The 114175-nt window shown below is 32.9% G+C and overlaps 5 protein-coding genes across 10 annotated transcripts in view; 3 read left to right on the forward strand and 2 right to left on the reverse strand.

The window, feature by feature from the left end:
* Window positions 1-34257, reverse strand: part of LOC105838703 — a 290257-nt gene extending 256000 nt beyond the window's left edge. For 2 of the 3 annotated variants that reach the window (XM_012684446.3, XM_012684445.3), the window contains exon 1: window positions 24387-25622. The gene's annotated coding sequence lies outside the window, so the exon portion shown is untranslated. Of the gene's footprint in view, window positions 1-24386; window positions 25623-34128 lie in introns of those variants that run through there. The other variant, XM_036291750.1, reaches the window with a different exon arrangement.
* A 16584-nt stretch (window positions 34258-50841) lies between these two features.
* LOC105829988 (DNA fragmentation factor subunit beta) lies at window positions 50842-61868 on the reverse strand. 2 transcript variants are annotated; one of them, XM_012669088.3, is made up of 6 exons: window positions 60608-61868; window positions 59609-59710; window positions 56807-56936; window positions 55889-56100; window positions 54610-55217; window positions 50842-54262 (listed from the first exon to the last, which is right to left on the reverse strand). In XM_012669088.3, the coding sequence occupies exons 2-6, from the start codon at window positions 59690-59692 to the stop codon at window positions 54103-54105; spliced, it is 1194 nt and encodes a 397-aa protein (XP_012524542.1). In that variant the 5' UTR covers window positions 59693-59710; window positions 60608-61868; the 3' UTR covers window positions 50842-54102. The 2 variants fall into 2 exon arrangements, with proteins under 2 accessions (XP_012524542.1, XP_012524540.1); XM_012669086.3 differs by having other exon boundaries at window positions 60820-61867.
* Window positions 61869-69265: 7397 nt separating this feature from the next.
* On the forward strand, window positions 69266-86265 carry LOC105829986 (elongation of very long chain fatty acids protein AAEL008004). 3 transcript variants are annotated; one of them, XM_012669083.3, is made up of 4 exons: window positions 69266-69774; window positions 81739-81809; window positions 82348-82619; window positions 83946-86265. In XM_012669083.3, exons 2-4 carry the CDS (start codon window positions 81761-81763, stop codon window positions 84498-84500), a joined length of 876 nt encoding a protein of 291 aa, XP_012524537.1. In that variant the 5' UTR covers window positions 69266-69774; window positions 81739-81760; the 3' UTR covers window positions 84501-86265. The 3 variants fall into 3 exon arrangements, with proteins under 3 accessions (XP_012524537.1, XP_012524536.1, XP_012524538.1); XM_012669082.3 differs by lacking the exon at window positions 69266-69774 and adding an exon at window positions 78233-78654; XM_012669084.3 differs by lacking the exon at window positions 69266-69774 and adding an exon at window positions 80918-81205.
* A 6225-nt stretch (window positions 86266-92490) lies between these two features.
* LOC105829984 (elongation of very long chain fatty acids protein) lies at window positions 92491-99706 on the forward strand. The gene is made up of 5 exons (XM_012669080.3): window positions 92491-93227; window positions 96464-96654; window positions 97878-97958; window positions 98173-98356; window positions 98990-99706. The coding sequence occupies exons 1-5, from the start codon at window positions 93167-93169 to the stop codon at window positions 99331-99333; spliced, it is 861 nt and encodes a 286-aa protein (XP_012524534.1). The 5' UTR covers window positions 92491-93166; the 3' UTR covers window positions 99334-99706.
* A 5993-nt stretch (window positions 99707-105699) lies between these two features.
* Window positions 105700-111671, forward strand: LOC105829985 (elongation of very long chain fatty acids protein). Its single transcript, XM_012669081.3, has 7 exons — window positions 105700-106413; window positions 107445-107563; window positions 108650-108840; window positions 109282-109377; window positions 109616-109672; window positions 110367-110609; window positions 111236-111671. The coding sequence occupies exons 2-7, from the start codon at window positions 107503-107505 to the stop codon at window positions 111392-111394; spliced, it is 807 nt and encodes a 268-aa protein (XP_012524535.1). The 5' UTR covers window positions 105700-106413; window positions 107445-107502; the 3' UTR covers window positions 111395-111671.
* The last annotated feature ends 2504 nt before the right edge of the window (window positions 111672-114175 follow it).

Raw genomic sequence — 114175 nt, forward strand, 5'->3', positions numbered from 1 at the left:
TACGGTGTGACTCCATCCGTTGTATATATATGCATAGAGCGCCATTCGCCCTCTTTCCCTTTGACCGAGGCGATGGTGTATTCGTGCGCGAGCTACGGCACGAGGTGCCGTAAGTGGCTAGAAACGATCTGGAAACTCGTGCACAAATATCCGTAGTGCGCGCCGCAGTCGTTGCGTGTCCCTGGTCTACGCCCCCTCCGGTATACCTATATTTACCCCTCCCTTCCCGTACCTCCAACCCTCTCACGGTATTCGGGATCGCGCGATAATAATGTTCGCGTTTAAATAAGCCGCGTTGCGTAACGACTGCTGCTACGCCTTAGGCTAAAATCCTTAGGTCAGTACGAGCCGATAATCGCCGCGTGCGTGCCAGACTGTCAGGAATATTGGATTATGGACTTTCCTTTCGGGAATTACCGTCTGCCGCGTAGCTTTGATTGGCACAAAAGCAAAATTGAACGGCTTCGCGATGCTTCCGCAACATAATATGCAACGTAGCACTTTGGCGCGCGAAGGATCTATTATCTATTTATAGCCATTGTACATTATGTAGAACTGTCTTAACGAATTTCTTAATGCAGCCAGGGTTTTAATGGGGAAACAGTGAGAATTATTCATTCAACGTCCTAAGCCTCACTTGGATGTTAAATACATTTAAGTACGTTTAAGTATTATCCACTAATCTCTTTTGAAATCCTTCACTTCTTTGCCGGATAAATTTTTTAAATCAATTTCAAGATAACGTTACTTAAAAGTTGCAGGGATAACTCAATAATATATTACAACTTTGCCGAAAGTGAGTTCCTATTTTGAGAAATGTTATGGAATTCATTTATTTTGAATAAAATGTGTGCTATTGCAATTGTAAAGAGAAGAAATAATACGATTCGGCATGAAATGTAGAATTATATTCGTCTCGTTTTCCGTGATATTAAAAATGGTTGTATGAATTTTATTTCGGCAAATTCTAATTTATTAGCGTTTTTACATCTATATTTGAAGTGGAAGTTGGATATGAATTTTCCCTTTATCGTCATAGCGAGAAATATAATAGCTATGTGTGCATTCGTTGCAGAGAAATGCAGCGGGAAAATATGAGAACGCAAGAATGATAAACAAGAGATGAACGTGTGTTTTCGAGTTTTCTACCACTCGAATGTCTGACAACGATAGATGTTCTTAGTTCCGGTGCTGTGTAATCATCTCAATTTAATAATTCGACGGACAATATGACGAAAAGATAATTGCATTAGAATCATTGCCTATCATATTAATTAACCAAATTAAATTTTCTGTATGTCTCTTAAATAATTATATGTAAAAATCTTTATTTTTCCTATAATAAGTATGTGTCAAATTTTGTATTTTTAATGTAGATTAGCTAAAATCTGAAATATCAAAATATATTAAACTCGTCAGAAATCGACCGAATCTCCAAAAGTTGTTCATTTCTGTCGCAAATAAAAACATTTAAAATAGTCCAATATTTTCTTCTCTTCTGTGCGTTTATATTGCATTATATATGTAGGAATGCTAAGTCTTTTAATTGCGTTTTACATGCCGTAGAAAAAAATCATGTAATATTGTGAATTCCGTTTAAGCTTTTACATCAACATCATCTACCGCGTTTCGGTACGATCGACTGTTCAGGCAATTATTTTGGTCCCGAAAACGCAAAAGGCTTGCAACTAAGTTGGACGCAGAGAGCGTAATTTCGGGAACGTAACTATCGCCGGGTATCCGTACTTTCCAATTAATTCTGGCACGCTCGTGTTTGCGAGAGTCTAATTTAAATGAATAAATTACATCCGCGCCCCGTTTAAACGCGGGTCGTTCTATATTTACAGCCGCATCAAATACATACATTATCATTACGCCGGAGGAATTAGCTGTGAAAATTACGATTTAAATGCCCGAAGTGCAAATTATGATATAATTCGCTCACGATGAATAATACTATTTGTTCGCGGAATTTGGCGGCGAGCATTTTCTCGCGCTAATCCGCCGGCAACTGCAACAACTGCAGCTTCTACATCGAGTGCCCGAAGATCGTAATATTCCACAAATAAGCAATTGTCGTACGCTAAATTACATGATTAACGGCACCGCCGTTTAATTACCACGTAATGAAACGGTTCGGGTGCGCCCTCCCATGCCCGATTGAAAATATGCGGACTATTATAACGAAAACCACTCGTGCAGCTTTGAGTTTTCGCGATCGCAGTTGAAAAACACCTTCAATTGAGGCGTTAAACGCAAGGGCTTCGAGCACCGCAGGGTGGCTCGCGTGGTCACTATGTTATCACGGATCTCGTGGTCACGTTCTCATGGACGCGTGACTTTGCCTGCGCCACAAAAAAAAAAGATTTGCACGAGCGCTTTTTTTTTTTTTTAAACAACTGCACCAGCGATTACGGTAATTTCTGCCAGAGGGTAGTTTTTGTCGTAAGTCCAATCAAGGTCTGCCCTATCAAAAAGAATGCATCGCCATTCGCGTTCGACATATCTCTCCTCCTAATCGTTCGATAATTTTTTTTTAATAATATTAACAAGGCGTCAAAGTGATACCGTAATTATAATACTAATCACAAATAAAATTATAATATATAATGATTATGATATCTAATTCCAAGACGCGTGTAATTTAAATGCGACGATTTGGAACGTAATTTACACGTTTAATTACACATTTTACTTCTATGCTGTATTTCCGTAAGACGCAAAAGCGTATCAGGCATACGAAGCCATATTTCGCGCAACCGTTGCAACGCGCGAAGAAAGTGATGTTGCAGTGCGGCGCGAACGCGCGTGGATCAAAGGTACTCGCCAGCTAGTAACGAGTGTCTCAACTCTCAGGAGCGTTACGGCAAAACACGGAAGACTCATCCCCTAAATATCTGGCAACTACGCCTCGCGCGGAGTGGATGCACGGCGGAATGGTGCAACGGGGGGTGCAGCCGCGTGAGGCACACGACACGGTGACGCGTTGCATGCGCCGCGAGATTGCATAATGACATAATATTCATGGCGGTACTTATGCTCGCGACCGAGTAGGTAATAAGGGTGCAACGGCGGGAACACGAGGCATAACGCGCGGCGGGGCGAGGGCTGATCTCCGCCCTTGATGGGAACCAAGTCGAGACGGTGGCTGAATATTACGTCGGGAGGGAGGGGGGGGGGGGGTGGGGAGGGGGGGAGGACGCGAGGTGACGGAGGTTAAAGGCGCAACCGGGACGACGGGAAGCGGCGAAGGGCGCGGAGGAGCCGGAGAGCGAGCAAGGCCGACGGACACATTTTTAATTAAGACAGTTTCGAGGCGTAATTAATTTTACTACGGCGCTACCTAACGACCGGCACCCCGCCGCTCCTGACGCTGCCACTGCGAGGAGCTTCTTCTTTCCAACCGCCACCGTTTCTTTCTCTCCCCCACCCCCTACCCTTCCCCTTGCTTCCTTTTTTGCATATCACGCTCTTACGTTCGAAGTTTCGTGCGCTTGACGACGACGTTACAATTTGCGCGAGCGATGAAAATCGCCACCCCTCCTCGCCAATAATATATTTCTCTACTCGCTCGACAATTTCGAGATAGGGGGGGGGGGGTGTTATTTGATCGGAGTGATCATTCGGTCGAAGTACGTATGACGAATTACGCTTTACGAAATCCTCGTTAAAAAATCAGTCGCAAAATGATCGAAAAGTTCTAATTTTATAACTCATGTCTACCTGCGCCGCTCTATTATTAGGTTTCTCATCGAATTTTCGATAAAGAAACACTCGGCTCGGGCTTTGTCAGAGACTCGGTAATCATGGTATGCGCGCGATTCCAATAATTGAATTCGTTAAATCGAGAAAGGGATACCTCTCGAAAATTCATTCTTTCGTGTTATTTTCCTTGAAATTTTTTCAAGTAAATGTCGTTTCCAGACGCTGCGCGGTCAGCGATATTAATGACCGTCCCGAATTTTCTTCTCACGTTGGCATATTGTTTTCCTTTCCCTGCATCTCTCGGTCTATTGATCATCTCGGTCACAATCTAAACATTACACAATCTAAAAAAAATATTTTGCTTCATAAAAGCTTTATCAATTATTATGTGTTATTTCTATACAAAAAAAATATATTGTAAAGTCACACATTTTTTAAAAGGTCTAAAGATAAAGAAAATATATCTTGAAAAATCTTTAAAAAGTCCTTTAGCTAACAGAAAAACTAATGCATTTACGTATCTAGAAATAAAGAAAAATCCTTTCTCTTTCCAATCGATAATTCTCGTATCTCATATCTCTATCTGCATCTATTAATAAAGCATGATCGTTATGCGTCCATTAATAAAGCATGAACATTCATCAGTTAGGGGGAGTAAATCGATCTTGTTACTCCTCATAATTTTATTACGGTAAATCGAGCGTAGATAAGACATAACTAGTTGCGAAACAAGGTACGTAGATTCAGATTCATCACGGAACATACGTTTACGTTTTTTCACAACACTGTAAATATTTCACCCATACATCACGCTGACGTGACTTTAATATCTTCGCCACGATGCTATAACATGGGTAAGGAAGACAGTACCAGGAAATCGATTAGTGTAAAGAAGAATAGATGAGTCCGATAATCAAATCTAAATTATCGCGGCGAAATCCCAGTAAATTTTGATCCGTGTCGTCGAATTCGTTATCTTACTTTATTCTTTCGTTAAATCTAACGCGAGTAACCGAAGGAACGGCGAAGCATAAATTATGACACGCCGTACGATTCTTCTATATCTACCCCCATGCAGACAGCGAGCCGTCCTCTTTCTCGCGCCAAAAATCGGAGGGAAATTTCATCTCGACGCTTATAGTACATTGCAAATTTATGAGTGCCATAGATTATGGAAGAAATACATGGAAAATATTACGGGAGCATCTCCGATGCTGTAATATATTCTAGCGTAAGAAGAGTTTCTGAAAATAACAGTTTAATAATTTTTAGTAATACAAAGATATGTAAATTTAGAAAATATGTGATAAATAAAATTATATTATAATACGTTTGTAATTGTAAAACATTGAAACAATTTTCGAAACTCATTACTTTGTACATCTCGGGACTACTCTCGAAAAATTCTACATAATCAAAAATATCATAAAATGACGATTACGTTGCCAGAAATAAAGGAACCACCATTTATAAATATGTTAATTGGGAATATTTGAAGAAAATATAAAAATCACACACACACACACACACACACACACACAGATATAAATGTAAAGACGATCGATAAAACCGTCGACGCTTTTTGCGCCTTCCTTGGCGCTGGCGGCTGCGAGCAGGCAGGGCAATAATCACTTGTTCACCGGTTTATCTGGCCATTAAAGAAAACGACCTGTTAACCGAGGTATGCGCAACGATAGCGACCGCCGTCCAATAAATGTCGCGTTAGCGCGTCAGTCTAACTTACGCGCCCATTCTGTCATCTTGCCCGCGAAACATTATTGCCGATTATCTCGTCGTACAGATCGATGTTCGAGATCGTATTCACATTACTATGCCAAACAGCACGTCGCAGCTACTCTTTCAAAAGTTTCAGATACATGCGAATAAAAGATGTCTCGAAAAATCATTACAACTATTAAATTACATCAAAAAGCCTTATATCATCATCTTGTAACTTTTCTGGTAGATTAAAAGCAAAGTTCTGCTTGAAGATAACGTGATAGTTGCGCAGTATATAACAAATACCTATATTACATCGTTAATTACCAGCACAGTATTAAGAAAACAAGTTACACTGAAAAAAAAAATTTACTAGATTAAAATAAAAATTGTTTCAAATAAATAATATTTATTTCAAATGAGATAATATTTTCTATAATTTAAAAAATGTATAATCCATTTTCTAAATTATAGAAAATCTTATTTAAAATAAATATTACTTATTTTTTACAAAACTTCTACTTGGTACTATTTGAAAAAATATTTATTTTAATCTAGTAAATTTTTTTTCAGTGCATAATTACAATTTAGAATCTAAGATAAAATCTTGATTTTTCGTTCGGTCCCGTCGTACGCGCAATAATCTGATTTAAATTTCTTACAGCTCATTCACGGAACAAGTCTGTTTAAAGCATGGTTCACCATAAACGCCACGGGCTATGCGAGTAAAGTATCTAATTTCTGCAAAATCGAGACCACCGTTATAGCGAATATAATACGAAACCGGGCGATACAAACAGTCGAACGGTAAAAAGCGACGAAGGATTCGTTCGGTGTTCTGTTCCCCGAGCTTGGCTTGGAAAATACGGACGATAAATCACACCCCGCGCAAATGACAAGGGCAAAAAGCGCCGTACCGTTTCGCGGAGAGCAGAAGTTAGGATCGCTTGATCGAGAATTGCAGCGGAAGCTGCGGGATCGGGCCCGTGAGATGCTCGCTCGCTCGCACGCACGCTTTTTGCGGGCACATCGAGGCGTCGTGACGCGCGAAAGCCAGTTTATCACCGCGTTTCGTGACCGCTGCATCTCCTGCGGGCTGCTGCCAGGAGCAAAATACAGCCACCGCGCGGCGGGAGCAGTAGACCGGCCGGCCAGCCAACCGGAGCTTCTGCGGGATAATATTTAGTATTCCCACGACGTCGACTGTCGTGGCTTATAATATTTCGCGTCATATTAATATTCCAGAGGGACGCCTAGCCGTACCGCGCCGGCCCGTGCACTCGGCAGGAGGACGGACAACCAGGACGACCCCCGTGTAGCAACCACGTTCGCGCAGTGGCGTACACCTCGGCAGCGTCTCCGCCACGAGGATGAATCGGAAAGCAAACGAGGTCTTTTGAATAAGTAAACAAAAAAAGCTACAGAGAATTTATGAATATTACAAAAACACGCTTTGATTATTGACATCAGAACTGCTACTACAATGATGTAGGTAAGAATCGAAACCAGTCTCAAGACACACAGTTGAAAAATCGAGCAAGGGATAAGTAAGAAAAAAAGAAGACATCAAAAACTATAAATTTACAAAAACACAAAATTGATTGACGTGTTGTTATATAATAATAAACGTGAAAAATTAGCGTAAGGTCTAGATATCAAAAATCTAGATATCAAAAATTCAAGGAAATAAAAAACAAATCTACATAATCCTAATTAATTCAATTCAATTCTCGACGTTTAGTTACATTGCAATCAGTTAATAGGAATATCGTATAATCGATACTCTCAAAATGTTTTTATATTAAACGACGCAAACATTTTAAAATTCTTTTGTTTCACTTCATTATATTTATATAATAAAAATTTATTTATTTCCAGCTATAATATTCAGTAAAAAAAAACATTTTAAAAATATATAATAAAATATTAAAATTCAATAATGTTATTTTTAAATAAACATTCTTATAAAAAAAAAGAATCGCAATAAATCGAATTATCTCCGCAAAAATAGCTTTAAAGCAAACAGTATTTGTTACGCGAGGTCACCGGAAGATCTATGCTGTGCATCGACCGATAGTGTATGTGTGTGTGTGTGTGTGTGTGTGTGTAAAGGGGTGGCCGCAAATTACGTACAAAATTTAACGGCGGCGCGTCTCTCCGCTCGTTGCGAGGCAGATTGAGAGTAGCGGCGGCGCGTGTTTCGAGACTTGCAGTTTGCGACACGCTCTTTCGATCTCCCACGTCGGAAAAGTCGAAATATCGCGAACCCTATTCAACGATTCACGAGGCAATCCGGTCAAAGATGCATACGACTGCTCTCTTTTCCGAAGCGCTGCCGCATTCGAGAACAAACAGATTCGGCCCAATAAAAACCATTAGCAAAACGCATTCATGAATATATTAGCATTGAAATAAAACAACTCGCTCCTCCTTTCGCCGTAAAATAACACTAGATCCTAAATCTAATCCACGAATAGAGTTCGATTTACAGCGATTTGTAAAATTGTTGATGTAAAATTGATTTACAATTTATAGATTAAACATTTATAAATTTTCATTGAGAAAAAGTTTATGGCCAATATTTTTTTTAATTTAAAGAAAATAAGCTGGTTCTAGAATTGTTGTCAATAAACCGCTGTGTATTTTTCTCTACATATTCTTATGTATAATTCATGATCAAGTACGTAAGCCATTTAATCAAATAAACCTCTCGTAGCGTTGCATCCCCTGCTTCTACGTTTGATACGAAATTTAACGTTGATTCAATTAAAGGAGAAGGCGTATTTAAGCCGTCATCATGAAGCTAGCGTGTGTGTCACATCAATTGCACACCAAGGCTACATCGTCGAGGGGTGCGGTCGCATCCCCGCGCGATTACAACCGCTCCCACCCCCCGATTACCGTTGTTCTTCCATCCCTTCGCCGCTCGCCCCCGCTCCAGACACCTTCGAACAACTCCAAACCCGTGTCGAACGTGTCTCGGGAGCACGCGACGATATCGTAACGATGTTAGGGCGAATGGGGAAGGGAAGCTTTGACGAGAGACGATCGATGAGAAAGAGAATATACGACAAGAAGGGAGGGAGGGCGGTTAAAGCGGGAGACCGCGGAGCGCGGCGTCCTCGGCGAGAGAACGTCGTGGATGAAAGAGCGATCGCCGTTCAAGAATGGGACAAGGCGCGATTTATTCGATACGGTAACGTGAAACTCGTGGGAATTCCTACAAAAGAATATAGGCACGCAAATGTAAGGTGCATGTACGCGTGCAAAATACTACACGCGTGACGTTTAACCACTCGACAGCGCTGGTTGTCCAGGTGCACGTGAAAACTGCTTTAAACCATTTTCCCAAAATTTTCAACTTTTTGAGATTTTTTTATGAAAAATTTTACATCAACGCTGCTATTGTTGACGTAAACGCATAATAAATAACGCAATACATTATTATTTGTTTCGTATCATATGGTTACACACACACATGGCTATAATTTATTTCGTCGCGGAGATATAATTATAGAATGTTAATGTGAAATAATAATCAATTAAAATTTTAATATAGCTTCGCGCGTATAATACTAGATTATTAGATGTACAATTGACATGTAATATTAATATGCATATAAACAGCGTTTAAAGAGTTATTTATCGCCAATAACAAATTGACTAAATGAATTATGAATATGTTTCTTAAAAATTAATCGTTACATCGAACGATTGATGTGGTCATTCGTAATCGACGATAATAATCGATCCGGCGAATAAAAAATTCACAGAAACTGCCCTGAGAACGCTATTAACTCTTAATTTACATCAAAGCTCGCACTTAACTTCATTGTTCACATCGGGTACCAAAAATTAGATGCGAGCGTGCACGCGCACGTGTGTACAAAGGAAATAACAGCAAAACAAGGTAATTATATCTCAACGGTAATTACATCTGCGCGCGAATTAAAGCTATTGAATGAAATATATAAATAATATTATCGCGCGATATATATCTCTCCGAGCAATAAATAAGTACAGAAAAGCCAGGGCAAGAAAACAAGATAAGTAAAAATGTACGGGAGATGGGCAGGTGTGAGAGGTGCGAGGGAGACAAAGCGAGGGTGAAATAGAGCGCGGCGGAAGGTTAAAGTGCCAGAGGGCGAAAACCAGCGCGCGGTAGGGTCGTCTTCTCGCGGTAGACGAAGCCATTTACGGCCACGTAAGCGGTTTCCATTGTCTATGAGGTATAATGGAGTAATCTCGCGGTGATGCGCCACCACCATGAGGCCGATATTCAAATTGCGCGTCTCTTACGTATGTGTATATATACGCCGGCCACCGTCGTATACCGGGGTCTTCCGGTCAACACCGAGAGCCAACACCGCCATCGATATCGTAGACGATGACCAAACTCCCCGATACGAGCGCACAGTCTGCGCGATATGAGCCGTCCCCTCTCCTCCTCCCCCCCCCCGCCGACACGACGCGACTACTTTCATGAATTTCATAATGCAACCTCCCGAGCATTGTATTATGTTACATGGCGACGCACAACACGAGAACTATCCAATCTACCAGTGGTGACCAAGATTTTATGTTTATTGAACCCTTAATCGGCCTCGTAAGAATCTCGTTTACCGTCCGGAATTCTGGCAGCGATCGCCAGTGTCGCGGAACCATAACATATGGTGAAAATGGCAGTTTTTCAAGTCTATTCAGTATTCTTTCTTTTTAATTAAACTTTCACATAATATCCGATTAATTAAAAGTAAATTATACAATCGTGAAATATGAAATTCTTAACCAATTCCCGATTTTTGCGACGCGCTTTTCACGCATAGCGTGATGGATGTCGTTTTAAACGGTATTTCATCGTCCCGAAAAATAAAAAAAAATGGAAACTCGTTCGTCCGCATCTATCCGCGACTAAATTCCTTTTAATTACCCGGCCGCGCCTAAACTCCCGCATTAATCGTCGCGCGTATTTCCGAGAGTAAACAATATCATACCTATCTGTCTTCATTAAACTCTTCGGAATACTTCAGCATGATTAAACGCTCCGAAATGCGAGCTTCTTGTTACGGTCCTGGGGGCTCGTGGTTTACCCGTAAATGTACGCGTTAACGCACACACACGCGCGCGCGCGCGCACGTGTAACGCACACGTCCGCGCGTTATTCCCGCCCGCTCGCGAGCGTGTACGCGATGGTTACGGCGATATATCATCGCACGTCCAGAGTCATAACGTGACGCGCAACACGCGGGCGCATCAGTCATTTAGCCGCAAATGGAATCTGCTTCCTTCCTCCCGCCGCATTTCCGCGCCTTGTACACAGTATTTTGCACGACCGCGCGCGCGGCCATTGTGCATCCACCGCTCACCGCGTGTACGGAGAAACCGCGCTCGTTTGTGTGAGGATGACGCGACGGATCCTCCGGCACGAGGCGGCCGGGGGGGGGGGGGGGAACGGGGCGGGCGAAATTTCGAAAATGCGCGATAGATTGGAGAGGCTGAGCGAATATTTGTGGCTCGATAAACGGGCCGCGACTTGCGATCACTAATATTAATCTTCGTATTGACCATTCTCGGGGGAAGGAAGGGGGGCATTAACTTGGAAACACGCGTAGGGTGACTCAGTCACCCCAGCGCTTGCTTTCGACAGCTATATAAAAGGGATTTGATGAATGACAATGACCAGACTTCGAATTCCCTTATGATCAATCACGATGGTCAATCAATATTTTAATACTTTATCACGTATAATTGTCCATACGGAACATCCCAGAATTAGAGTAGAAAATGAATCATTATGAAGTTAATAAAGAACTACTTGCTGTTAGATCTTTTTTTTTCTATTTTTGCAACAAATAATTTAACATTTGGAGAAATTGTAGCAAGTTGCATTGCAACTAATTTTACACTACGGGTATATAAGATTATATTCTTTCATGCTATTAGTTATTTCATATTTTAATTTAAGATAAATAATACCGCGGTTTAAATAGTAATCTATTATGAAAAAAAGGTACTTAAAAATTTATTTGTGATATAAATTTATTTCATTGAAATAAATCTTTATATGCGGTAAAATAAATATGTTATTCCTAGCAAATAAACAAAAAAATATGAGTTATATTTTACTCAAATAAAAGATATCTTTCACAGAAATGTATTTTGTCATCACAATCAAATTTTTTTAACGAACAAAAAATGTCAAAGAAAACGTCACAGTTTGTTAATATTTTGACTTTTTTCTCTGTGTAAAAATTCATGCAAAAAGTATTTATGATAAACTCGTTATTTCAAAGTTGCACAATCTCCATATGAATGATTGTTACTGTTAAAGAAATCGGAGAAAATATTTTCATTCTCATCGATCGGAGAGCGTGCTCGAAATGAATTGTCTGGGCACTCAATATCTTCATCAAATTCCGACTATTTTTGGCCGAAAATCGTTACGAAGCGAACCATTATATGGTTTCTCGTCCATCTCTCTTTGTCTGTTATTTCAATGAGATATCCGTCGGAACGCATATATATATTCTGCCGTGGAAATGACGAATCAACTAAACAAGGTATATAATCAAATTATTTCGCTTAATATACTATTGACACGATAAATGTAATTAATTAAAAATATATGAAGAGTTGTAATGATGATATTATATGTTACAGTAACAACATATTACAGCTTCGAAATCGTACATATTACATAAAAATGCATTAAATAAGCCTGCTTCGCTCTGTAATATTAACACTTGTGTTCTCACAGAGGCTATTAAAAAAGATGTCCTAATAACTATTCAATTTTTCTAATGTTTTCTGGTTTCTGAATGATACCCCGTCACGCGAAATTCCAATTTTGCTGAGCTTCAGATTCGTCGCAGTGTGACAAGAGGGCGAGGTGCTGCATAGAATCGCGATGTTCAAAAAATGTCACGGGAATGACACGCGCGAGACATACGCGATGCCCGATGCAATCTTACGCGAGCGTCAGAGCGGATGGCTGGCAGCACCTGCGTCCCGGTAAGAGCCGGCACCTGCGATATTTCTCCTTTTTCCTCCTCGGCCGCCCGTCTTTTCTTCACCGCTTAATGGACTTTAACGAGTCCCGGGGTATGAGCGCGACGAACGAGGGAATGGTGGTGGGACGACAGACGCGAGGAGCCGCCGCCGCCGCCGCGCGCGTCGTCGCCGCGGTTAAATTAGAAAACTCTCGGGACCCCTGAGGGACCACGGAGGGGAAATATTTAAATTAGGTGAACGCCCTACGTCATGCCGTATCCTTAATGAGTTGGATGAGGGATCGGAGATTTTTCGGCGATCCCCTTAACGAGGGCTGCGCGTTCCCCACATTCCACCTCGTCCTTTTCCGCCTCGTACCTTCGAGCAGGTGCGAAACCGGTATTTATTCTCGACTGCATGGAACCAAGGATCGTTTGTCGTTCCATAATGATACGTGATCGTATACTCATATACTTAAAAATTTCGTAGACTAAAATTATAAGAGAGATCTCTAGGATAATCAGAAAAAGGACTAATACGAGCCTTTAATGACAAAAAATTTTGAAATATATAAACTACGGTTGTTGTACATTAATATGTTGTGAGAATCAAATTTGGAAAAAATTAATGTAAAAAGAACGCACACATATACAATTATTTCCATTATAATATTGCACATTTTGATTTAAAAAAAGTAAATTTCTCCAATCTAAGTAATGCTAAATTATTCTTTGTAAAAGGTTCCCTTGTACATTATTTCCTAATATCCAAGGAAAAAAACTCAATGTCTTTAGTAAATAAAAAAAAGTACAATTAGGCATTTTTGAAGCACTCAAATATTTTGTGTTTTTTTATAACAAAAAATTTTGGTGCTTCTGTGAAATAAATGTAAATTAAAAAAAAAATATATTATTTATATTAGCCAATTTTGTTCGTTAAATTTTACCGAACAAATCTAGTTAGTGTAACAAAACTATTTTTTCTAGTGTAGATAAAATGTTGTTTAATAATTTTTTTTTCCAGAGTTTAGAATTTATTTTTCTCAAGCCTTTGTCTTTAAACATCTAACGATCTATTCATACAGCGAATATTTACCGTTCGTAACAATATACGCCATTAACATCGGATGGTCTATTTTTGTTGGTCAACTAGAGCAGCGGTTATTGAATTAACGTATAGATATATAATTTCTATTCCAGTGTGTACGTAATAATGCGGACCTCCCAACAGCATCCCGGCTGATTAATACTACACTGGCTGCCTACTCTCTTCGTGAATATTGCTACAGCGGCGTTACAGTAATTATTATTACAGATCGTTGAATTATTCCCCAATAATTAGACCTGTTACGTTATATCAATATAATTCCAGTTGTCGTGTATGCAACACATAATAAAGCCCATCGTATAAAATACAATTTACATATCGGTGTCTGATTCGAGATGTAAACTCGTTCTCACGTAAAAGGAGTCGGCGCTTCTTTGCGAAGCTCAAACGTAACAAAGCACCTTTCCTTCTCTTGTCCCATCTTAAACTTAAAGAGCAACGATCTTCTTCAAGTATAACGTCAGACAAATTAAAAAATATATACTATGCATATCAATTATATTAAACTTAAATAAAAAATTAATCGCATATATAATTATTATCATCAAATAAAAGTAATAAGATTGATACTAAAACAGATTTTATTATATAAAAAAATAAAAATTAAATAAAAACTGTTTTGACAATTAAAAAAGACGAAACGCAGCGCTCTAATTATAAAATCGTACGTTGAAATAAGCTATTCGGTGATCATAAAGAATATGATGGGAAAAGGAAAGAAAAAGGCGAAACTCAGGCGCAACTCACGCAATCATCTGCCTACACCTGGGAGAAAAACTTTTGTGCCCGTCTAAATTTCAATTAAGCAGTCGTATCTCGTTCGCCCTCGGTAGTGTCGAATACCTGACACCGGTGTCGTTTCATAACAACTGCCTCAGAAGCTCATTTAAGTGGGGGACCCTCTTCGCATCCAGGAAAGGTGAGTCCACGATAAAGAGAGAGAAGAAGCATCTCGCACGATCAGACTTCATAAGCGAGAGCGGAGCGTCTACAAGCTCTCGAGAGAGAGAGATATAAGCGAACTCGTTGTCGCTCCTTTGAATCGCTCCCGCGGAGATCGCGGGGACGCTTCACCCTTGAAAACCCCAGCCAGAAGCCAGGAGAGTATTGCCCACCCTGCCTATCGCTAACATAACGGCCCACGGCACCGCGACCCTCGCTACTCTCACCGCTACTTTATATTCGTCTGAAATCGTGCATATTTAATCGCAAAAGCAGCTACGATCTACTTTCCCTAAGAGTTAATCGTACCGGGACGCGCGATAAATACGCGCCGGCTGAATCTGAGATCGACAGCGCCCTATCTCTCTTCGAGAGGAGTTTTCGGAAAGATTCCATCTGACGCGCAGTGAATCTCTGAGGCTAAGGGAAGCAGCTCGCTGCATACGCTATCGGATGTGTGTGTATGTGTGTGCAAAGGGAAGACGGGAAGGGGAGAGACAGTTTTCCAATATGAAACATTTCCTGTCAGAAATAAGTGAATTAAGAGAAATCCTGTCTGCGCGAAATTAAATTTCTAATGTTTGAACTTGAGAATTGGCTCTATAATTATTAATATTTCTTTTATTCTTTGCGCTACAAAAATAGTATATATGTGTATGTGCGTACGCACGCACGCGTTGTGTGTATGTGCGTGGATTAAGTTGCATTTGTCATTTATAAATTATAACTCTTTTAATCTCTTCTAAGTGATATATCTAAAGCCAGAGAAAGTATATACATCATAATTAAGATTATAAGACAATCAATCAATTAAGTAAAGTTCACAGCACTACGATAAAAAAAACCGCGGCTTCGCATCCACACTCGAAGTTCAATTTTTACTTGCAAAACCTTTCATCAGTTTAGAATTAATTTTTCGGTGGACAAAAGGGACCTTGTCATAAATGTAATAGAAAAAAAGTATCGGAAAACCTAATGCGACGTATGATCACGTCGTAAACGGGATATCTCTCCGATGCTCGAGTGTGAGCGGCGCAGCGCCGGGGACGAGATCGCAGTTACATAACATTACACGAAAGTTACGCGACATCATGTGAAAGGACTTTTCGTTTTTCACATTTTTCATCGCTTTCCCACGCGGCGCGGCGCGACGCGGCGCGACGCCGAGATACGGAATTACAGTGAAAAAGGGAACGCCCGGATGTAACACGTCGAACTGTCATCACGAGGACGTCTCGCGCGAGTGAATCGTTCCAACTAAAACCGGGCGACGTGTCTATTTGCGTCGGGGCTGGCACATATCATCTATCGAATGAGAACGACGGAAGTTGTGCAAAAGGACCGCTTCGGGCACGCGCCGCTGGCAGACAATTCGAAAAAAAAATTTCAGTTGCCGTATTTGTATTTAGTAACGCACGCGATTTCAAATCCATCGCACAACAGTGGAATTCCAGTAAAAATAGAAGGGGGAGGTGAAAGGGAGCGAGAGAGAGAGAGAGAGAGAGAATTGTCGTGGAAAACGTGCTAAAAATTATTCAAAGAGCATATTTGTAGACCTCTTCCGCGCATCTAAGATTACACGCATTTTCATCCCAAAGCAAATTAAAATATAAAACTGTATGCAAATCCAAGAATTGCAGATCGATCTTCTTTCGCGACTGCGAAATTCTTCGACATGTCATTCACAGTATTTCGGCAGCGCGATATACATGTATACATACACATGCATAAGGAGAAATAAACTTTTTCCTGACGCCAAGAAATTTCGGTGCGCCGAAAATCCAAGAGATACGAAAGGAGAGAGAGAGAGAGAGAGAGAGAGAGAGAGAGAGAGAGAGAGAGAGAGAAGCGGCGGAAGACGGTATCAAGACGGAAGTGCAACGTACGAATGCGCGCGGGCGAACCTTTATCAGCCTCCAGAGGCACGTGGCCGCCGGTACGGGTCGAGAACGACACCGGATATAAGCGACAGATAAGAAAGTTTTGCGGGGCTATGAAAAATGCAACGGCCGAGTTATCGTCGACGTGAATTTTTCATCGGTGCGAGTCAAGTCCTCGGTCGCGGCAGCCACTCGCGAGATTCTCCCTCTCCGTTTCCCCCTACTCTCCCTGCCATCCTTCCACGTCAGTCGGTCCTTTCCTCCGTCCACCGCCAAACGGATGTAACAAGCATCAGAGGCGTAAGAAGTTCCGGTCTGACCGCCGGTGAAATCGTCCACGATGAGCGACGCCAACTTCCGCGGGTTCCGGAGACAGCCGCATGCATGATGCAAGTGTAAGCAACAACGCTATTATGAACTAGAGAAACACGCTCCCTCCAATATCCGTTAAATCTCTCTTCAGCAGTTTTGTTTAATCGTAAATGAAGAGGAGCCAAGACTTATTTTTAAGATTAAAAATAATGTAAGATTGGAAAATTAAAATACATCTGTTTTTGAGGTCTATCAAATTGCATGCGTGTGATTAAAAAAAGTAAATTTTGCGAAACGTCTCTTTAAAAATACATGCAATACAAATGTATTGCATGTATTTTTAAAGAGATGTAATAATTTCCAATTTAATGTGAAAGTGCACTATGCTAATATTAAAATTTTATAAAATATTAATTTGCAAATGAAATGCGGAAAACAAAGAATTTTTAATAATTTAATAATTAATATTAACAAGAGATATTGATCTTGCATAAAAATTTATTACGCTGAAGAATAATAAATTAAAGTAGCTTGCTTCATTTTTATATAATAATTAATTAAACGCACCGCATTAATTATTCTATTTTTACACACTGCGTGCAAAATTTTTGCACCTATCGTTTCGATAAATATTGTGAAATGTTAAAATTTGGCTCGTAATGCTCGTAATACTATCATAAAATCACTTTTAAATTTAAACGAGCGCAACATCACACGATCGCAAGCGCCTGTCATTTTTTCATCATATTCGCACACTCGTTTTGCGTGGATTGCTTCTCCACTGCGGGAGGGGGAGGAGGAAGAGAACCTAGTTTCCAAAGTGTTGCCTCAGCGAGAGTGCAGCGAAATTCTTCGTAGAACTATGCAGACGGTGGTGGTCCGTCGCGAAGAAATAAGACGGTGCCTAATAAAGTTCCGGCGGTACGGCCGAATGTTTTCCTCGAAAGATGTCTTCGATCCAACCCTCGTCACGAGTATCCCCCACCGGGAAATAATCACGCGCTTAGGGGCTGCATCGTAAATCTTCAAGCGTTGTTGCGAACGCGGTCGCATCCGCAATATAGCATCGTATCACGTTTATGTGGCCGCTAAACGCAGATACACGAATCCGACACATTTATCGCCGACAGTTCCATTGTAGCCCGCGCGCGAATTTGAATATGCTGAAATTATTTTAAATTTGGCTCTTACTTCCGTAGCACCCCCAAAGAAAAATTGATACCGGTTAAAAACGTAGTTTTTTTTACGTTTGGAATTTTTTACAAATCATACTTATATACTATTAAACTCGTAGTGTCAAATTTTACTTAATTACCAAATAAGAAGGTTAAATTTAACAAATCAACTGAATAGTAAATTTAATAAATCAACGATATACTGAATAAGTACTTACTCAATATTAATTAAATTAACTATTTCATTTAGTCAAATTAATCAAATATTGAGTAAGAGCAATGGCGACTCAATGAAAATTAACACACAGTATAGATTTGAGAAAAATCCCCATATTTATAAAAAGAATTGACATTAATAAAATAAAAATAGTGAAAATAATAATGCCAATAATTGTATTTTTTGTGTTTACGTCATATACCGCTAATAATGTAAAAAATTAAACCAATTTCTTCAAACGTAAAAACATGAATGTTATCGGCAAAAACAATGTTTCAATATTAATCGCTTAAAAATGCACGTACGGCAAGCATTACTTTTTGTGTTTGTAAAAGCAATTTTTTATTTGTTCCCCCCCCCCCTTAAAGTATTTTCATCTCGCGTCTGATGTTACCCCGGTACGCAACAGTCGCACATAACACAACAAAAAGATGTCTCTCTCCCGCGAACGAAATGTCTTGCAATCTTTTTTCGAACGTTACCTCGGAAGTCCGGTGAACCTAATCGCGCCCAGATACACGCTACTTTCGGAAGGATAGTCACGATTCCGGAGCGAGATTTGTCCCGAGAGTAGGAGATTGGAAGTGAGAGAGATGAGTCACGGAAACGGAGATACGAGTTTCGAGAGGCAGATAGGAGAAATTCCATGGGGCGTGGACGGGATAAGTTATCCTCGCGTTTCCGCGTGCTCGTGCAGGCGCGCGCGCGCGCGCGCCGACATTATTTCGTATCTTGCAGGACACTTCGGGCAATGAGGACGTCCTGCCCGGTACGCCGCCGGAATCCATAACAAGGTCTTATCAGTCTTAGTCCGTCTTCCTTCCTTTTTCCCGCGTCTCGCGTCTCCGATCCGTTTTCTTTCTCTCATGCGCGCGCTCCACCACCGTGAAGGACTCTAATGTTATCCTCTTTGTCCCTCTAGAATTCCACGCCCGGAATGGAGTCCTGCTACTGACGCCACTTCACGTTCGCGTTTTTGCCTGACGTTTATACCCGCGAGTGTTTACCCGCTGTGCGTCACGAAACATGCGCGTTGCTCCGAATTAAAATCGCAAATGTAAGAAGCTGCCTCTCTAATTCCTTGGCGTAAAAAAAATTGAGAAATATTCTCATTTATGTTGAACTGCACGGTTTTATTCATCCACATTTCAGATCTTTATAAACAATGATATAATGCAAAAAAAATATTTAAAAATTGAACTTCTCTCTTTCACTCTTCCATATCAAATTGTCTCAAAAATTAATTTGAAAATAAAAATACAGTTCAGAGAAATATAAAAGCAGAGTCTTACATCGGTAACGTTTTCCATTATTTTTTTTTTGCAGAAATGCCGCTCTACGGTTTGCTCTTGCTCAGCGAAATCTCAGCTAAGATGCGCAATCGAGGGCAAGATAGTTTCGATGGTAACGAAGCAGAAAACGCGCTCCGGTGTTCCACGCCAAAGAACATCGGGGCGGGTAAAAAGCCGAAAGGTCGCCCGGCACCAATTAATCGAAACATTCGATTTACCGTAGTTTCCGCCAAACCAGCGAAACTACAATACAACGCGGCCACTTTATAGCGCTCCGAGCGCTAATAACGAACCCCGGCGAGCGATTACACGGCGTGATTTCGCGCAGATTGGACGAGTGATTAATTCTCGCGGCCAATCCCGCCCACGTTGCCCCGCGTCGTCCCCCGCGAATTCGTCGTCGGTGGAATCCACCCCCTTCGAGAGAGACAGAGAGAGAGAGAGAGAGAGAACACTTTAATCCCGCGGCAACGGAGGAGCGATCGGGACGTTTATTAATTCGTATGTCGGCTTTCCCGAGGAGAAAAGTGAAAGGACATCGAGAAACGTCGCGCGCTTCGTTATCATCGTATGGTTCGTTTCGCGGTGGAAAGCGACATCTCGACATGCGGAAGGAGTAAAGGAAATGTTTGCATATGACCGTATAATCATTAATTATTTTGTATCGGGCCCAATATACGCGACATTTTATACCGAGAGTACGACAATCTCGATCAATCGGCTTGCAAATAAGTTGGCGTTTCCTTTTAATTCGCACCGGTTAATTCCTATTATCAACAGAATAATAAAAGTGAGTAAAAGAATATATCGGAGATAATATATTTTATAATTTTAAAAACATTTCTGTAAGTCAAGAGAGAAAAACAGAAACGCGTGAATATTCCACGATCATAATGCATCTTTCTTGAATTTTTATCTCTTAAAAACTCGCAACTTATTTTTCCAGACGAAATTTAATTTTCAAGTGGCATTACTATCTTTAACTGTTTATAAAAAAAAATGAACTAACGTCCTTTCATCTACAAATCCTTTGAATATTCTGAATCGGCCTTTCCTCAAAGAGGATGTTAGACTGTTAATAGTGCTCGAGTTACAAGCGACGAACTTTCGGAGGTGCAAGTAGAAAATCGTATTCTTCCATTAGTTGCAAATGCACTTTACCTTAATTAAGAATCTTACTTTGAAAGTCAGTTGTCGGGGGGACTTAATATCGCAAATTAAAAAGTTGCAAAAGCAGCTAATATCCGTAATCAAATTTCCATCACGAGAGGAGATCAACTCCAAACTGCTGGCAGAGATTTACAGGTGAAAAGAATGACGATAGCCGGGGCGCCCTGTATGGTAATTCTTTCATCCCCCGGTGTGTCGTCGGTCCCCAGAAGCGCCTGGCGCATCCGCGTTCGTAGACAAAATATATACGTTCGCGATTATACGCACTAACAACAGAACGTTGGACAAAAGGGGTGGGCAGAGCGAGCAGGGGCTATTCTTCTGCATTGATTAATGCGCCCCGTGGAGCTCGAAACAGTTTCGCGACCCTTCCTTTCTCTCTCTCCTCTCTTCCTCTCCTCTTTCTCTCTCTTTGCGTCTTGCTCTCGCTCTCGCTAGACAGGCCGACTCGCATCCGCGACGAGACTCATCTCCGATTTTATGCCTCGTTTGAGGGCACGTCCCAGCAGCCCTTCCCCCAAGACACCCTCGACGACGCGGCAACGATCCCAACCCTCCGACGACGACGACGACAACGATGGAGCGGCATGAAAATCACAGACCACGGGATCGCCGTGCGGAGAACGGTCTATTTGGTATTTAAATAAGCGGCGTGCACCCACGCTCTCAGTCATCGCTCGGGGAACCGTATGGGTCTATAAGTCAAACCAATGTCTTTTTTTTAGAGAGAGAGAGAGAGAACGTTTACAGGGAAGGGAAAGGGTGTACATGACGTTGCGAAGGTTACGATCGATCAAGGCTGCTGGTGAGATTTTCTGTTTTACGGCAACGGGCGGGGGAAAACCTTTTCAAAGGTATATACGAAGGTATTTTGGCGAAGGTACGATATATTGGAGCAAGGCGAGAACATCTTTACGCGCGGGTACCGCCCACAAGTTCTCGGGCGTATAGTAGTCGTTCTGGCAGAAAAATTGTTTTCGAAATCGAAGCGGTATGACCGCTAGAGATTCCTTTATATTAACCTAACGGTCAATGATTTGCAATGTTTTGCATTTGATCTTGACAAGACGATACTTTTCTCAATTGCGTGTGTGAAAAGTAAACGTGCATTCAAATCAAATAATAATTTTAAATTTCACAAGCGCCAGTCTTATCGCCAAGAGGGTAAAGCCAGCCGTATTCTCGTCTCCCTTAGTCTCACGATACCGCTTTGAACAACATATTCATCGTATCCTTAATCCATAGGTATCCCGGACAACGCGAGCCCTTGAAACAAAGTTGTCGGGATCTCCAGCAGCAAGAACTCCGGGGTCACAATAACACGCTCCTGTATTAAACGCGGCTAAAGTATGAGGGCATCAACTCCGCGCTCCACAAGCTTCATATACCTCGACGTGTATACGTATCATTCCGTGGCAAGTTTGAGGGCCAGGGGATGAAGGAAGGAAGGAAGGAAGGAGGCAAGAATAAGACGCACACTTGTATCATGCTCACCGAATTCCTGCTTCCGACGAGCGGACATTTATCTCGCCGCATTCGCCGAGCGCCCGTGAGCATCGAGCCAAGAATCTCCCCGCGTTTCTTTCGCAACTTCCTTCATAAATTCATAATTAATTCAACCAACAATAACGAGCGGAATGTACACTTACATTCTCCATCCGCTCGGCTCTATATACGAGAGAAGAGGGAAGCGACGGTAATATCTGTCGCACCGTCCTATGACGCGCCCGGCTCTATAGCGAGGAAAATTATAGGTCTGTTATTGTGTACTTTTCCTCCTCGGCTTTTCATGCTCGATCATTTATTTACGTGAAGCGATACTCGATTCCACGAACCGATCGAATTTTTATCGCGCAGAAGCGGCTCTCTCTCTCTCTCTCTCTCTCTCCCTCTCTCTCTTATTATCTCAGCATCAGCGATGTTGTAGCTTTAATCGAGAGATACCGATACGGTCAATCGTAAATGAGACTGACATTCAATACTACCATTAAAATTGTAAAATTAAGCGAAAATGTTATCAGAGTTAAAATATGAAATTAACAATTTAAGCCAAAATTGTTTTCTATTAATGAAACGCGCGTTTCAAAAATAAATAACAAATATACGTGATTAAACCAAAATGATACGCGTTATAAACTAATACGAGTACCGGCGACAGTATAATCAAAATTCTTTTATAACACTGTTATGTACATGTAATTACAATATTTATATAAAAAACTTTTTAAATTAAATCCTCTCTCCCCATTTAAAATATTAACACAAAAGCCAGTGATTTATACCAGTTAATCTGAATTTGGCTGAAACACTCCGCGTTTTCAAGCTAAACGCTTATTTTTATTAAAAACGGAAATAAAATTCAACATTAACAATAAAATAAAAAAATTAATAGAAAGTATGAGACTATCTGGAGTTATTGTATCGTAAGAAAGAGAGTAGAAATAATAGGCTGCAATTCGTCCCCGTCGTTGAAATACGCTATAAACATTGAACAAAGCAAACTCCGCACTGCCTGTTAAAGGGTTAATACGCTCGACGGATCATCTTTGAGAATATAAAGAGACTCTCCGAAATATATTAGAGACAGTCCGCGGACGGACGTCGTCTGGTGTGTCGGGGGCATAAATTATACTAGAATAGAGAATGTGCCCGCACAAGTTCTCTCCCGTTTGACGACTGCTCGCTTTGTCCGCTCTGTAGTCGGTATTTCTAACATTAGACCCCTTAAAGACGATTAATTTTTCGACAATGGAAATAAATGTTTCCCGGCGCACAATTTCCACGAGTTTTCGTTAGTGTGCCAAGGGAATTCTCCGACGAAATGCTGAACCGGGCAAGCAAATAGTACTTGAAGGAAATGCAATGTATTTTGTCTTGCATGCTCGCGAATTATAAAACACACGTAAGAAATATACGCGAGAGACCGTGCAAAATTTCCAACTCATTCAACGTTAAAAGTTACGATCGATTACGTTCGTTTTAAAATTATTGGAACCTGAAGAGGATGCTTAAGCTAGCACGTAATGAATAACGATATATCGCGTGACCGAGCTAAAAGCACAAATTTGAAAGAGATGCATGAATACAAAAACATATTCGCAAATTTACGTTTTTCCGTATGTTTTTGTATTCGTACATTTCTTTCAAATAATTCGAGCGGTTCAAATTTATTAATTTCAATAAACTATGAATATCAATGTTATCGTGACGTTTGTAAATCGTGAAAATAATTAAATATATCAAAAAGATTTACCTAAATGTGAAATAGATATAACGAATATAATTCAATAAAAAAAAAATAAAAGATGCGATTACGAGTCAGATTCAACAATTTTACCATTGTCATCCAGATAATTACAACAAAATAGCAGGAATAGTTTTAATATAACGAAACTCATATTAAGATAATTAACGAAGCAAAACTTGAAAGCAAATTAAACGAAACTTTATTATTAATTTTCTTCTAGTTTTGCACAGTACTTCAAGTGTCCTAGTGTCAACACACCCCAACAGAACGTTAACAGTGGAGTTACTCCGAGGGTGAGATTACGGCGAGAAGTTAATTAGCGCGATCGACTCGCGTCGCCAAGTACGCGATCGTGGGCGGTATCCACAAGCACGCGACGCTCGCGCTTAGCGATTAACAAATCTAACGAGAGTGCGCGCGGGTAAGCGGGGGTTGCAACAAAACCGTGGTGTTAAATTAGCGGTGTCGGCAATTTGGTCAGCGGCCAGACGTTTAATTTACAGGCGCGATAATTCAGATCGTGCAATCTCCGAAAGTCGAGGACAGAAAGGGAGAGAGGAGGGAGGAAGCTCACTCGCGATGTAAAGGGACATTTACGACGAGGAGGAAAAAAAATCATTGTTTCCTTACTTGTATGACGGCGCGCGGCGGCGAGGCGGATGGCGGGTCCTCGTAGGCGTGGAGAGAAATCAGTTGTCGCAGGCACCGGGGCAGCGCGTTACCTGTTCTCGTCACAGCACACACCAAGAAAGAGCGGAGAACACCAAGAGAGACGGAGAGCGGAGAGGAAACGGACAGCGTCACGTGTCACTGAACCGCCACTTTATTACAATACGAGTTCACACCTGACACGCCGGCCCGCGCCGGCGATCCGACAGATTTCTCGGCCGCGGTCGATCACTGTCCTTGCCCGACGGAAAACAACATTCCCGATTTCCAGGAAAGCGGAGCTTTCCGAGCAAGGCTAGACGAACAACCCCCGTGTGTCGCTATCACCTTCCAGCGGGATGGCTTCCAACTAAACTATGCCAGCACGCACCCCGAAACGTCGTGTGTGAGGATCGCCGAGCGTCGGCCTCGAGCGCGCGCGTTTTTCCGCGACGCTCGCGGAAGATGCGCGCGTGGTTTCTCCGCTTCCTCCGGGCCGCGAGGAACGAGGAGGAAGAGGGCAGAGAACAAAAGGAGTTCTACGCGTTCGCGAGAGAGAGGGAGAGAGAGAGAGAGAGAGGAACGACCGACGCGGCGGCGGCGGCGGCGGCGGCGACGACGACGGCGGCGGCGGCGGCGGAGGCGACGTCGACGACGACGACGACGACGACGACGGTCGCGTGGTATCGATTCGTGGCCGTGGAAAGCCGGCGGTGAGGCGGCCCAGAGAGAGCTTTTTCTTCGCTTTCTCTCCCTCCCTCCCCCGTGTATCCTCCTCTCCCTTTCCTCCGCGAACGGCACGTTTAAATACCCGTCTACGTTTCGAACGGGCGAACGCGTGCTCCGTCGTATTCGTCCCGGGGGGTGGTCGCCGCGTGTGCCGCGCGTACACCACGAGATCGTTTCAGGGTGCCAACGACGACGACGACGACGACGACGACGGCGGCGACGGCGACGATGACAACGACGATTCTTTACTCCCTCCTCTCCCTTCCCCGTGCGTGCGTGTGTTTACGTTTATTATTGCGTTTGGTGCGGGCACACAGGTCGGTAACCGCTGACTCGCAGAGTACGGATCCGGGCGCGTACGAGAACGCGCGGAAGGTTGAACACAACGTGCGTACGGCTGGTGTGTGTACGTAACACGGAAGACGAACGCGTCTCGCTCGAACGTCCGGGTCGGACTGAGCGGTGGGGCGTTCGACAGGCCCGCGTAGCCGCTCGAGGTACCGTCTCCCCCCACCCGGAGGAGCCACGCTTCGGCTTTCCCACCCTTGTCGCGCGACCTACCCCCTCCCCTCCCCGTCCTTCGCCCCTACCCCTTACGTTCGTTCTTCTGCCCTACCGCGCCCAGTGCCGTATTCCGGGCTGGATCTTCGGATCCCATGTAAACCCCATCAGCATCCCTCGACTCTCATTCTGAATTGCAATTTCTCGTCAACGCGATAAAAAAACTTGACGAATTTATTTCATTATCCGCACATTGTACGGAAGAAGGAAAACCGCGTACTCACGAAAAATTATTCGTTAAATCTTAACGTTCAATTAAAACATTCACAAATCTTGCACATTTATGCTACGTCATATCGGTCATATCGAGCTCCAGTTTTAAACGAGACTTGTTAATGAAGCAATATAAAAAATTTTAAAAATTTAGAATTTATCCATAACTAAATTTGTCGGTAACTTATCAAAAATTTATATAATTATGCATAAAGGTGAAAAAGAGAGAAAAAATGTATCAAGATTACGCGTAATTTAATATAAATTTGTTTTTAAATATTTCTTATAATGTTCCCTTAAATTTCGTGCGTAAAAAAAAATAAATTTAAAATAAACTTAATATAAATATTTGTATGTAATATTTCAAATAATAACTTTTTAAAGAGACATCAACGATATACACGAGCAGAGTACGAGTATTATTTTCCATTTTCAACTATTTTTATAAATAAGAGATAGTACTACGCGTTTGTTAAGTTTATGAAATCGGTGGAAACAGATAAATAATAATGTTAATCGATACATGCGCGGTAAAAGCTGTTGCACTAGCATGAGAGTACTTATGTTTACATTTACACGTTATATATTACTACCTCTATTTACCATGTTAAATTATTACCTCTCAAGTTTATCCATCCGCGCGATGAAAATTTTGATAAACAATTTTTAACATTTTTATCCAATTGTTCATTTTGCATTTGTGTTAGATGCAAAATCGCTCAAAAATATATTTTTTTTTAAGTCAGACGTTATAAAAAAAATCTTTACGTTGAAACATCATTTTTAAATTCTCAACATACAAGACTTTCCAATGTTATCCTTTATATGTATATACATATATATATCAAAAAAAATTTTACATTATTTAATACAGAAATTTTGTTGTAATAAAATTTTTTTTGAAAATAACTGATATTATTGCGCTTGGTAAGATTATTTTTCCAAAAATTAAGTCTACGGAAAAAGAAGTCTACGGAATTCTTTTAAATGCACCGCACCCTATTTTACAGAACTAAATTTGACCTCAAAACTATAAAAATCGTGAGTTAAGACAAGATTACGTTCTACGAAATGATGTTATATTATAAAGGGCTCAACATTTTCTGTCGACACCCTGTCGCAATAGGGTTTTGAATGTCAGACACAAATGTGTTACACGTTATTATGTTCGCTTTTGACTTCCCCGATGCTCCTCTCGGGGGGAAAGAGAACCATCAGCGTCTGATATGGAAAAAAATATCGAGATAGCTCGGGAGCATCCCTTTCCCTCGCGTTTGGAAACGTTACTCCCCCGGTTCCGCGGAACTGCAGTCCATTCCCGGCATACCTGATCGCACCGGGCAATCTCTGGCTTTTTCGGGCCAGGTATGCTTTGCCACGATTTCGTAAAGGTTCTCGTAGGGCATGTCTCGAATGCTGTCGACCGCATCCTCGAACGGCAACAAGACTAAAAATCAACCCCGTCTGTTGCTAACATCTATCCTTGGTATTTCATAGGAAAATTCTTAGAATCAAATTGCACTGTTACGACGAAAGATGTTGAGGAATGTGTATAGAATATTTCGCAAGTTGCATTTTGAAGTTGCAACTCTCGCGCAGCACAAACGCGCATTAATACAATTCTGATTTATAGTTATGTACATATTATATAATTGTGTTTACTCTTAATCAATAATTGTATATCAGTGTCTATTTAATAATTATTAATCTGTATCAGTTAATGGAAATTCTTTATTACTTATTCATTTTACGTCGGCAGTTTTATGAGTAAATTTTCCATCTTTTTTTGGTTAGCCCATTATAAAATTCTACGTTAATTAAAGTAAAAAACTTATTAAAAATGAAACAATGAAAATCGAGTAATCTAACAGATTTTATTAATATGTATATTTAAATGTTTGTATGCTAAATTTGTATGAGAATTATTTATTAATAAATTTAAATGTTTCACAAATCATTTGACATAATCACTTAACACAGCTCTTATTTACATTTACATAAAATTCTCCTACCTTCTATTTTACATTTCGACTTTTACACGTTTCACTTCACATGATATACAAAAGATTTAAATCGAATTTGATAGTTATCTATCTTGAGCACAGTTCGATCCGTAAACAGCCAAGATTTCAACGACAGACTAGACATTTCGTTTCAACGCAGAGTGCTAATTTCGTTTATGGTCCAACGACATTTGTCTCAGAGAAACCGAACGACTGTTCACCCGGCGTGGAAGTGGCGCGCGGAGTTCTTTCCGCGTCATTCGCCAAGATTGAAAACACGGAATTACTTGTTGGCGGAGAACGAAAGAGAAAGAGAAAAAGAGAAAGAGAGAAAAGAGAGGGAGAGAAAAACCGCGCTTTTTCGCCGAGTGGGTGGTGGGCGCTAAAAAATGGTAATCCGATCGTTTCTACGGCGCACCATCGAAGCTTTACCGCGGATACGCGAAAGCCCACCCTAAACCCTAAACCGGGAGTCCCCTCTTTTTCTCTACGAGCCGACCCCCGTCCTCCATATTCTTCCAGATCCTTTTATCAGTTTTCTCCAAGAATACGATGAAAAGGGACGAGAGCCCTCCGCCGAATAGTAAAATATTTCACGTTAGACTCGGGGGGGCCTTCCCCTTCTTCGTAAAAAAAAAACCCCCGAGCGCATATCTTATATCGCGGAAGCACTCAACGAGGAATTTAATTCAATCGCTCACTTCCGAATGCCGATAGAAAGAATCTCGGACACACATTGTGTATATTCTCGCGTCATTTTTAATTCCGCGACTCTGTGCTTATCCCTCGGAAAAAACTGCTTCTTCTCCGCACGATATACATACTTGAATTACATTGCACGTAATCTCGTGTTTAAAAAGAAAACGCTCTGAAGCTAAAATAAAATAAAAATGGTCCTCCTTCAATTTAATTCAAATGCAAAAAGAATATGTAAAATAAAAAGAGTATAAAATTTAAAAAAAAATTGTTTACGCATTCTAGAATCGCGGGAAAATAGTTGAGAAAGCTTTGAGATCCTACAATAAAAATTTGCGACTTCGCAACTCTCACAGTGCGAGCAAAGTTCGCGGGGTATCATCAATGCGACAAATCTCGCGAGTTTCGAGCATCCGCGATCAAGACGTCATATTCGTTTAGGGCTAACAGGGCGATTTCGTTTCTTCAACGACCGGTTTTACGGAACGGAGGGTCGTTGCCGACGCACGGAGAAGACTCCTCGTGCGCGTTTTGCTCCGTTCTCACCGCAACGCGAGTTACGGATAATAACGGCGGCCTATCCAGTAGCCACCGGAGTCAAACCGCAACCCCCATCGGCATACGCCGCACGTACCCGCGTACACGTACGAGGACGCGCGTGTAAGTGCACGCGCGCATGCGGCCGGATCTTCGCACAGAGAGCGAGCGAGCGAGCGAGCGAGCGCGCGCGCGAGGGTGCACCTGCGCACACGTATTTCATTCTCGTACGTACTCGAGGGGTGAAAACTGCACGCGATGTATACAGGGTCCCCCGACTGTCGACCCGACGCGGCTAGACCAGACTCAACTCGACTCGACTCGACGGTTAATGCGTGCCCGAAAACTACCGTGTAAATCCGAAGCCGCGTAAATCAAAAGCGCGCGCCAAGCAAGAACCGTTGCTCGTATTGCGAGCGGCAAAATCGGTCCTCGCTTTGTGCAAATTTGATTTACACGCTAGTTCACGGGAATGCATTAACCGCGACGAGTCGAGAACTGTCTGCAAGTGCTCGATACGCGGCTCGAACACACAGCCCAGCATCAGGATATCGGGTCGCATCGGGAGAGAGATACATTGGACAGCGGACAGCGGATCCGTTATCAATTTTTACTTGTTAACTACCACGTCGACGTGCAGTCAAAGAGATTCACGTGATACTTGACGAACTTTCGCATTCTAATTGTGATTTATAAATTGCCAGATAATTTTATTCCAGCCAATAAGAAAATATCTCTCTCTACACCAACTTTCTCATTATCGAATTTCTTTCTAAATTAATTCTATGTAATTTTAAGCAATTAAATAACGGTACATTAAAGATATATTTGTGCCGCGAGTTGATTCGTTTCTGTCTCACCGTTAATCCATTAATATTGCTTGCATGGTTTAAAAAAAGACAAAAAAATAATTACTTCTTAATACTAGTTTACCGGCAATAATTACATTTGCACCGAGCAAAACTATTCGGGCGGGAAATTAAATTACGTTCGTCTCGTTAAAAATACACAACTTCCGTTCATGGATTCGCCGCCGGCGAAACCGCATCTTGCGGCATTGCAATAAGTATACGGCCAGTGCAATTTGCGTCTCATGTGTTATAAATATCCCTTAACATGCCACATAGCGTGAATATGTAAAGGTACATCCGAACGAAACACGACCGTGTTAGCTATTTGTCGCATGTGTCGCGCTGCACGCGATTTAGTATAAGTCACTGCCTGAATACTGATTTTGGCATCGATACGGATCGTAGCTGTGTGTCTTAACACGTACGGGTGCACATGCAATTTCGGAATTTGCCTGCTAACTCAGATGTACGACGAAGTCGAGGGGAAAAAATTGTCGCATAAGCGACGCGCTATAATCAAACCCGAATTCACCCGCGGCAATCTTGTCCCACAATTCGACGAACTTTTATCTCGCTAGCTGCTCGGATTCCTTTAGCATCCGTCGAGATATGTTTGCTCACTTTATTATTTCTCGAAGCAAAAACGTATATGTCGTATTTTTTTTCCGTCAAATATTGTCCCCACCTCTAATTGTAAATCAATAAATTTAATCGTTTAATTAGCTGGCTAAAAAGAAGACTTCAACGTCAAAAAAAAACGTTACGCGATATTTTTACTACTATTAAACACGAAGAGGTCAATTAAGCGTCGGGATCTGATCCCGTTGGAATGAAAGCGACTTGAACCTCCGGTGCAAAATACGCCGACAATAGGGCACGTGTATGTACAGCGCGTGTGTATCCGCAATACGTATATATCATTTGCAATACGTAACACGGGGACCTCTCAATACATACGATATAGGCGTAAGACGAAATGGACACAACATTCCCACGGGAGGGGAAGGTGCATTGTGGATATATCAATCTGTCCCTATATATATCCAGCCGCAGGATGGGCAGGAGGATAACCCGACCGCAGTAAATTATCGGTAAATAATATCGCTCCCCTCGTCCCTTCCCGTCCCTGTAATTCAAACGGTATCACCCGCCATTTTCGTGGATTTTCTCGAGTAAATCCGAAGGACGTAATTTGATTCCTCCGTTGCAAATGTACATGTGTGTTCCTGTTTCCTATTATACTTTCCGTTATCCCACCGTGATGCCGACCAAGGCGGCGGCGGCGGCGGCAGGCGGCGGTGTATCGACCAAGTTCCTATATATTTCGCAACACGATCCGCTGATATTTTCCCCTCGATACCACACTTGTTACGCGTACTACGCGCTAGACTACGTGACGGCAAATGTTATCTAGCAATTACGCGTTTCGTATGGTCCAATTAAACTTGAACATTTGCTGATTTACGTTAGTTCTTCTTTTTTTTCTGAAACCGTGAGCGGAACGCGAACAAAAGCACCGGGACAGATCAGCGCCGGTGTATTATTAACGCGTTGCGCGTATTTCAACGCGCGTGTATCTCGATGTTGCATCTCCCGAAAATGTGTATACACCGATATAATCTATTCTTGATGAACTGTATAAAATGCTGTGAATAAAATATCAATCAATCGTACGTCAATCAAACGGATCTGACTACTAGTCCGTAGAGGGAAACGCGTTTGTTTTGCGGAATAACAAAGTACCCCCCCGTAAACACGATGTATACGCGATGAATTGAAAAAAAAAAAAAAATGAGTGCGCATCTAACGAATCGCTCGCGTGTCTGAATAACCGCCATGTTGCTTATCGAAGGGCGATCCGCCCGCTGCAAATCGGACGGAGAATAACATCGGTATCTTCGGAATCAAGAAAATTAGAATTTTTCGAAGCTTGTATCAGAACAATCATACTCCCTGGGTGATTATTATAACAATGATTTTACCGAAGTATAATATTATCAAACTCTAAAGATTTCATGTACTTGCTTTTCACAATAGGACAATGATTGTTGAATTGACTAATTTTTTTCCGTGTACACAAATGTGTAAGTATCGAAGATCGTTTCCTGGTCGGCGGGGATCGGAATTTCTTGTTGTCACGTCGTGCGTGCGCGTGACGTAACCGTAAGCACGACGGTGCTTAACCGTCGTGGATAGGAGCAGGCGCAGACGACGATGGCTGAGAGTCTCGCGTATGAAAGGCGAAAGAGAGAAAGAGAGAGAGAGAGGGAGAGAGGGAGAATGGGGGAGGGAGAGGATGTCGATTATGGACTTTAGCGAGGAAGACGCAAGAGAAGGGTAGAAGAGCGAGAGAGATCTCCCTCCCCCTCCCCCTCCACTATCCCGCTATTCCGCGACTTGGGTAAACGCGAGCGCGCGTATGTATACTCACGCATAACGAGGTACGGTATCCTATTAATGCCATTGTAAAGGGGGGTGTACGGGCGCGTCGTGTCGTCATCGCGATCCTCGGGGGAGCAGGCTAACTCGGGAGTAAACTTCTTAAGGAGGAGAAATGAGGGTTGCGCTCCGTCGAAAACGCGGACGCGAGAGAGTGTACGAGAGAGGGTACACCATACTTTCATAAGTGCGACGACCGCGAGTATATCATGCGGGGGGAATATCTCGGATATTGGAAACTTCTACTTAGCGGGAGGATGGAAGCGACGACGGTCGGCGTCCGCCCGGCACACAATCTTTTTCTCCTGTTTTCTTTTTTCTTCTCGTCAAGAACACCTTGTCGTTTACTCTCTTTCGCGAGCGACAGTCGACTATTCGCGCATTCGAGGGCCGGGGAACGGTAATCGGAATAATAAGCGGCAAATAGTATTATACCGCACGCTTGCGTAACAATCCTCAGATGCTAGGCGCAAATCGCATTTCGGACGATATTCAAGAGCCAGAGGCGCTCCCCCCTCCCTCGCCCCCCCCCCCCCCGGTCGACCTAATGCCTCCAGAAATCGGGAGTCTCGCGCCGTACGACGAAAGACAAAAGTGTCGTCAGAGCCCGGGGTAAACTGCATCAGGCGACCTTGAGTAGCGTGTTAATTTACACCGTAATTCACCGGCTGCACCGCGCGCCCCCTCCCTCCCTCCTCCCTCCCTCCCTCCCTCCCTCCCTCCCTCCGTCCTCGTCCACCAAATTGCAAAACTTTCTTATGCCACTGCGAGCGGAGAATTAGTTTCTCGTTAACGAAGTTTACGTTCGCACTTAGAAAGAGGGGGGGGGAGGGGGAAGGTGAGAGAGCTGCCAGCCCAGTGCTTCCACCGCGGATGTATTTATGGCGGCGCGCACGCAGGACACGCATTATACCGAAGCTCTCTCTCCACCGAAATAGGCCCAAAGGGTTCCCTTCACGCGCTTCACGAAGAGAGAAGAGATCTCTCGCTCTTTCTCTGCCCCCTGCCCCTCTCTCTCTCTCTCTCTCTTTTTCGCCACCTCCGTCGCCCCCTTAACGGGCTCTTTTTTTATGGACGCAACGGCGACGGGATAAGCGTCGAAAATATGGGCGGGCAGACTAAACACGAGGCGTCGTTAACACCTGCTCCATCCCGCGTCGGAATTATCCGGCGCCCTTAGAGCCGGAGAGCGACGGCGAGGGCGACGGCGACGACGACGGCGGGAATAGCCGAAACATCGCGCATTCGCGCCACGGCCCTCTCTGTTGACAATGGAATTTCGAGAAGAGAACACGGCGCATCCCTCCCGTCCGCATATCTCTGACAATGACGATGAAAAATTCAAACGCCGCCGTACCGCGACCGAGGTCGTTTTTTTTTTCCCCCCCGTTCTTCCGTCCGGGACGGACGCGCGTGTGTAATTCGCACGGTCCTCCTTCTCCTCTCGAGAAGACGACTTAGCGCGCGGCAACTTGCCGCCGCCGCCGAAGGAAAATCGATTTTACGTCCGCGCGTAAATTAGGGAACCTACATAATTCTCCGCGCTAATATCGTATCCCGCGCGTGCTGAGGGAAGGAAAACACGGTTCCCTCTCTCTCCTCTCACACACTGTGTGTTCCTGGAGCTGTACGCCACTTCGGATCACACGATAAAAGACAAAATAAGTGATAAAATAAAAGAATATAAGCACTCACCGATATCGTAGACGGCAATTGTCGGGGGAAGGGAAATTGTAATCCTAGACTTTGACCAATCCTCTCGGCAGATTCCCTCGATGACACTGCATAAATTGTACTTTTCGATTCACTGCACTGCACTTGTTACGTTCGCGATTTGTCCATTCGTGTTTATTGTACAAGTTTATAAATTACACCGAGCGAATTCACTCCCGGATCCCGGCTAGTCAGGTATAGGTATCCCTTTGCTTAGCTCGACTTACGAATTTTTGAATATGCCACCGGCATGCTGCACAGCTAAAATTTACTAATAGACGATAACGCAGCTGATTAAGCACTACTCGCGTTGCTCAAATGATATATATTAAATATTAATTTTCTAATGTTCCATGTATTAGTCATATTTCAAAAAAATAAAATTAAATGTCGTCTTTCGTTGAAGTTAATATTCGAACTAAATATTAATTTTATAACAACAAATACATTAAAGATCTATTCTTGAATAGAGGTTTTCATAGTCGTTTGTTTAGAGATGTTAACAATCATTTTGATAAAATAACGATTTTGCATACTAACTTAACATTACCTTATTGATATGAAATATAAAATGCCATTAAATTTACATTGATCGATATGATCAATTCGCGATCGAAGTAATTGCGTCTTGTAAGCCAGAGGGATACCCGTACCCATCAGCGGGCAACGCGTCATCAAAACATGGCCGACGGGGCAAAGGAGACGGCCGTGACGTCACGAACGAATAGCGAACCTGGACGAGCTCGCGTCGCTCGGCTCGATGCTGCTCGATGATGATCCCCGGCGAAGGTGTTGGACGACGGTTGCACCGGGTGCTCGTCGCGCGTTGCGAATTACGCGGGAAAGCGCGTCTCGTGAACGAAACCTTGCGACGGACGACGATTCACGCCGGGCACACATCCGATCGACACACCGGGAACGGTCGCCGCGGGGACGACGGCGTCCGCGGGACAACAAGGAGACGCGGGTACGCGGGAAGGTCACACAGATCACAGCTCTTAACTACGCACTGGGCGACGCGAGGAAGGCGGACGGTAACTGATCGGGTGATCACGCCTAACTTCGCGCGGAACGCGGGAAGGTTACGGATGCCAACGACGCATCGACGACGATCTCGCGACGCCACGGCTCGACGTGCCCCCGACGAATTCACGCCGACTGCGAAGGCGGTCGACACCGGGCCCGGGGACGACATCGTCCGTCGCGACGTCCCCGTCGGATTCGGCACTCGCGGCACTACGCGGAACCGAGCGAGAGAGCGCGAAAACGTGAGAAAGCGACGAGTGGCGACTACGCACTGGCGACGCAGCGACGCGAAGTGGCCGGCGAGATTCCGATCGGGCGATCGCGGCTAACTTCGCGCGGGGGGGCGCGCGCGAGAGTCGCTTGCAATTAGCGGCGCGACATTCGATCAGCGGTATCAATAATAACGGTGTTTCGCTAGCGTGAAAGTGATTGGAATCACGTGTATCGCTTGCCATGTTGCGGCTACCTGGAGGTGCTTCACTTGTTGTACATCACAACTGTTCTGTTACTGTTTGATATATTTTGAAACATAACACTTCAGGTATGTTCTATGCGAAACCATATACATATATTTTCCGTATACGAAATATCTCGAAACTTTCAGCAGAATTTGCTCGTTGTAATCCATCTTATTTGCGTAAATTAAATGAAAAATTTGTATTTTGTGTACACGGCGAATTGTGTCGTGTATACACAAAATTTGGATATTGCCCCTTTTCAAAATCGGGCCGCGGAGGCTTTGCCCCGCGCGTCCACGATCATTCATTAGTAATACACTACCGTATTACCGTCCTCGTTAAACGAGGTCGTTACTAACTAACTAAAATATTTCTAGCTGGTACACCGAGTGTGAATGATGATGAGATAGTTATCAGTCGACGTTAATCAATCTCATAATTACCCAATTCGCCGGGATTGACGGTAATGTCGGCGAATCGCCTGATTAAATGAAAAACAACTCGCGAGAGCGAACGAGAGAGAGCCGGCTCGATGGGGGGGGGGGGGGGAGTGGATACGAGTTAAAAATTTAAAAGTTAAAGTAACTTCGTAACGCCCGACCTGCACTAGCTGTTCGGCGACAACGTGGCACTTTCAGAGAAAGAAACACATCCGCGTTGAATCCGCTAATTAAATTAGAGCTTTATTAGAGCTCGGCGTCGACTTAAGAAAGGAGAAACAGCACAGCCTCCCTCACGTCCGTTTCACCGAGAAGCGAGACGGGCGAAAGAGGGAGAGAAGGGCGGGGATCGAAGTTCTCCTCGGAGTGTGCTCGATTGTTTCAACGTCCGAATTCTCATCGCGCCCCTTTAAAAATGCATTCCGACTTACGGGGAATCGATATCTAACGGCAAGGCATTAAGACTTCGCGTCTCGTCTTTCCTTTACGTCGGGGGGGGGAGGGAGGGGGAGGGGGGGAAGGATACCAATCATTAACAGCGGCAGCGCGTGTGACAGTTCTATCATAACTTTGCCCGTCGATTTGTAAAATCCAGGTTATTGAATACGCTCATATCGCTTTCCGATAAATTTCAGAACATCGTCATTCGATAAAACAAGCGATTCAAAGGAGTCGCTGAAGCATCCTGCCTTCCCATTTAGAGAGCACTTAGCTGTTACAAAGCGTTTCCTGGTCCGTTCTCTCGCGATTACAGCGCGAAATTATGTCTCTCGGCTGAATACGAATAATAAGCGCGCGCGCGCGACGTCGCCGTCGCTGAAACGTCTGTTTTTCAATCGGGCTTTGTTTCACGTTCCTTCTGACTCCTCCGCGGATCTAGATTCAACGAGAGTCTACATTTTCATTCGATCAAAATTGTAAGCAACGAGCAGCGTGTGAAGATCCCGGCGAACTTAAATGTGTGAATTCACTCATAAATTTTCTGCCATCGTCTTAAGGAACGATAGGTTCTTCGCATTTAAAGTCGACAATATATTTGCAAATTGTTTTTTTTGTCTACAATTCTTAATTAGATTAAAATAATTTAGAGCGATACTATATTACGTACTTCATAGTTTAGGAGACTTCTCATTGGTCTCAGAGAGGTAGATAAAGAAAATTCAACAATTTTGTTTTCAAAGAAAACAAAGAGGAATCTTTTTGAAACTTTTTAGCTATATTTCTGTATTATTTAATTACAAGAAACAAAATTTTTTAATTAATTTATACAATTTATCATAAAAATATATTTTATCAAAAAAAAAAATTGTTAGCGGGCGTGATTCCAGGCGAATAGATCATCTAAAAAAGAAAATATAAAAGATTATAATCTGTGGGTAAATGGCTGAACTAAAATCATAACGATTGGTAATTGTTTGAGTTGTTAACATTTTTTTTACGAAAAAGGGCTTTTTTGGAAAAACTTGTACCATTTTGTAATTTTTCGGTCAAAATTTTCCGTTTTAATTCTATAGCCATAGATTATTTACCCATAGATTAAAAATTTTTTCATTTTTCTTTTTTCTTTTTTTAGACAATCCATTCGACTGAAATTACGGTCGCCAGTAATTTTCAGCACTTTTTAAAATATATTTATATAATAAACTGCGTAAATCAATTAAAAAATTTTTTTTCTTGTAATTGAATAATACACTGAAAAAAATGTAATATATTCAATAAGATATGTTATTGCAGGCTGCCAATTACAGATATACTCAATACAATAATATATGTTATTGCAGTATCAACATTGTTCTTATATTAATAGCAAATATTATTGTATTGAATATTTTATGTAGTTGGCAGCCCGCAATCACATATGTTATTGGCTATATTACATTTTTTCTGTATATAAAAATAAAGCTAAAAAGTTTCAAAAAGTTTCCTTTTCTTTAAAAACAAAATTGTTGAAAAATTTTTTGATTTATCTTTCTGAGACCGACAAGTCCCCTTAAAATCAATCGTGAAACTTTTCTAATAAAATCGATTTGTAATAATTTTAATTACAAGTACTCGAATTATACGTTTGAACGAAATTTCGACAAATCTACGAAATTTTTTTACTAATTATTTCTAATACTTGAATTAAAAAAGGCCTTTAATTTCATTTTTACGACTTTTTCTCACAAACAAGCCGAACAAGTTAAACAAGCGTGTCACTTAACGAAGGTTTTAATTAGACTGAGTGAAGATATCGCATCTTCTAACGCCTTTTGTCTAATTACATCTCTCTCTCTCTCTCTCTCTCGTCGTAAACAAAGTATTTCTCGCCGGAATCACGCCATTTTCTCGCAGCCGTAACTTTCGCCGAGACTATTATATAAACTTGAAATAATCCATTTGCCTTTTGTGCGTTCGCGACCCTTCAAAGCGCGACGCCCGTTTTATGGAACCGATAGGAAACCGCCCTCGCTCTTCTTCGCGGTGGGAAAAGGCGAGATTTCGCCTCGTTGCGTTTCTCCATTTCTCCAAGTCCGCGAGAAGAAGATCCGTGAGAAGAAGAGCGCGCACGGTCGAAGGTAGAATGAATCGTGAATCCGTGTGACGCGGAGGCGTACCACGGCGGATGGCTATTGTGAACTGTCTGTCTGCCGGCAGACAGAGTGACAGAAGTAAAAGTGCTCCTCGAGTGGCGTACCCCTCACTGGGTTCATTAGTAAACTGGAGTACCGTGTGCGGTGCGCCCGCGCGCTAAGGGTCTTTTGTACGAGGGTGCGCTTATTCGCGATAACTCTCGTCTCTCTTACATCCCCCTTTCCGCGCGCGGCTTTTGAATCCCCCGTGTCGTTCACGCGCGATTCAGACGACAGAGTGGGCACGCAAAAATATATATGCACGATTTACATATATGAAGGGCGCAGGAACGCGAACGTGTAGAAAAAAAGAAATCAGCAGATTAAGTAAATTTGTTAGATTTCTTGTCGCATTACGTTTAAAAAAAAAAGTTCTACATTCAAGAATCCTAGCGGTGGAATAATAAGATATGCACGTCAAATTTTGTGCAGCAGACCTTGAATATCAGTAATCACGTAGGAAATGTTAACATTAAACGCGAAAAGATTTGCGAAAACGATGTTAACATCGAAAAAGCATTTTCCGAAACCGATAATAACTTTACTCATTTAAAAATGATGGTCGGTAGAAATCCAATATTCGTCGAATGGGGAAAACAATTCCGGGAATGTGTTTGAATAGAGAAATAATTACTACGAAATTACGGAGCGATGGCACATCGACGACAATGCCGTCGTTGTGACGAAGCTGAACAATTAATATTGCATTGCGCGCCGGCTCGGCGGTTTTGAAAGGGCGAAAAAGGGCAGAATATGATGGGGCACGATCGCGCCACCACATTTTCGCTTATCTGCGCACAAACACTTGGATACTTTGTGTGTGCGCATCGATAGGTTTGTATATTCCCATAAGAATGCCATTGTCGTCGACGCTTTGTGAAACAATCACCGGCAAGTTTAGATCCGAACTTCACCGAACTGTGCATCGAATAGATTGCTCGCCGGAAAATATGTATGTTCCCAAGTATGTAAATTAATTGCCGCCTTGAGCGAATAATTTTGCTTCGTCGTCTCGTTTCCTTTGTAGCAACCAGAAATTAATCTAATTTCCGCGTAGAATTTAATCTTGTTAACGGAAAGTCTTAGATGTAAATTTATGGGATTACGCAATCTAAACGACACCATTTGTAACAACAAATTTTATGAGAATATCTCGCAGCACATTGATTCTTTGATACAAGCGAAGTGCATCCTGCACGTAACGCAGAGCTTTAAAAAGAGATATGCGCAGCAGTTTGCCTTTTTTAAAGTCCTTTACTATTGACGTATCTTCCCTGCATTATTAAACATCAAACGTGTCAATATTGAATGCGGTTGTACCAAGTAACGTTTCTGGATTTAAAGGTGAATTATTTGAAAAATATAATATGCTCCGCATTACTTTTTCAGCGCCCTATTTGCCCGATGTGCCCGGGCGCCGTTTCTAATTATACTCTACTAGACTCGGGATTCATTTCACCTCGGTGCAACGAGCATGATTGTTTCTCTGTGCACGCGGCAACTGTAATTGCCAGGGAAAATCGGGTTAACGTGGCAACGAGACCGCGACACGAAGTACAGTGTAACGGCGCGCGGCGCTCACGTAATTATTAGTCGAACAGGAGAGATAATCAGCCGCGAACGTAGGACAAGCGTACTTAACCTGGTTTAAACTCTTTCATAATTCGTCGCCGTGCCACGTCCGAGTTTACGAGTTTACGGGGTTTTTGTGGAGCCCCTTGCTTGCGACGCGAAACGCGTTTTATGCGACGCGTACCGTCCTGTTGACACAGATCAATTAGCAGAAGAAAAAAGAAGAAAAAGGAATCCACAGGTCATTTTAATTTGCTCGAGTAACATGCGTTTGTAGTTTCATAAATTTTACACGTATCGATATCTATGTACTTAATAGACTTGTACATGTATAATTAATAATATTGATCGAATTTATTTATGAGGCTCACTGAAAGATTAAAAGCGATATTTATCGTTTCGTCGCCGGTCAGTACAATACATTTAAAGTGCTACGAGACCATATTTATTTAATGCGCATTGCCTATTGTGTGTGTGATAAATATTAATAATAAATTTCAATTTATTGATCATTCGATAACATCCATTAGCATTGTATAAATTTCAGTCACAAATACAATGCCAAACAACACTTAAACCTAATACAAACATTTTTTAACAATATTCTTTTTCATAGCTGCAAATATAATTTGCTCAAATACTTTATGGAATAATATCTGAGCGACTTTTGGCATCACTTATTATTGATAAATTATGTATGCTGAATTATTGTAGAAATCTATAAAAAAAACCTCTAAACATTGTTTTTCACTGTATAAATGCGGATGCAGATTGGTTCGTAACGTAACTCGTCGCGCTTCGACCTATTTATCGACCCCATGTAGAGAAAATGCACGATCGACTCTGATTGTTCGAAAATCGAGTTAACGTACGGCCGGCAGGTCGGTCGCGCGTGCCCCCCCCTCCATCCCCCTATGTACGTCGAAATAATAAAACGGTCATGAAACAATCAGCTACTGTAACGATCAACGATGCGGCGGTGCGTTGCCGCTGTTTCCAATCATTATCGGCTGTCCGCACCGGTCGTCCCCGCGATCGGCTAATTTCGGGAGTAACGCGGGTCTCCCGACTCAATTTCGTCGCCCGGAAATCAGTTTCCCTCCGAGCTTTTCCTGGGCAATTCGCCCCGCAGCGCGATCTCATAAAACTTTAAATTACGCATTAGCAAATGTAGCGTGGCCCGATCACGAAAGGCACGATCGCTCGGCTGAATATTTAATTTCGGCGAAATAAAACTTTGGCGAAAAGCAGCGGAATGCGCGCCGGTAAGCGTGCAATTTGTGTCCCACTTCGCAACGACATTTCTACATTATTAATTAATAAGGATTAATTAATAAGTAATTCCGAATACAATGTCCCTGTGTTCCGCGCGTATAAAACGAATTTCAAACTATTTTCTTTCTTCTTTCCTTTTCTTAGAAAATAATTGAACTTTGAATAAATTAAATATTTTTATTATTAATTCTCTAATCTATATATATGTTTTCTAATCTTATTAAAATTATGTTGGAACACTTGAAGTGAAATAAAATGGATTCTATACTTGGATAATCCCGTTGTATTAATATTACAATTACATTATATATAAAATCTGTTATTTAAGATTCGTCGGGGGCAGACTCTGACAAGACAAGGAATCTTAAATAAAAGAGGATTAAATCGACCATACGTCCCTAAGCGCAAACGCTGGGTACTTTCGAGCGCGGACCGAGCGCGGTTTGCGCGGACGAAAATCAATGTGGTCGTCAAACGTAACGTTATGCCGCGACGGTGGCTTCGTTGTTACATAAACCAAAATTGACTCAGCCGGCCCATCATGAAAACACAAAGCGGTCGTGCGCTCGCGCGCCCGCGAGCGCCACGCGACTCCTCGTTTCATGAATCTTTCATCGCGATCGGAATTTAAGATTTTTCCTCGCGGCGTGCCTGAGCCCGGTGCCCGGAGTGGGAACGGGAATCGTGCGGGAATCAAAGGTACGAGAGGCTCGAAGGTGGAGCCTTGACCTGGATCGCGGTGGTACAAGAGGCGAGTTCCTCTACCCCCGATCGAGTTTAGCTCTGGGGTCGACGGCGACGGCGCCGCGACGGCGGCGGTGCGGTGAAGGGGGACGCGAAGGTAGTCGAAGCGGTAAAGGAATGAAACGGAGAAAGGGGAGAGAAAAAGGGGAGACGAGAGGAGGATTCTAGGCGTGCGAGATTATGTAAATTGGCCCGGCTCGCACTCGAACCGCGGTAAAGACGCATTTTCGAGGCAAGTTGGTAGATGTCGAAAAGTATCGCGCGCGATAGCCCCGCAAGGGCACGTATGGGGCGGAACTGAATACTTTGGAAAATATTCTCCCGGCCGTTATCCGGGGGTCCGCAGCCATGTCGAGTGAAAGACCTACGTGTTTGCCTCTTGCCATCCCGCGACGATATTTTGGTGCGCGATATATTTTGACTTGCTTTGTTCTTGATTGTTAAAATGTGACGATTGTCTTGCAAGATTTTAGAATTGTGTAACTGCCGTATTAATTAAGAGAGACACGGGCAAACGTATAATTATTATCGGTATCGTTAATTCTTTTTCCGACAAAGCGCAAAATGTCTATTCGCGGAAAACATTAATTACTTACGCCCGTGTTTTGTAGAAATAATTACCGAGTTATCTATGTAGACGGCTGAGTCTGCTCAACCGCGGTAGTTTCTGGCAAAACGTCGAGATAGCACAAAGACAGCCGGAATCTTTTTGAAAACAAAAATCCCTCCGCATTTGCCACAATCGCGCAGAGTTCCGCGAAATTATACGGGGATATTCACGAGGCAAGTTTCGCGGGGAACCGAACTCACGTGACACACTTGCGAGGTTTTGGAGATAATTCTTGTGGGATCTTCAACAAACGTACCGTAAAACACCGTTTAAGCTCCCCTGGTGATCTCCCGGCGTGACCGCGGCTGCAGCTAAAGTGGAAAAAGGGTTGGCCCGGCGGTCCGAGAGTGTAAAGGACGATTTTCGTCGTCTTGCATCCACGTTTGTCGACCACCGACACACACAATATCGCTTCTTTCTCCTTTCTTGTAATTTACGAGACACGGCTAAGTATCCGCGTCCGCAGCCCGTATCCCGTCCTTGCGCAATTGTCCTGCTTTCTCTCTTCTTTTTTCAGAGAAACTTTTCTCAATGATGATTTATGCCATCCAGTCCATGCTTTGAATTAATGCTCTTTTACATCGATTTAAAAGTTCAAAAAGCAAAATTTCACACAAATGTATCAGCATGCAAGCTGAGTTAAAAGATATATAATTGGTTAAGAAAACGAAATATAACCGAGGTATCACTCTTTTTTGAAACACGTCATGCAGAGTTATTTAATTTTTCGGAAATGTATCTTCCTCTAAGTCAATGTCCGCATTTTACGATAATTATGATATTTTAATTGTTCCAATCACTGAACAGTTTATCCGTTTTACAAAGAATTTTGAATGATCCACTCATTTTTTACATTGTAACATTATCAAATGTCTGTAATTGGTATCTACTTTCTACAAAATAAGTAATTATCACATCTCATAATAATAAATAAAATATTTTGCACAAATACAAGAGAATATCTCGCATAATTATTCTTTCATTTTGCTTTAATACTAAATTCGTTAGAAAAATGTTTCCCTTTCCTTTCAAGCAAGAAAGAACTGTAAAAAGGCTCGCTTATGCATTGTTTCTAAAGGATTATGGAAAATTTAATCTGCTCTATTGTTTCATCTTTCAACCTCCTTTATGTTATTCTTTCTGCTCTAACTTCGCTATCTTTGTTCTAACCGGAACATTTTAATGCTACTCTTGCGAAATTTATTGTTGATTTTTACATTGCCGTCTACGGGGCATTGCACAAATATATTTTATGTAAGTACTGAGCAAATTATTTGAGCAAATCTTGAAATCGTCAATATCATTCGGATATTCATACTGCTTGCAATTTCAGGTCACTGCACTAGTCAGTAAAATAAGAAATTCACATTATGTATTGTGAATTGTAGTACGTATATGAAATAGAAAAAAATAACTTATTAAAAAATTTTTTTTAATAATAATTTTTATTAGAAAAATAAAAAATACAAATAACATCAGTATTAAATGATTGGCCAGCATGCAAGTTTTTATTTAAAAAAAGGAATGCATATACAAAAAAGTATTTCAATTAGCTTTATAACAATCTCTGTTGACAACGCTTGATCATTCATTGGACGCTTTCGCGTCCGCTTCGCTAATAGCTCGATAAGGTGCGTATTTATCTTTCTTACTTAATATAATTATATTTTCAAGAAATTATATGCTAATTAAATATATGAAGATTAAATCTAAAAAAACATTAATTAAATTATAATTTACTATTTTAAAGTTTTATCATTTTAATATTATTCTTAAAGAGTTATTTACTGGTTCACCAATTGGTGCAGTGACCTTATTTTCGACAATCAGCAATGTAAAATATTCCCGTCTATTTTGACGAAATTCGTACTTTTAAGCCAATTGCATTCGCTCTCTTAGTAAGAGCGTAAATTTGACCGAGAAATGTCACCGCATTCTCCGGTCTTCTTCCGTGCACGTATTCGCCGCGCATTGCGTTAAATAATTCAACGAATTCCGACCAAACATTAAGCTGTCCACGACACGTCCTCTCGATCTCTCATGCAGTCGCATCGAGCGTGGCCGAGCAACGGGAGCGGCGCGACGATGCGAGCATTTAGAGGAAGTGAGACGCGTCGAAATTGCTTTTGAATTATGCGTCGCGGCTAATACAGCACGCTACCGCATTTAAAACATAATCGCAAACGAGGAGAATATCCCCGTCAACCGTCCGCGAAAAACTTGGTCTTACCGCGCGCGTTGTTGTGTCCAACTTGTCCAAGTTTAGCGAGAGAAAGGGGGACGAACAGGGAAAAGGAGAAAAGACGCGAAACGGATTGAAAATGCCCTCTTATCAATAAATCCACCGCGAGAACTTCGCCGCTGAAAGGAAATACCTCTTTTCTCGGGAACGGACGAACAACCGGAATACCTAATTTTGCCAGATAAAGAGACAGAAACGAACGGATAATCCGAGAAAAGAAGATCACGAGGAAAGAGTCAACGTATATAAAACGAAGCGAAAGTCATGAAATTAATTTCTCATTGGAGCGGATTACACGCTTCCCGTAATACGAGCGGGCACTGGTAGGATGCGGGAGGAATAAAAGTTATTATGTGTACATATTCCAGTTTCCGCCCTCGTGCAGCACGAGTGCGTTCGGGGGGCAAAAGGAGAATCGCGAGATATTGTTACGTCATAATATTGTTACACCGTCCGCTCCGAACACTCCGGAGCGCTTGAAGCAAGAAATCTTAGACGCTAGAACTTCTGGACTCTCCCGATCTGCTTCGGCTCCCTGAACGCTTCAATTATGAAACACAAGTGCTGCGGCGGACGGTTCGCTCCGCGGCGGTGTTGAATTGTCGGCAGAAACGAGTCGCGAGGACGATAAGAATCGGGAGTGGCAGTTCTCCGGTAACGTGCCCAAGTCGAAGAGTATTGTTCCTTATCGCGCCGCGAATCGCACGAAGCGTAGTTCCTGGGCGCGAAAGATGACGTATGCACGATTGGCATGTTTGATATCGGTCTATGCGCCATGCGAAAATACGCGGTAACTGTTAAAGAAAAAGCACACCGTATCCCGCGCCGTTCGCCCAAGGATCCGTCGTCGGCAGAAGCGTGCGCACATAGTATAATCTAATCTCACGCGGAAATTTAATTACCCGAGCAGGGATGCGTTGGCAAATAGAATTATGATCGGAACGAAAAGAACGGGAAACGCGCGTGCGCATCGCGATGTCACATATCTATAATAAACTTAAAAAAAAAAAAAAAGAAGAGTAAAAACGCGCATAAGGGAATTACATGCGAAAAATCAGACGCGCACCGAAACGCTCACCGACGACGAAGCTGGCTGCCAGTGGTCGTATCAATAATTCTAAACATGCCGCTTTTTCGGTAGAATATTTATCCGCGGTCGTGCTATCGATCGTGAGAAAACGGGAGCGTATGCAATTTAAATGATACCGTTTCTCGGATCATAAATACACCTAGATTGACGGGTTGATATTTGTGACGGGAGGAAAAATTGAAAATATAAAAGAGAGATAGAGAGAGAGAGAGAGATTTGGTTTCCGTTGATACTTGCTAGGTAAGAAAAATACAACGCCATTTTTCATAGGTTTTAAACAAATTAACTTGCGTCTCACATACGTACGTTAGTAATTATAAAGTACAAACGTAATTAGCTTTGTTACTTTGAAGTAATTAAAACGATTTTTTTTTTAAGTAGAAAATAAGACAACTTTATTTGTTAATGAAAGGAGAATTTTTGTTTTTATTACTAAACGTTTTGCCCTTTGGTTTCTACCACTAAAATAATACTACGTGAAATAATTCTATGTTAATCTTCTTTTTCAGGAGATTAACACAGAATTATTTCACACAGTGTGTATCATTAAACATAAAGAATGAGGCTTATGTACCTTAACACAGACAAAGCGTTGGGAAAGTAGTTAATAATTAAAAAAATTTTACAGACACAAGCATACATATTATCTACTATGACTCATTGTTATGAAATATTTTACTATCATAATCATTCTGATCGCATCTTATCATATTATATTAAGAAGACAAAAGAAATAAAATAAGTTGTAAGAAATTCATAAATTGTAAACGACTGCTAAACAAAAAGACGCGAAATTTTCTGCCACGCTTGTACATTCGCCGTGACCCTTGATGTGCAATCTTTTTTAAACAATCCTTTAATCTCTCACGAGAGAGACGATCCGCGCCAAACGTATTATTATCGCGACACACGCATAAAGTTTTGCCTTTCACCTGCCAGTAAACGCGTGGAATTTCATTGTTGCCGGTCGCCGCTATGGTAAAGGATCTTCGTTATCCCTGTGCGATCTGGATCTTTCGTCCGTGTTCAAGAATTTTACATATGTGTGCCTCGTCGTCCTGTGTCGGAGAGAAAAGCATCAGGAAGCCATCTACGCGAAATTAAACGATAAATCAGTAAATCGTTTCGCAGTGAAGTGATTAGTGCCGGCAGTAAAGTCACTCGAGAGTTTGCGAGGGTGACCGAGAGGGTGGGAGGGTGGAGTCGAGAGCCAACTCGAATTCCGTTCACAGGGTCGTAACGAGAATACAGCTCGCTCTCTTTCTCGATCCCTGCTTCTGATCGCTTTTCCGTACGCACGTACGCACGCACGCTCTCGACGGGGTGTCGGACAGAGAAGAAAAGAGAGAGAGAGATAGATAGAGAGAGAGGGAGAGAGGAAGGGGGAGACCGAGACTAAATCCACACTTTTAAGGGACGATACGCGGCATTTCCTGCGATCCTCCTTGCCGTGACATGTATCGATTTTCGACTTTGCCTGTACAATCGGCAACATATTGTGAGGTAATTTGCACCCCGGGGGGTTACCCATGGAGGGTCACTCAGCCGCAAAAACTCACCGACACGTGAAATGAAAATTTATTCTCGTTATCCGCGTCGGGGTGGTCTTGATTACAAATAAATCCGCCAGCTGCCACTTTGACAGTTCCTTCTTTGAATTTGTTGCGAGGTTTTTCCGGCGAACGACATGTAACGGGGTGTACGTGGCTCTCCCCTCACTATCCGAGGAGGTCTCACTATCCGTATGTTTTAGTATTCATTCGATTCGCTCGATTAATTGGAAACCCATTTGTTATCCGTGCCATTTATTATTCTCGTTTCACCTATTGCTCTTTGGCCGAAATTAGTCCTTTTTCCGTAGGATTAGCATAATTGATTTAAATGATTGATTCGACAACAAAATTGTAAATGTATGCTCCGTTCATCTGCGGCGTTACGTATTACATTGCGATAATAAAGAAACATACGTGCATACAGGTCGAGTGAATTGATATGCGAACAAAATTCAATCAAAAATCTCAATTCAAGCTTAAAATAAACTTTCGTTGCGAGCTATTCGTTTTTTTTTTTTTACAAGAAATATAATAAAAACGAATCCCCGTTCTATCAACTGAATAAAGAATACGGTATATTTTATTACGGTAAAAAAATAATTTACCTTAAATAAATTAAAACGAATAAGAGATATATATTTATTAGAACGTTCTTTTATTATATATTTTCTCTCCTTTTTTTATCTTTATGGTAATATTTTTACGACTTTTCCGATTCAACGTGGAATAACAAACAATAAAAATAATCTCGATTACAATACAGAAGCAGAAATGAAATTATTCAAGCTGAATTTACAATAAATCTGTTATCATGTGGCTTGCGAAAATAGACTGCTAAAATTAAAATACTTGGTGAGATAAAAAAAGCTTGCATAAAATAATATTCTATTAAGACCTATCCTCTTACCGACTTTCAATTTTTCGTTTCTATTTATTTTATTTTATTATTCATATTTTATTATTCTCATACCAGATGGCATTCTATAATATAAACGAATTGGAAGAAAATTTGAATACCTGCAAACTTTAAATAAAATATGCAATTTTATGCAATATATAATTATTTTTATATTATTTTTATATTATCTTTTTATTATTTTTTCTAATTAATTTATTAGAAAAGCTATCGGATTAATTGATATATAAAATTTAACGCGCAACATGCTTCGAGTTATTGATTAATTGAAATAATTCATAAATTTAGAAGAATAAACTTATAGCCAGATAGCCTGAGCAGAGCAAGTTCATTGTACAAATTGTCAAAACAGCCAAAATTTCTTCTCTATTTTGTAACATATTTCTTCATTTTGTCTGTTAACTTGCATCGTTGTGATTTTGACAGCACGTTTTGCGACTAAAAAATAGCGTTTAAATTCCTACGATCGGATATTGCCTAGGGATAGCATTTGACGTATCCATAAACTTTTTACGACACCTTCTCCGACACAAATGGCTCGGAAATCACATATCATATTTTGCGCGATGCCCCGTGAGATGACAGATAAAAATCTTGATGTTTGTATTTATATGTATGTAACGTTTTCTATACGAATGTAATGCAAATGTAGGTTAAAATTAAGAAAAATTTGTTCCAAATTAAACTCTTGTGTTTCTTGTATGATGCATATTTATATGTTGCCGAACTTAATTTTATTTATGACAGAATCAGTATCTATTTAGGCAGAAGGAAATAAAACTCTTTTGTCTCATATACCTAAAATATATTTTTCTAAAGTAAAATACGCAATTCTCTCTGGTACATTGAAAAATACTATATTTACATATAACCTACATATATATGTATATTGTATAGAAGTAGTGTGCACTTCTATGCAGTTTTCGGTTACTTCATAATGTGTATATGTCGATATACCATGATGAAAATCTTTTCTTCTTTTTTCTTCTTTTAAAAATAAATTCTGTTTTACACGATAATTTTGTTTTGTATCGCGATAAAAATTAAAATCTTGTTATCATTTTACAACAGAAATTGAAAAAAAAGTCATTCGCATAAATTTAGAATAATGCACTCTAAAGTCATAATGCATATAACAACATATTTTTCCTTTTTCTCTCACTCTTTTCTTATAATCTATGTTTTACATCAAAATATTTTTAACATTCAACATGACTCTCTCTCGTATTTTGAAGCTACATAGATCTCTGATGGTTAAGAAGAGATGGCAGGAAGTCGATATCTAATCATTATTTCAAGAGCGTTACTGCTCTTGAATGAATTCCTGGCAAATCTTAAATATATTTGCTAAACATTTAATTAACATTTAACACGTTGCTTTACTATTTTAATGTTTACGGTTGTTCAAGATGAAAACAAAACCATTTTATAGTTTTATATCAATCATTGTATATAGATACAATGTACAAGAAAAGCAAATTTTCTTATGAAATATTTATGTTATAAAGAGATAAAAGATATTTTTCGCAATAAGTTTTAAAATTTTTTTGAAGAAAATTTAATTCTTGGCCAATTGACTTTTAATGAATCAATTTTTTTAAATATATTTTCTTATTATATATATGTAATGTAAGAAACAAAACTTTGCTGAATTACATTAACCTAGTTGATTAAAAATTTATCGAAAACAATAGATCACTCAAATTGTTTATAAATATTTCAAAAGAAGCAATAGAAAATATATATAGAAAAAATATACCAAATATGAAATAGTCAAGCCATTTGCATTTTATTTTATAAAATATTTGTTTTTTAATTTATTCATCGAATATTTATTTATTTGAAATTGTTGAATTATTTATATATGTGTACATATATATTATATATATATGTATAATTAGTGAAAAAATATAAAGTTTTATAAAAATTATTAAAAAATTTATAGATTTTGTTATCTATCATTAAAATATTACATCATTATAATGTAAAATGTTATTAATAAACAACACAGAAACATTAATAAAACTACCAAGTTTTTCAAATACAGCTGAATTTTAAAAATCATTTAAAAAATGTTCTAAAAAAGAGTAATCAATACCTATATTTGTAACGTGTAATAACAGGATTCAGGATATGTAATAAACTTCATTAGCTCTATAACATTCCATAATTTTTATATTATTAATCTCTGTAGTATTTTAAATTAATAATGTATTCCATATTTGGTATTTTACTCTACATACGTTGCAGCAGGATAATTTATAAAAAATAAATTTACTAAAATTTCATTAGATATAATATGAAATTTAGCCAGTAATTAGAAATTTAAAATGGTATGTTTTATCGACATAAATAACGTCAAATTAATGAAGATGATAAAGATGTAGATTTTCTGGTATAGCTTATTAACATTGGTAATTAACGATGGCATAAAATTAGCAAGTATAGTTATACAATTAATTATATTGCAATAGTATAAGTTCCTAATTTTAAGTAAAAAATATAAATAAATCAGTCCAAAATACGTATATGCAGAATAATTTGCTTAAATAAATGATTGAAAAATTCACGTTGCTATCGAAATATAAAATGCACTGAATATTTAAAGAATTCTCTTAAAGAAGCAGGAAATCTAAAGTGTAATGTACTAGATTTTCGTATTTTTATATTTTCAGATTTAAGCAATCTATAAACTTATTTTCGATGGCAACGAGATTAATTCTTCTGTGTTTTAATTCTGCATATTATTGCAATTTTATAGGATAGGTACATCAGTGAATGATTATCGAATTTATTTGGACAGCATATATAAAATCAAAAAACTCAAATTCTATTACAAAGCATATAAAACAAAATTGTTTTATTTTTACTTAATTTTTATAAGACATATACAACCAATCTTTTATTATATAATTTAATTTAATTCTTTGTTGAAATCAATTTTGGTTTTGACAATTACTATAAAATTTTTCTTATGTTACTTTCGTTGTTTTGCACAAGATTTTATAGAAATTACCTAAAAAATATTCAAGTCATTAGCTTTAATTTAATTCATTTACTGATGTATCTAGTAATATGTAATACTTTTTAAGCATCAGAAGCTATATAAATGGCAGAAGTCTACTCAGAAGAGTGAGACATGTATTGGTCAAAGCCATAACAATTGTTTCTACAATTCTGCACCCTGTAGTTAATAAAACCTGTGTATAACAATACACAACATACAAACATGTTTGCGAAGCAGTCAAATCCTTTGATTAAATTAGGAACGATATTGTTCGATACAATAATATATATCAAGATATTTAATACAACTCAGTAATGTGTGATATAAATAATCAAATACAAATGCTCTTAGAATAATAAAAGGAACTAATATAAGTATTCTGTAAAATATAAAATTACATTGCTGCTTTACATTTCATATTTTTAGAACATCAGTCTATATTACTCGCATTAGTGTCGCGCGTTTCTTAATTTTTGAAACTCGCAGTTATATTTATAATTAATTACATAATTAAATGTTAGAATATAGAAAGCAAATTAAGTTAAGTAATTCAGAAAAAGAAAAATTAGTGACGTTTAGAACTTTTGCAATTTTTTAAATCTTAAAAATACATTATTTTATGTGTATGATAAAAATTCCTAAAACATTACTCAATAATATATATAAAAGGATATATAGCTCTTTCAGAATTTCCGTACTTTCTTTTAATTAGCTTCTTTTCATTTTGATTCTATTATTGATCTTTATTATTATAACAAAGATATAACTTTTAATAAGTTTTTAAGCGAAAATGTATACATTTTAATCAATTTGAAAGAGGTTCAAATAGATAACAAGATTTTATTCTTTGTATAATTTTATATCGAACTTTATTTTTTCTCTCTTTCTCTTTCTTCTTTAATAAAATTTGGATTTAAGTTATAAAAATATATTTATAGAAAAACATTGAGAAACAATTTTCAAATTTAAAAACATTATTTACTTTAAATTAATAAATAATTGATATAAATACGAATGGAATCGCAAAACTTATGGAAAGTTTTGTATCTATAGGAATAATTATATCGTGTATATATATATATATATATATGTATTTTTCTCTAAATATTATATATATAATATGTATATATCAGAACTTTGTTTTGTCTCTTATCGAGCAGTCATTCAGAATAAAAATATACCTAAAAGATAATCTACATATTTCATGGAGCAAGACGAGCGTTGAATTTTCATTAAAATCAAGTCAAATCAGAAATTAAGTTGATTCAATCTGATTTTAATGGAAGCCTATTGCTCAGAGCTGTTTCTGATTTGATGACAAAAAGTTGTTAATAGATGTTACCTACAAGCATTGAATATATTCAATGCTTAACGACATATTTGAAACAACAGCTTTTCTCTTTGGCAACTTTTATAACCGCTGGAGTAAATTATAGTTCTTCCATTGCGTGCGATTTATGCAACCCTGTATTCGTAATTGATTTATAGGATAGTTTCTTTGAACAATCGTTATGTAAGTATATCGATAAAAATAGAGTGACAATGGAAATCATTGTAATAATCGTATAATTAAGATATCATAAAAAATAGATTTTTAATTATTTTTTATTTATATAATAAATAAAATAAGTATATATTAAATATGTAAAATTTCTTTTCAATTATATATTTTAGAATCTCTTTCACTGAAAAGTTGGCATTTATCAAAAAATATTAAAAAATAAGCGTATTTTTGAACACCGACAGTTTTTATATTAATTAATTCCGTTCTAGTTAACGTCTTGTATTATAAAATAATTATCAGAATCAAACTTGTATATTAACATATCAATATTATTTATATTTCCTATCTACAAAACAGATAATTTTCAGAATCACTGAAAATTGTAATATTTCGAACTTTGGAATGGACATTTCATTATTAATGTTATTGCTTATTGTTTGATGCCGCAATGGAAGTATACCCAATAGTGTAACATTAATGTAATCGCTAAATCTACATTCTATCAACAGCACTTAAATTTATTAAATATACTTATGTTTGTAGAGATCTGTATTTGAGGAGATCGTGTGCGCTCTACTCATCTGAATGTGCACTCTAAATTCAAGTATGTATTCTTATGTGTAAAGTTGTGTAATCATTTTTGTATGCATTTACATATATGTTATTCTTGTACTTTTTACCGACACGTGTAATTTCATATTGATACAAGTGTAAGAAGTATAAAAGTAATAACGCATGTAAATGCATAAAAAGTGACTACATAATCTTATGCACAATTAAATACACACTTGGATTTGCAGTCTAATCTCTTTCACGTGTACAATTACTCTTTGGCATGCACGTATATAATCAGCACTTATAGAAGCGTAATATATGTGCCAGACCTATAATCTCTCAGGGTCAACGTTTACTTATGCGATCCTTTATCATGGCATACGATATGGACTATCCTTAAATTCTTTACGGTGAACAGATTGTCGTAACAGTCGTAGATATCTTGTTCATTGACCGTGTCTTGTTGCGAGAGCTGCAGCAGCTTCGGAATTAGCGTCCTGGACCTTTCGATTCTGCAAACGATAATAAAATTGTTTGAAATCAATACAAATCTACTAATTTCTCTTTACCAATTAAACAATCTTTCTGAAGTACCTTTTTACCTTTATTAAACTTGTATTTATTATACATAAATAAATAATTTGCCATACATATATAATATTGCGGTAATAAATAAAAATTAAGCCTTGTCGGTTATTGTGGTGCAAAAATTGGTGCGTATCAAATAAATAAAATTGTTTTAGATTTATATTGGACGAACTTCCATGCATGCATGACTGTTAATGATTTTTCTAAAGTCATCCGACGTGATGTAATAATTCACATTAATTAGTGACAAATATTGAAACTGCTATCTTACTGGTGATCCAAATTCCATGTAGAGAATAAGGCAAGCTCCTCCTTGGATCTATATGGATTAATCTTGTGCCTATCGCCGTAAGAACAACCATCGGTGTTCCACCGACCTTCGCATTTAAACTCGCCCTTTCTGTCGCAAATAGCGATTTGCTTTTCTGATGGTTTTAAGCGATAAGGACAACTCTCCGAGTTCTCGTCGGTCGTCGTTTTCGCGTTTTTCTTAGATTCATGAAACTTTCTCGCATCCGTTTCGTCGATATTATCTGAATCAACGGTCACATTCGTATCCGACAACTGAGGCAGACACCGTTGACGAAGAGATGTTTCATCGCTATTACGACCAAAATTGCAGGGACAGTGCTCGTAACATTTATCATAATCGGTTTCGTCACTGTCGCTCTTGGTGTCAATCGCCGCTCTACTCCTATCAAAGTAAAACCCAAAATAGTGATCCTGCCTAAGCTGAAGTTTAAAGAACGTTATTGTACGCAAAAGCTGCTGCCTCGCCTTGCGATCGTTCATGAACACGTCCGAGCACTTGATCTGCTCAATCGTCTTGTAAAGATAAGTACGTATTCTGTCTTGACATCTGCGGTGCATGTATGCTTCCTGCGAATAAAGTAATTGATTTAATCTCAGAGTTTTTAATACTAAAAGAACTAATATTGCTCGCAAATTAAAGAGATACTTATTAGATAAAATGCGTGTACATATGTATGTTAAGTCAAAATATAATCAGCAAGCTGTCAATTATTTTAATCGTCATTAGTTATTGTATTAGTAATTTCAAATAATTTAGATTGACGTTATGTTACCTATTTACAATGTAATAATAATGTCATTTTGTTCAATTAGTGACAACTTTTTTTTATTCATCTTACGACGTATTTATGTCATACTTTTCACAAATTACTACCGTCAGACAGTTTACCAATCGAGGAAATACTAATAATGTTATTAGTGACCGGTTTGGTAATAAGCATTCAGTACTACAATCACTTGCTGAGTAGTTAAGTCGAATGTGATTGGAGTTACCTTTATATTCAACGAAACACGAAAATAATGACGTATATTTTCTCTACGTTTATGACATTACGTGAACAAATCCACGTCGTTTTTACATTTGGACATCATCTTTAACGTAAAAATTGATCAGAATCATAAATGACTAATTAATGACGACAAATAACTAACATCCTGTCAGTTGCCTGAGATTAATATTTAAGTTCACTAAAATTTAAAAATATTTTTAAAGAGAGATCTCGCTTTATTGAACTCACCTTCGTCATGTAATTAGTTTCCAAATTTTTAAACCATTCCGGATGCTGCTCCCTCGTACTAAGTACTGTCCGAGAGTCATCTTTGTTCAACGCTTTGTTCAACAAGGCGACTTTTGCTTTAAGATTCTCCGTTAAGAATTGCGTCACCCTGTCGCCGGCGGTGAGAAAATCGATGTTTACGCGTCTCAGTGCATCGTAGAGAATGTCCGCATCTACGAGAAATTCGTCCTTGAAAAAAAATCACGCAACTTCCTCGCTCGTATCGGTGAAAAATCGCGATTTGTTTTTCTTATCCCGCGCTCTTTGCCAAGAAGTTTGCAAACTTCAAGAGGCTGACACTGAACCGAAATATTTAACTCTGGCGCTTGGCTAAACGCAGTTCATTCATTATTGTATCGCGTTAAACTTACGTTGAATTTTTAGATCAATGTATCGCGAAATGTCAAGTTATGGGTGGATACCAAGTAATAAATACTCGATGTAAGAATCTCAAGGAGATATGGCAAAATAAAAAATTGCAATATTAGTTTTATACAAGTTACAAATCTGTCGACCGAAAACATTGATAAATTGATTGCAATAAAAGTATTGTGTGTGTGTGTGTGTGTGTGTGTGTGTGATTTATTGAATAAAGTTATTTGAAACTTTAAAAATTCTACTGATTATTCTATATGTTAATTAGTTAATGTCAACTTGATAATTTCCCAGAGTCCTTTGACATTATGTATAGAGGAAAAAGAGACAGTAAATTATACTGACTTGAATTAGATTAAAAATGAAATATAAAAAGTAAAATATTTAAATTTTAAATATGTGATATCTTTTTTGTCGTTGCATATAATAATGTAATTGCATTACTTGTTCCAGTTTCAAAGCATATTTATATGTTTAATTGCCATGTTATGCTGTTATACTAACCGGATAACACTTTTTCCCCTGGCTTCTGTAAAATCAAAGTAGTTTGTGGTTCCAGTGTATGAAAATACTCTTCATCGATCAATGATCCGTCCAGAAGAAAAACGTTTACTTCCGCCGGATCGTTAATTACCTATAAGAACGCAAGTTGAATTAGTTTACCGTTCTACCTAATTAATTCTTTTTAATTGAGAAATATTATACATTCGATACATTTACATTGAAAAAGTTTCCTTTTTTCCCCTTTTTTCTTGCTTGTGAGCTAACAATTTTGAATAAATGATGAAATAATACGAAGAAACACTCAATATCTCGGACAAACGTCAAGGCCATAATATAATAATATGTTCTTGTTATCTTCTTGAATACAAATAATAGTCCGAAGGTTGAACATACAAGGTTTTCATTAACTTTTACATCGCTTTTCTCTTGGCGTGTAGCGGTATCATTCTCACATTTCTCTAGCGATTCTGAACAATGGAGGTAAATTGTCGTGCATTCTCTATAAGCCCTTTTCTTCTGTTTTTTTTTCAACAGCGAAGTTGTTAAAAAGTAAAATTCTTATAAATAGCAAGAAAAAATAATTTAATTGCTCCATTGCGTTAAGATTATTACTGGTTATAATGGTTATGACACTACTTATAAGTGCAAATTATTTATTACGATACGATATCAATGTTATGCATATATTTAAATGTAGTCCTTTTATTTCATCAATTTAAAATTGTCATTATAATAGGTCACACGTGTATGATATATAATATGATATATATATTGTAATTATTTAGTAATAATGTTTAATTACATTTGAACGTATTGCTCGGAACTGGCTTAAATATTCTTTTTTCTTTTTAGTAACGGTTTATTTCAGAACGTCAATTTTAATAAACGAGTATTCGTGCTTTTGCGTTGGCTCGTGTTGACATTGGCCTAGAAAACTATTTGGAGCGACCTTTAAGCCAGCGCGGAAAGCGGATTCACGACCTTAACATTGAGATTACTTCCTGTCCCTGGCCCGGCTGGTTCGATAGAGCCAGCGGTTGTGGACGAGCAGATGCGGATTTCAAGGACACACTGCAACTGGATTGACCTATCTGCTATCACCGCCTACGCTTTCACATCAAGGACGGTAGTTAAAAAAGGTGCGCCATACACGATCAACAAGATAATTTAAAATACATTTACATTTTTTTTTGTATTCTCGTTACATTTTTGCAATTGTGTTAAGCATTCGTATTAGCGTATCAAAAAGAAAAATATGAAATAATATTTGTACAGACTAAATATAACAAACATTTCGTGTTTCCAATAATTTATATTTTTCCTTTTAATATTGCAAAGAATGAAAAAAAAAAATGAATTGCTTTCTAGAATTACAGAAGTAAAGATTCTTTGTTATAGGTTTAACATGTAAATGAAAAACTTTATTTTGTAACTTTATTATATCTTTATACTACGCTATCGTACTTGCGCTTAATGAGAAGATATTTCAAGAGTATACCTGTCAGATTGCATAATTTCTACAGAATATTCTTGTTACTCGATGTAAATGTGCATGTTTAATGAATGGCTTTCTATTTTCGCAACGTTATATTAAGCAAACACTATGACCTATGCCACGTGTATGTTCCAATTCACTGGTGTTCGCTATCTTGAAGATTGTCGTATAATTTACTAATAGAACATCATAGGCTAAGTGCTGATTGCAAAGCAGCTTAGAAGAAAGTTGAACCGAGAACAAGATTTATTTGGCGCGATTTAAGTACGCGCATAATGAAGAGGAAGAAATGCATTGAATGAGTGTCGAGAGAAGAGTAAATCTATACAATAATAAATCGTTGAATACACATGCACTGGCTGTTATTTCTGCTTTCGATTACAAGGACAAATTCTACATTCCACAAAGTATTTAAAGGCCATAAATCGAGCAGCATTGTGTCGATTTATCCTCATTCAATGTGTTAGTATTGCGTATGTAGATTATTTTTACTTTCTATTGTGTCGTGATTATTTCGTTACGAAAAACAATGTACTTTAAATTAAATGTACTTAAATTTCCTACGAAAACAAATCCAGCACAAAAATAAAAAGTTACATTTTCAGATAAGTAAATCAGAAAATCTCAGCTTTATATCGTTTATTGTATCAATATGATAATTTTTTCTAGCCAATAGGTATAAAAACAAAGACTTTGATTAATATTTTGAAGATTCGTGTAAAAAAATAAACTTTTTTGTTTAATTCTTAGCCGAACAAAATTTATAACGTAACGCTACTGTAGAGAATGATTTGGTGTTATAATTCAAACTAGAAAAAAAAAATAAACTTGTTTTGTTTTGAAAGAAAAACTTTTATTTTTAAAAAAAGCAAGAACTATTCAAAATATAATTAAAAAGATTTTTTTCCTCAATATTATTGAAGATATATTACGCGTTTATTTCAAGCATATCTCGAATGTTTAAGCAAGGCTATTTACTTTGTTGTCCCAAATAAAAGCTGGCGGTTTTTTATGCAATGATCGTATATATTGTATTATGTGAATCAGCACAATATACACCGAAGTAAATTCAAATCTATGCCAGTCATCGGCATCTAAATACTCGATAAATGCAAATGTGCGGCATTTACATGATAAACTTTGTTACATTTTCGCGTACGCGCAGTTTACATTGCGTGAAAATACGTTGCATTATTCATATGGTTTTTGTTTCGCATACATAGCGAATTCTCAAACGCATCCGTCTGAAATTAGCTTAATGCAAACAATGTAAAGTTATTGTCTATTATATATTGATATATACTTACATTTAATTTTGAACAAGCTTTTTGTTTCAAATCCTGAAAATTTCGGCAGGCAATACCAATTTTACGCGTACGACGCACATCCATTACTTTGTAGCCTTTGAGCTGAAATAAATTTGTGTCAGATGAAAATATATGAATTATTAAAAAGGTTTTAATTTATTAATAGACACTCTTTATAGATGTGTATTGCAATCAAACGACTGTTTTCTAATTACATATGAATGTATAAAGCATTCTGCAATTAAATGCGTAATTAATAAAGCCCTCTGACATATAGATGATAAATAATAAATTTAATAAATAAAAGTTAAATATAAATATATAATTATTGGAGTATAAAATAAAATAAGTTAAAATAATTATTCAAATTAATAAAATAATTATTAATATTAGTATTGCGATTGAAGCGATGTTAGGCTCTGTCAGTAAATAAGTTGAGGACGGCGCTCAATATTAGATTATTTCGGATTGAATAACCGCGTAATTGCATTCTGCATCACGTTCAAGGTCATCGGATTTCAGAGCTTTGTGCGTGTACAATTTCTTCAAGTGACCCACATTTTATATTCAAGCGTTTAGTTGCGGCCACTCGACACGTCATGTCAAAATGCAAATATCACGAATAATGAAACCGCTGATACTAAAATTTATCGAATTTTCTCGCACACACACTATTATCTACACACGTATATATTACGTATATTTTAACGATAAAAATTGACGGGTTGAATACAAGTCGTGATATGCCATTAGATGTCGGCATTCTCGCGTGAAAATATTCCTCAGCAATATACCTTACGTGTTAATATACTTGAAGAATAGATACAACAGTAGTATTAGTGCATACAGCAATTATTGGTAAATACAGTAATTATTCACTCTTACAGCAGTAGATGTAGTAAATACTTCACTATACCGAACACATAAGACATTATTATAAATTAGCGATATAGCTATGGGGATTTTTCTTATGCATAGCTTTTAATCTCAAAGTCTTACTTAATCCGCACGCTGCTTGATTAAAAAATAATCATTCAGTAAAGACAATAATTTAAAGAAAGAGAAGTTGCATCTGTGACAAATGAAATTCTTTGATTGCCAGCCGCTCCTCAAGAATCCTTAGTCGGAGCGTGCATACTACTTTATACTCCGATACATCAGATGCTTATCGCGGAACTGGCATGCAAGATAAAGCAGCATGTGTCGCGTACCTCGCTTTTACAGGACGAGATGTCCGTCAGACGGCGAAAGCAGTCGGCGATGAGAGACATGTTTCGTCGACGGTGACTGACGACGGGTGGGAGAGAGAGAGACGAGGGCGAACCCCTTCACCCGTACTGCTCCGCACCAAACTCTCCCGACTTCGCTCTTACACGCCGTCGCGTTGCCCCACTCACACTGACCCTGACACTGTCGCTCTTATCGGGCGTTCACGGACGTTCGGATAAGACCTACGCGAGAGTGTACGAGAACAAAATGATCGCTCGCGAAGGGGACAAGTGGGGGAAGATAAAAAAAAGATCATTGAATAGAAGGAAAGTAGGCAGACAGTGAGCGCAGTGAGGAACAACTGTTGCCGCATCAGGTACCAGACAGACTACCAGTAACGGGAACTGGTCGTGAAGTCTGGTAGTGGGGTCGCTGTGAAAACGGCCGCTACCACGCAAGTACTGTGGAACTGGTACGTAAGGACGAAGGTCGTCGGAGAGAAGGGTGTGGTGGGGTGAGACAGAGGGAGAGAGAGAGAGACAGAGGGGAACTAGCGAGTCCAGACGGTCCAGCACCAGCGAGATACGAGGAAAGAATGCACCTCGGTAGCATATAGGAGACGGTAAACTAGTATATATACCGGAAGACCTGCGCCTGCGAACTGGAAGTTTTGCGTTCTGATATATAACAGAGGGCAGCATTTGATAGCAAACCAGACGGCACGAAGATACTTCCATGGATACCGACGTGAACATATTTCCAATATGAATATTTGAACACTGACAAAAAGAACGGTTTGCTTTACAAATTAACACAATTTAAATACAGTTATGTGAATATTGGCGAAGAAATTCAATTATACATCTAAATACGATCTGAATAAATTATAATATAATTACAGGTGCTGTAAAAACAATTTAAATAAAAAATTAAATATTCTACGTGTAATTGTAAAGTGTAGTAAATGTACTTCATGATTTATATAATTCCAAAAAATGTACATAGAAATCGAAGATATTATCAGTTATAAAATATAAGTATAAAATATTTATCTCTATCTTTATTTAAGTTTTTAAACATTGTAATATTTTTTTTAATATAAATGAGCAAAAATTGAATTTTTGTATATTAAGATTTATGCAATAGTTAACAAATATTACTAATATCACACCCATATTTTTATTATTTAAATATTAAATTTACTTTTAATATTCTAATATTAAGCATTTAAATGTAATAAATATAACATTAAATTTAAGTATTATGACTTTTAAATTTTTATTAGATTAGATTTTTTAATTAGGAAAGATTTAACATCATGTATAACACATATCAAGTCTTATTCGTGCAAATTTTAATTTAATTCCTATTTTGTGAAACACCGAAGAATCAATAATAATATGATAAACAGGTCAATGTATCGAGCCAAGACAAATTTTCTTAATACATTATAATTAATTAGATAAACATTATATAATTATAAACGCGACTAATAACACTGTGTTAAAGAAACGTTTTGACTATACTTAGACTTAGAAAATAATTATTAAAATTATTAGAAAATAATTTTCAGTGAATAGTTTTCATTGAAAACAAAAAATATATATAAAAATGATATAAAAGTGGTAATTGAACAGATTTTGTGCATAAGAGAAATAAAGAGGGAGAGAGAAAGAAAAAGAGAATGCAATAAAGAAGAAATTATTTTTATAATAATTTTTTTTATAATAGTTAAATGCAAAAAATTGTTTTAAGTACACCATGTAATATATTTTATTATAAACATTTTTATTTTTATTATGATATTAGATAAGTAACGTTACAATTAAAACATACTGCAATTTGCAGTATTATTATAAATACGTATAAGAAATGAAATCTATCAACATAATATCGAAATCTCAATGTCTAATCAGAAAACAAATTATAGACTGGAAATCTAAGATCGACTTAAGAATTTAAAATTAATAATGCATATACTGTTTTAGTAAGAAAAACTTGTTGATTCCTTTTTGTTAGAGTATTGAATATTATAGAATGTAGATTTTATAAAATTATCAAGCGACGTAACGTTAAGTACAAAAAATCATGCCGTGTGATGCAAACTTTACTGTGCAAACTTCAATGTCGCGGTGCTACTAAGCTTTATCTGAAATTTAGCTATCTAATTTACTTTCAGTTAAAATATCTTAGAAAGTAAAATTATAATAAAAAATCTAATGGCAATTCTATTATATAATATTGATGTGAGCTTTGCGACTAGTCCGATTGAAATCGATACATTCAATTATGAGATCTCGAGATTTCTTGTATGAAAAAATTTACTTGAGTTATTTTCCACAAATTCGCATGTGCACACACACACACACACACACACACACACACACACACACACACACACACACACACACACACACACACACACACACACACACACACACACACACACACACACACACACACACATATATATATAAAGCCAGTTTGTCGTTCAAAGGGCTTCACAATGTATTTACATACAATTTTATAAAACTAAAATAAAAATATATTTTGTAATATAAGTGATAAATATTGATACGCGAAAAAATATAATAAAATTAATTCTGAGATCTCGATCTCTTGGACGAAAATACTCACTTAAGTTATTTTTCACAGATTCACATGTACAAACACACACGCACATACACACTCACACGTAAAGCCAATTTGTCGTTCAAGGTTTCACAATGTGCCTACGTACAATTTTATAAAACTAAAATAAAATTATTTTGTAAGTGGTGAATATTGATACGCGAAAAAAAGATTTAAAAAATGATAAAAATAAAATAAACAAATAATATACATGATATGTAAATATATGTAAATGTCAAAAATATTATTAATAAAGAATTAATAAAATTACAAGCCTCTGAATGTTCAAACTACGGTAAAGATATTTGTTAATCCAAATATGTATAAAATTAGCACAATAACAATAATATAATTACAATTATATACATATATGTATATATACGTATGTATATATGTATATGTTATATAAGATAAATGTAACATTACAAAGGTATTCTTATTTTTCAACTAATGTTATTCCAAATTTGTAATAAGAAAATTACAAATCTGAATATTAAAGCTATACCTACGACAAAGATATCTGTCAATGCAAATATAAGTATAAAATTATTAATGCATTCTTTCACCACAATGAAAATATAATCGATGAACATACAAACAGGATATGTATTAAAAACACAAAATGGGTGTTAATAAATTATTTAAGTATAGAGAAATGCAACTGACCTCGAAATGCTAAAAATGCATTCATACTCCTTGTAGAACAAATAAAATAAAATATATTAGATTACGGAATATATATACATACATATGTACATTCATATAAAATTAACACATTTAAGAGTATGTATAATGAAGTTCAATGTATTTAAAATAAAAAATAATTTTTTAATTTTTACAAACAAAAGTGAAATTCCATTAAAAAAATCTTAAAAATTTTTAAAAGATACGTCAAGTGCATAAGCATTTGCCAAGCCTGCCAAGTTTTTTGTTTCACTATCTCTTATCATTGATAACACTTCGATTTTTTAAATAATTTTTGAATAAATTTTTTAGGTTTTTCTAAGGTTTTAAAAAATATATTTGGCTAATTTTTTAAATTTTATTTATATAATTTTCAAATGCTTATAAAATTTTTTTATTAAGTCTTCTTAAAATATACTTGGCTAATTGTATTAATCTCAAATTCATTTTTGAAAGCATGCGTTTACATACTTGGCGTATCTTTTTTACCGGTTTAAGGTTTTTTCATGGTAACATTATTCATTCAGATAAAATTCATGAAGACGTCTATGGTAGGAAAAATAATAGTACTAGTTATACTATTATTTTTCCTATAATAGAATGTAGAATAAGAAGAATCTGCACTGACAGAAAAGAATACTTAATTCAAATAAATAGTTAATATTTGAATAGTGCTAATACACCAAAAAAATTGTAAAATTAAGAATAGCCTACTCAGTTTTATTATTTAGCTCAACTTTACAATTTTTCTTTTATTTTTAAAGTATTCTTTTGGTTCCTAGAAAACAATTTTTTTGGTGTAACATATTTTGTAAAAATTTATAATATTCATTTTAAACAAATAACATTTTGTAAATTATAGAAAATATTATTTATTTGAACTACATTCGTTAGTACCATTTAAATAAGTATTGATTTTAATCAGGTATTCTTTTCTGTCAGTGTACAACATTTATAAAACTCTAATGTTGTCACTAAACAAAAAACTCACTGAGAAGAAATCTGCGATTGTAACACAAAAATCAGCCTGACTTTTCCATTCAATAAAAGCCATTTTGTTGGCAATCTGCAATTAACATTACACATTATTGTGAAATAATGTAATCTTCTTATTATGCTCACAATAAGCATTTCATGAAACGATGCTCTATGTAAATACATATGTACGTGAGAGAAAGAGAGAGAGAGAGAGGGGGGGGAGAGAGAGAAAGAAAGAGAAAGAGTAGTCAACATCGTATAAATCCAAGAAACGTGCAAGCAATTATTGCATACTTTGAGATACATTATATAAATCGTCATAATATTGTATGTTTTGACGTGTGCAATTTTTATTATGCATATTAAACGAATATATAATTGAATTAATATTGTAGTGAATACATATAATATTCTAGTGAATACATATCAGATTGTAACAAATTTTTAAAGTTGAGAATTAAATACTTTATAATTATGTAATAATGCTAAAATATAAACATTACAATTTTATTTCAATATTAATCGTGTACAACTTATATTTGACTTGATTAGATATACAAATAAATAAATATATGTAAGTTGTATATTTGCATACTTAATTTATCGTATAATTGAATTAAGCGTTGATTTTTGTCCGAAAAATAAAAAAGTGATTGTTTTAAAAACATTATTACACATAATTGAAAATAAAATTTGCTTTTATTTTTGCTAATTAAAGAATAAAATTGCATTAGTTCAACACTAAATGTGCTCATATTATTTTTAATTTTTCTCTCAAGTCTGAGTCTTTTTATAATAAAAAAATATGTAATTTGGATAAATAAATATCCATTATTTAATAACATTTTGTAGAAGCATTGATATTATTAAACCAACTGCCAAGATTATTAAAACAATTATTTGCCAATTTTTGTTTATTAGTATTAATGTTATTTTAACAATATCAATTTTGATTAGACTTATTTAATTTATATAACAGCATTTTTTTGTGTAGAATTAGTAAATCTAACGACCTAATTTCCGTTTATTAAATCCTTCTATTCACAGTTTAGTTATGTTTTCTTATCTATTGTATGTAAAATTTAATGACTGAATTCATAAAGTATAATGTAAATGTAAAAATTATAATTAAGAAAAATATAATAAAAGAATAAATAACATATAAGAATTAATGCAATAATTAACACGTTTTTACATATTCTCATAATAATAGCTTCCTTTTGTATCAGTGGAATATGTCGTGAATTATAAATTTATAATAAATTAAAGTAATATTATTTAGAAAAAAAGATAGGTATTATATCCATTAGTAGCATTATATTACATTTTAAGTTTATAAACATATTTTAATGCTAAATAACACAGGCACGCAAAAAATGGCTTGATATTGGAATCCAACTAGTCAATTTCTATGTATTTTGACGTACTGAACGCAAATTCGGTGTCAGAATTGCCTCATTACCCAACATTTCTTTTTTTTTTAATAAAAAAAGTAGCCTAACAAACTTAAAAATTGCAATAATTGCTCTGCACGCGGAAAATGGTAAGTGATGGAGCAACTTTGACACCGAATTTGTGTTCAGTGGCTTAAAATACATAAAGATATCATGATCTGGTCTGTGATACAAACCATTTTTTATGGGTGGCTGTACTGCACTGCCACACCAAGAAATTTAATCTCTATCACGAACCGGACCATGATATTTTTATGTATTTTGAACCGCTGAACACAAATCTTGTGTTACAATTGCTCTATCACCCACCATTTTGCGCGTGCAGTGAAATTATTACGATTTTCAAGATTTTTAAGGCTATCTTTTTAATTAAAAAAAAAGGTGAGTGATGGAGCAATTCTGACAACGGATTTGTGTTCAGCACGTCAAAATACATGGAAATTAACTCGTAAGGTCCCAGTATCAAATCACTTTTTTTGTGTGCCTGTGTAATTATTGAGTGCGACACAATATAAAAACTAATTGCGAGAAAAAAATAACAATAAAGTACAATAATTGCTTTATTAATTAGTTTTTTTTTAAGATAAATGAACAAATAACTCAATAAAAAATTATAACAAACGATTAAAGACAAATTATAAATATTACATCAGTAGAAAATGTAGGTATTTATACTCAACAATAAAGAAAAATTTATAGTGTCTTAGAAAAAGGCTCGAGAACGAGAAGTGCAAAGGCCTTAGGTAAGGGAAAGGGAAGCATCACAAAACTGCAGACGTTACCATGAGCACCTTCTCCGCGACTTTATTCACCTTCGTTTATAACTTGTCTTATGCCCGAATCACACTAGGCAATTGACGATTGTGTTTGCGTTCACGTTGCGTCTACGATTGTCTCTTGACAAATAGACAAACGACTAAATAAGAATCGCTAATCGTAATCGCCAACAGGTGCCTTCTAATTGGTCAAGAGACAATCGTAGACGCATTATTAGTGCAAATACTAATTATAGCTAAATTAGAATAGTAACAAATGGAAATATATAAAATATTAACTAATAGCTTTGTTTATTATTTATGGCGAATTCGGTTGAGTGCACGAGTGCGCACTAGTGCGCCCTCGTTTAGTGTTTCGTATTCTGTTGGCTTGTATTCAGAATGGGAAAAACTAAACTACACTAAACGAGGACGCACTCAGTGCGCACTAGTGCGCACTGGTGCATTCAACCGAATTCGCCATTACTGTCTATCTTATTAATTTCAATTATATATTAAATTAATAGATCAAATATCAAGTATGAATTTATTGTTCAACGTAATATATATATGTACATTAATTAATTAATTAATTAAATATAAAGATAATATATATACATGTAGTTGGAAATTTGCAAATCAAATAAATTTTTGTGTATAACTCAAAAACTAAGGTCGAGCGGCGGTAACATGTATAGGGAAAAGTTGTTCAGAACAATGATCTTGACAACATATTTAAAGCTAATCAAAATTGGTGAGAAATCGCCAATGTAAATAATTACCATAACTTTACTTACTTTACTTTGTAAAAACTTACTTAGTATTTTGATTTTTGTATTTCCATCACAATTTGCATTAGTAAGTTATAATTATTAATACAAATAATAATATAAATCACTTTTTGCAGTACTAATATACTGCAGTTTTTACTTTCAATCTTCATCATGAATTGTTTTCCATTATTCATATATTTCTTATATTTTTCTTATATATTATATATTTATACATTTTACAGATCATGTATTTGCATTGTGAGATAATGTACAATTATATACGTTTTAATAATAACGCTAGAAGAATGCGGTGCATTGCACTATTAATTAGTAAATTTGAAGGTTACCAAGTATGATTTTTGTAAGAAATCTCGAACAACAGATAATTAATTAATAAAGCTGTAAAAAATCGATTTTAAAGGCAAATTTATATTTTCAAACACAGTTGATCTCTGTTATGCCAAGTTTCAATGACAATACATAAATATTTCTATAAGGTTTAGTATTTATATAATAATTATTGAGTTACATTGAATTAAATAGTACGATAAACAGAAATTCTAATTATGCAAATTAATGATTATTTTGTTTCTCTTTTAGGATAACGGTTAAAGTGGATTCTTTGTTTTATCAAATATTGATTCTGTAGTTTTATCTAATGTTCTAAATATCTATGCTAAATTATTTTCTATCTTACTCATTTTTCACATTTTTATTATGGCCTTTCTGATGTAATTATATGTAACAATAATAAAAGATATTCACTTCTTTTACTAGTGCCTTCTAACTCATGTTGTAATTTTATTATTATAAATATGTATTTGTAAAATAAAATGTAGCTAATGAAATATTTAGAAAAAAAAAAATTAACTCCAAAACTTTCATACATAACTTTTTAAAAAATTGATTCTTTTTATCCGGATACAACTTTTTATGTTATACCTCTGAAGTATACTTCTTCAACTTACAATTTTTTTAAACCATATTATTTTTAAATTTTTACACAAAGATACTTTTCAAAAAATAATCACACAAAGTAAATATTTTATTAACTTATTAATATAATTCCGCGCTCGCATGTACCGTAATTTTTTTTTGAAGTCCTTCCGAATTACTTGTAAAATGAAATTTAAAGTAAAATCCTTATCTAAATTGTGCGTTTCATTTTTAATACGTCTCAAAATAACAATATGGCGACAGGTATAAACAGTACCGGTCTAAAAAAAACACTTCTCTCGTCAACGAGTCGCGCTTACTGCTACTACTGCTACTGCTCTGGAGGACGTCCACGTCGTTCGAGAAAGGGGGAAAACCATGATTGCACTGTACATCTATAGTGCTGCAAAATAAGAACTGCCACTCCACGCACGGTGCAGTATCTCGTTAACTTCCATCGAAGACTAACCCACTCACTCTATTCGCCGCTTTGTTTTCCCTATTTTTTCCAATTTTTCTCGCATTTTACTCGTCATTCCGTTGCAGTGAACGAATGTGTGAATAAGAAAATCGCGTGAGACACAAACAGGCTTCGATAATAAAAAATCTAGTCATAACAACTATTTTGCAGAGCTTATTGACGAGAACAGATTACATTGAAATTACTCAAACTGATCAGTGACCAAGAATTCAGAATTGCGAGGTTGTGATCGAACATATCACCGTTGATTATTCATCAATCAGTGGTAAGAAGATTTTTGAATTGTGATTTGATGATCTTATTCTACATTTTTATGTTAATATCATATTAATATTATGCAGCATTCATAAATTATATTTTGCAGGAAATTTCATTTAATATTGTTAACAGTTAGGGAACTAAAACAATTGACTGTTGTTGTCGTTTGTTTTAATTATTGTGAATCTATTGTACGTTGCCGTTATTGTAAGAGAATCTATATCGAACAAAAGTAACCAATTTCACACCGCCAGTAGTTTTTTAAAAAAAGACAAATTTATTTGTTAATTCGACCAATACTGACAATCGTACATGACAAGCGAAGTTGTACCAAGTACAAATACAAGTACAACTTCGCTTGTCATGTACGATTGTCAGTGTTGGTCGAATTAACAAATAAATTTGTCTTTTTTTATATCGAACAACATTATATTAAAATAAAATAAAATTTCAAAGAATAAGTATGCTAACACGGCAATATAACGTCATGTTTCAAGTTTAATCTACAATTATTAATATTAATAAAGCAATATATAAATAAGATTTCTTAGACTCTAATAAAGACAGTGAAAAGGATATAGCATGCATTAAAAAATCTAAAAATTGTTGATTCCGAATACTGCGTTAAGAGAATGCACATTACTAATGACATTACACGGCTTTTAGCCTTAGAAATCTGAAGGTTTGTACAAATATATCTTAAAAATATACAATTTTAACTAAGTATAAGTAATTTTTCAAAACAGAATCTTGTAAGTGGTAAAATTAGATTTTAATAATAAAATTTTTGATATATAAAAGGCAAATACTAAATAAAATTTATGTTATTACAAGTCCTAGAAACATAATGATATTAAATATGTTACACAAATTAGTTATTTATTAAAATATATAAAAACCAGCAAAGAAATTGATGGCATATTATACAACATTAAACTATAAAATCTCGTGCTTTAATTCTTATATAATAAAAAAAATTAATTTTTTATTTTAACATAAAGTATTTATATAATATACAATAAATTAGTATTAAAATAATAAATTTATATTAAAATAAATATTATATAATCTTTATTTCTAATTATCATTGCATATAAAGCTTAAATAAATTTTTACATTATAATTTTATAGAATTAAAATCTTTTATCTCGAAGCTATTTTCAAAACAATTAATTTTTTGAATTTTTTTCTAGAAGCAAAGAAAAAGAACGCAATTTAAAGAATAAAATTTTAATATACTTGCGTAAATATTAATTATGCATTATTATTATCATAACATTTTATTCGCATCTGCTATATTCAGATTTTGATATTTTCTTTGAACGTTTTAAATTAAATATTTTTATAATAAAATTACTATTTTATAGTAAATCAAGATTTTAATATTTAAAATTTGACTATTATAGTATTCAACTGCGCACATTTTTTATTTATATAATGTTTATTGATACTTTTGTTTTCTACACCAAGATAATGGTACAATTATTTTTTTGTACATAATATTTCAAAATTGTGATAAATTAGATACATAATTATTTATCTATCTATTTATATGTCTGTTTTTCACGCTAAAGCAGTTCTGCTGAATTGAAATACGTAAACATACTTTGTATCCGTCTGTTCTGATTTATCTTTAAACAATTAACAATGTTGGGTTTACGTAAAACGTAAATTATAAGAAAAAGTTGATTTACTTATAAAATGAACAAAGAAAAACATCATAATGTTATATTTTCTTTATAAATGTCGATTTATAAGGTAAGAAACACTTTATTAATCACTTTTTGTATCTTCATTTGCATACCAATCTATCAAATTCAATGATTAGCAATAAACAAATATAAACGTATTCAAGCCTTTTGTAGTCGCAATATTGAATTTCTTTAATGCATAAATATTAAATTTGTAATTTATTTTTGTTAACTTTTATATTTTAAGTATATTGTTTAAATAATTAAAAGACTTTATTTTAGTTACACATATAAATATATGTATATCTATAACATATAATACATATAAAAACTTTAATTTGAAATCAATGTTTTATTTAGCATTAAATTTGTAAAAACCAATGCATTGATTTTCAATATCCTTTTTTTGTGATATTTATATGTATCCATTAAAAATTGTTTTAATTTTGTTGAAATCAAACAAATCATAAAAATAAATACATACAATTAATAAGTGTATTTTAACTCATGGCAAAATTTTACTTGTTTGGAAATAATTTATTTAAATTTTAATAACATTATTGAATTTTGCATATAATATAACGTTACATCTATAAAACATGTGTCAAGTCACTGAACACAGTTATCTATACATATAACCTCTCAGATATGGCGATGGCATGTATACCGGTTCTACGGACATTTCACAATGCGTTATAGACAATGAAAAAAATGCGATGCGTATATTTATTGACCCTTTTATGTCACTATACATTTAAGAATTAATAATTCCAGAATATATCATGTGAACTAGAATAGCAGCATACATAGTAACATTTTTTATTAATGTTGTGACGATACATTAAGAATACACACGCATACACACACATTGTACATACGTATAAAGCGTTAACCGATCGCGAAACCAGACAATTTCCTCGCAAGTCTCAATTCTGAAGGACGCGTGAATGGGTAGCCGGAACTTTTTAAGGACACGGCCGAGAAAGTCACTGACTTTAACGCGACTGATAATGACGTATCATTATTTTATTTAGATATCTGTCGACCGCAAAATTAGTTATACATACGTATGTATTAAGCGCAAATAAAGAAACGTGACCGAGAAGAGCCATATGTCAAACTCGAAGTTTTAACGAGCAAGAAACGTTCAAAAACATTATTACTACATTTCGAGAAAAATGTTTAGCGGAAAAAATATGAGACATACCCGTAAATAACTCGTGCTACCCAGAATCAAAACTTCTGCTATAAACATCTTTCTGCTATAAAAATTTTGCAAAATCTAATAATTATTTCTTTTTATTAGTTGATTAAACATGTTTGCCATTATTTTCTTTTAAATCATTTGATCGCTTTAATTAAATGCTTTAATTAAATTTAGCGTACCTTTCACTTGCCCATTATCGGAACAACACGTTATCGATATTGATAATAGTTTACTTGCAATTAATACTGCCAACATCGAAACTTAAACTTGCGACAGAAACCAAAGGAAAAATTTGATCGCCGACGTAATTTATGTATGAAAGCAACATACCGCTACTACATCGAGACTAATGTGCATTTTTGTGCGCATATATGCGTTAAAGTGTTTTTAACTTAGTCTTTAGCATTGCTGAATAATTCGTTTTGCAAGAACCGAATAAACATTTTTCTATGCACTCATATTGCGATGATGCGTGACCGCAAACAAGAATGAATCGCAGGAAATCCCGAATGCATATGCTGAGTGCATTTCAAACAGTTAATAGAAAATTAAACTGATTACGTGTAGAACTGTCATAGTTAATAGCTACATTAAATCAACCATTACTTCTTTAACTAAACTATTTTTTGCGTTAATTTAATTTAATTTTTAAGTTTTGTGAATGGTGTGTATAAATATATCGTAAAAGAAATTAGACGAGTAAATTATATTCTATGATTTTTATTCAAGTTTTTTTTTACGTTTCATTCACTTTGTTATGAAAATCGCGAGACTATATAATTTGTAGTATCTATCATTGTCGAGACACAGGCTAGGTATTTATAGTCAATTTTATTTAAGATGTCATCAACCAATCATAGAATCATATTAGCATTTACGGTATTACTTAAGATGTCTTGAAATAAGAATTGATTATGAATACCGGCCATAGTTTAAATGTTTCCAGATTCTTAAAGAAATATTTGAAGATCCAATGTGCAAAAGTGCTTAATAAGAATAAAGGCCATTCTATGTAAAAAATAGATACGTAGGTCGCAGTTCGCAAATGTAGCTACGGAAGCGAATGCAGATTAGAAATGTCAATCAGAAATGTCAATGATATAAATTTGTATTTTTATTTGACCTATTTTATCCACATTTGCGATTTATAATTAATGTTTTATTGAAATAATTTTAAAGTAAAAATTTATAGATTTATTTACGCAAAATTGTGACACAATTTGAAATAGACTTTGATTTTGTTTTGTTTTACCGAAATCTGTAAAATTATTTTTCAAACATTGTCAAATCGTATTAAACGTTAAACACAATAAATGAAAATTGTAGAAAATTGCGAGAAACATGAAAACAAATTTTTTTTTTTCAAGAAAAATGAAATAGAAAAGCAGATTCTCACCGTAATGAATACGTTTAAAATATTTCAAGGATTGTAAAAAGTATAAACATAGATTTAAATGATATTCTCGTTTTGTTGTAACATTATTATATATTTTTTTCCAATAAGACTAAAAAATGTATAAAGGAAAAGATGATATTTTGATTCTTGTATGTATAACTCGTATGTATAACTTGTTAGTAACCTCATTACTAACACGTAAGATTAGACAACTCAGAAATTCAGAAAATTCTGAAAAAATGTGTGCAAATAGAGTAGTTTTTTTATAACACGAAACTATTTTTTATTTTTGCAAAATTACACTTGGTAGGGATAAAACATTCTTTAAAAGAATTTTTTTCTATCTTGTGTAGTTTCGGAGATATTTACTTCTCGATCGAAATATCGAAGACATTTACTCAAAAAATTTTGCAACTTTAATAAAAATTATACGTGTGTAAAATCTAACTGAGATAAATAAATAATTAGCAAATACTCTGATATGTATATGTATGGCATCTAATCAATATAGCTGATAGAAGCAAAATTTTCAAATTCTATACATGATGGCCAAAATTTTAGCAGATACAAAAATTAGCGATACATTTTAGTTGTGATATCAAGAAATTTGCCTATATCAGCAAAAAATTTTTGATACGTGGAAAAGAAACAACCGATTTTTTTCGAAGGGGTGTTTTATCTCCTTAAATCGTAATTTTGCGAAAATAAAAAATAGTTCTGTGTTGGGAAAGAAGTATTCTACTTGTACATGATTTTTCCGAATTTTCCGAATTTCCGGATTGTTTAACATCTCTTGTAAGTAACGAATTAATTCTTTATGGAATTACTTGTTAATAGCTCATTATTGTGCAATGCGTTATGCGATGTTTATGCTAATGCCAATACACAATAGCCGACATTTGTTACAAAGTATTTTTATTTTTGAGAATTTTAAAATTTTGTAATGTATTTTAATTATATTTACTTAATTTGTTCTTTTTATAGTTGGACATATAAATGTATGTACATTCGCGTATTTTTTATTGTTTAACATTTTATTTAACTGTGCATATTTTGAGTTATGTAAAATTAAATAATAGTATGGAAGTTTGCTCCTCAAGCATGTTAATATTTTTAATACAGCCTCTTTTTCAAAGTTTTTATGTCGAAGTACTTATTCGATAAGTGGTTATTCGATTTATTATTAGATCCAATTTGTGCTAATCATATGTATTAGTTTTTCAACAATACGATTTATATGGAAAAGAGTTATGTTATATAACATATGTAATATATCTAACATATTTGCTTATATTCTTTAATTTGCTTTATTTTTATATATATATATACAATTTTATTTATAATATACTATAATTTATAATAAAACACTGCATTTTAACACTGTATTTTAAAAATAAGACCAGTTTTTTCTATTTTTGTGGACTACATTATCACATTTGTTTTTCCTTAATCATCAATATTTATAAGGGATAAATATTTTATAATTCTAAATAATAAATATTTTATATTTAGTTTATTTATATTCGCAAACATTTTATTATCAGTTTAGAATTAATTGAATAGATTAACGAAATGTAACCGTGAAGTTTTTAATTTAAATTATTGATTATTAAAAAAGTTATTCTTATACAATGTGAATGAGAGACCGAAATTTCACCTTCCTTTTTACTTAAAAAAAAATCGTGCATTTATGATAAACAAAATGTATAAACATATAAAAATTTTTTGCATATATCACTACACTATGTAAAATAGCATATAGCATAAGCATAAAAAATCTCAATAAAACTATGTGTACGTCATAAATTATACAAGAAATTCTTATACTTTATTATATCACAATGTGATTTCATACGTACAAAATAACGTATGTACATGCACATGAATAAAAGAACTCTATGCATGCGTATTTTTTTCCATTCAATTAGAGTCTATCCTCATTACGTAAATGATATTTAACACAACTGTTAACTTTTAATTTAATAACTTATTATAAGAAATAAACTTGGAAAAATGTAAGTAGATTAAATAAATTTTTAATGAATTATAATGTTAAACTTAATAAATATAAAAATAATGCGCAAATAAATGATCGATTTAAACAATTTAAACGTTATTCTAAGGAATGACTTCCATCTTCAAGAATGTATTCGTTCAAGGCTTAGTAATATGAGATAAAGTCTCCAATCTAATTGTATTTGAAAAATACTCAACGACCGATCACGGAAAGGAAACTTTGTTAAAAATAACAATGTACGTAAAATATTATATAATAAAATAATAGCTAGAATATGCATAAGAGTAATCTTTAAAAGTTCTTTTTGTGTACATGCAATATAATCAAATTCTGTGGTACCTTCACTATTGTGCTAAGTCTTCACATTTTACACATGCATATTTTCAAACGTTTTTCTGACATCATTGTTACGACTATAAATATACTAATGTTATAGGAAAATAAGGCATATAATTTAGATATATTAAGAAATACAACGCAATTTGAAATTTACTGTACATAGATGGAAATAAGATAATTTTTGCATAATTATTATATTGTTTCAAACTTAAAAAACAAGTTCTTCTTCTTAACTTCTAAGAAACACAATTATTTCTAAATTTTACAAAATACATATACACATATCAGCATGAAAAACATATTTATTATTGATACGACTCCCATTGAGTAACTCTATCTATATAAAGTCATATTCTTTAAAATACAAAAGAAAAATGCTTTCTTACGCGTAAAATTTAGCTATTATTACATAATGCAATATTTCATCTACGTTCATATTATCAACAAAGTTACCTTTCCGTGATCGGTCACTGAGTTCTTCTCAAATGTTGGACTTAATAAACTGTTATGCTGAAAACCAAATAGGTGATTGTTGTACTAATACTAATAGGTAGTTTACAAATGTTTAAGAAACGATTTGCAATTATAGTAGCTTTGAATTACGTAAAAACACTAAATCTTTATCCACGTTATTTATGTTCTTATATATATATTTACATGACATATAATATGCATATACGCGACCATGAATTAAATACTTTCTAAAATCCTAGAAAATACGGATATTGCTATGGATTATAATTTATATTATAAATGCTATTGATTATGATATATATTGATTAAGATTTACGTAATTGTATAATTTGTAAAGATATTTTCGGAAACTATACACAGTTCAGAGAATAAATTAAAAGTTTAAATGTTTGAAAAAAAAATCTGATAAATTTAATCAGCATGTCTTTGTTGAAAACTGAATGAATCAAAATTTTTTAACAAATTCTCCGAAGTAATTCCTTTCTGTTAAACTTATTAAAGTTTTTAATAATGATATTAAATGTATATGATTTAGATCAGCATAACATTTTAGTGAAAAAAGCATCTAGTAAATATAAAACTGTTAAGAGTTTTATAAATCCAGTCCGAAAAATGTAAACGAAATCTTTATAATTAAATTTACCAAACGTTCTAACTATAAACTATTCAAACATAATAGTCAAAAATTCTATTTTGTTTTATCAAATGCATACTATAATATACATCCGGTTTAATCAAAACACTTTTTTCAATTTTCTAATTACAGAGAGAGAGAGAGAGAGAGAGAGAGAGAGAGAGAGAGAGAGAGAGAGAGAGACAAGAAATCTCGATTAAAAAGAAAAATTGATAGAATTTAAATGTTACTTCTTTGTTCTCTTTATATCATCACGTTTTATGTTAAAACGCTATGGTTATTTATTTTATGATATATATTTTTAAAATGTAATACAATTTACAATTCTGTTGTAGTGATATTAAATATACGGTAAAATATAGTTAAATTTCTTAATTAACATATAATACACCAAACGCTTCTCACGACTAAAAGCATGAACTTAATTTTGATGGTCAATATCTCGTTCGACTGGTTTCAAGGTGGAACACTTGTGAAGATTTACTTCGGTCTTAGTCTCAAAGGGCAGAGAATCACTTTTATAGAATTCCACGTTGCATTAACCTTCAAAATTTCATTCACCTTTGTTGAGATTCTGAAGTGTTTCTTTGTCCAGAGAATATGCGAAATTTCATATATTTTTTCATTTCACATATTGAGATAATTTTGATAATTACTTACATTAACGATTCCTCACCGAGTTTGATGACCTTTAAATATGTTGTCAGGATTATTATTCTGAACAATTTTTCCTTATACATGTTACCGCCGCTCGGCCTTAATTTCTGAGTTAAACACAAAGTTTTTTTTTTTTTTAATTTTTTGCTTCGGTTTCATTAGTTTTAAAGCAGGGAGAGGGGTGCAAAAACATGTGAACGGAGTGCAGAGGGAGAGGCTTTGTCTCTCTACTTTGCTCTGTAAGCAAGGAGGAGGTGTGGGTAGACCTTGCTTTGTGTGGAAAGTCACAAACGTTGTTTTGCTCAATGTTGTACAAAAACGTAGAGGGGGTTTTCCACGTTTTCCACGTCAAACATGATGCACGCTGTTTCCACATTGTTCTGCGCCACGGAGAACTCTCTGCTTTAATCAAAGTCTGTTCTGTGTTAACAGTTATTCTAGTCATCATCCTCGTTTTATCGCTTATTGAACTGTTAGTGTTGTTTGATATAACAAATTACATATTTTGACGTGGTTTTATATTAAAAAGGAATAAGAAGTTATATAAATTTTTGGATATTTGCAATAATTATGATAAATTAATTGATTTTTTAATTGAACGCAAAGTGATCCATGACATTTATAGAAAAGTTATTAACACAAGTTTTATGATAATAATAATAGTAAACATTGATAGTCTACGTATACTTAACCGACACTTCTTCGCTATGGTCACACACATACACACACACATACACACACGCGCGCGCGGGGGGAAATGTAGAGGAGGCCTTTGGCCCACACCTACTCCGTTGGTAAGAGTGCCCTGGGCAGAAGTGCGCAAAAGTACGGTACGTATTTTGTTGAGAAATAACTGTCAGTTAAGTCGTAATTTATCAACAACAAAGTACGCATCATATTTTTGCGAACTTCTGCCCAGAGCATCCCTACTGAGAGAATAGGTGTGGGAGGGGGGCCGAAGGTACATGTATAGAAAAAAGTTCAGAATAATGACTTTAATAACATATTTAAAGGTCATCAAAATCGGTGAGGAATTGCTAATGTAAATAATTACCATGCAGTTCAATAAGAGAACAAATCATGTTATTTCGAAATTGTTTATTATATTGTCATTATGACTCTTTTTTAATACATCTCGTCTTAGATCTTTATTTGGAAGGTCTCGCGGGATCGCAACCGGTTTATGTTCAATTTTTTTTTTCTTCAAGGTCGTTCATTCAAGAACTCGAACGTCCTATAATTACACATCAAGGATAGGATATACTTGTATAGGGAATTGAATACTGTCTGGCAATGATGCGCCAGACAGTATTCAATTAAATTTTAACTTTGTTTCTCTTTTCTTTTTAAATACATCCATTAACGTTTTAATTTTTGTTAAATAAAATAGAAATTAAGCCAAATTGAATTGAAAACACTTTGTAAATGGCATTAACGTATAACCGACGACATGAGATAGTATTCTGCAAAGAGAAATTGTGTTTTTTTTCTCTCGTAAACTGCGGTAAACCACAGAAATTTGGCCGCAATAATATCTTCGTCCTTCAAAGATCTTGATCGTTTCTTTTAAAACCCGTGTGTTAAACAACAATTTATTGCTAATAATGATTTCACAAGCAACTATGTCTAGTATTTCTAGATTCTATGGTTCTTGCAAAACGCTCGTTACTACACAAGTGTCATTATCGTATTATATGTAGTGAACTAAATTATCGATGCTTTGCAGTTGCTCTTAGAAAAATAATAATACATTTTTAAAATTATTAGATACATTTACGTAAGATTGTAATTTGTGATCATAAAATTATCGTCTATTGTTAGTCAATCTCTACTGATCTGGGACCTTTCATAAAAATTATATAATTATGTCAATAAAATAAAAAATATATATATACTTTTGACGCAAGAAACAATTAAATTTTTTTGAGGCTTAAACAATTATTTTTATTTTATTTTAGAACAAATTAAACGTAATAAAAGTGACGAAAATTGTTTTAATGTATTTACTGTAAATAGTTAAAACAGAAAATTATTTCTGTACATTTCTCTTTCTATAAAGAAAATTATTGAGAGAATCTGATTTGATCTGTACAAGAGAAGCAATAATGAGAAAGAGCGTTAACTTTATCACAATACTTCACAGAAATCTGATTTATTTTGATCCGAATTTGACTTTGACCTAAAATGATCTTTGACCCAATGATGAACATAAACCATCAAACTTAAAATTCTTAAAAATACCCACAAATGTGTCGTGAGTTTCCTTAGTCTCTTTCTTATTTGGTATCTTTATATATATCACGTATATAAAAACTGTACGTGTGTGTACATACATTTATAAAATAATATTCATAATATTAGTCAAACGTATATTATAACATTACATTAAGAACATTACATAAAAAAGAAATATCTATATTATATTAATATATAAAATATTAATTTTTGTCTTCTTGCTAATCTGAATACTCATTAATCTCATTGCATTGCAGATAAAACTTTTATATCGCATCAAAATGATAACATGTTGTCTAATTTATCTGATAATGTTCTTTTCTAAAAGGTCTTTTTTTAAGAGATCTTTAAATTTAATATTACTTCTAAAACATACAAATTAAAATCAAATTTTCTTTATGTCAGTCAATTTTAACTAAGTTTAAATATTATTTATTTGTAATAATATAATACTTTAATAATTCTTCAAGGATAAAAATATAATTCAATTTAATTATCATTAAAGAAATTGACTTTTAATTTAATTATATAAAATTCTAAAAATTTAAGATTCATTTTACCTGAAATTTTGCCTGAATAATTAATTATGTCACAGACTGTACGTTGAATGCTAATTAAAAATTGCATATATATATTTTGCGGCCGTTGCAATTGCTTGTTGCAGTCACTCGTTGCAATTTAAGAAAAGGTGCAAACAAGTTTTCATCCCCTTACCGTCCTTCTCGCGTAATTCATATTGTCATTAGGATCACCAAGGACGACCGAGGAGATGAGTAAAACAATGCAAAGTACTTTCATAGTCATTCGTTTTTTTAAATGCCTGTTGACTACATAACTGCAATACCTCATACTAGTACCAATGTCGCAACTGTTCATAAAGTAATCTAGTCTTTTCTTCTTATATAAGTGTTTAAACTCATAATTTAAAAAATTCTGATATAAATTCATAAATTATAATAGATAAATAACTTAATTAAATTTTTATGTAAGATAATAAATCTTTTTTGCAATTGTCTCTATTCTTTCTTTTGCTTATGTATATAAATCCTAATAAAGAAGATAAAAAGACTATACATATTTTCTTATTCCTATTATCATTATTAAGTACATATAGGTATACAAAATTACAATTTATCAAATTAGATTTTTGTATTCTCTTACTTCTGATACTTAAATTATGTATCATTAAAATGTAGTAAAGATATAAAAAATTTTTCTGTTTCTTGAATTTTTTTCGAGAAAAAAAATATATATTTTATTTTTTATACAGCTAAATATCAAATTTTCATATCTCAAATTAATTTACAATATATTTTTACAGATTTACGAAGTCAGACAACGATATGTCATACATCGTGGAGTGGTACAGAGATTTAATTGACAACAAACATGGTGAGTTTATAATAAAAAATATTTTGGGAAAATAATGGTATATATATCAACAAATATAGAAAAAAAGAATATTGGTATTTTGACAATATCTTTAATTTTAAAATAAAAATCTTAAAATAAGATTATATTGGGTTAAATCAAAAAAATTTACTAGATTTATTTTAAGATTTTATATAGTTTAATCAAAAAAATTATATTCTTGTTATTTAAGAATAATTTTCTTGAATAGAAAAAAAATTTTTGATAAAAGATATTACATGCTTAAATCGAAAATTATAATTTTCTTAGAATAAAATTATCAAAATAATTATATTATTCTTGAAATAACAAGTATAGTATTGAAAGACTGTAATATTGTTGAAATTCAAGATTTTCAAATTCTTCTAAGAAGATTATATATTATTGCATATGAAACAATAAACGCGTTCATATGAGTATATAAAAGTTAATTTGATACTTGCTTCTTTTCTGTATAGTGTTAAATATTACGTTACATTATATTATACGTTAAAGTGCTTAAAATTGCTATATTTTTTAGATCCGAGAACACAAGAATGGTTGTTGGTACCTAGTCCTGGTCCAGTTCTGACAATCATAGCAACATATATATATTTCTGCGTTTCTGCCGGGCCGAGATACATGAAAGACAAGAAGCCGTACGATTTGAGAAACACTCTAATAATTTATAACTTTATTCAGGTTCTATTAAGTCTTTATCTGGTTTATGAAGGCTTGATGGCTGGTTGGTTGTACGAATACAGTTTTATTTGTCAACCAGTCGATTATTCATATAAACCGAGTTCAATGAGGGTAAGTCTAAACAAACCATTATTAACATAATGACTCTATAATAATAATAATCCATATAGCATGGAATATTTTAGTTATTACAGCAATGTTGCAATTTTGCAAATTGCAGTGCAAAGGACATCACCCTTTCTATGCATGTGTCTCTCATGTTTGTACATTATTTATAGACATCTAGTAAACAATATTGCTACATGTTTGTAACGACGTTGCATTATATATAACGTTGCACTGTAAGTTTTCTGATAACTTTTATTGCTGCTCCAATATTAGCTCGTGAGCCAATTTTTATTGGAGCATGAAATTTTTTTTTAATTAGGAATTTAAACCAAATTTTAAAATAAACTCTTAAATAATTATTTCACTTCTTATACATGAGAATAATTTACTTATGAAGCAAAAATATTATCAATAGAAATAAAAAATAAACACATTCTTTAAACTTTTAAATCTGCTACATATTCTGAGAGTAATAGATTATAAAATTAAATAAATTTAATAAAATTTAATAAAAAAATAGAAAGAATTAAAGTAATATAAATAAATAACTAAGTACTCTCCGCTCTCCATTTTTTCGTAATTTCTAAAACTAAATGAGTAACGGACGTGTTTATCGTTTTAAAAAATGGATTGCAAATACCTAAGTTTAAGAAACCTTAAGGTATTTGCATAAATCGACAAAAGTATTTTACATCGAAGTGAAAGGCTTCTAAGAATCTTCATACATTACTTGTAAGTATTTTACAGATGACTCATGTAGAAGAAAAAGAAAAAGACAATGTAGCAATATTACTTACCTATGTCAGTTCTAGAGTTTATTCTGTTGGACGCTTATTTTTATTTTTCTCACAAAAAATTTTTGTAAAATTTTTTGAAAACATATTACAAAAAATGCTATATTTAATAAAAAAACACTTTCTAATTTGTATTTGTGTTTAAAAAGTTGCATTTTTAAGTTCTGTTTAAGATATAATCCAAATACAAAGTAGTATTGGCGACCTTTCTCTATGTAATCGATATTTTTGTGACAAGAGCCTTATCATTTCACTCGTTCTTACGATAACTTTAAATCATAAATACTTAAATTCAGTCTAAATTCCAAGTCTTTTCAGATGAAGGGGCATTTCCATTCTCCTAGGAAAATGTTGTTTGGCGTGATAATTATAAGCGTATCCGCTCGACCATTAACTGTTAATCGGCACAGAACATTTCAGCAATGTTTACAACAACTTTGCAAAGTTTCAACAATATTGCTGAAATATTTCAGTGCTGCTGCAATATTGTTGAAATGTTATAGTGTATGCTATATAAATAATTATATTCTTGTAGATGGCCCATGGTGTTTACACGTACTTCATATGCAAACTGATCGAGCTGCTGGACACGGTGTTCTTTGTTTTGCGCAAGAAAGATCGACAAATCACGTTCCTGCATCTCTACCATCATTCGCTAATGCCGATCTGCGCCTGGATCGGGGTGAAATTCGTTGCCGGCGGACATCCGACTCTCCTTGGTGTCATCAATGCCTTCGTCCACGTCATTATGTACACCTACTACATGTTGTCTGCGTTCGGACCTCAAATGCAAAAGTACCTATGGTGGAAAAAGCATCTGACCACCATACAGATCGTGCAATTTATTATAGTATTTTGTCACAATTTCCAAATGCTGTTTACTAGCTGTAACTTCCCAAAACAGTTGTCGTTCCTGCTCGCACTCAACGCCGGTTTGTTTATTTATATGTTTGGATCGTTCTATGTGAATAATTATTTAAAATCAAATATGCGACGGAAATCGGAGATTAATAGTACTACCAAAGGCACTGTTAATATTAACGCAATAGACTATTTCTCGAATGAAATAGATCACAGTAAATTAGATTAATGAATCTATCGCAAAGCCTTTTTGGTCGTAGGATTGGAACTGTGAGAGCAGAAGAATGATTTTTTCAAATTCAAAAATAGTTTATTAAAAACAGATTAGATTTCTGTAATGTAGATGTAATTTACGTAACATAACGTAACGTTCTCCTAATTTTGTTATTATTTTGCCAATATTTCAGCAAGTTACGAAAGTGCCTGGTAAAAAAATTTTTGTATAAAAATATATATAAAGACAAATCCTATTTAAAAGGATAATTTTTACACTGTTTCTTTTACAAAAAATTAAGTATAAGGAATGAAAAAATTTTCCTATGTATAACCATATATTTTTATGATTCAAAGAATACAAGTATATATTATACACGAAACAGAAATTTTTAAAAAGTAAGAAATTAATATAAATATACATGGACATTTTATATATAATTATATATATTTATGTATGTTTTTATATGAAAAATTTTTTACCAGATATTGAAGCGATGCAAAAGTAATGGGACCTTATGCTATTTTTAAATGTAAAGATATGTTTAATACCCATTAAATTACAACAAATGTATATTGTAGGGATAATTGAAATTATTTTTACATTTTTATAGTATATTTCAAATAGTATGTTTTTCGCAAACACAGTGTTTTATTAACAAAACTTTAATATTCCCATTATTTTTGGCAACAACTTAATAGATTAATGAGTAGAAAAGATTAGTAATAGTAACTAGTATTTAAAGTAAGAAAAATTTGACTTACTTGATGTACGAAAACAAAAACTATCCGCTTACTAATGATCCTTGCATGGATGCGTGATTTATTGATCAGAAGATTTGATGTCACTCTTACATAAAATTGTTAAACAGATGAAATAATATTAATATAATGTATAGTATGATTTGACATAAAACACACAGCTAAGATAATCTTTCATTAAACGATGGATAAAATGAACCGATTTTAATTCTCGGGTTATAAAAATGATCTTTTTTATAATTTTTAAGCTACTAAATCTGACAATCAAATTTTAATTTGTCGAGAAAAATATACACATATTAAAATTAACATATGTAAATTAACTAAGTCAATAACATAAGATCGACTTTTTGACAAATCCGTTTATTAAATATATTTCAACGTTTCGACCATTTATTTTGATCTTCTTCAGGTAAAAGTACACTACTTGGTTACGACATAACAACTTTATAAATTCGGAAATTTATACGAAATATGAAGCACGTTATGTCCCAAGTCCATAAATCATGTATAGATATAAATTAAAAATGAATAATACTCAAATAATAAAACATAAAATAAAGGAACAATTGTAAACTTTTGTAACAATTGTATAGCATGTAGCAAATTTGCAAAGCGACTAAAAAAACATATGTAAAGCTACTAAACGTGTATCATTTTTTATTAAATAAAACATGAATTATTAGAGATAACTTAGATAGTACATAGATGAATAGAAAATCGTAAAGATATCATTATAGAGAATTTCTGCAGAACTAGGAAAATGATTTTCTGAAGAATTTCTTATGAATTACCAACAATCCAATGAATATCGGAATATTTTTCAGGAATCAATTAAAGAATTTTTTGTAATTCAGATATTTAAATATTTTAAAAATTTCAAAAATATTCTCCTAGTATTTTACTATATACAATTACAGTAACAATTACATTGTCAACATTTAGTGCATATCTTTAGTGTGAATGTAATCGCAGTATGATATATGTATAATGCCAGGAAATAAAAAAGAAACAAAAACTTATCTGAGATTCAAACAATTTTAATTATTAGAAAAATAGACAAATTTTTATTTTTACTTTTTTAAAACAGGAGAATACTTATGTAATATTTTTAGGAATTTATTGTGTTATCTGGGAATATATTATCAAGTTTAAGGGGATGCTAAAGCTGTCCTGTTTTATTGATTATTTTGATTATTTCCAATTTATTAATCTTTTAATTGTATTTACAGAATTAAAATTTTTTTCCACAATTAAAGTACATACGGTAACTTAATGCGCACGTAAGAATTTTATATAAAAAACGAAAGAAAATTTTAATTTAATTTATAATTTATAATTTTTTTTGTTTTTTGTATAAAATTCTTAGGTGCGCATTAAGTTACTATATGTACTTCAATTGTGAAAAAGAATTTTTAGTTCTATAAATACAATTAAAAGATTAATGAATTGGAAATAATCAAATTAATCGTATTAATAGTATTAATCAAAATTAATACGTAAAGTTCAATAATAATTTATATAGCTTTATAAGTTAATTTTAATATTTTCCCGCAAATTAAAATTTCTTAAAGAACAGAATTAGATTTAGCAACTTAAAAATTACTTGTCATTTTTTTCCGAAAACCAAAATTGGATTTTTTACACATTGTTATTTTATACATCGTCCTTTATTTCAAAGTTCTGTCAAAAAATTTATTTTGTATGATACAATTAAGATAGGCATTTAAAATTTATGTTTCAATTTTACTTCTGGACACGTGATCTATTTATGATATGTTTTCGTATACAAGAATATACTTACAAATTTTATTTCAAATCTTTCTTTATAATGTAGAAATAAATAAAGCAATTGAGGCAATAATCTTTTATGTATTGTATCTGTATTTATAATATGTATATTTGGTTAAAAATACAAAAATGTATGAAACCTTATCTAGTGTTTAAAAAAAGGATTGATTACATCTTCGCATTAGACCTCATAATACTTTACAAAATATGTCAAAATACATAAATTTATTTATTCTCTTTCGACATACACACACACACATATACGCGCGCGCGCGCGTATATATGTATATATATATAATCAAATTTGAATTATTAAGAGTTCAGAAATTAACGTTTACATGCTTATGTTATTAAGAATGTATCATAATCTATTTAATAAATTACAAAAATAACATTTTAGAAAATAAGGTACATAACTTATGTAAAAAATTCTTGTAAATTATAATTGTAAAATAACAAACATTAATAAGACAGAATTTATTAATCCCATTATCAATGGTTACACAAATAAATTTACACAATTAAATTTCTTTACGTACATACAATATAACGCCTAACTTTGTTAAAGTCGGTTCAGCAGAGATGTGCTGTACTGTTTGTCGATATTTTAATTCTCTGTTCAAAAAACAAATCGCAATAATATATATATATGTGTTGAAACAGCAAATTTCTATAGTAATACTTTATATATTTATATATTTATATATACTAAAATATATATCAATAAACAATATATAATATATTAATTATTTAAATCTTTAATTGATAAAGTATTTTTTTATGCAATTGGACACCACAGACGCGCACTATTTGCACGCACTATTTAGCAATTTATTTTATATTTTTTAAAATAAATTGCAATGATAATTGTATAGATAACCATCTATATAAATTATGTTAACTCCGCGATGACAGCCTCTCACGATGTTAAAACAACAGAAAACCAATTAGCATCTTGAAAAAATGGTTACAATATTTCGATAGATTCGATCTTGTGCCTTATTATTAATAAAACAAAATGCAAGTAAATTTTCTAAGATCAATGACGTTAGAAAATTATTTTTCAAAATCGAAGCTTGGAAGTGCTCCGTTTAATCCAAAGTAATTGCACAAACATGAATTTGTAATGATAAGAACTAATATATAACACATATAAACATTTAATTAATTGTAAATAACTTTTGATTGGAAATAATTGTCTGCTTGCTGTTGATTAGTAGCGATTGGTTAAGTACGATTGATTAATGGCTGTCGGTTAATGACGGTTTATTGGGACCTATTATTTGGTAAAAGAAAATTAATAATTTCTTTGGCAAAAGATTCTGCGATCTGTACCAAAATGTACAAATGCGGAAACAATTTCAAAAAATAATGATCGACATGACATAAATCACAGAAAGAAATGACTCAACAAAATGACTGCTAATACATAAAATCTTATAGGAAATCTCTGTCTAAAAATATAACAATTTTTTCTCAAATAATCAATTTAATTACGACCTAACTGGCCAGATTTAATTCAAATTATAGCATTCGTTTCGACCATAGGTTTTGGTTCTTTTCAAGTGCAGATTTGTTACATTTCCTTTATATTACACACGAAGTCTTATATTAAAAATAGCTGATCCTTTGCAAAATATTACTGGCACTCACATCCAATCTGATGAACTTCTGATTTCTTTGGACGTGACTTCGTTGTTTAGTAATATTCCCAAACAATTGGTGGTTAAGGCTATTGAAAATCGATGGATCAAATCTCTAAAAATACCGCGTTCACATTACCTCAATTCATATATCCAGTACAATTAGTCTTTAATTCTATCATCTTTCAATTTAATGGGCAAATATACGAACAAATTTTTAGTTGTCCAATGGAATCACTTCTTTCATACTTGCTGACATCGTTATGGATGACCTAGAAACACACTGCTTGCGATCGCTAACTTTTATAATATTCGGCTTTTTTACCGATACGTGAGTGATATTTTTACTATTGTACCAACACATATAAGATAAACAATATTCTCACTAGTTTTAACAATTATCACCCACGTCTCCAATTTACGTATGAATTAGAAAAAGAAGGTGATCTAAGTTTCTTGGACACAGTAGTTATACGAGATAACAACCAACTAATTACTGATTGGTTTCACAAACCCACTTTTTCAGGGAGATATATTAATTATTTATCACATCGACTAGATATAAAATTACTATTACTATTAAGAATTTATTAAGAATCGCTATTTTACTCGCTGACACACGGTTTCACACACATAACATTATGGAAGTCAAAAAAATATTAATTAATAATAATTACCCTATACACTTCATAGAAAAACACACTCACTCTCGCGTTAAAGAACTCAAATATGCACACAAAGAAAATACGGTTATACAATCCAAGTCTAAAGATTTCGTCACTATCCCTTACATCAAAGGATTAAGCGGGAACATCAGCCGTATACTGGGTGACTTACAATTTAGAGTCGTACATACTGTGCCCAAGAAACTTAACTGCTTAATAAAAAGAAGTAAAATACAAACACCTTAAACAAACTCAACTCGTATATAAGATAGATTGCAATCAGTGTAATGCAATGTATATCGGGCAATCTAAAAGATATGTAGGAACGCGTATGAAAGAGCATCAATGGGATATTATAAAACATGTGAATAATCATTCGGTGTCAACATCGGATCACTTACGGACATGATTTTAAATGGTCACGAATTTATATACTACATAAAGAGGTAGTGACACGAAAGCGCAAGGTGGCAGAAACATTTTTTATTAAAAAATATGAGCATACCATCCATTTGCAAACCGATAGTGAAAATTTGACCAGTATTTATGACAGAGTAATCAAAGCAGCTTAGTTTATATTTCAGTTGATATTTTTATTTTATTTGATATTATTTTCGTGTCACTGCGTTCGTTGTCAATTATTCAGCAATTTCGCTCCGTTCGTTACCGGCTTAACATCTTACACGAACGCAATACATACAATATAGTGTTTCCACTAGACATTTTTTAATTTGCCATTGTAATTTTCCTGACGCACATTATCTGTAAGTACTTTGCATTAACTTTGATTTATTATGTGCATAATATGTTTTTTTTTTAATGGGTGATCTTGTCTTTTAGATGATTTATCTGGACATATGCCATAGATCGTTGTTGTGCATAATAGGAAATGTAATAAATCTGCACTTGAAAAGGACCAAAACCTATGGTCGAAACGTAGTGCTATAATTTGAATTAAATCTGGCCAGTTAGATCAAAATTAAACTGATTATTTGAGTCGTTTTAGTCTCATACTGGCGAAGAAAAGATTACTCCAGATTATTTTATAACAATTTTTTATATTTTTATTTTAAATTTCTACTAGATTTGTTGATACATCAAAAGTATTTTATTACATAAAAGTTTTTTATTACATGATAAAAAAATCATTACGAAATATAAATGAATTGAATTATAAACTATTATCCCACACTCTGACGAATGCATAAATTGAAGGTTATAACCTTAGAACTCTAAGGTTTTCGTTTCCGCTTCGTGCGTATTTCAATCATTATATTAGTAACAATACTAAGTGTATATCACATTTTTTATTATTCTTATAAAATAAAACAGGCAATTTGAAAATTTTAAAAGTATATCTAAAAATTTTTTATTTTTTAATTCTCATAATCAAAAAATTTTCTTATATAATTTTTCGAAGAAAATAGCTTAACAGACAGATAGATAAATAGATAGCTAAATAGATAGATAGAGAGAGAAAGAGAGAAAGGGAGAGAGAGAGAGAGAGAAAGCGAATGTGTATTAAAAGAATAAATAAATTGTTATAAGATCAATATTTATGTAATAAATAATACAGAACAAATAAGAGATAAAACATTTTAAAAAATTTAAATTTTATTCTTTAAACAAAATATTACGTACAAAATTTTTCTAAAATTTACGATAACATTACTATGTAAACTTTTAAATTACCATAATATTATTACCTTCCTACTTTTATATTTTTTATAAACAGAATTATACAAATAAAATGCTTAGATAATATTCTATATGTAATTAAAAATTATCACATTAATTTTACTCTCTTTCTCTCTTTTTCTCTAAAAGTTTTAGAAATAATTATATTTACAAATAATAGTATATGGTTCTTATATTAGCGAAGAATTAACTGCAGGCGAGAATTAACTGCGAACTTAATTTAAAACCGTCACCACTAATGGAACATGAAGCATTACGTGTCAATGACACTACGTTAAATTATATTAACCATAGCAAACGTTACGGTCATTGTGATTTTATGTTTTCAATATTAATTTTATAATCCATAAATTGAAGAAAAGGAGTAATAATTAAAACATGGAAAAACGATTATAAACTATAGTTCTTACAAAAATCAGAAATACACAATTAATTATGTGTGTGTGTGTGTGTGTGTGTAAAATTGATTGATTTTATTTAATTCTTATTATTTAATTAAAATATCATTACTTTATACGCAAACTTTAAGGTAACAAATTTGTTTAAAAGCAATAAAAATATTAATGAAATATACATAATGTCTGACGTAAATTATATCTGAGTAATCTCTTACCAACTTACACTTGTGCCAACAAAGAAGAGCGACAACAAGCAATAATGACGATGAGAAAAGCTTATGTTTATGATAATCTCTGATTGATAGGTATTGTTTATAATATGTGTGTGTGTGTGTGTGTGTGTGTGTGTGTGTGTGTGTGTGTGTGTGTGTGTGTGTATGTGATGTATTTTCATACTTCTATTATTATTACTTAAAAAATGTTAGTGTCTATTTTACGCAGTCAGTGACATCATATTGTATGATAATGACTTATCTATCATGTAAGCTTAAATATAATTAAATAAAACAAGAAATAGTTAATGTGTATTAAATAAGTTCGTATAAAATTCTTTTACTCTTTTTTATATAATTAATACATATCTTAATGGAAAGTAGAAAAACAATTTTCCTGTAAACTGTTTGGAAATATTAACGTCATGGTATGTATATCTTTATTCGAATGTCGGTCATGATTGTTGCAATGCTTCATATTTACCTTCTTAACAATATGTCACGCGTCTAACCATTGTAAGTGCAATTACGTTGTAATTAACCGTAATTATTCACGAGAAAGCTGAAAGAATTGTGTTGCAGGCAAATTAATGGCTGGAATAATTTTGAAAATTGAACTACTGTAGATTATAAAATAATGAACTAGAAGAAAAGGTATTTTATTTAAATTTTATTCGGACTTTATTTAAAAAAGAATTATTTTTCTCATATATGTTAATTTATATTACTTTCATATAAAACTAAAAAACTAAAACGCGTAATGCCTTCTATACTTATTAAATAACTTTTATGATTGAAATACGTTTAATAAATGACATAAATTAAATATAAAAACATATATTATATGCTCCAGAATATGACTCTATGTGACTCTATGTTACATTAACTAATTAAATTGGTTAAAATATCAACAATTAAACAGAAGGTAAAAGGTCAAAATTGATATGAATTCAAAGCTTATATTCTTTTCATAATACAATCATTTATAAATATTCAATAATTTATATAATGGTGGGTCAAGTTGCCTAAGAGGTTACGGTACTTAGAAGGGGTAAACTTTTGTATGTTACTTGGAAGATGTCGCGTTTGTTACATAAGCCTGCTATAATTACAATACAATGAAATGTTAACATTAAAATGCAACAGAAGCGGAAAACGTGTTGTCACAGTCGGTTTCAAAGCTTCATGGTGACTAGTTGTATGGAAGAAAATTGTTGAAAAAAAGTGATCAAAGAGAAAAAGTATTCCCAAGTGAAATAGAGTGTGAAAGTACCTTCTCTCCCTTCCCATAAAACGTTCTACTTAATCAATTCGTCAGAATCAAAAACAATAAAAAATAAGTGCTTAAAAAGGAAATTTTAAAAACATAGCAGAACTGGTATATTATACAGAAAAAAGTTAATTAATTAACGTTTCTTTTTGTGTAAATATTGCGACAAGCTGCATCATCGCATGACGATTCTTCTGGATAATTACATAAAAATAACACCAAAGATTGTTCAATATTGTTAACATGGCTGCAAAAATATCACAACTTATAACATGGTATAAGTACCTTAATGAAAATTTGGCTGGTAAATGTCTTATTATACTTACTTACAATACAAAGAGAAAAAATGGTTGCAATAATCGTAATATTACTGTAACTTATAATTATTTCTGGACTCAACCATATTTTTATAATTTTTTATTATATAATAAACATTTATAAAGAAATAGCTAAAAAAAATTATTTTATACAATATTACACCAAAAAAATTAATAAAATAGAAATAAATATAAAAGTAAAAACATAATAAAAACGATTTTGCATTTCTGTGTAATGTTTTCTTTTATATAAATTTTGATTAGCTGTTTTGAATAGTCAGCTGTTTTTATAATAAGAAACAGATAATTTTGGTGATAATGGTAATTAATCTGCTCTTGGCATATGATTGTACCATATGAGAGATATATGAGAGCATATGCGCATGAAATGTGCAAAAAGAATAATACAAAATTGATCCTTATAAATTATGAGAAATATACATACATAGTGTTTTACAATAATGTTCAAGAATAGCACATTTTAGAATTTAATTTTTGAGATTGTTTTATGAAAAGATTTCTATGAGAAATTTTATTTAAAAAAATTTAAATAAACATATAATCTTAATAGTTTATATAAATGTACAACATTTTATTTTAAAGATACGAGATATTAAAAATTTAATAAAACTATTCTTTTTAATAGCTCTTAAACGAAAAGATTTGTTTAATTCTATCTAGTAAAAAAGCACGATATTATCTTCAGTTTTTATCTATTGTCTTTTTATCAAAAACTAATAGTATAGAAACAAAATTAAATAATTATTGCTCTGAACACAATTAATACAATATACAATAATTTAATTTAAATTTATACACATATATCAAATTCAATGTGGATACTTCGAAAAAATTAGGCATAAAAAACTCTTTTTTTTTAACTTACAAAAACATTTTTCAGTGATAATTACAAAAAAACTAATTTTATAAAATTAATAAAATAAAATTCAATTCTTAAAACGTTCAAAACATTGAACAGTAAAAAATGTATACATATATAAAAAAATATGTCTACTTGTGCGCATTTATATTTAATAGCAACATTAGTATAATATATACTTACTAATAGCATATAGATTATCTGCATATTTATAAATTACGTTAAATTTTACATAATTCTTATATATATATGTATATTCATGATATAACATTAATAATAGAATATAATCAAAATAAAAACCATATTCAATAAATTCATGTTTCAATTTACCAAAAGCATTACACATAAATTATTTTCTTTCTTTCTGTAATTTTTTTTTTGTAATTTGATGATATTTTTCTATAGTATAATTTGTCCCAAAAATGTAATAATTTATTATTGGTTTATTATTAATACATTTTATATATCTTTTACAATAATTTTATAAACAATATTAGTAATTAGAATACAATTGCTATTTGTACAACGGCAATTAAAATGGAAAAAATCGACAACATTTAATAAGCTTTTAATGCTCAAATAATATTTCTTACATAATTTTTTTATACACATTTTCTAATTTTTTAAAAATAATATTATCTCTATCTTAAAACGCAGTTCTTAAATTAAATTGAAATAGTAATATCACAATTAAATTAATAATTATTTTAATAATATTAGTATTAATAAACGTCTATACAATTCCCTTCTTAAAAAATGTAAAAAATTTATTGTAAAAAATATAATCTCAACTAAAATTTAATTACAAAAAAGAAGGCATTTTTTATGAATTTTATTCAGACTCAAGAAGTAAACTATAAACATAGGACTTTTTGCATAAATAAAGTACATCTTTTGCAGTTCTTATACAAATTTTATCACAATAATTTTGTTAAAAAATTTCCCTTTCCCCTCCTCCATCATCGTGTAGTCAGTCATGCATAATTCCACGATGACAATGATTTCTTCCCTGTTCAACCGACATAAAAAATCCAAACGGTATATCAAAGAAGAGTAAATTTCCTTGTCATTGTCGTATCCGATTTAAAAAATTCGAATTTTTTCTATTTTTTTCAAACAAACAAAAATAAAATTTTTGGCCAAAACTGGGCACTTTAACTTTAAACGTCCGCCATTTTGTTTAAAATTCGCCCCCTTAAAGGAATCCTAAAATTATCTGTTTTACCGACATTCTGTTTAACCATTTAGTATCGAATTGAATTTACAAAATTGAAAATCTTTTTACACGTTTAAACTACGTACATAAATAAACCCGAGGACGATTAGATCAAGACCAAAAATGTAAAAAAATTTTTAAAGTTTATCTGCTCATAAAAATATTTGCTTCAAAATACAAGTCATGTAGCTTATACGTACAAATGAATGATACACCGCAGTTTGGAATAGATTATGGAATAAGACTATTTTTGTCAAATTACGATTACAAGCAGTAAAAAAGTTATTTATTGGATCAAATTTTGTTTATTTAAACGTTTTCACTACTAATTTCTCAGTGAAAGCGCTTAAGAGAATGCTAAACAGCCCGTCAAACTTGATCAAGGTTGATAATGTAGTTATTCACTTATCCTTGTTCATAAAAATATTTGTTTTAAAATACAAGTTTTGTAGCTTATACGTACAAATGAATGGTACACCGCAGTTCGAAATAGATTGAGGAATAAGACTATATTCAAATTAAAATCAATTGGATCAAATTTTATTTATTTAAGCGCTTTTACTACAAATTTTTCAGTGAAAACGTTTAAATGAACAAAATTTGATCCAATAAATAACTTTTTTTTACGGCTTGTAATCGTAATTTGACAAATATAGTCTTATTCCTCAATCTATTCTGAACTGCGGTGTACTATTCATTTGTAGGTATAAGCTACATAACTTATATTTTAAAGTAAATATTTTTATGAACAAGGATAAATGAATGACTCTACATTATTGACCTCAATCTAGTTTGATGGGCTGTTTAGCATCCTCTTAAGACCAAAAATAACAGCGCAATTTAAATTAGAAAATGTATAAAATGTATTATATAAAAATAAAGAAATATTATAATTGTAAATATTATAGAAATATTATAATCACATAAGAAATATTATATTTGGATACAGACAAGACTATTCTGCTATGCATTGTTATATTTGTCTCAATATTAATTGTGTTGTAAAATATTTAGCATGGCATAATTATATATAATTTTATTCATATATTTAAGATATGTTTTATAATATAGAAAAGAAACAGTCTTATAAATTTTTATACTAATTTTGTACTTATTTTTCATATAAGATCCACGTACCAAAGATTATTTTATGATTGGCACACCATGGCCTGCCCTAACTTTGATTGGATTGTATTTATATTTTATATGTAACCTTGGACCGAGACTTATGGAAAAAAGACAACCTTTCAAATTAAATAGAATAATGCAAATATATAATATATTCCAAATTCTAATAAACGGATTTTTGTTTTACAAAGTAAGTTACATTATATTTTTAACTATTTATTTATTAATTTATTTTATAAAAATATATAAATATAAGAAAATATTTTCTATAATACATATTGTTTACACAATTTAATATATTGTTCAATTTAACATATTGTTCACACAATTTAATAAAATTACTTTTTATTAAATTACGAAACTTAATAAAAACATTAAAACATTAATATTTTGAGAACAAATTTCTAAAAATATCATGGAATATATGGACTTACTAATATGCTTAAATAATTCAGGTGGTTCATGCACATAACAAAGTACTGCAGATTTAGCTCTTACTTACAAGAATTATTATTTAAGTGTCAATACACATTCTCGTGAAATATGAAATAAGCTTGCCGTACATATATGCTAGAAAAAGTCTCTCAAAGTTTTGAAATTTTAGTACAGTTCATATAAGAGTTGTTCAATTTTTCACCGAAAGTATAAATTTTTCTTTTAGTAATTAATGAGCACATATATATATATATATATATATATGTATATAAACCAAACGCTAGATTATAAAAATTTGAGTTACAAACTTTTTAATGACCACAAACAATACATGTGATGCCGACAATTTATTATTAATATTTAATCTTAAAAATCATAAAATATGTGAAATCACAGATCTTGCGGTCCATGTTTGCGATGTGTGTGTGTGTGTGTGTGTGTGTGTGTGTGTGTGTGTGTGTGTGTGTGTGTGTGTGTGTGTGTGTGTGTGTGTGTGTGTGTGTGTGTGTGTGTGTGTGTGTGTGTGTGTGTGTTTTAATGTACCTGATCTGCAGATATTTTACACAACCTTTTTTCTTCCGAAAATCTTAAATCTCGTTTTTTGATTTATTAATTTGTATTATTCTGCCACTTTGATAAATTTATATATAAAACTAATCTAAACCATTTTCTTTAAGAATAGGTTAAATTGTCAAATCTAAATGACAGAACTCAAATCATATTGATATCTAAAAAAATATTTTAATTTAAAAAAAGCTTATTAAAAACTTATTTAATTTATCTTAAAAATAATTTATTTTTCGTGTCTCTCTCTATTGACTAGAGAGTCGTGTATGAACCTCCTTAAAAAATAAGTATGCAATACAATAAATAATAATTTGACATAACTAAATACTTACTTTAATTTTATTTTAAAAACTTACTTTATTAACTATATATTTTACCTTATGAACTATATATTTTAACTATATATTTTAGGCATTAACCGAAGGTTGGTTGGGACAATTTAATTACTTCTGTGAGCCTATCGATTATTCGAATACACCAAAGGCCATACAGGTAATTGTTAATAAAACAAAATTAATGAATTAGAAATTCATTTTCGCTAGAACAAATTAATTTAAAGTCATCGATTATATTTGTTTATGTAATGTCGAATGCACTTGGTACAAATTAAAATAATGATATTAAGCGATCTTCTTACCTGTTTTATGAAAATAAAATAAAGAAGAAAATTAATAGATTAACGTTTATTAGATGTATTTGCCTACAGATTACCAAATTGGTCTGGATATATTTCTTAATCAAGATGCTGGATTTGTTAGACACAATCTTTTTTGTGCTCAGAAAGAAGCAGAATCAAGTAACATTCCTTCATTTATATCATCATGTTGGTATCCTAGCAGGTGCTTGGGGCGCTGTTAAATATTTGCCTGGTGGTCATACTACTTTCTTAGGTACAATCATATATAAAATTTTATTTACAAAAGTTATATGTTTTAATTTTAAATCGATAATTCTAAATTCTAAGTTTAGTAATATAATTAAATAAATCTTATTTTTCTTAATATTAAAATTAAAATCAATATAAACCTAAGAAAATAATTATATAAAAGTTCTAATTGTAAAATACTAATAGTAATTTATTAGAAAATTAGCAATTAATCAATCAGATTTAAATTGCAAATCCATAACCATTTGTTTGATCTGTCGACGAAACCTACTGACATGCTACTGTCAGCAGATTGGTGGTAGAAATCAAGATTTTCTCGCGCAGACAATCTGACAACAGATGCAAATCCTACTTGGTTTCTGCTGCCAATTTGCCACCACTTTGTCATATTATAATGGTATTTTGCCGACATTATCAGATATTTATAGACTTCTTATGTAAATTTGTTATCCTTTTATCATCAAAAATTGGTAGCTCGCTCTGCTTAAAATCTTTCTCTGTAAGCTTTACTATCTGAGATAAAGAGAAGTTATATTTATTAGTATTAAAAATGCAATCAAACTAAGTTTAAAGTACTGATAGAAAATATCTCTATTTTACGACAATTAATTAATTACTAATATTAAATATATTTCAGGACTTATTAATACATTTGTTCACACGATAATGTACACACACTATCTACTAGCATCTATGAAAATAAAGACAAATGCGTGGAAAAAATACATCACTCAACTGCAGTTGGTCCAATTTTTCCTGATCACGTTACACTATTTACAATTAACTTGGGTGGAAGATTGCGGCTTTCCCTTATGGCCAGCATATTTAATGGTACCGCAGAATTTGTTTATGATGATATTATTTGGAGATTTTTATTATAAAACATATATCAAGAAAAAACCAGCAATCAAAACAATAACAGAGACAAAGATAAGTGACATTTCCGCTGAAATCTCAAATAAAAAATCAAAAGAACAATAAATTTGAAATATAATATCTTTTGTAATACCTGATCTTTCTTTATTTTATTTTATTTTTTACATTGACAAAAATATTTTTTTAAATTAAATATTAAATATTACTATCTGGTAAGATTATACATCATATTGGTTATATTAGCTTAACAAATCTTTTATATATCAAACATTTAACGACATACTCTGTCTCTTAAATCTCCATTTTGATGAATCAATTACACTGTTTAACAAAAAAATACACAAATATAAAAATAATAATTTCTCGTGGTTTTTGAACACTGCGTATGATCTCGTTTACTTTTATTACTTTACGTTTATTTTTATGTTATTCAAATCTTTGAATACTAACAAAAATATAGTACAAACGTTTATGAAAATCTTACATCTTTTATTTTCCTAGGATAAATATAACTTACGTTTCAGTAACATTAATTTTAACTACACATACTCTATATTCGTCCAAGCTTTGTATAAACTTTGTATTATACCTTTCTATAGTAAAACCAATATTAAGTTTTTACAATATTGTATTTGGAATATGATAAATATTAAAGTTTATGAAAGTTAAAAGCGATATCGTTGTAAATTCTGACAGTTTTTATTTTAAATTTAAATTTGCATTATTTTCTACGCAATTTGCAAAAATATTTACCATATTCAGATATATACGTATAATATATACGTATAATGTATACTTGGATATGTATAAAATATATAAAAGATTTCTAATATTAGTATCAATAGTAAATTGTTATTATTAATATTATTATTTATACATGCAGTCATTATAAGCAATAATTTCAACATACAATGCCTTTAGCTTTTCCTCTAAATACATTTAACTAAATATATACTTTAAGTATATTATAAATACTATAAATAGGGAGAGAGAGAGAGAGAGAGAGAGAGAGAGAGAGAGAGAGAGAGAGAGATAAGTACACTGATATTAAACCGTAACATAACTTGTATTTTATCTATATGTAACTTAAAAACTAAAAATGGAAAAATTATAATAAATGTCTTTAGCATTTAAATATTAATTATAATTTTATAACAATATTGCTGCTATGTTAGTTTTATAAGAATTTTATTTTAATAATGTTTGTTAAAATTTTGCAAAAAATATTTAAAATATAGGAAAATGCAAAAAGTGATACGTATTTCTTATTTAATTCAATTCTGGAAAAAGAATGAAGCATAGTTTTAAAAAGTAACAAGAATACATCGTTTGATCAGTATACATTGTATATAAAAAGAATTTTTTACATACTTTAGATTATTTTCAGTATTGAAATGTACAGAGAGCATTCTTCTTCTGACCTACCCAGATGGCCGCAATTATCTCGCGCCAGCACTACTCTTTTTCGTTTTTCCGTTCGGTCGAATATATATTGGTTAAATAATTAGTCATGGCGTACACACAAACGGGTAGACGGCCTACTTTTTTAAGAACAAGTCCTGAATGGGGACAAGAGAGGAAAAGAAGAAGAGGAGTGAGGGGACGATGAACGGAACATGTATCTATAGCATCTCGCTTTTATTACGGAGGTGCTGTTGAAGATGACGTTGTACCGTTATATTTGATCTTGGTCCATTCTCGAAGATCCACGCGTGAACGTAATCAAAAATTTTTTGATTGTGTTAAATGTATAATATTTTAAGTATTAAGTTTGTGTGTCTTAAATATTTTGTTTTTATGGAATTCTTTCATAAATTTCTTTTTCATAATAGAAAAATATTTTTGAAATTATTTCAAAATGCAAAACAAAATTTATGATTAAAAAAGCAATTTGTAGAAACAAATAACTCTACTTATTTTTTTTACTGTAGATCTTATTTTTTACTTAATTAGTGCAACAATAGATGTAAAAAATGAAACATGTATATATAATTAAAATAAATGTAATGTTAAAAATAATGTCAAAATTTTGTATTAATTTTTACATATGAAATAGCATATAGAATTTTTTTTGTTACTTCTTTAAATATACAAAACACAATCAAAAAAAGCTAATATAATACAATAATTAAATATATATAAACATACATTATATATATTACACAATAATAATATAATTTTAAAAAATACATGTAATACATATAATATACATATAATATAATATTGTTGTACTTGTAACTTCCTATAACTTCTATTTGTAAATCTTTCTTATTAATGTATATAACACTGATATTGTACACAAAAAGAATGTACATAAAAAAACTATGCACAAGAAGTATCCTTGATTGTACACAAATTGTTCACTAAACAGTTTTTCTACGCACAATACATCCTTGTGCCATTTTTTAATTCAAGGATACTTTTTGTCCATAGTTTTTCCACGTACAATTTGTGTACAATATATTTGTGTAGAATATTCTGATTGTGTACAATTATTTTGCGTAGAATATGATCAATGTCATTAATTCTATCAGTGTGGATTAACTTTAATTTTTACTTGTATAACCTATTGTTTATCTTTTTCTCCAATTCTTAAAATTAGAAAAAAGATAAAAATAAATTAAACTAAGATTAAGATTATAATTTTAATTTATAATATTAATTGGTAAAAGAAAAACGTAAATCTGCTGCATCCCTATCGATAATATCCTGACCGCTTAACCCACTACAAAGAGCTAATTCCATTTCTCGACAGCAAATCGTTAACTTACTTCCTCATCTAAGAACGATAGAAAGTAATGTTATATGCCTCAGGTCATTTTTGCTCATAACTTCTTTATTTGTACTTCTTATTGGCTCGACCGTTGATCAGTCAGTAATTATTTTGCATACCGACAACAACGACGATTTATCACACGTTAAATCATGCCTATATGTCGGCTACAAATGCAATGAAATGTTTTTGTCAAATTATTAAAGTCGATGATTGACGCAAGAGAGAAGTTTTCATAGACTTTATGACAATTCCCGTTAACTGTGTGTATTTTATTTGGTAAAATACAAACTATACAAAACTTCATATAATTATACACAAACATATACGGTAAGTGGAGGAGAATTGTCAAATGGGTATTATTTAAATTATGTTTTCCTAAATATTTCGATACTGATTTATGCGCAAATAAATGTTAAAAATTGTATCTTGATGTTTTAAACATTTAGTATCAGACAGCTACGGACATTCCATTTCTTATTATATAATACATACGCACATAATCATAATAAAGTCCATCTTTAAACATCCTGGTGGTTTTTGCGTGTTCAATTTTCTTATTAAAATTAAATGTTCAATGGCTTCTTGTAACGGTGCTATCAACTTTTATTTTTCTGCACAAGTGTTAGAAATAAATGATTCTGCGTATTCTTTCCTGTGTTGGAATAATATATCATAAAACTTTCAACGTCAGAATATATTTCTTCACGGCAACTAGTTCTATTCATTGAACTCAACAGAGGTATTATTATTTATTATTAATCATATTAAAAGATTCATTACGTATTAAAATTACTCTTAAAATCGATTATTTATAAGTTATTGCCGGAACTATATTTAATCTAGATTTTTTAACTTTCTTGTTATATCTAAAAATTATCGAAATTTCTTCTTTTAAATAATATAATGCATTACAAAACTTAAAATAAAACAATTTTATTAAATTTATAACTAAATTTAACAAATAAATAGAAACTGTATTAATAAGTATATCTGGAAAGTGTACAATGTTTATGATAAATTTGTATAATCTATTAAATCTAAAACTACAAAACAATTTATAAAATATTATATATAATTTGTAAATTTTTTATAAATATTGTATGCTGTTTGTGGGTAAATTTCTTATTTTATATCTTTTTTTTATTAAAAAGTCACACAAATTAGTATATTATAATCTTGAAAAAAGCATTATTTTAGGAATAGCTAAAAAATTTCTTATATTTATTATTATCTAAATAATAAATCAGCATTATATATGTATAAGAGTAAACTTAAAATTAACGATTAATTTAAAAAAGACTACTAATTTAGAATTAGATACAAAAGATACTTTTTAGAATAAGCTTATATAATCTTAAGATTGACTATGTAATAGTTGCATAGTTCTTCTATGTATAATAAACAAGCTATATGTATAATAAACAACTTCTATGTATAATAAAAGAGCTCAAAAATAACAGTTTACGAATATGTAACAAAACGTTTATAAACAAATTTTGTGTGCAACAATGCTTAATAAGGTAAGCACTGAAGAATAGCAATGTATTTATATGCAAATTGTAGTAATTTTTTTCCAAAAAACAGCTTTATTAAAAAATAATATTTTGTTTGAAGAAACATTCTATAAATATTAACTCAGATATAACATAAATTTGGATTGAATGATATTTGATTTAATACTCAGATAATTTTTATTGTATAAAATACACTCATATTCGATTTACTTATTCTGGGCAAACAAAAATCCATTATTAAATATTTAAACTCTTTTGTTTGCTTATTTTTAAAATAACTAACATTTTCAACCTACGTAATTTTTCTAGTATTAACAAACCTGAAGAATGTATATATTACACAATTTATTAAAAAAGATTATACTTTAAATTATAAAATTATTTATATTATCTTTAGTTCTTACAGTTTGGCAAAATTATTAGGCTTTATTTATTTTTTTTTTTTAAGATTAAAATTCAATTTTTACGAATAAAAATTTATTTTAAGAAATATATTGACGTGTCTATATTTTTTCATTTTAAAGTAGGTAATTTTATACAGTATTTATAATATTGAAACAATTAAATAAAATTTTTGTATTTTAATTTCGCAGACGTAAGTCTTTTACATAAGTTTGTGAAAAATAAATGGTAAAAACTTTAAAAATTTACACGACAAGTGATTCAACAAACCAGACGAATTATTTTCATGAGACTTGTTATTCATTAATGGTGATTTTAATAAGTTAAAACATTCATCTTTATGGATAATATAATTATATTTTTTATATTTTGTTTTATACTCAGTTGATCGCGCCGTTTATCTTTACTAACTTGAATTATCTTTTGTGAAAAATCTCACTACAATTATGAATAAATAATTTAAGTCGTTAGTCATAAGCATATTTTCATTCTACACATATCTTACTTATTCCGGTTAAATATACAATGTCAAACATTTGAACGGATCCGTGGATTCACAGTTCAAGACTCTACAAAATGGATGATAATTAACTGATTTACATTTTTAATTTTTACGTAGTTATGTATACATCTAATTTTTGGACCCATATAATCTTTATTGTCTTCAAACCTTTTCATTATCAAGAATTTTTTATCAAACAATTAAATATAGGACAAAGGAAAATGTATATGGAATAAATAGGCTACTAGTGGCATAAAGCTTATTTGTCAAAGAAAGCACTATTCAAGTGGCAATTGCTGGAAGTTGTAATTATTGCAAAATATTAACGAACAAAGAGTTTTGTGAAACAATAACTTTTTTTATATAAATACTTATTATTTTTATTTATTGATTTGGTTATATTACGTGTGTATAAAAATATAAACATTTTTTTCTTGTTATAAATGATACTTATTTTGAATAATGTTTATTTTACATGATACTTTAATGATTCAAGGTTTAATTTTATTGCTCATGTGCAATAATGTTATTCAATTTTTATGCCATTACATAATTAAAATGTAAATTGTTTAACTATATTTTAATTAATTTACATCAATAAACAAGTTAGCACTTTGTATTATTTATTACTGTTCTTGAACTTTGATTTGTATTTTATATTATATTTTATTTTTGCATCTGATTTTCACAATTTTTACTGTTTTATTAATGCTAACGTTAAATTTAAATTTTAATAATATAAATTAATTATAGTTAATATGTTTCTTAAAAATTTTGCATAAATTAAATGTTTGTTAATATATACTTATCGAAATGTGTATGTGTATGTGTATGTACTTAAAAACAAATATTTATATTGCCTATCTTTTATATATTTGAAATGTGTCCAGATACTAATGTCGAAAACGATGACACAAGAAAATATACCTTACACTTCTTTAATAAAAGCCGAAAACAAATTCTAATAATTTTTGTACACGTACTAATTTACATCAACAAATTTTATTTGCGTGAGATAAATTACTTGTCAAATTGTATTCAATAATTATTGCATTTAAATATAAATTAAATTTATAAATTAAAATTGTTAAATAAAACAATAAATAAATACTGTGCAAACTATTTTACAATATAAAATATATAATATATTGTTTACGTAGCATACTATTTAGAAAAAAACAAATTTTTTTATAATTTTTCAATGAAACATTTAACAACAAAAATATTTAAAACTAAAAATTAAAGGTTTTATATATAAGTTTTAAATATAAATAAAAGTTAAATAGATGTTTAAACACATTTAATGTTAAAAAATTTTAACTCTGTTTCTAATTTTTAAATTATACATAATTTTTTAATTATACAAATGTACTCTATTTAGTTATCGTTTAATTGTTCCTCAATTTCTCTGTCTTTTAATTAACAAACAAAGCATTTCCTGCTTCAATAATACCACGTGTAACCTGTGCCTGTGAACGTAATCGCGGTCAACTTCACGAATTCCTCTAGCGTTCTCCTTTTTCTTACTGTCCTTTTTTTACCGATTCCCCCTTTTACGATTCTCATATGGGTTCCCCTTCCGTATATTCTTTATCTCTTTTCTTTTTTTTTATCTTTATCAATCTAATTGACGATAAAATTATATAAATTTTTTCTACATTAGAAAAATCTACCCTGCTTCTTCATTTTAAATTATAAGTAAATCTTTTATTGCGTTATTACGAGCGTTGATTCGATGGTGGGGATTGCCGAAGACGGTTTGTTGGGTAGTGGTCTTTTTAGTAACGTTTAACCATCGTGCACGATCAGTTACTGGTGGAACGCCTCTCTCTTCTCATCACAGATCAGCGATTGGAACCGTGAAGCGTATCCTGTTCAAACTTTCCCGGCATTCTTCGTTCAAACGTGTCAAGAAAAGGTCGTGGTCACGAGGTTTCTGAATTTGTGGAAATAGCCATCTCGCAAGATTTCGAATGCCTGTGAAAGAAAAGGTGAGCATGCTGCAAAAAAATTTGTTCTAAGATTTGCTATTTACAATATGTATTGAGATTTTTCAAGAACCAACGCAAATACAAAATTATAATTTATAATTTATATTAATTAATGTGTGTAAAATTTACGTTAATTATATGCTTTCTAATTCTTTAATTTAATAGGCAAAAAATGTTATTTACTGTATGCTCGTGAAATAATTACAATGTTGTTAGTGACAGTGAGTTAGTGACAAATAGTACTACTTGCAATAGTGAGGATATTTAAATGAATGGCATTATAAGCTAAACTTAAAATAGCACATTTAATTAAATTTATACATTAGGTTTGTAGACAGCAATAATTTACTTAAAGTAAAATTGTTTTAATTATTATTGTTTTAATTAAGATTATTTCTCTAAGAATATTTACTTACAAATATTTATTTCTATATTTATTATATTATTTCTTAAGAATATATATAATGTATAAATTAACTCGATAACTACAGAATTATTTGTTTTTAATTCTTATCTTTTCTTAATTTTTCAAATGCCTGCTTTATCAATTTAAAAAAATATATTGATAAAACCCTCATGACCAAAAAAAGAAACAAGGAAGATGATTTTATTTCACAAAATGTTTACTCCACATTACATTGTAACAACAAAGAAAGTATTTTTTTCTGAAAAATTTTATTCACATCTTGCGTTCTCCAGACTAGATTTCAATTTCACTTTAATTTATTTCAATTTATAATTTGGATCAGTGCAATATTATTTATTTAATCTTTAAAATTATCAAAGAAATAAAAAAATGCATACACATTAATAAATTCATCAAATTAAGTTTACTATATTTTTAGCAATAAAATACAGTAATTAATTAAATAATAAACTAAAGTTATAAAAAATATTAGACATTATAATTAAGTTTGTATTAAAGTTAGTATTTTACCTCATAAATTAAATTTGAATTTCATAAAAAAATACCACATTAATTTACATACTTACAAAATTAAAATGTGATTTTTTGTTTGCATATATTTCAGATTTTCTGATAAAAAATCAAAAAGGCAATCTCTCTCTAGCTTTTAAAAATTCATCAACATGACTAGTCTCATTCGACTTGTCGTTAGTAATTATAACGAAGTTCTAAAAAATGTCAAAGGTAAGTTATTGATGTAAAAATTTTTTAATAATGTATAAAATCTCTTTGAAAATACAATATTTTATTCGTTAAAGAATATTTTCCTCATAAATGCATATTCTACATTATATATTAATATAAATTTTATAACTCATATATTAATATGAATTTTTTATTTATATCTTACATAATTTTTGATTCTTTCTATGCTTTGCATAAAACATAACTAGTTGAATTTTAAGATTAATGTCATAAAGTATTTTTATAAATAGGAACTTGTCTCATTTTATTAATTGTATATGCATAAAAAGAAAATTATTATATTATTGAAAATTATAATGCTTGATATTTGAAATACATATTTAAAATTGTATATGAATTTTAATGTTTTTCATACTCTCGCATAGTTATTATAAAAATTAATAAACATGATATTAGTTATTACTTGGATTCAAAACACATTTTTTGTGAAAAAAAAAAATGTAAATCGTAAAAAAGTTACAATCATTTTTTTACTTCCCGTATAATAATATATAATTCCTAATGCTAATACTTTATAACATAAATTAAAAGCATAATTTGCCTAATACGTTCCACAAAGAGATTTTAACAAATTATTTTCATATACATATACTTTAATAACGTAATTTTATGCTTGTTATTTTATCATATTGAACGTAATTTATTATTATTAAAACATATAATGTATTTATTATGCATTTACTATTACATACATATATTTGTCCAAAAATTATTATTGTAGGTACTCACTTGATGTGTGAACGTTCACACTTATGTTGTTTATTTTTTTTTTGTCTCTATTAAGAAAAAAAAGCAAACTTTGACACAAGTCAATGCTCAGATTCACAAATCTAGGACAGCATTGAGTTTTGCGTGTGCGTGTACGTGTGTGTGTGCGTATACCTGTTGCGTGCGTACGTGTGCGCGCATGTGTGTGTGTGTGTGTGTGTGTGTGTGTGTGTGTGTGTGTGTGTGTGTGTGTGTGTGTGTGTGTGTGTGTGTGTGTGTGTGTGTGTGTTTAATATATACAGAGATAAAAAAGTATTTTAAAAATTTATCAATAATTAAAAAATTTCTTTACGATAGATCCAATGGTAGATACTTGGTTTTTAATGGAATCTCCGAGTCCTATGTTATGTATTGTCGGCGCATATTTGCTATTCGTCTTAAAAATTGGACCAAAAATGATGGAGAAAAGGCCAGCCTTTCAGTTAAACACTGTTATGATCGCATATAACGCATTTCAAGTACTCTTCAGTATCTGGTTAACATCTTTGGTAAGTTGAATTCTATGTAATATTTCTACTCTCTTAGTTGTTAATATTAAAAACAAAAAAACATATATTAACATATAAAAGTACTATATTTTTTACATTTTGCATTCAGAGAGAGAGAGAGAGAGAGAGAGAAGAAAGCCATTTAAAAACACTATAAGAAGGATATTTTGAATAATATACAATTATTAATTATATATGTAAATAATTAAAAAATTTATATGCATAATATTAATTAAATGATATTAATGAATTTATAAATTTTCTGATAAAAATTTTTACAAACGTTTTTTGATATGTAATTATTCAAAATAAAGTAAAGAATAAGTACATAGGATTAACCGTAATTTAACTGAAAGCAATTTGTAATGTGTGTGTGTGTGTGTGTGTGTGTGTGTGCGTGTGAGACACGTAAGAATATTATATAAAATTTATTAATTTTAGATATTAAATGTCAATATTAAACAACTATTCTCTGCTCACGGATGTGGTATTCAAAATCGTTTACCTAATTCACAAAATGTAAACTTCCAAGCAGCGGTAAATATTTTTCTCGCAATTTATAATATTATTAAATTTAATTTATTTAAATTAAATTTAACACTATTAAATTCAATTTATTAAAATTAAATTTAACATTATTAAATGTAATTTAAATAAATTAAATTTAACACTATTAAATTTAATTTAAATAATTTTAACAATTTTTAATAAGCAGTAAATATGTTTGTCGTTATAAATATATATATTTATGTTGGATGTATATGATTTATGTTAGATGTCACGAGGCGCTTGGTGGTATTTCTTTGCAAAAATTATCGAGCTACTGGACACGGTAAGGGAATATATTTATAACAATAAAATTAATTAATTACTTAAAAATTAAAGCTTACTTATTTTTTATATTGTCAGTTAAAATTAATTGACTTACAAAATATAAGACAAGACAATAAAGCGTACATCATGCTTCCGTTATCGATTAAAAGTGGTACCATTGTTTCGCCATCTTACTCAATAAAAGCTAATGCAACCAAACATTTTGAAATATGAACACAGCATTTCATTAATTCGGTCATCGAAGAAAAACATTTGGTTATTCACATTACCTCTAGAAAATTTAACAATCTTCTTTAAATACTCTCTTCTTCAAACTATTATCAGAATATGTTATAAAGTATAAAAAATACATTGATAAACATATTTGATGAAAAAATGCATGTAATCTCTGTTTTGTTTTTAAGAAATAAAAACAAATTTATTGGTAAAAGATATTTGCGTGTACATATATGTACAAGTAATAAAAATTTTATTGTATCTTCATAAATTTGTTTTTTATTATAATTAATTTTATAGACATTAAAATCTCTTTATAATAAAAGATATTAATATTACAAATTGAGATATCAGTAAATAGCTATTTAAAATATAATTTTTAAAATGTGGTTCAGAAAGAGATAAACATAAAAAATTTTATTAAAAAATACCATAATATAAGAAAAAATGTAATCTCTAATGTTTTACTTTTTAAGGTATTTTTCGTTTTGAGGAAAAAGCAAAATCAAGTTACTTTTCTTCATGTTTATCATCATACTATGACGGCCGTTTTCTCATGGTGCTATTTAAAATTTCTGCCTGGTGAACAAGGTGTTCTTATTGGTTTCTTGAATTCCATGGTCCACGTCATTATGTATAGTTATTATTTAATCGCAGCACTTGGCCCTAAATACCGGAAGTATCTGTGGTGGAAAAAATATATGACTTGGATTCAACTGGTAATTAATTTTAATTAAACTAATTTAATTAACTATTAAAAATTAAAATAATTATTTTTTAAACACCTCAAAACGGCTCTAATTTAAATAAATACTATCAAAATCACGATTCTAATAAACCTTTTTTATTTAAAAATTTGACGATAATTGTTTAAATAAAAGTTTAACCAAAGAAAACTTATGTAGCATATGACAAATATAGATATTGTCTTATCTTATAAGCAATGAAAGGTGTGAAGTGGATCTTGCTTTACTTCAAAACGTCGAAAATTTATGTGAAAAAATACAATTATAAACTTTATATCGTACCATAAGCAGAGAAGTATGAGGTGGACATTTAAAATGAATATATTTCGCTTTACATAATAAAAACAAGATCCATCTCACACTTCTTTTTACTCATAAGGCTACTAGGAGTACGCTTCATTAAGTGTATATCAGATAAATATGTTCTACTTATTACATTTCTTTTGTTTATAACTTTTGTTTAAACTGCTGCCAAATTTTTTATATTTAAAGTTGCTTAGGAGTATAATTTTGATAGTATTTGTCTTAATTAGAACTAATTTGAAGTTTTTATATTAACTGTAAATTAAATTTAATAATTAAATTTTTTTTTATTTCAGCTACAGTTTGCTTTAATGTTAGTTTACCTAGTATTAACATTAATCATGGACTGTCAAACACCAAAGGCTCTTACTTATTTCTTTACAATAAGTGTAATAATCTTTATATATTTATTTAGTGACTTTTATCGTCAAGCATATAGAAAAAAAGTTACTTAACAATAAATGTTATATAACTAATCAGGAAGTACAAAAAAATTATTTCAATATATTTCTAAATTTTATACAGATTACAAAAGAATTATGTTTATTAAAGAAGCAAGAAATGACTACAATCCTTAGCATTATATCAATTATTCTATCGATATTCTAATTATTGGCTTCTATAATAAAATGACATATCAAAAACGTGCAGGTAATAAATATGTAGATGTATAATAATATGTAAATAAAAAGAGAAAATAACTTTTACAATTTATAAAACACATGTAGCTCACTTAAACTTTAATCTTTATAATCAAAATTAAAACATTATATTTTTTTAATTTTCAAATTTTTTTTAACAATTTTGACATTAATAGTATCACAATTAACAATTAATTAAATAAAGTATGTATTAAAAATTAATTTATTTCTAATTAAATTATAAAATAAAATTAAAAAAAATGAATAAAATATATACTAAAGCAAATTTATCCGAAGCAATTTGTATATCACGCTCTAATAGATTTTTTTAAATAGAGAACTGTATTAATTACTGGTAAAAACGTAACCAACTTTTCGACGTTAAAATTATTTACATTAAACTTAAACTTAAACATTCTTTTACAAGAAAATAATCTTCTCAATGCAACGATAAATATTTCTATTTCTTTTTTATAAGTAATTTATTGAGAGTTATTCCTATAATGTTTTTAAACGCTTTTATATACTATTGTTTTATATATCAAGTCAATTCCAGTCTAAGAACTTTCATTTCTTTCGTTGAAGATAAACATATGTAGAAAATTATTTTTAATATTATTATTATTATTATTATACACATTTTTAAAAATTATATGTGAAATTTAAATTTCAATTTTAATTGAATTTTAAAGAAAAAATAAAAAATATTTTTACGTTACAAAATTTGATAATCTTAGATTTAATAAGTAATATAGATTAAAGTAGAAAAAAAGAGAGTCATTACCATTGAAATAGGATTATTATATGTATATGCGTATGTATGTGCGTGTGCGTATGTATGTGCGTGTGCGTGTGCGTGTGCGTGTGCGTGCGCGTATGTATGGACTATTATATGTATATTACATATAAAATTTTTTTTAATTAAACTGTAAAACTTCTGTATCCGTATATAAAGTAATAAAATATAAGTAAATAATTAAATATGTGTGTAATATGTAATATTATTTCTTAAATATAAACACCCCAAAACATTTTTTGCTGGTATAGACAGATTTCTTAATGTTATAACCAAAATGTATCTCTAATTTTTGTATCTGACAGAATTTTGACTGTCACGTATAAAATTAAAAAATTATGCTTCTCTCAGCTGAATTGATTAGGTGCAATACATATACATATCACAGTATTTGCTAATTATTTATCTATCTGAGCTAATTTTTACACACATAATTTTTGTTGAAGTTGCAAGATTATTTTTTTTAGTGAATGTTTTAAAATGTCTTATCTTGTATACACAGGATGTTCCGAAAATTGAACCAAAATACTCTTATAACAAGAAAATTCTTAAAAAATTAAATAAAATAATATCATTTCTTAATTTTTATTTTAAAAATAATAATGTTCAAGATATAAAAATTTAAATCTAATCACAAACTAGTTTAGTTATTTAATGTAAAATATTTTTCTTCAATTATATCAGTAAATCTAATAAATTATTCTGTAATATGTAGTAAAAATTAATAAATTATTATATTAATATTGCTCAACAATTAAGACTGCTAAGAATCAAAACATTTTGTTTATTAATTTAATTTTTTATAAAAACAATAAAAATCATAAATTTGAAAATTTCTTAAAAATAAACAGATGTTAAATTTTACAATTGATGAAAGACAAAATAAAGTTACAATATATTATTTTTATAATATACACTTTTATTCTACAACTAATTACAGAAACAGTATATAATACAAAATTGCGATCGATATAATTATCTATATGCGGTCGCGGCATTTGAGCAATCGACCAATGGTTCTGCAACTGCAATTCTACCAAAATAAATTACTTTAAGTTAAATAAAACTTAAAGTAATTGATAATTATTTACATTAAGAATCCCATTTTTATATTTCCGAAGCACAAATCGTACCAAACCTTACATATGTATTACTATCCCAAGATATATTAAAATTATTATTAAAATGAGATGAAGGAAAGAGGAAAACGGAAAAACAAGAAGAAAAATAAAACTGTTATTTTATGAAGCATTCAGCAATTGATGCAAATTAGCGAAAATTTAAAGTCATATTCTTTGGATTTATATTCTTTGGATATTCAATTAATCATTATTCTCTGGATATCAATGCTTTTTATATAGCACGCATAAGAAAACTGATTTTTGATCCCAATTCAAATTAAACATTACTTTTTTTTTATTTACATTGAAATTAATTTTCAATTTCTATATGAAAAGTTAATTTATAAAAGTTTATTGCATAAAAGAATGTAATAGAATATTTGCAAACTGTTGCAGTGCCATATGTCTACTTTCATTATCAAACATTATAAAAATTTTTTTTCAATAAAATAGCAATATAAACATTTAATTTCATTAAATATTTCTAAGAAAAAGATATTGAAATAGAAGTCTAAGTGTATATAATATGTATATGCAATATACAAATAATATGTAATAAAATATATATAATATTTTATAAAATATGTAATAAAACGTATGTAATATTTTATAATATGTAATAAAATGTATATAATATTTTATAAAATAATTTTTTTAATAACACATTTTTGTAAGAAG

Source organism: Monomorium pharaonis, chromosome 9 (assembly GCF_013373865.1).
Source record: "Monomorium pharaonis isolate MP-MQ-018 chromosome 9, ASM1337386v2, whole genome shotgun sequence".
Lineage (NCBI taxonomy): Eukaryota > Metazoa > Arthropoda > Insecta > Hymenoptera > Formicidae > Monomorium > Monomorium pharaonis.

What these genes read in the sequence shown, in the direction of transcription:
- LOC105829988 (XM_012669086.3), bottom strand. Translation starts at nt 60,879, where the DNA reads ATGTCTCTCATCGCCGACTGCTTTCGCCGTCTGACGGACATCTCGTCC. An exon ending in TCTCGTCCTGTAAAAGCGAG is followed by an intron (nt 59,711 to 60,819) that starts GTACGCGACACA and finishes AATTTATTTCAG; the next exon opens with CTCAAAGGCTACAAAGTAAT. An exon ending in AAGCTTGTTCAAAATTAAAT is followed by an intron (nt 56,937 to 59,608) that starts GTAAGTATATAT and finishes GCGTTCTTATAG; the next exon opens with GTAATTAACGATCCGGCGGA.
- LOC105829986 (XM_012669082.3), top strand. Translation starts at nt 78,488, where the DNA reads ATGTTGTACAAAAACGTAGAGGGGGTTTTCCACGTTTTCCACGTCAAA. An exon ending in TTTAATTGACAACAAACATG is followed by an intron (nt 81,810 to 82,347) that starts GTGAGTTTATAA and finishes TATATTTTTTAG; the next exon opens with ATCCGAGAACACAAGAATGG. An exon ending in ATAAACCGAGTTCAATGAGG is followed by an intron (nt 82,620 to 83,945) that starts GTAAGTCTAAAC and finishes ATATTCTTGTAG; the next exon opens with ATGGCCCATGGTGTTTACAC.
- LOC105829984 (XM_012669080.3), top strand. Translation starts at nt 93,167, where the DNA reads ATGGCTGCAAAAATATCACAACTTATAACATGGTATAAGTACCTTAAT. An exon ending in CCTTAATGAAAATTTGGCTG is followed by an intron (nt 93,228 to 96,463) that starts GTAAATGTCTTA and finishes TTTTCATATAAG; the next exon opens with ATCCACGTACCAAAGATTAT. An exon ending in ACGGATTTTTGTTTTACAAA is followed by an intron (nt 96,655 to 97,877) that starts GTAAGTTACATT and finishes TATATATTTTAG; the next exon opens with GCATTAACCGAAGGTTGGTT.
- LOC105829985 (XM_012669081.3), top strand. Translation starts at nt 107,503, where the DNA reads ATGACTAGTCTCATTCGACTTGTCGTTAGTAATTATAACGAAGTTCTA. An exon ending in AGTTCTAAAAAATGTCAAAG is followed by an intron (nt 107,564 to 108,649) that starts GTAAGTTATTGA and finishes TCTTTACGATAG; the next exon opens with ATCCAATGGTAGATACTTGG. An exon ending in ATATGACTTGGATTCAACTG is followed by an intron (nt 110,610 to 111,235) that starts GTAATTAATTTT and finishes TTTTTATTTCAG; the next exon opens with CTACAGTTTGCTTTAATGTT.